Source organism: Clarias gariepinus, chromosome 18 (genome assembly GCF_024256425.1).
Source record: "Clarias gariepinus isolate MV-2021 ecotype Netherlands chromosome 18, CGAR_prim_01v2, whole genome shotgun sequence".
NCBI lineage: Eukaryota > Metazoa > Chordata > Actinopteri > Siluriformes > Clariidae > Clarias > Clarias gariepinus.
In genome coordinates, this window is record NC_071117.1 from 7050736 (window position 1) to 7194914 (window position 144179).

Here is a 144179-nt window from a genome sequence, read left to right on the forward strand (position 1 = left end):
CAAGCATGGGGAGAACATGCAAGCTCCATGCACACAGACTTAGACTCCGTCCACACGAAGCCGGTGCGTTCCCTATCCGATAATTTTTTTTCGTGAACACGGCGTCGTCTCAAGAAATATCTGCGTACACACGAAACCACTGAAAACGGTGTAGTATATATGCCAGACCAGTATGGGGCGCTGTAATTCTGCCATAGAGATACACTATACACGGAGAAGAAGACTTTGAGCATGCACATAACCTTCGCGCTGTATACGAACCAAGATGGTGTTGTCCATTATCGCTTGTTGCTCATAACAGTTGCATAGAAGCAATAGATTTTGCTGTAATAAAGCTAGTAGGCTTTGTAGCAACACGAACACAATCATGTAGTCCGCCATTATTGTTGTTGCTGTTACGTGTGACGCAGCAGACACGTGATGTGATGACATCATCGTTAACAAAATATACGGATTGGCCGTACACACTAAGACGCAAGGGTGTCGTTTTCAGATTTATCCACTTTGGGACCCGGTTTCAAAAAATAGCGGTTTCAGTCTCCTAAAACACCGGATCCGTGTGGCCGAAACGCCAATAAGATAAAAAATTATACGTATACAGCGAAACGCGTCTCCGTGTGGACAGGCCCTCAAGGTGGTAACTGAACCCTTGACCCTGGAGGTGTGAGGCCACATCATTAGCCACTGCATCACCATGTTGCCACGTGTTTAATTTTATTTCATCTTTTTTTTATTACCTCAATCAGTTAATTTCCTAACCATATAATCCAATGAGTGCATCAGTTTAGAAAATCTGCACAGTAAAGGTTAAAGGAGCCAAATTGTCAGTCAAGTAAAAGATTAATTACACTTAAATTAAAAAAAAAATGCAGCAAATCTTTTTTCATCTACACAGATATTTTGTTATTCAAGGTAAATCAAGGCCTTTTTTACCAAGGAAGAATCCAAGAAACATACAGAAATATTAACCAAGACTAAATAATATAGGCCATCACTTTCTAAATCTTTAAATAAAGAATTCTGTTACATTCTTCACGTCTGGACTAAGAACTAGGCTTTTGGTTTTTAAATTTATGTATTTATGTGCAATTTATTTAGTACCCAAGCACTATAGGATGCGAAGAACCCTCATGTTTTTCTAAGGCTTCTTTTTTCCACCTCTTTGGGGGTCTTAACATACTCAAAATACTGAAAATTCTGCCTTTAGGATGCCTGAGAGTCTTGTTGGCCCGGGGCCCTCTGGGGCCTCACACAAGATTTTGCTGCATAGCTCATCCACACATACACACCAATTACTGTACATTGATTGACACGTTCAGTGACATCACATTGAGTAACATCATACTCATCGTGGCATGCACACACACACTAACGCACTCATACATCACACACATCCTAAACACATACACATACATACACGCACGCACACACACACACACATGCGCAAACACACTCATACATCACACACATTTCAAATGTTAACACTCACACTCACACAGACGCACACACACGCACGCATGCACAAACACACTCATATATCACACACATCACAAATGTTAACACTCACGCAATCACATTTCTGTTCACACGAAACTCACAAACACACATATACACTACATCACACACATACACACACACACACACACTAAAAAATCAGATTTCTTACACACACATTACACACATACTGTGGCGTGGGCGGAGCGGCAGGTGACGACTATCATGCACTGCGGGGGGGTTTAATGTGTTCACCCTGTTGGGGAAGGGTGTTTGGGTTAGTGGCTTCGGCCAGGTTTGTGTGTTAGGGTGTATGTGACCTGTTGAATGTGCTCTGGTTCATGCTTAGGCTGAATTGACTGTAGGTTCTCGTGTGAATGTGCTGCTCATGCTATACAGTGCGGTGCAAAATAAAGTACTCCCAGCCATTGCATTGGGCAGCAAGTAAGCTCACTCGTCTCTCCAACGTCCTTTTAGGCAGTAAAACGCTACAATACTAACACACACATCACAAATTATAACACACAGATTCACACACAAACATGCACAAGCACATTTACTCGTCACACACATGTCTCAAACACAGACACACACACACACACACACACACCTCTCTCTCTCTCTCTCTCTCTCTCTTTCTCTCACACACACACACACTATAAAGTGTGTGTAACGTGTACAAGTTGTGCGTTGCACTTGGTCAGCGATGGCTTTTTGTACTGTTGGTCTTAACATGCTCAAATAACACGCAGATTGTTACTTACCACTCTCTTTCTTTTTTTGACTCACACACACAAATATAAAAAAAATACAGTCCTAGTGGGGACTTCCAAATGATCAAAGGTTAGATTTATACAAAAGGGCAGTTTAATCAGTGTAGGAAGATCCCCGAGGCCCAGGAACAGGTTGGTACATTCATCTCCAAAATATTTTGTAACAAGATTAATTATTCTGGCTATCTGACTGAGCGAAGACTGGAGGAGGTTTGGTTTGTGTTTTGGATTAGGAGGTCGGGGAGTCTGTATTGCAGTCTTATAAAACAGATCTCACTGTAAACAGGTAGGTTATTTTTCTTAGATTTTTTTATGATTAAATCACACATTTTTCACATTTAGCATTAACTTTTAAATTTTTTTAATGATAATATATATATATATATATATATATATATATATATATATATATATATATATATTTTTTTTTTTTTTATTATTATTATTATTATTATTTTTACACATTAATACATATTGGTCACATCATGTTATGTCCTTAGACTTGAACTCAGTCATAATCCCAGCTGTTTTATTATTATTATTATTATTATTGAAGTTGTTGTTTTTATTGTAACATGTTCAATAAATGATATTGGGGTTAAGTTTATACATGACCCCAATGACAAAATTGACTGTAACAACAGCAGTATTTTATTTTTTTTTAATGCTGAAATGCATCTTTTAAATTCTTATTCTATTCATGGCACACACACACACACACACACTGTAGCTTTTCTTTCAGTGTTGTTTTTCTTTGTTATTATTGTACGTTAATACTCAAGATGCACAAATTATGAAAGAGCATGCATGGAATTATATATTAAACAAAAAGTGTTATACAACCCAGAATAGGTTTTATACTTTAGATTGTCCAAAGTAGTTACATTTAGCTATAATGTCAGCTTGGCACATTAATGGCATTCTCTCATCAAGTTCATGGAATGGTTTTCGTTTCATGTCAGAGGTGTAGGAAAGGTGTAGGTCTCAGGAAAACCCTTGGCAAGACTTAATCTGTGACTTTTCTTGCCTTTTTAATGTGCTTTAGACAGCTGGGACATCAGTTGGGTTGCACAAAAGAGGGGTTGGTACAGAGTCAATAGTCATGTTAATGCTAATACAACTACTGAACAAATCTAGATTATGGTAAGAAACAGTAACTGTACATAAAAGAAAGTCAGTCCATCATAACTATAAGAAATAAAACTCAGTCATTTAAAAAAAAAAAAAGGGTAGTCATCAAAAGCATCAAGTGCTATTACAAACTAGATTTCATGAAGATCATTCCAGGAAATGAAGACCCAGAAACTGGTAGGTACATTTCTCCCCAAAATATTATAAAACAAGCAGTGGTGGGTAGAGTAGCCAAAAAATGTACTCAAGTAAAAGTAACTGTACTCTAAAATAATATTACTCAAGTATAAGTAAATTGTAATCATCCAAAATATTACTTAAGTAAGAGTATAAAATTATTCGATGAAAAGTACTGAGTAACTGTAACAGTATTTATTTTGTTTATTTATTATTATAAATATATAATAGTAATTATTCGATGAAAAGTACTGAGTAACTGTTTCAGGTGTAATGTCCGAAAAATAATAATAATAAAAATAAAAAAAAAATGCATGATTGGTAAAACAGCCATTTGGTAGATCCACCTGCTGCATGTGTAAAATAAATGGTTAGAAATGTATCAAATCGAGTATAGGTGCACTTTATGTTGTCTCTTCTGTATAAAAAATGTATACAGTTCCCAGCTAGCCAGCTAATTAGGTCTCTAAGTTAGCTAGTTAGTTTTTTGTTCATTTATGATGTTAATTTATGTTATCATGTTAATCTGTCTCACCTCAGCTAGCCAGCTCATTGGGCTTCTTAGTTAGCTAGTTAGCTTTCTGTAAATTGATGTTGTAAATTCATGTTGCATGTAGCACCTTGGTCCTGGAGGAACGTTGTTTGTTTCACTGTGTACTAACTGTATATGGTTGAAGTGACAATAAAGCCTACTTGACTTGACTTTACTTGTGTAGCCGAATGTAGCAGAGTAAGGGTAACGTTTCTTCTTTAAAAATCTTCTCAAGTAAAAGTTAAATGTATGTGCAGTAAACCTACTTGTAGTACTCATGTACTTTTTTTTTTAAGTTACTCAAGTAAATGTTACTTGTTACACAGAAAACGAGATTCATTATTTTGACTGAGTGAACACTGGATGAGGTTCTGGTAAATGTTTTCATTTAAATGGGTGGTGTACTGCAGTATTATGAGGCAGATCTCACAAGCGTCAATTAACACAGGTTTATGCGACATTTTCTTACACATACAGTATGGTGCATCCTAAAAACTTTTTCATTATTTAATTTACTATACTGTAGATTCATTACATGACATATAGAAAAAAGTTTTTCTTTGTTTAGTTTAAATTGTAATGAACACAGTTTACAGTTCACTAAAATAACAAAACACAAAATGTCTCGGGTAACAAGACGGAGACGAGATGCTGCATAAAAACGCTATGGGAACATCTTTTCGTGTTGCCAGTTGTGAAGCATGTGTGTATAAAACATGCCAAATTTTGGCTTATATAACCTCGGTCATCTGATTAAACGCACCTGCAGGTTATAAATAGGAGTAAACCGGGAACATTCCTCAGATTGATTTTGTCTGAAGGGACATCCAGTCACGCGGGCAGTGCGGCATTGGAGTGCAGCATCTCGTTCCCGCCTTTTCAGGGAACAGGGTTACAGCAAAGTAACCCGAGACGTTCTCTCGATGCTACACTCTGCGTGAAAACGCTGTGGGAGCGAGAATACCAACGCCTGCGCAATGCAAGTGTCTGGACCCCCGGGTTGTGTAGCGTGTGCACAAAAAGGCCGAGAAGGTCTTAGAACTATCTCTGGGAAGCTGACTCGAGGACCTGTGAGCCCGGAGTAGCAGGAACATCCAAGCTGTAAAATTTAACAAATGTGTGCGGAGAGGACCAACCTGCCACGTCACACACTTGCTGCAGGGGAACACCTCTCGCCAGAGCTATAGATGAGGCCATCCCGTTGGTTGCATGAGCCTTAATTCCTAGAGGCCAAGTGAGCCCATGTGCCTTATTGGAGAGGGCAATAGCATCTCTCAACCAGTGTGACAGAGTCTGTGTAGTGGCGGCACATAAAGAGCTGCTCTGACTCACACCAGTGGCCGGTGTGGTGGACGTAAATCTGAAGAGCACGTACTGGACACAGTAAGTGAAGTCTCTCCTGCTCCGGAGCTGTAAAAGGCAGAGGACAGATGGCTTCGAGAACAACAGGGTGCATGGTTAAGAATGAAACTTTCGGAAGATAGTTCTGGTGAGGATGCAGAATGGCCCTGACTAGCCCAGGGGCAAAGTCTAGGCAGGATGGGGAGACTGACAAGGCGTGCAGATCTCCAACCCTTTTCAGAGAGGTAACGGCCATCAGAAAAAACATCTTAAGGGTCAGAAACCTGACAGGCACTGACTCTAGTGGTTCGAAAGGGGTGTTTATTGGACCTTCGAGCACGATAGAAAAATCCCATGACAGGACAGTGGCTCTAGTGGGTGGCCTCAACCATTTAGCTTCACAAATGAAATGGGCAACTAAAGGGTGCTTTTACACTGTAACCCCATCAGTTGGAATGTGACAGGCTAAAATAGCGGCTATGTACGTCCTGAAAGTACTAGGGCACAAGCCAACTTTTCCTGCAGGAACTTCAGCACTGAAACAATTCGGCAGTGGACTGGGTCTACCTGCTTCGTCATACACCAACTTTGAAATACATTCCATTTGAGGTTGTAGGCTTTCCCAGCGGAGGGAGCCCTAGCATTTAAAATAGTGTCAATAACGTTGGCTGAAAGACCAGAGTTGGTCTTGTTCAGGGGCCCATTGTAAAGGTTCCAAAGCTCGGGTCGGGGATGAAATATTGTCCCCTGCGTCTGAGACTGAAGATCCCTCCTCACTGGAATCACACATGGTGAGCCGTTGAGGAGAGATATTAGGTCCGAGAACCATACTCTAGTCGGCTAACAGGGTGCTATCAATAAGAGGCGCAAATGCTGTTGACGACCCTCGCCAGGACTCGTGGGAGCAGAGCTATCAGAGGAAACGCATAAAGGCGAAATTTGGGCCACGTATGGGCCATGGCGTCCAGACCCAGGGGAGCTGGACGAGTCAGAGAGTAGTAAAGGGGACATTGTCCTGTCTCTTGAGGGGCAAAGACGTCCACCTCTGCTGTAAAAAAATTTTCCCAGATCTGACTGACTACTTCGGGATGGAGCCTCCATTCCCCGTGTGTCACTGGCTTGTCTGGACAATAAGTCTGCTCCCACATTTATGTGCCCTGGAACGTCAATTGCCCTGAGGAATAGGAACTTGTCCTGTGCCCAAAGCAGAACCTGGTGCGCTAGCTTGTTCAGGCGGCGCGAGCACAGTCCGCCCTGGCGATTTATGTAGGAGACTACCGATGTGTTGTCCACCCGCACTAGAACATGGTAGCCTCTCAACTGCTGGAGGAAATGCTGTAGGGCCAAGAATAGAGCCATCATTTCGAGGCAATTAATGTGCCATGCGAGAAGATAGCCTCTCCAGCTCCCTTGGGCTGGACGGCCATCCAAGACCGCACCCCAGCTGGTAAGGGAAGCGTCTGTCGTTAGCATCTTGCGACGACAAGACGGACCTAGAGTGGTACCCAAAGTCAGAAACCGGGGTCTGAACCACATAGAAAGGGTACGAAGCCATTTGCGCGTAACTCTTATTTGCCTTCGGGGATTGGCCCTTGCATGAAGTCCCCTAGCTCTTAGCCACAACTGAAAAGCTCTCATGTCAGAATCAGAATCAGAATCAGAAAGAGTTTTATTGCCAAGTACGCTTACACGTAAAAGGAATTTGTTTTAGTGACAGAGCTTCCAGAACAGAAAACAAATGACAAGACAAAAACAGCACGACAACAAAAAAAAAAAAAAAAAAAAAAAAACATTTGACATCAAATGGAGTAGGGTGTGAGATACTTTTTAAATAAGTTATATAAATATCTGAAATCTGTGGTATTATACAGTATATTGCACTATATTTATTGACAGTTGATGTTTAACTGTTCATGAGGGAGATTGCCTGGGGAAAAAAACTGTTTTTGTGCCTGACTGTCCTAGTGTTAGGTGCTCTATAGCGTCGACCCGACGGCAAAAGTTCAAATAAAATGTGGCCTGGATGTGAGGGGTCCAAAGTGATATTCCGAGCCCTTTTTCTCACTCTGGATGTGTACAGTTCTTGTGGCGTGGGCAGGGCAGTGCCGATAATTCTTTCAGCAGTCCGAACCGTCCTTTGTAGTCTTCTGATGTCTGTTTTCGTAGCTGAGCCAAACCAGACAGTTATTGAAGTGCACAGGACGGATTCAATGACGGCTGAGTAGAACTGTGTGAGCAGCTCCTGTGGCAGGTTGAATTTCTTTAGCTGGCGAAGGAAATACAACCTCTGGTGGGCCTTTTTAACAATAGAGTCAATGTGAATGTCCCACTTCAGGTCCTGAGAGATGGTCGTGCCCAGGAACCGGAATGACTCTACTGCTGTCACAGTGCTGTTCATGATGGTGAGTGGGGGAAGTGCAGGTGGGTTCCTCCTGAAGTCCACAATCATCTCCACTGTTTTGAGCGTGTTCAGCTCCAGGTTGTTGAGACTGCACCAGACAGCCAGCTGCTCAACCTCACTTCTGTAAGCAGACTCGTCACCGTCCTGAATGAGGCCGATGATTGTGGTGTCATCTGCAAATTTCAGGAGCTTGACAGTGGGGTCTGTAGAGGTGCAGTCATTGGTGTACAGGGAGAAAAGCAGTGGGGAGAGAACGCATCCCTGAGGGGCTCCAGTATTGGTGGTGTGGCTGTTGGACATGAATTCCCCCAGTCTCACTAGCTGCTGCCTGTCTGTCAGAAAGCTGGTGATCCAGTGACAGATAGAGCTAGGAACAGAGAGCTGGTTTAGTTTGGTCTGAAGCAGTGCTGGGATGATCGTATTAAAAGCTGATGAAAAGTCTATAAACAAGACCCTTACATAAGCCCCTGGTTTGTCCAGATGTTGGAGGATGAAGTGCAGTCCCATGTTGACTGCATCATCAACAGACCTGTTTGCTCTATAGGCAAACTGCAGGGGGTCCAGTAAGGGTCCTGTGATGTCCCTCAGATAGGCCAACACCAGTCTTTCAAATGACTTCATGACCACAGATGTTAGGGCGACTGGTCTGTAGTCATTAAGTCCTGTGATTTTAGGTTTTTTTGGAATGGGGATGATTGTGGAACGTTTAAAGCACAAAGGCACTTCACATTGTTCCAGTGATCTGTTGAAGATCTGTGTAAAGATGGGAGCCAGCTGGTCAGCACAGGATTTCAGACAGGCTGGTGTCACGCCGTCTGGGCCTGGAGCTTTCCTTCTCTTTTGTTTTAGAAAGATCTGGCGAACATCCTTTTCACAGACCTGGAGTGCAGGGGGGGAAGAGAGGATGGTTGCTAGAGGTGATAATGGTGGTGTAGAAAGAGGGTCAGGACAGGGGTGTGGTGTGAAACTGGGTGATAATGGTGGTGTAGAAAGAGGGTCAGGACAGGGGTGTGGTGTGAAACTGGGTGTTTCAAATCTACAATAGAACTCATTCAGGTCATCAACCAGTTGTTGATTCCCTACAGAGTTGGGGGTTGGCGTCTTGTAGTTAGTGATGGTTTTCAGGCCTTTCCACACAGAAGCAGGGTCGTTTACAGAAAACTGATTTTCTAGTTTTTCAGAGTAGCTTCTCTTAGCCGCTCTGATTGCCCTTGTTAGTGTGTTCCTGGCCTGTTTGTACAAGATCCTGTCCCCACTCCTGTAGGCATCCTCTTTAGCCTGACGAAGCTGTCTGAGTTTTGCTGTAAACCATGGTTTGTCATTGTTATATGTTAAAAAAGTCCTGGTAGGGATGCACATGTCCTCACAGAAACTGATGTAGGATGTTACAGAATCTGTGAGCTCGTCCAGATTGGTGGCAGCAGCTTCAAAAACACTCCAATCAGTGCAGTCAAAACAGGCCTGTAATTCCTGCTCTGCTTCACTGGTCCATCTCTTTACTGTCCTTACTACAGGCTTAGCAGTTTTAAGTTTTTGCCTATAGGTCGGGAGAAGATGAACCAGGCAGTGGTCAGAAAGTCCTAAAGCTGCTCTGGGGATAGAGCGATATGCATCCTTTATTGTGGTGTAGCAGTGATCCAAAGTATTTTTGTCTCTGGTGGGGCATGTAATGTGCTGTTTGTATTTAGGCAGTTCACGTTTAAGGTTTGCTTTGTTAAAATCCCCAAGTATAATTAAAACCGAGTCCGGGTGTTGTTGCTCCGTGTCTGTGATGTGAGCAGCCAGCTGTTGCAATGCTGCGTTCACACACGCTTGTGGAGGGATGTACACACTCACAAGAATAAACGAGGTAAACTCCCGCGGCGAATAGAAAGGCTTGCAGTTGATGAAATATGCCTCTAGATCAGGACAGCACATCTTCTTCAATGGTGTCACATTTGTACACCAACGTTCATTGATGTAAAAGCATGTCCCGCCGCCTCGCGATTTCCCCGTTGATTCCGTGTCGCGATCCGCTCTGAACAGCTGGAAGCCCGGCAGGTGTAGCGCGTTGTCCGGAATGGCTTCATTCAGCCAGGTTTCCGTGAAACACAGCGCAGCAGAGTTTGAAAAGTCCTTATTTTTCCTGGAGAGCAGGAAAAGTTCGTCCATTTTATTGGGTAAAGAGCGGAGATTCGCCAGATGTATACTCGGCAGCGCAGTTCTAGAGCCGCGCTGTCTGAGCTTGACGAGCGCGCCGGCTCTCTTCCCCCGCCTGCGCTTCTTAAAGCATTTCAACAGTGCCGCTGCTCCGCCGGTTACAATGTTCAGAAAAACATTTGAGAAGTCGAAAACTGGTTGGAAATTGTGTGATGTGTCCTGCTGAATGTTCAGCAGTTCATCTCTGGTATAAGTGATAACATTTGAAAAACAAAAAACAGGACAAACTAACAAAAACAGTAAGACAGATAGAGAGCTCCACACCGAGGCAGCCATCCGCGGCGCCATCACAACTTTCACAATGTGCAGAAAGCCCAAGGGTATCACCATGGATGCAGCTGCCATGAGGCCTAAACAATTTTGAAAGTGATGTACAGTCACTCTCTGGTCTAGCCTGATTTCCTTCAGGACATTGAAAATGGATTCGATACGAGCAGGAGACATCTGTGACCGCATAACAATCGAATCCCAAATGACACCCAGGTATGTTGTCCTCAGAGCCAGCAAGAGAATGCTTTTCGCAGCATTGAGTCTCAATCCTAATGAATGAAGATGAGCTAGGACAACATCCCGATGTCTAAGCGCTAGCTCCTGAGACTGGGCCAGGATATCCCAGTCGTCCATGTAATGTAAAATACGGATGCCCTGGAGTCGCAAGGGAGCCAGGACTGCATCCATGCACTTTTTGCACTGGGTGATAGAGCTACACCAAATAGAGAGACCCGATATTGGTAAGCTTTGCCCCCGAAAGCGAACCTCAGGAACTTCCTGTGTTGTGGCAAAATTTCTATGTGAAAATATGCATCCTTCAGATCTATTATCACAAACCAATCCATTTGTTGGATTTGTGAAACAATGATTTTGACAGTCAACATCTTGAATCTGTACTTTTTTAGATAGCGGTTCAGCCCGCGAAGATCTAGGATTGGACGCAGCCCCCCGTCTTTCTTGGGAATCAAGAAATAACGACTGTAGTAGCCTGACTTTATGTCTGGAGGGGGAACCTGTTCTATAGCCTCTTTTTTCAGCAATGCCTGCAGTTCGAGAGTCAACAGATGCACTTCGGCTACATGGGGGGGTGGGTGTTAGTGGTTCGGCATCCTGAATTACAGCAGGATAAGACCGAAGGACTAACATACTTTTGGAGGCCGGTGTTGTCCGAAACACCAAAAGCGGCGGAAACTGAGCATTGACACCTGCCAGGGAGGGCCCCTTCATATAGGGGGCCAGGGGTAGCTCAGTGGTTAAGGCATTGGACTACGGTTCGGACGATCCCAGGTTCAAACCCCACAACCACCAAGTTGCCACTGTTGGGCCCTTGAGCAAGGCCCTTAACCCTCAACTGCTCAGATGTGTAATAAGATAAAAATGTAAGTCGCTCTGGATAAGAGCGTCTGCCAAATGCCTAAATGTAAATATAGGAAAGAGTGTTACGCACCCCTCCCAGGGGGGTCTACCCCTTTCGGTCCTGGGCGCATAAGCTTCAGGACGACATCTTTGAAAAGAAGACGATCGAGTGCGGCGAGTGCGGCGATCTGACCTCTTTGAGGCGGCTTGTGAGGGGCGGCGAGCCATACCCCAGTCTTTACAAGGGGGTGCCCGGCTGCTGACGCTTTTTTTTCTGCGCCTCCCGTCTGGCGAGGATCAGATCTGATCGAGACTGAGTGGCCGACAGTCTCGACTCTTGAGCATGGCGTGGAAGAAATTTCCCAAAAGCCTGTTCATACAGCGTAGCCTCCTGAAACTTGGTGGCGGAGGAATTTACAGTGTCGCCAAACAGGCCGGGAGGTGAGACAGGGGCATCAAGGAGGAATGTTCGATCCTTATTCTTGATGCCTGTCAAATTTAACCACAGGTGCCTTTCTGCGGACACCAGGGAAGCCATGAAACGGCCGATAGCACGGCCAGCCTGCTTGGTCGCACGAAGAGACAAGTCAGTCGCCCGGCATAATTCTGTGAAAGCTAACTCATTCACAGTGCTGCTCGTCCTCAAATCTTTTAACAGGTCAGGCTGATACGCCTGCAAGAACGCCATGGTGTGCAAAAAAGTACCGGCTTGACCTGCTGCTTGAAACGCCTTCCCTACCAGCGTAGAAGAAGTTCTACATAGCTTGGAGGGAAGTGTTGGATTCTTTAGTGAGAATGATGTCCCAGTAGAGAGATAGCCCGCAAGTGTCTCTTCTATCTGGGGCATCACCATGTAACCACGTGCCTTTGCATCACCGATGTTTGCATAAAACAAAGTTGATGGTACAAAAATACGGGATGAATAAGGCTTGCTCCATGAACTAGTTAATTCATTGTGGAGGTCGTCAAAAACGGGGAGAGAGCAACGTTGTGGCTCCATCTCCTGGCCACCCGACAAAAATCTGTCATCTGATTTTAAGTGTTGGGGGAAAGCTTGCTCCTGTGGCCAATTAATGTGCAGCCGCTCGACTTCACGCGTTATGACTTCAAGCAGCTCCTTATACTTTCTATCTTCCTTAGAGGAGCGTTCTAAGGTAGCTACTTCTATTTCCACCAAAGCAGGAGAGTAAGCCTTTGCACTTGTGAAGTGGAAGGAGAGACTTCGCGATCGAAGAGAGGGTCCCACTTTCATGGGAGGAAGATCACAGTGTTCACAGCCTCCTTCAAGCCCTTGGAGAGCGTGACTTTCACCCAAACACTGGAAGCAAAAAGTGTATAGATCGCCCTCAGAGAGAAAATTCTTGCACGGAGGGACACATCTTGTTTTAAACTCCGCCATTATAACACTTTTCTTTGCTTTTTTATTTGCTTTTAATTTGTTTGTGACACACGCGCACAATGTGGTCATTAAGACAAAAGATCTGAGGAATGTTTCCGTTTTACTCCTATTTATAACCTGCAGGTGCGTCTCATCAGATGATGTCAGCTGACCGAGGTTATATAAGCCAAAAGTTGGCGTGTTTGATACACACATGCTTCACAACCGGCAACACGAAAAGATGTTCTCACAGCGTTTTCATGCAGCATCGAGTGTAGCCTTTAAAAGGGAACTGCAATATCTCAAATAACGTTTTAGGATTAATTAAGAAACAATTTACAATACAAAGTAGAGGTTTTCTATCAATGGTTTCTAGTGTGTGTGTGTGTGTGTGTGTGAGAGGTAGATGTCTAAATGTTAAGTTACTGCTCACTAACACATGATTCCTTAGGCTGAGCAGCAAGCAGGATGCATGTGGACCTGGCGTGGCTGACGGCTGCCCTTGTTTCTTTCCCCCTGCTCGCGCTATGTGACCCACTGTGAGTAGACACACACATTTTGATTTATTTAAATTAATCCACAACTCATTTACAATGTTTTAGGGAATACTTAAAGTCTCTTTTGATTAAATCGCACATTTTACACATTTTGCATGTGGTGGGATTATTATATAAAAGCCGGAACACATTTAGAGCTCATTCGGCTGAACAACTTGCACTGCATGTCATGTTATTTTGGGACCTTTGCAAAACGCACCCAATGGATTTTGATGTACTCTGCTAGGGAATTTATACAATCACCATCAAATTTGTCCGTATTAGCATATGTAATATAAAAGGCATTGACAATGCAAAATTCGAGAGGGATTTTTGATCTCAAACCAGTTAGCCGTGACAATGCCCTAAACTTGAGCTGAAAAGTGGTTAATAACATTCTGTGGAACATCATATTGAGTGGTATAACATTCAGTGAAATGTTCAGTGACATCACATTGAGTGATTTCATAGTGTGATGTTTTTTTTTTTTCTTTTTTCAACATTTGGAGCTTTTTGGAGATCTAAACATAAAATCCCCTTTTTCTAAAATTATGTCATAATGGAATTGGGATACATTCTTTAACACTGTAAAGCATTGTCTCAACGATGGTTGGATAACACTACCCATTCTCTAAGACGTGCCTGCAGAGTAGCTGAGAGAAAGTGGAAAAAGGACAAACTGAAAATTTCGTTTGAAATGTTGCAGGATGCGCTATGTAAATATCAGAGAGCTGTGAAATCTGCTAAAACATTTTTTTTCTAACATAGTAGCCTGTAATAGACAGCGGCCACAAGTTCTTTTTTATGTTTTTAATTCTCCTGTTAATCCACGTGAGTCAGATTGTATTTTTTTGTGGATAAGATGACACCTACGTCCTACAAATTGCCCCTGTGATAGTATTCCTGCAAGCTTACTTAAGGATGTTTTTGATACTGTTGGGCCAAGCGTTGTATCTTTGGTTAACACATCTCTCAGCTCAGGATGTGTACCAGCTGTTTTTAAGCATGCCACTGTGCAACCACTATTAAAAAAGAAAAAAATTAGATTTCTTAATTTTGTCTAATTTTAGACCTATATTTAAACTCCCCTTTTTATCGAAAATTTTGGAGAGAGTTGTTTTTAATCAACTTCAATCATTTTTAGATGTACATTGTATTTTTGAAGTATTTCAGTCTGATTTTAAGCCTCATAACATAGTACAGAAACTGCTCTTCTAATCTTCTTTTAGCTGTTGACTCTGGTAATTCTGCTGTTTTGGTCCTTTTGGATTTGACTGCGATCTTTGATACGGTCAGCCACTCGATTCTTTTATCTAGACTTGAACAATGTGTTGGTATTAAGGGCATAGCAGGCAGAAGTTTTTCTGTTCATTTACTTGAATTCTATTCATCTACTGCCCCTCTTTCTTGTGGTGTTCCCCAATGGTCTATTTTGGGCCCTATTTTGTTTTTTTTTTGGATATGCTCTCTTTGGGGGATATTTTTAAAAAGCACAACATCTCCTTTCACTTTTATGCGGATAATGTACAAATTTATTTGCCTGTCAAAACAAACGACAAAGCTTCATTTTTGTCACTACATAATTGCCTGAGAGATTTAAAAATATGGTTGGATCAGAACTTTCTTTGTCTTAACGAAAATAAGACTGAGATTGTTATGTTTGGTCGTGTTGGGTGCTTGTGTAGATGCACTTGATGATTTAGGAATGTATATTCGTCTATTTACCAGGAATCTCGGTGTGATTTTTGATGGTGCTTTAAAATTCGATAAACAAATTATTTCTGTTACAAAAGCCATTTTTTTTCAACTGAGACTGTTGGCGAAAGTTAAGGCCTACCTTCCATATAAGGAGTTTGTAAGTGTAATTCAAGCTTTTATAAAGTCAAGACTGGACTATTGTAACTCTTTACAGTATATGTTGGATTGGATTAGTCATCTCTTCAGCATCTCCAGTTGGTTCAGAATGCAGCAGCTCGGCTCTTAACTGGGACTAGAAAGCGTGAGCACAATACCCCGGTCTTAGCTTCACTACACTGGCCTTCTGTCCGTTTTAGGATTGAGTTTAAGATTTTATTGTTTGTTTTTAAGATTTTAAATGGGTTGGTGCCTGTATATTTATCAGAGCTTTTAAATATCCACAATCCGCACTGAGGTCGTCTAATCAGTTGCTCCTGGATGTTCCGAGAGCCAGATTAAAATATAAAGGTGAGAGAGCTTTTTCAGTGGTGGGACCGAAGTTGTGGAACGATTTACCTGCTCACATAAAGTCTGCTCAGAGTGTAGAAATTTTTAAGTCATTACTTAAGACGCACTTATATTATTTGGCTTTTTATTGAGTTGAATCTTTGAGACATTTTGACAACTTTTAATGTATTGATTGATTGTGTGTGGTTATGTTTTTTGGCATTGTGAAGCACTTTGGTCAACCATGGTTGTTCTTTAAATGTGCTATATAAATAAAATAAAATAAAATAAACTTTAAATGCATGTGCCCACTGTCTTTCTGGTGTGCCTGGGTGGCAATGGCGCAGGGTTAAGAAATAATTATAATAATAATAATAATAATAATAGTAATAATAATAATATTTATTATTATTATTATTATTATTATTATTATGGCAATGTTTGTTGGACAATATAACAGACATTAAAACACCTTTGCTGCTAAGTTGTTTTAAAAGTTAAAACTATTTTCTAAAGTAATAGTGGCTTATAATATCAGCCAGTATGAATAAAGTCTGGTACAATACTCATACACCTTGAAAGAATTATCAGTAAAATCGGCCATATATTTATCTGTTTCTGTGTGGGTTATGAACAATGTGGTTGTTTTTAATAACCATGTTATTTAAACTGTTCCATCCCAAAATAAAAGGCAAGTATAATTAAAATGCATGCATAAAGCAAGTACACTTAGTTATTATTTTCCTAAGTATAGTCAAAGTCATTGTTGCTGTCTATACCGCTTTATCCTATATACAGGGTCACAGGGGCATTGAGCCTATTGCAGGACACTTAGGGCACGAGGTGGGGTACACAGTTGATTCGGTGCCAGTCCATCATAATGCACATAGTCCAATGTATACTTATATTTTTGGTTCCGTATACTGGTCAGTTGAAGCCAAGTATACTTAAATATACTGTATTTTTGGTTAGTATATATCTGTTAGGTATACACCAAATGCATACTTTATTTTAAAGAAAAGTACAATTACACCCTTGAATAAAATTATTTTTGGTAAGGGCAGTTTAGTTAACTACTGTACATATTCTCACCCACTAGCTATGACAACTCTCTACCCCATTATCCAATTGCTGCCAAAGATAGTGGGTTTGAACTGCTGTTTGAACTGTTACATCACACACTTACAGGAAGGCACTGTTTGCTCTTTTTTTGTGTAAATAAACTCTTGAGCCAGTGTTGCTGTAATGGACAGTTCCTGTAATAGTGGGGTATTGGCTCCTATCATTTAGACACCATAGCCTGTTTTGTTTTTCTGACCTACTGTAGATAGCTGTATCATCAGCAGAATTTACGCTCACATTTATCTCCTAATGATAAGGTGAACATGTTTCTGTGGCACCAACTAAATGTCATATTTTGTACATTTTGATTTAAAAAAACATCAGACATGCTCATAGGGTGTTTTTTTTATGATTACTTTATATACATAATTGTTAAGGAGTATATATGGGACCAGAAAATGGAATTAAGAAAAATGACACCTTTAAATGTATATTTTACACTGCAGTTTAAAAAAATGCAGAAAAAAAAAAAAAGTTTTCTTAAAAAAAAAATAAATAAATAATATATATATATATATATATATATATATATATATATATATATATATATATATATATATATATATAATTTTTTTTTTTTTTTCTTAACAGAAATATCTTGGTGGCCCCAAACCTGCTGCGGGTGGGGACCCCTGAGAGAGTGTTTGTGGAGGCTCAGGATTATACTGGAAATGACTTTAATGTAAAAATAATTGTGAAGAACCACCCACAGAGAACTAAAGAACTGGCATCTGCATTCGCCATCCTCACTGCTGCTAACAACTACCAGGCTGTTGCAGAAATAAAGGTGGGTTCTCTGAGTATGGGTACATTATAAATCCATGAATATTGTATGTGTATACAGTGTATATATCTTTAAAAAGCACAAATATTAGGTCGAATTTGTTTAATTTATATCAGTGTGACTTTTGTGTGATTTTTTTAAAACACTATGACTCCTCAGTTCTGTCACAATTTAAAAATTAGCCAATTAGCCAATACAGTAAGTATGCAAATTAGTATACAAAAAATTCACTTGACTGAAATTTTATACAAATCTGGCAAACTTATGCTGTGCTTGTTATTTTTTGTTGTGATTCAGACAGCAAACAGTAAAAACCAAAAAAAAAGAGTTGATTTTTTATGCACACAAAAGCTTTTTAATGAAACTTATTGTTGAATATTATAAGAATTATTATAAATAATAATAATAAAACTTTAGCTTATAGTATCATTAGCCTCCTCTTGTACCAGTTTTGCTTAATGTTTGACTAATGGCACTTAGTAACCTAGGAACCCAGTGTATCTATTCAATGAGGGAAACTTCAAAGCATTTTTGTAAGTTACTCTGGATAAAAGCGTCTCAAAAATGGCTAAAAGTAAATTTAAATTTAGCATATAGTTAAAAATCTCAATAAATTAATTTCATTCAGGTCATTAGCTGACTTCATTCTATTGCCACCCCAGATCATAACACTGCCTCCAGAGGCTTCATGCACTTCCCTTCTTACCCTGACACGTCCACTGCTCTGGAATAGGCTTACTGTAATCAGAACTCTGTAATCAGATCACATGACCTTTCTCTTTCGTTCCAAAGTACAATATTTACATTCTTTAACAAACTGAAGCCTTTATTCTGATGAGTCTGACTAACAAGTGGTTTCCTTATGGACACACAGCTGTTTAGTCCCAGTCCTGTGAGTTTCCATCACTTGTGTGTGGAATGTTCTTACTTTCACTATTACAGTAAATATATCTCCAGAATTTACTCCTGATCTTTTTTTTAAACATGTACCTTCACCAAGTGTTTAAGTAATTAACATCCATAACTGTTATTTTCTCCAGACCATATTTCTATCACAAAGTTCACAGATTCAACACCTTCTAGATTCCTTTTAGATTTTGATAATGTTTTAAGAGGTTCTTAAACTAGTTCAAGTCATTTTAAATTTGCTCAGCAGTTTTCTTTCTTTGTTGCAGCTCTACTGTCTTTTTTTTTTCTTTTTTCTTTTTTTTTTTTTTGGCCAGGCAGTGAAAAAATTCAATAGAAAAAATTCAGAAATGACACCGGAAGCAAAACGAAAATTTCAGATTATGTGGAGTAGCCTATATTTGCCTATATATGGAATTGATTATACTGTATACCTATTGATGACATTAATTATACAATTTATTTAATTATTTTGTTGTGGTTCAGATTCCTGACAATAAGGACTTCTTTAGTGATGATCCTTTAGAGAAGCAGTATGTGTACCTGCAGGCTGAGTTTCCCTCTGCCCTGCTTGAGAAAGTGGCCCTGGTCTCCTTCCAGTCTGGCTACATATTTGTTCAGACAGACAAGAGCATCTACACACTTGGTACAACAGGTAAAGCAGTCTGGACTCACTCTTTAAAGTGATAAGATGCTTTGATGCAGAATGAAGTTTATGAGCATTTGAAATTGAAAGGCACTGATATTAAACACAATTCCCATGATAGCTATATACAGTAGATACGATCGGTAGATAGATAGATAGATAGATAGATAGATAGATAGATAGATAGATAGATAGATAGATAATATTTATTATTTAAAATACCTTCTTATATATTTATTTTAATAAAGAAACAGATTCATGTATTTAATCTTTCCTTAATTAATGCTATAGTGTATAATTAGCGTTTTTGCTTATAGCAAAAGTAATGTTTATTGTGGTTGCCCTAATTATATAAATCAATTAAAATGAAGTCAATTAAGCAAATTAATTGTCTTCATCCCAGTTCGTTACCGAATCTTCTCACTGACTCCTGACATGCAGCCTTTGGACCAAAGTGGAGGAATCTTTGTGGAAATCACAGTAAGTGATCGAACAACTCAGCTGTTATTTTTTAACCTCACAGTCTGTAACAGTTTCTATGATTTACTGCAGGTGTAAAATAATCTTCTCTTTTTTATAGCTAATTCTCTGGTAAACTTCAGATTTTTTCTTCCTCTTATCCCTACATTATGTATTTATTACAATTATTTTAGGAGGGTAAATAAAGGGTCATGGCGTGCACCAGTAATGGACCTGCACCTAAATCTTTTGTCTCACTACGGTCACTCTGTTGGCTCACTAGGTAGGCAGCCATCCCTTGTCCTGATATGCAAAGGGGTGGGTTGCAGAAAAGGGCACGGCTTTGATCATCGTGAATGATGATCATTAATGGATCTCAGATTTTTCCCAGTGCCATAAAAACAAGACAGGAAGTGTAGCTCATGGTTCAGAGGTTGTGTAAGGGACGCTAACCTGTAATGAAAGGCATGCAAGCGACATGATGTTATGCTCCCCAGGGAGAGCCGAAAAAAGACTGTCCAAGCCCCCGTGGCACTTTCACTCATACACTGAGACAGCCCTCGTGATCCTGCCACAGAAAGCAAAGGATCTGTCTTCATGCTAAGGCCCATTCCCAGCTAAACATTCTGCCCAGGCATCATGATAGACTCCTGTCTGTGGTTACGCCCAAAGAGAGCTGTAAGAGGCTGGTTGGCCAGTCAGTAAAAGAAGTCGTTCGCAGGAGCATTGTGGGAGCTGCTGGCCATGTGATGCTTTTTTGCCATTCCACCTGCTGCCATCACTTGCCAGGCTTGTGCCCAGCTGGGCACTGCATTCAGACTTGCATGTACACACCCTCACAATGTTTGCTTCCCTGTTTTCCATCCTACCTCTTTAAACCCTTTCCTTCGCACTTTGCCGAATAGAATTACAGTTTTACTGTAAGACCTCACCTTGTGTCCGTCTGTCTGTGGTGCCACCCAACTCATTACATAAAAATTAAGAAATTTGTGACTTCAACATTTAGTGTTCCTGAATCACAAATTATGTTTTATTTTCCCCAAGAATCCTCAAGGAATCACAATTAGCAGGGAAACAATCTTTCCTAAGCAGGGAATAATAAAAGGGTCATACAACATCCCTGAAATTGCCAAGTAAGTCCACTGCATTAATACTTCAGATATGAACTGTTGGGCACCAGTGCACTAACTTTATATTGTCATTTAACTGAAAATAATTTTATTTTTTAAAGGTCTGGAATATGGACTTTAGCAGCGCGATATAAAAACACCCCACAGAAGAACTTTACTGCTAAATTCGAAGTTAAAGAATATGGTAAAGTGTATAATTTTGCAGTAAATTAACAAACTAACTAACTACAGTAACTAACTAACTAAATAAATAAATAAATAAATAACTTAATAAATAAATAAATAACTGTTGCTTTTTTTTTTACTTGGCAGTGCTCCCAAGCTTTGAGGTTGCATTAAAACCATCCAAGTCTTTTTTCTATGTCGATGATCAGGAGCTTCAAGTGGACATTAGTGCTAAGTAAGTACATCATTTTAAAAGCAAAACATTATTTATTTAAATAAAAATCATTTTCCAAGGACAGTTATAGCAGTATACAAGTATAAGCAAGTAAACAATCCTGTTGTTTTTATAGCAACTCACTGAGAGTCAAAGTGGTGTAATGAAGCAGGGTTAATTTTAAGGATAACATGAGATGAATAATTCCCCATAACCAACAAACTTAACTAATTCAAACCCTTATGTGTATTGGAGAACCTTACCCCAGTTTGTTAAAAAAACAACAAACTGTTAAATGTTCAAATCATTGTTTGAAAAAAAAAATCCTGGGAATGTATTGTTTTAGCTGAGCCTGTCATGTGTATAACTCAACTTTTCTGAATTATATCAAGGTACCTGTTTGGAAAAAGTGTGGATGGTGTTGCATTTGTGGTGTTTGGCATTAAAAAAGATGACATTAAGACCAATCTGCCTGCCTCTTTAAAAAGAGAACAGGTAAGTTCCATAGATATTTGCTGTTTTACATTATAACATCAGTGGCGCAATAATCAACAATTTATTTACTTCTTTCTCTTTCATTAGATTAGTTGCTTTTGTTTAGATAGGAAAGGGGTCATGCTCTAAATCCGGGATTTTATTGATTTATATTTTGAATAGACTTTTGAAAGCTCTTTTTTATTAATTCAATGTGAAGCCAATGAATATGTTCTCCAAAAATACTGGATAAAAGTGCAGACAAAATATGCAACTTTTAGCACTTTAACCAGCCCTGTCTGTGCGATGAGGCCTAAATCCTGATTGATACATTTCCTGAACCTTATGCCTATACAAAGCGCCATCTAGTGGTGGCACCAGGTAAATCACTAAATAGGGTTTGAATGGGCGTGAATCTTGACATGACTTTCTGGCAGGAGAGGGAGGGGGGATGGGGTCAAATTTGAACAGGGGTCAAAGTTAAATTTAGGTACATATTCCATGATAAAAAAAAAGGACCAATGAAAATAAAGGTGAATTATTTCTGGTATTATCTGTTTGATCTGTTTAACATTCTAATTTCGAAACTATTTTGATACATCTACATTTATTATATACATTTTTAATTTAAGAGGATACGAGTTGATTTATAAGTAAAGTTTTCATGTTTAAAAAAATAAACAAATAAAAGACAATAGAACAGTGCAACAGTACAGTATTACTTATGTATACTCAATTATGTTGTATATAGATCCTAAATGGAGAAGGACATGCGAGGCTGACTAAACAGATGATCCAGCAATCCTTCTCCAATATTCTTGATCTGACTGGAAGCTCGTTGTACATTTCAGTCAATGTCTTAACTGAGACCAGTAAGTGTATGCGTGTGCATGTACTGTATGTGTGTATGTGTGTGTGGGTGGGTGTGTATGGTGGGGGTGCGGGTGACGGGTGGGGTATAGGGGGGTATTTTATCTACATTCTCACAAACTACTGTGTCATTTTCAGGTAGCGAAATGGTTGCAGCAGAGAAGGGGGCTATTCAAATTGTAAAATCACCCTACACCATTGAGTTCAAGAGAACGCCAAAATTCTTTCACCCTGGAATGTCTTTCGATGTCACGGTCTGATATATTTTCTTTTCCCAGAACATCTTATAACTATAATTCACAGCTATTTAACCATGCTGTGTTAAACATGCATATCTTATTTCACTGTTCATTCTTACAGATGAAAAATAATTATTAAAGTATTACTAATTAACCGGTGAATTAAACAATTGGTGTGAATCATTAGAATTGTTCCATGGCCCATAATACATGTGATAAAAAAAAATTCTGTGCTTTTGAGTATTATGCAAACAAGTTGTGTCTAAACTATCTTTGAAAAGGTTTATGTGACCAATCCGGACCAGTCGCCAGCTGAAAATGTGGATGTGGTGGTCACACCTGGTAATGTGAACAGTCGAACCAAGAGTAATGGCATGGCCAAGGTCATAGTGAACCCCCAGAGAGGAGCCAACACACTACAGATAACCGTATGTCATGTAAAAGAAGGTTAAACGTCAATCACACTGCATTATGAGGCTTACTTTCATGGTTTAGCACTGTGGCTTACACTTTTATGGTTGACGTTGTGATTCCCGCCTGGGGTCTATGTGCATGGAGCTTGCAGGCTTTCCTTGTGCTTGGTGGGATTTCTCCCGGGTACTCTGATTTCCAAATACATGCAGATTTAGCTAAATGGCATTCCTAAATTCTCCATAGTGTGTGAGTGAGTATGTGTGAGCTTGTGCCATGCAATGAATTGGCACCTGGTCCAGGGTATAACTCGCCTTATGCCTCTGCCTCAAGTTCACGAGATAGGCTCCAGGCTTCCTGTGGATAGGATAAGTTGTAGAGAGTGAGAGTATGTGAGCATGCAATGCAGGCTGTAGTCAAGCATCTAAAAATACAACACACACACACACACACACACACACACCAAATGATGAGGTATTTTTTAATAATTAATGGAATCAAAGCAACTTGGTCAGTGACATAAATGTATTAAAGTTTGATACCCAGCCCTAGGCACTATTGATATTTATTATATTGATAATTATTATAATTAGATTTTCTTTGAAAGAATAATGGCAGAACATCTGGGAGTCACAAATCATTTTACAGTAATAATTTGAAATTAAAATAAACAAAGAGATAAAACTACAAAACTCATGAAACATGAAGCATTTGTAGACTAGAGTTTATTAATTAAAATTAATGTAAACAAATGTAATAGAGTCATTCATCCAAACTTACTGAAACTTACTGTCAGAAACAAGATTGTCCTGATGTATTTTGGGTGGACAATGTTGCAACTATATGACAGCATCATCCAATCTTAAGTTTCCTGATGCATATTTGCGTTTTAACAGCTTTTATTATTTCATGATAGACCTGGTGTTAAATGCTACCTATACAATGCATACCAAGCATACCATACATATAATCTGTTTTAGGGCCTTAACATTGAAAAAAAAAACAAGGGAAATTGTTGAAATTACTATAAATTATTTCAAATTATTGTGGGACTTAGGTTAAGGACAGAAGAGCAATAGAAAAAGGCCATATGGCCTGATAAGGCCAGACCGAGCCTAGTCCAGAGCAATGGACATGCCGGGATAAGAAGGAAAGCACATGAAGCGATAAACCCATCATGCATGACACCCACTGTACAAGCCTCTGGGGGCAATGTTATGGTCTGGGAAGGGTTTGCTTTACACAGTGTCTTGTAAGGGAGCCCTATCCAAGTCATATGCACCAAGGTCAATAACAGGGTTACTGTGAAACATTTCTAATATTAGTCCTGTTTGCAGGTACTTACAGTTATCAGTGTTACAGTTATCTAAAATCACTGTTTACTTAAATAATAACTTTCATCCTTCCAAGTGGCTAGGAAGTCTTTTTTTTATTATTTTAATTTTTTTGTAAATTTTTTAAATAATTTGAGTGCAGCACGACCACACATGCTTGGTCACAGCATGAATATACCCAGAATTGTGTTTATTATTACAGTAAAAACAGATAAAAAGGAATAAAATAAGCAAATACATACACAACATCATACTATTTTGTCATGTCATAAACTTACAGACAAAAATTCTTCAGGGCTCCCCTGTAGGTCTCAATGAAACGTTGTCCTTTGCAGCCAAGTTGCCATTGGTTACCCTGTTAGTCAGACCATTGATTTTCAATTGCTCTGGTCTAGGCTCAGCAATGTTGTGTAGTTAAAAATAAAGTCCGCTGCCACCTGAATGTATTACAGCTATGGCATGTTTCTTCCCTGATTCCACGGCCATATTACAGGCTTAAGAGTAGTTCTGGGAATCATTTTCACACATGAACTGTCCAGGGTGTACCCCTAAGCCCCCTGGGATAGGCTCCAGGTCCCTGCGACCCTGAATACAGAAGGAAGTGGTATAGAAGATGAGTGTGTGAGCACATATCACAGCTTTAAAAATGTTGCAAACCTAGATGGTTGTGCTGGTAAACCTTTGTTAACAGTCGTTAAGGTATTTTCAATTTTTTTTTATTTTTATTTCTTGACTAGACTGATCAATATATTTTTACCTTAAAATAGTTTTATTTTGTCATTGTTTTAGAAGCTGGTAGCTGATCAAGATTTGTTGTTGTTGTTGTTGTTGTATTTATCCCACATTTTTTTTCTGTTTGCTTGTTTTTTGTGGCAAACAGGCAAAAACCAAGGTCACTGGTATATCAGATGAAAGACAAGCTGTAAACCATATGGCAGCCAAGGCTTACACCCCCAAAATAAACTCTACCAATTATTTACACATAAGTGTAGATGCTGCAGAACTGGCAATCGGTGATCAGATGAACATCAATGCGATCTTTAATAGTAGTGTCCAAGACCATGATTTATCCTATCTGGTTTGTATCTAGGTTTCCTTTAAATAACTTTTGAGGCAGTGCTGCTTGCTTCTGCATTTCAACATAATAATAATAATAATAATAATAATAATAATAATAATAATAATGATGATGATGATGACGATGACGATAATAATAATAATCATCATCATTATTATTATTATTAATAATAATAATAATAATAATAATAATAATAATAATAATTTTGTTATTATTATTATTATGATTAATAATAATAATAATAATAATAATAATAATAATTTACCTGATAATTATTATTGTTGTCATAAGATAAACTCTGGGATTCTCTTTGTATCAGATCCTTAGTAAAGGACAGATTGTGAAAGGAGGAAGGTTTAGGAGACAAGAGCAGCTGTTAGTGACCTTGTCTCTACCCGTCACCAAAGACCTGCTTCCCTCATTTCGAGTGGTGGCATTTTACCACACAGGATCCTCTGAGGTTGTGTCAGACTCCATCTGGGTTGATGTAAAAGATACATGCATGGGAACGGTAGGTAATTTATTTTATTTTATTTTATTTTATTTTTTTCATTAGATAAAATGGTTATGTTCTTGTAAATGTAGAAATACATCAATATTTTAGTCCATCTGCACACAGACACAAGGACACACTCATAAATAGTTCCCTTATTGGAACTAAGAGTTTCTGGACATTCAAAATGTTGGTCTGGATAGGACAGTGAGGATTCTATTTGCCTACTAACACATTTTGTTCACAGCAAATCTTTTGATTTTCGTTTACTTTTCACTTACTTTCTTATGTAATGTAGCTGAAACTGGATGTTAAGGAAAGTTTAGATGCCAAAAAGCTCTTTGAGCCTGGTGAGGAGTTTCATCTCATAGTTACTGGAGATCCAAAAGCCAAGGTTGGTCTGGTAGCTGTGGATAAAGGTGTTTTTGTCCTCAACAAGAACAGACTTACACAGACCAAGGTGAGTAACACCCAACAGGGTATTTAATCACTTACAGTAGCAATATAAATCTTGTTGCTTTATGTTTGGGATTTCCTCAGGAACAGGGACAAAATGTGAAAAACAATTTTTTCGTCCCCATCCCCATAATTATATTGACAGATCTGGGACATTATTGAGAAGCATGACACTGGCTGTACAGCTGGCAGTGGTAAAGACAGTATGGGAGTTTTCTATGATGCTGGACTACTGTTTCAGTCTGATAAAGCAGGAGGCACCACTGAAAGAACAGGTAAAGCTGATGTTTAAAGCAGTACATAAACCATGGTGTCTAAATAATCTACAGCAAGTGATATCATAAAACAGTTGATTGCAAAATCAATGGGAAGAAAACAGCAGACTGAGCCTTTAGTTATAAGCTCTTCTATTTTATTAATTCCCATTTTTTTTATAGCTCCTGAGTGTCCTTCTACCTCGAAGAGAAAACGAAGTGCTGAGACTCTACAGCTCACACAAAAGCTGTGTAAGAAGCCACACTTATCATAATCATTTAATAAAATATATTTATTAAGTTGGCTTGAGAAAGCCAACTTACTGATATCCGACTTAAACTTATTATTATTATTATTATTATTATTATTATTCCGAGACTAAATTTGTAAACTCTATCTCCTCCTAGAGCTTTAACTCCACTAACTCCAAACTCGGCCCAGACCTTCAGACTGATCTCACGGGGTGTGCTATATCTTTTCTAACTGATCGGACTTACTAATTGCCCCGCAGGGGCAATTAACCGGCCCAAAAATCCCATTGACTTAACATTGAGACGAATTTTGACGGTTTGTTGCGCAGAGAGGGAATTTTGTAGAAACGTTAAATTAACCCTATTTGAAGATGTTTGCAGCCTTTGTCAAAAGATACCATGCACAAGGATATAAGTTTTACCCCCGGGGCAAGAGAGGTCCCCAATTTGCCCCATTGACATATAATAGGGATTTTGGCGATGAACTACTCCCGCACCATTTATCGTAGACCCATGAGTGAGGTGTCAAAGCGTGCAGAATATTCGGGAAGAATTTTTATATGACTTTACTAAGGGGTGGGAGGTTAATTGCCCCCGCAGGGGGCAATTAACCGTCCCATTGACTTATAATGGGGATTTTAGCTAATTATAACTGGTCCCGCACCGTTCATCGTAAACCAACAAATGAGGTGTCAAACCGTGCGCCTTATTCGGGAATGGGGTGCCGTGACTCTTCTAAGGGGTGGGTGGTTAATTGCCCCCGCAGGGGGCAATTAACAACCCACAGACTTAACATTGAGACCAACATTGCCCGAGTCCCATGAGTGAGGTGTTAAACCGTGCGCCTTATTCGGGGATCGGGTGCTGTGACTCTTCTAAGGGGTGGGTGGTTAATTGCCCCCGCAGGGGGCAATTAACCACCCACAGACTTAACATTGAGACCAACATTGCCCGAGTCCCATGAGTGAGGTGTTAAATCGTGCGCCTTATTCGGGGATCGGATGCTGTGACTCTTCTAAGGGGTGGGTGGTTAATTGCCCCCGCAGGGGGCAATTAACCACCCACAGAATTAACATTAAAACCAACTTTGACCGAAACCCATGAGTGAGGTGTCAAACCATGCGCCTTATTCGGGAATGGGGTGCTGTGACTTTTCTAAGGGGTGGGTGATCAATTGCCCTCGCAGGGGGCAATTAACCCCCCACAGACTTAACATTGAGACTAACTTTGCCCGAGTCCCATGAGTGAGGTGTCAAACCGTGCGCCTTTTTCGGGAATGGTGTGCTATGACTTTTGGTAGGGATCCGTCGCACGGTTTTCCCGAAATTCCCAAATAACCACCCCATTTTTCCCCATTCATTTCAATGGGAAATGGCCCGAAAAAGGGTGAAAACATGGGTCACTTTGAAAGCTTACCGTTCGGCCATAATTTGTCGTAGAAACATCATTCAAAGTTTGAACGGGTCACAAGACTTTGGACTTTTACGGATTGGGTCCATGTTTTGATAACTTTCACGGTTGCTTCACGAGAGCAGTTTAAGTTTGATGAAAATTTTGATTTTTCACCACGCGTGCCACTGTCAACTGCCATATTCACAGAGTGTGAATCGGAGGGTGTCTTTACACTGTCACCACGTCAATATAATACACTCTACGGGCATGAGGATTCAATATGTCGTAGTCAGGAAGTTCCTGCCACTCACGGTGAAAGAATTTTTGCGATCGGACCTACGGTTCTCGGTTGGGAAGCGTTTGTTTGAGAGCTTAATTATTACAGTTTGCGGTTCTCTGTGTCTGTCACAGAAGAGTGTGCGTGCGCACGACCCATCCCCCACACCACCGACTTGCTAATGCCAATTAGACTCAATCAAACTTCTCTTCTATGTACTATTTCTAACCCATTCAAACTCATCTCTCTATCTATCTATCTGTCTATCTATCTATCTATCTATCTATCTATCTATCTATCTATCTGTAATCTGATTATTTCTATCTATCTATAGACTTCCCTTCTATGTACTATTTCTAACACATTTTAACTCATTCAAACTTATCTAACTTTTCTAATCTATCTATCATCTGACTATTTTAATTAATCTATCTATCTATCTATCTATCTATCTATCTATCTATCTATCTATCTATCATCTGACTATTTATAACTAATCTACCTATCTATCTATCTATCATCTGACTATTTATAACTAATCTATCTATCTATCTATCTATCTATCTATCTATCTGTAATCTGACTATTTCTATCTATCTATAGACTCAATTATAAATCTATCTATCAATCTATATATCTGTAACTGTCTATCTGTCTGACACTATCTATCTATCTATCTATCTATCTATCTATCTATCTATCTATCTATCATCTGACTATTTCTATCTATCTATCTATCTATCTATCTATTTATCTATCTATCTATCTATCTATCTGTAATCTGACTATTTTTTATCTATCTATAGACTCAATCATGAATCTATCTATCAATCTATATATCTGTAACTGTCTATCTGTCTGACACTATCTATCTCTCTATCTATCTGTCTTTTAAACCTTTTAAACTTAAACTGTTTTAACTTTTTTAACTTCTTAAACAATTTTAAACTTTTCACACTTTTAAACTTTTATCTCCGGCTTTCTCAAGCCAACTTAAAGTTTGTCTAAACAAACTTTTGTATCTAGTTATTCTTATTATTGATTGATTTTTTTTGTAAAAAAAAAAAAAAGTACTATGTGAAGTACCACATGAAGAGCGAGTGAGAGACAAAGAGAGAGAGAGAGATCAGGGATTCCTTCGAGGAATCTTTTTCACAAATCTGACTGTACTTTATCTTCAGTTATTACATTGTTTTTTAGTTGGTAAATATGCCGGTGAACAGAAGAAATGCTGTGCAGATGGACTGAGGCAGAACAGATTGGGCTACACATGTGAACAGAGAGCTTCATACATTTTGGATGGTGCAGAGTGTGTACAGGCCTTCCTGAACTGTTGTAAGGAGATCCAAAAACGCAAGCAGGAGGAGAAAGACTTGCTGCATCTGGCTCGCAGTAAGAGCATCTCACTACAGTACATATCATAGGGTTGTACTTGATTGTGTACGGTATTGTCCATTGTATGGAATTCTTTCAAGATGCATAACCAAAAATCCTTACAAATCATGTCTTTCTTTTCAATCTAGCTTTATTTTAAGTCAGTGCAGTGATAATAAACTAAATTAGCTTCACTGCTTAGGTAGCAAGGTAGCTTAGGTAGCAGATCTGTCAGCTTTTCACCCCACCCCACCCCCACCAACACACACAGTCCAAAGACATGCACTGTAAGCTGATTTACATTTCCAAATCGCCCATCATGTTTGATTAGGTTTCTGATTGTGTGTGCTCATACTCTGCAATGTGCTGACACGTTGATAAAATGAGTCTCCAGCCTTGTGCCCTGAGTGCCCTGGCATAGGGTCTGCCCAGTGCCCCCGCAATCCTACAAAAGATAGAAAATGGATGAATAAATATTTTTGAAATATACTGTATGTTAAAAATGTACCACGTGTCCAAGCCATGTTCACAATAATACATTCGCCCAGGTGATGAGAAAAATGATGACTACATAAGCTCTGATGAAATTGTCAGCCGGACAAAGTTTTCCGAAAGCTGGCTGTGGAATGATATAGACCTGCCACCCTGCCCAGGAAATAGTCCATGGTAAATGCAATAATCTGACATTTTTGTTAGTATGAAGTATACCATTCTAAAACTTATTTCAGCAGTGATCTAATCTGCTTTTTATTGTAGTGAAACAACAAGTCTCACCTTGGACACAAACTATCTGATAGACTCTATTACTACATGGCAGGTCCTAGCCATTAGTCTCTCTACAACTCATGGTCAGTGCCACATCCTCTTTATATATATAAAAAGTCTAAATGTAAACAGTAATTTTACACCTAAAATATACAACAGATATCTGCAAGGGCTGTAATATGAGATATCTTTTGAAAATTTAATTGATCTTTCCCTGTAGGCATCTGTGTATCTGATCCCTATGAAATAACAGTGGCAAAACTCTTCTTTGTGGATCTTAAGTTACCTTACTCGGCAGTCCGCAATGAACAACTAGAAATCAAAGCTATTCTGCATAACTTCTCCAACCTGAAACAGAGGGTATTATTTGGCTCCTATTTGCAATTCTACAAAGTGTATTATTTTAACAAAAATATGGGTCAATTCACCACAACATGGTGGTGCAATGCTGATGCCTGCTGATGGGTTCCAAGGTCTTTAGTTCAGTCCCGAGCTAAGACTAATGAACATATAATGTTTTTTTGCAAGTTTCTAATTTCCCATTCCTTTCCAGGTGCGTGTGGAATTCTTCGAGACAGAGCATGTTTGCAGTGCAGCCAGCAAAAAAAAGAAATACCATACTATAGTTAACATTGACCGCAAGTCCACCAGAGCCATCCCATATGTGATCATTCCCATGGAAATAGGGAACCGCCAGATAGAGGTGCAGGCTGCAAGTGCAACGGTTTATGATGGTGTAAGGAGAACCCTGAAGGTGGTGGTGAGTATCAGCAGATTATATATTAGTCAGCTTTCGAGACAGGATACAAAGGAGTGGGTTGCATTTGTCTGTACTGGTCAACTGATATAAAAAATATATATATATTATAAGAAGGTGAATAAAATGCATGCATCTTTCTTGTCTCAAGGGCCTTTTCTCTCTCATTATTATTATTATTATTATTATTATTATTATTATTATTAACATGTTCATCTTATTTACCCAGTCTGAAGGTGTGCTAACTGAACGCCAAGAACAAAATTTGGAGCTAAACCCGTCTCGAGAGCCTGGTGAGTTTTATCTATTAGATATCTAATTATTACTTTGTTTCTTGTGGTCCATATTTATTTGTCAGCATATTTGTCCACACACACCAGTATTTCAGTTCCATGTGATGTTTTCTTCTTTTGTTTTTATTTAAAGGTGGCATACAAGTCGTGCATTACAAAAGTGAAATACCAAATTGGCAGGTTCCAAACACTCCTGCACACACGTTCATCAGTGTGGCTGGTAAGAAGGAACTCAAACTCATCACTATAAGTCAATATGAAGCTTGATTAATTAGTCATCCCAGTCATGTACTCATACAGGGTACAGGGGTATTGATGCCTTATTTTGATTGCCAGTGGAAAACGTTCTTTACAAGCTTGGCAGTACATTACTTTTTGTTTTTGTTTTTCAGAAGTCAAAAAATTAAAGAATTAAAAACTTGTTACAAGGTTGCATGAGCTGTTTGTACTCAAATTTGGGTTGCATCCACGTAGGTGAAGTGACATATTTTAAAGCTTTTTTTGTTTGTTTGTTTGTTTCATTTTGATGATTACTGCCATGAAGTTAACAATTAAGACTAGACATTAGAACTATTTGTATTATTAAATGTAAAAAAAACAAAACAAAAAAAAAAAAACAGGTGGTCGCCCAGGACCACATTTGAGTCACTGGCTCATTAGATTTTTGTATAATTAATGCCCCCAAATTTGTTCATTTTATTGATTATATATGCCGGTGGTTTGTTCTGTCTGACTAAAGCTTTTACAATCAGAGATTATTTGGTGTTTTTTATGTTTATATGTTTTTTAAATAAGTAAGCATATCTGTCTCCCAGGAGATTGCAGACCACTTTATGATTCCAGCTGCTGACAAGCTTTATGGAGATGCCAATTTTCTTTTTCAGCAGAACCTAGCACCTGCCCACAGTGCCAAAAATAAATAAATAAATAAATAAATAAATAAACACCAACTTGTTCCATAACAATCTGTAATTGATAGGCCACCCAACTCACCTAACCTAAACTCCATAGAAAGTCTTGGGGTATTGTCAACAGAAAGTTGACTAAGACTTGGTCTTAATCTTAGCCTGGTCAATAGTGCCTGGGCAGTGCCACAGGCTGATCATATCCATGCCATGTCGCATTGATGCAGCACTATATGCATAGAGAAACAATTCCTTCCAAGTATTGAATGCATACTTTTTCGGAATTTATGTTTTGTAAATATATTTTTCTTTGATCTTAGATAGATATTCTGAAATACTGGATTTTCAAAAAAATCTCGTCAATTCAATTAAAAAAACTTTTAATATTTAACTTTATGCGTAATTATTCTAGAGTTTATCCTTGTTAATTAAGTTATACAAAAAGGAAAACTTTTCATGATATTCTAATTTATTGAGATGCACTGTATGTACTGTTTACACCATTCAGTCATAAACAATGAAGTGAATAACAGTGAGTATCTACTCAGCAGTGAGTATCTGAGCGACTATGACTCATATTAGTCTAATACAGTATTAAGTACTAATAATGAAGGAAATTCTATGGAATATTATAACATTTTAAAACACTGGAGCAATCAATGAAATTAGAAAACATAAAATATTTAGTTTTTTTTATTTACATGTAGTGAATCTAGAATATATGCAAGATTCACTTTTTGATTTAAATTGGCAAAATTACTCGTAGTCCACCGACCATAGTTATTTTGTAGTTGTATCCTTATGTATTTTTCTTTATTAAAATCATATACTAGATTGTGTTATACATAATAACTTTATTTACAAAAGAAAAAACCTTTTTAGTCATTTTAATTACCTTCTTACTGTTTATGTACCTGCAGGTCATGAGGTGGGTCAGACAATCGAGCAGGCCATCAGTGGAGACTTCATGGGGCGTCTGATTATACAGCCCACTGGCTGTGGAGAGCAGAACATGATCCGTATGACAATGCCACTTACTGCCACACGCTACTTAGATACCACCAAGCAGTGGGAAGTAGTTGGCTTGAGTCGACGTACTGAGGCTGTCCAACACATCCAGACAGGTGGGAAGACTTTTCCAAACTACTTTACAGAAAATTTATAAAATTCTGTAACCACACAACTGGGCCGGTTAAATGATATACAGCACAATAAAAAGCTATTATGCACATCCTGCTTCTCTTAACACCTCTCATATATTTATATATATATATAAATACCTGAGACCTGAGGTGATGTCCACTTAAATGCCTTTTGATCTCATACCTCAGTAAGAGAGCTTAGCAGTCAGTCCCCTGCCTCATTCACAAACTATAGAATCAGTGTGCCAATAAGATTAACTGACCCACAAAGTGACATGAAAAAAAGAAAAAACTACTGCAAACGAGTGATAGAAAACTGATTGCACAAATGTTGTCATCATTCTGATATTCTTTTTCTCCACTTACACATTGCCAATCCCTGCAAGATGCTGCCCTGGGGGGCTGCCCATGTTGCTTATATCTCAATCCACCTCTATAAAAAAATCTCTCCCTCTCTTAGGATATCAACGGGAACTTATGTACCGTAAAACCGATGGTTCTTATTTTGCATGGAAAAGTAGGCCAAGTACCACATGGTAAGAGTTTTGTGTAAATAAATATTATTTGATGAATAAATACATTTTTACCACAACATTAAATCCTAGATTAATGCTGGCTGCTTATATTTTGTGTTATAAAGGTTGACAGCTTATGTGGCCAAAGTCTTTGCATTGGCCAGTGACATTATAAATATAGAAGAAAATGTCCTCTGCAGCGCCCACAAGTGGTTGATCCTGAATGCACAGATGCCAGATGGCGCTTTTAAAGAAAATGCCCCAGTGTATCATGCAGATATGGTTGTAAGTTAAGCTTAGGTTTTGTTTTTAACTGAAATTATTGACATCTTGTAACGATCCAGGTCGCGCGAGGGGGCAGAGCCGCGCATAAACTGTTTAGAACGGGCAGACCTGCAGTCTACTACCAAACAGAGAGAGCCGTGGCCATTTATACACACGGTTGCCAGGCGATGCTACACACCTGGCGGCGTGTTTATATTAGGGTCCTGATACAGAACCTTGGCACTGTAAGTAGTGATCGCGAGATGAAGCGTCATAAAGCTCCGAAGCCTCCCAGCCAATTGGTTTACAAAAGGGTTAATTTCTTGAGGCTCCATTTGCACACAACCCCCTCACTGGTCAAATAATTTAGGACGAGCAGATGTGTTCTTCATTATTTTACTAGTACTGTATGTGATCCTCTCAAAGCTGTCTAGTCATACTGTAGGTTGGAAATGTGAATTGTACATGATTTTCATTAAACTATGCATCTTTCTATTGTGAGCAGAAGATAATAACCCATTTAAACCATCTTGTGTCCTCCTATTAACATGCTTATGTAAATAGTGTGTATAAGATTTCCTTGCCTGTTACATTTTGATCAATGTTCCATGGTAGTAGCCCACATACAAAAAAAAAAAAAAAAAAAAAAAAAAAATATATATATATATATATATATATATATATATATACAAAATTAATACAATAAAAATAAGACATTGTAGGTGCTTAGTGGATGTAAGTCTGGCAGAATGTGATTAACCCTTTTTAAACTGAGGCAGTGTTACTGAAAAGAGGAAAGAAGAGAAAGGCAGTGCATGTGCTTGTGCAACTGCTGTTTGTGGGGTGGAGGGGGGAACACTTTATTCATTTACAGTATATTTAAAAGCAATACTACCCACGAATTGTGTAGATTCCTTGTATATATATATAGTACTTTTAATCTTAATATATACAGTTTATTTTTTCAAAACTAAACAGGAAACACAAGAAACAACAAAGCAAAAGACCTATAACCTATAATACTACAAAAAAAAAAAAAAAAAAAAAAAACATAATTACAGGAATTTATACAGGAATAACATTTAGGTCTAAAAAACAGAGGTTGGGCTTTATATATTTCAATACAAGGCAGCAAGATTCAAACCACTTCTTGAATCGTCAATTTTCAGTGAGGCTTCAAACGTCATTCATGACGTCAGTCACCGTAAATAATACAAGCCTCGAAACGCACTTCACTAATAGTTCCTGGATTTCTCGACACACGCCTTGAAGCATCGGCACAGTATCAGTATCAGTGATAAGTATCAGTGCCAAAGACAAAGAAAGATAGATAGACAGACAGAGACAGAGGCAAAGACCCAGTCTCTGTCTTCCTAAAACGCCGGCGTGTGAGAGAGAGAAACGTAGAGCGACACGCAGCAGTCCAGAGGGCGCGCTTAGTTTAAGCTATTAGTGCCAAAGCACAAAAATAAACAGTCTCGCTCATAAATCCTCGGTAAAGGCAAATGCCCCAAGAGGAAATAAGTTTTTATTTTTACATCATCTTCAAAGGCCTATCATAAGCACTCTCACAAACTCCTGTTTCATTGACCCCCTCTAAATCAACTCTCATAAACATTAAAACATCTCGTGGTGCGGCTCTCCATAACGTGCCACATACTGTAACATATCTACCAAAATAAATAAATAAATAAAAATGTAACATTTGATATATATTTTCTGTGTGTTCCAGGGTGATGTTCAGGGACAGGATGGTAATGTATCTCTGACAGCATTTGTTCTGATTGCTTTGCAAGAAGGAAACCACCTCTGTGCCAAAGTAGTTGGGGTATGTTAATTGTTAAACTATATATGTGCATATGCAATAGGCCAAACTGAACAAACATGTATTAAAGTTTTGTCTTATTCTTATTTTTCTTGATCATTTAGAGTCTCCCAGAGGCTTCCAGGAAGGCCGTTGATTATTTAGAACATAAACTTCCCTCACTGACAAATCCCTATGCAGTTGCCATGTCTTCCTATGCATTGGCCAATGCTGGCAAATTTCACCGAGATCTCCTGATGCGGTCTTCAACTGATAGTCAGTGACTTTTCATTTTTATTAATTATTTATTAAAGGTGTGAATTTTACTCACACCTTTAGGACACACATTTAAAGTTTCTTTTTTGTTCTAAGATGGGTCTTACTGGAAAGCCACTGGAGGAAAACACTCCACTCTGGAAGCAACAGCATATGCCTTGCTGGCACTCATAAAATTCAAGGACATTGATGCAGCAAAAAGAGTTGTTCATTGGCTCAATAGACAGAGTAGACCATATGGTGGTTATGGCACTACCCAGGTAGGTTGATAAGTTTATGTTGTTTAATTCTTCCTTTTTTATTCAATGAGCATCCTGACTATCTGCATGGTATAATTAAATTTAAGCTACTTTAAACACAGTCTTCCGAATCTGTACAATTGCACTGGAGACAGTAAAGGTAACAATTTAATCCTCAAAATATTGTCAGGTGTACACATGTTTAAAACTAAATTCTATTTACCAACATCCCTTTGATTTCCATCTAGATCTAAATGCATTTGGTCTATTTCAATTAATTAAATTTATCTCAAGATTGTAGCATAATTTCATTTCTTGTTGCACATTAACTAGGCAACCATCATGGTGTTCCAAGCAGTGTCTGAGTACTATATTCAAGTAAGAGATCGTCAGAAATTTGACCTGGATGTGGAAGTGAGTGTGAGTGGACGGAGTGGCCGTATCGCATGGAAGTTCAACAAGAACAATGCATATCTTACACGCTCAGAAAAGGTGCTTTAGAGTAAAAGAATGTTAAAATCATTTTTTAATGAATATGATCTCACTAAACATGAACACCATACCGCCCGATCACAATACAGTTTAAAGCAGGTAACGCTGGGTTGTTCACCCTCTAAAGTTAGCTCTTGTTCAAAAGTTCAATTGATAAAGGTTTTGCTCACAAATACTCTGTGATTGAACTATGGTATTTAAGTTGAACAGATCAGTCATAAAACCCTTTCTTCAGTTATACCATGATACAAGGTATACATCTCTTTTAAATAAAAAAACAACTTAAACCACACGTTACTGTACATTATAGCTGTCACTCACAGTTGAATGACAGCTCTCTCACAGCTGTCCATGATGATTGATGATGTAGTAAATTGTGCAGCGTGACTTACGTTACAAACTCGTCTTCCACCTGTTGTTCACAGTGATCTTTTATTTATTTTTGAAAGATCATATATCCTGCAACTTTATGTACATTCTCTGGTTTTAATCATGTAAGGATAAAGATTAACTAGGATATTTTCGTGTCTGGACTTCCACAGGTTCAGCTCAAGCAAGAGTTTACTGTTACTGCTAAGGGATCTGGGGCTGGAGTTCTCAAAGTCAGTACTCATAGAAATAAAATATTTAGATTATAAATTTACAGTCCTTTGTTTTGTTTATGTATTTCTTTTATTAATTGCTTTTCATAGGTATATACACTTTTTTATGCAAGACCCAAGGAAATGGGGAATGAATGCAACCAGTATGATCTGTCTGTTGAAATGAGAAAGGAACGAGAGGGTAAGATTTTTTAATATTCTACACTTTTACCATTTGCAAAAACAATAAACTGGATACATACTTTTATAATTTTGAGGAATATAAAACAGCCCTGCTACAATGTATGTGTTGCTCATACTATATCTCTCTATATTATATAGGGCTGTGCAATTAATCGCAATCGCAAAAAATTTAATTTAATCGCAATTTAAGCACATGCAATTTCTAAACCGCATAAGGCTGCAATTTCATCTATTAATTTATTTAGATTTTTATTCAAAATACATTCTTGCGCGCATGATTTTAACGTGTTAACCAATCAGAGCTGACGCAGCGCACCGGGCAATTACAACTAAGCTGAGCGGAAGAAAAGTTGTTAACCAATCAGAGCTCACTCCGTGCACAACGAAGCTAAGCGGGAGAACCGAATAGGCGAGCGGGAGGAAAGAACATAAAATATGGATGCAGGTCAAAATAAAAATGATTTAGTGCCAAAGAGAAATTCAATGTCAGTCGTTTGGGAGTATTTTGGATTCAGGAGAGAGGATGTGTTACAGAGCAAGGTAATTTGCAAGACTTGTAAAATGATTATTCCAACACTAAAAACAGTGTCATAAAAAACTGCATGATCAATGCATGTCGACAAAGTCGATTGACAAAGAAAATAAAATAAAACAAACAAAAGCACACATCAAAGCCAGCCAGAACAGACTGAACAATTATCAATTGTTCAAGCATTTGCAAGCGCCGTGCCTTATGAAAAAGGATCAAAACAGCACAAAGAAATTACTGACGCAATCACCTACTGTATCATATATGCAAAGATATGATGCCTGCGCACATCGTCAGTAACGACGGCTTCCGAAGACTAATACAAACACTTGACAAAAGATACCAGCTGCCATCTCACACTCATTTCACACGATTTGCTATTCCCGAAATGTATGAGAAACGTAAGGCGGGCGTTGAACACAAGCTCAAGCAGGTGAAATACTTCACCACGACCACAGACATTGTGGTCCAGCAGAACGATGGAGCCGTACATGAGTTTAATGGTCCACTATATTAATGACAACTTTGAAATGAAAAGTCGATGTTTGCAAACAGCATTTTTCCCAGAAGATCCCACTGGAGAAAATATATCTGAAGGTTTAAAAGAAGCTTTAGCATCATGGGGACTTTGTGAGAAGCAACAAGTGTCTATCACCACAGACAATGGAACTTTTTTTTTTGTTTTTATTTATTGTTATAACTGAAATTGAGGTTAGTTAATCTTTATTTTTTTCATGTTGTCTGTTTTAAAGACAATTTATTACAGTTCTGTTTATCAAGGAGTTAGTACTACTGTGTACAGTATGTTATTAACTAGAGTTGAGGTTAGTTAATCTTAATTTATTTTACGTTTGTTTTAAAGACAATTGTACTACAGTTTTGTTTATTAAACTTAATACTATGTTATTTCATTGTGAAATGTTTTGTTATGCACTTCTTGTGCACTGAATACATTTAGAATGTGTGTATGTGGCTTGTTTGAAAAAGCAGAAACAGTTGCAAAAATCGCAAATAAAATCGCAATCGTAATATTTGTTTAAAAATCGCAATATGATTATTTTGTCCATATTGCACAGCTCTAATATCATATTTCCATCTCCCAGTATCATATCCTGATGCCGAAGAAAGTTATGAGGTCATTATAGACATTCTGTAAGTATATTGTAAAATAAAGTTTATATACAGTAAATCTACACATTCATTACAGTAGGTTATTTATAATTTTAATTTATAATTAACTAAAAACAGATTTCATTTTTTTTTTCTTTTAAATGATCAATCCAGGTTTAAGGATCCAAACAGAGATGCCACTATGACTATTTTGGATATCGGCTTACTGACAGGATTCGTAGTGGATAAAAATGACCTTACAGAGGTAAGCTAACATCTTGCAGATATTTCTGGCTTTGTGACAATAATGTCTCTTTAATTATTATTGCAATATTGACACAATGTTCTTTATACTTACAATTATAGTTAACCAGTGGGACGGACAAATACATACAGATGTTTGAGATGAATAAGGAGCTTTCAGAACAAGGCTCCCTCATTATTTATTTAGATAAGGTACAGTTAAAACATGTATCACATTTGAAGAATAAACAATGGTAAAAATCATTAAAACCGCCCTGTTGAACCTGGTTTGCTCTCTTGTCAGGTATCACACACTAGAGCAGACAGGATTGTATTCAGAGTGCACAAGATTACCAAAGTAGATTGGCTCCAACCTGCTGGTGTCACTGTGTATGAGTACTACTCCCCAGGTAAATGGTGCCCACACACACACACTCACAAATGGTTGTGGTTACTTACTGGGTGCACTGGTGAGAGTTCCAGTCAAACTCCCCATCTAGAAATGGACTTTGTAAGTGATTTGCATAAGTACGAGGAGCAGCAGCAGATCCGTTGCTCTGCATTTGACACTACAGTATGTTCCAACTTGTAAACTTCCCGGGTATAGGAACAGACAAGGGTTAAAGGATTCTATAGAGATTTAAGAAAAGGTGCCCCACCCCACATCTTTAGAGTCTTCTACTGACAAATATTCAGTTGCTGGCTAATAAAATGAACAAACATGCTATAATGCGCAAACAAAATTCAACATGGCATCAGGAACTGATGTGGCTTAGCATTTACTGAAACATGACTGGATGCTACACACACACACACACGCAGTGTGCGTATATTTTAGTTATATTTACTTTTAGGCACCTGTTTTAATACGGGTATCTTTGTTTTTGGTATATCTTTTTAATACTGAAGCAGTATAGTGCTGTATAAATTAATTTGAATTGAATGATAATAAAATTGTACTTTAATGCACAACAATCAGTAACACTTTGTACACATGAATCTTTTTTTATTCATTGTTTTTTTTTTTCTTTGTAGAAAAACGCTGTGTAAAGTTTTACCATCCTACAAAGAAAGATGGAACTGTGACTAGATTGTGCAATGTCCATGTGGGTCTGTGCCAGTGTTCTGAAGGTACACTCAATTACAGCTAAATAAAATACTCAGTGTAAACCACTGTTGAGTTCTTGGGTAAAACCCTTAAACCTACACCCCATACAACCCAGCCAGTGCCGGGTTCTAAAACCAATTAGAAAGTAAATGCATCTGGCATAAACAACCTGTGTCTTGTAGATCAAATGATCCAGGGTGGCGACCCCTAGGATAAAAGTGACAAAGTCCAAGGAAAAAAAAATGTGCTCAATGTAAACTAAATACAGTATGTCAACAAGAATACAACCGAAAATCTGTAGTATTTCTTTATTTATTATTTTTAAATGTATTTATTTTAAAATCAGATATGAAGAAAGTGATGTATTTCATTTCATACAATAAAGGACCTAAGACTAGTACAGTACAGAATAAAAGCTTAGCTACTGTATTTCTAAAATAAAAAGAACTATATTTAGTATATAAATATATATATAAATCATTTAAACAATTATATATATATATTTTATATATATATATATTTTTTTATATTCTGCATCATCTGATACAGAAAACTGCAGTATGCAGAGTAAAAATGGAGCTGTTGAGAAAGACCGGGAGAAAAGATCATGTGAAGCTGGCGTGGATTACGGTACATATTTTAACTATGCTAAATTCGCTATCTGCACACATGTCCAAATTAAAAACCAATTCTATGAGAAATTATATTTGTTATATATATTGTTCATAAATTTTTTTTTATTTTTATAAAACAACAATATTGTTTTACCACATTTATTTTGCAGTTTATAAGGTAAAAGTGCTGATGCTAGACCTGAGCCCGGACCTGAGCTCAGTCACAGATTTCTATAAAATGAAGATTGAAGAGGTCTTGAAAGAAGGTATGTCTTATTATTAGCATGTATCACAGTAGATCATAGATCTGGGCCCGGTTTCCTAATAACGCACACTCTAAGCGAGCTAAGAAGACTCTTAAGATATATCTTACGTAAAGTGATTACTTTTCTAAGTGTGTTTCTCGAACTGTCCCTTAGGAGTCTTCTTAAGTCGCTGCCTCTTACGTTCGACAGCGAGGCGCTGTCTACAGTAAAGGTCCTGAATTAGTTGACATCGACTGCTCAGGAAATGATTTTTCAATTCTTTTGCATGGCACCGTTAAGAAAGATCGCACTTTCTATGCAAATTAAACATCGCACAAAATTCTTCAAGTAACATTTATTTCGACATGGGTTAACTTTTCAATAGCATGCCATAATAGACAAATATATAAATTTAATCACCAAACTGTAGTCAATATTTTCATGTAACCTGTAGTGACAGTGAAACGAACCGAGTATACAATCAAAGGTGATTGACAAACAGCTGACAACACTCTTAGGTGGCTCACGGTGCCTAATATCCCTATCTCATTTCAGACAAAATATGAAAAGGGCTGAAGTTTTGCCTTAAGGAAAAATTTACATGAACCACACAGTTCTGCGGATGGCGCCGTCTTCGGTTTAGCACAACAACACGCTGTATCGCTGCCAAAATGTTTGCCACTCGTTTAATATTATAAGTGATTAAAAGCAATTTTAAGACATTAGTCACATTATGAAATAGGCTAATTAAAAGTCACTCTATTAGTTCTGATATCAAATAAAATAAAATTCTTAAACAGGCCTACAGTATATTCGATCAATAATACAACTTTGATAAGGTGCCATAATGCGCTTGCACACCGCTGATTTATAAAGACTGCTGCACAGTGGCGGCGACTAGCGCCTTGAGCTGAAACTGCGCTAAGAATGAGTTAAGGTTGGTCCAGACCAACCTTACGAACGTGTGACTTACCTAAGAGATACTTAGCGTACGAACGTTTCGGGAAATGCGCCATGAAGTTAAGAGAGAGGTTAAAGTACAACTTAAGAACTACTTAGCGATAAGAAGCTTTCGAAAAACTGGGCCCTGGTCATTAGTCAATAAATACATATTGAATCAAAGTCTCCCCAAAATTATGATTTTAAACACAGTGTCCAAACATAATGGCTCTATAAATAAAATAGAGCTCCAAAATGCCTGATTTACTTAGCTTCTGTTTTTTGAAAGGTATTTAAGAGCTATTGTAAACAACTGAAACAAATCCTGTTACTTTTCAATTCAATATTTATATAGCGCTTTTAACAATGGTCATTGTCTCAAACCAGCTTCACAAAATCTAAGGAAAATTTTGGAAATGTGTATGATGTGAAAAAATGTGTGGTAATCATAATAATCTGATTGTCCCTGTTGACCAAGTCGAGGGCGATGGCAATGGTCGCAAGGAAACACTCCTTAAGATGGCAATAGGAAGAAACCTTGAAAGGAATCAGACTCAACAGGGAACCCATCCTCATTTGGGTCATAACAGATAGTATAACAGAAGATGTAAAAGTTAACATGGAGTCCAGTTTGGCACCAGGATGGCATAAATCATAACCCCGTTTCCTAAAAAAGCGGGCACGAGATGCTGTGTGAAAGCGCTATGGGAAACGTTCCTCGTGACCGGTTGTAAAGGACGTGTGTGTCAAACACGCCAAAATTTTTGGCATATATAACCTCGGTCAGGTGACGTCACTCGATTAGGTGCACCTGGAGGTTATAAATAGGCATGAACCGGAAACATCCTGAGGTCAATTTCGTCTGAAGGATGTCCAGTCACGCATGCAGTGCGGCATTGGAGCGCAGCATCTTGTTCCCGCTTTTTCAGGGAACAAGGTTACAGCAAAGTAACCCGAGACGTTCCCTTTCAAAAGCTACACTCGATGCTTCGCGAAAGCGCTATGGGAACGAGAATACCCACTTCACCGCACTGCAAGTGTCTGGACCCCCAGGGTTGTGTAGTGTGCGCACAGTCCCCAAGGAGTCTTAGACACAATTCTGGGATGCTGACTCGAGGGCCCGCGAGCATGGCATCCAACTATATAGTCTAAAGATGTCCTGCGGAAAAGGCAGCCTGCCGCATGACATGCTGGGATTCCCCTCTTGCCAGAGCAATTGATGAGGGAAGCTTCCTGATTGAATGGGCCCTAGACACTATAGGTGAAGTGTGCCACGCGCCTAGTCCAGTGGCGGCTGCCCTTCGGCCGTGGCCCCCTGACATATGAAACTTGCTATGATTTAGCATAGTTAGCTGTGTAAGCCTAGTCTGCCCATGCGATATTTACAAGACTGCCGTATTCATCACCCTTCACCCCAGCCTGTGAGGGAAAATGTCAGTTGTTGGCAATCTGCGATGACAACATGGACCTAGAGTGGGACCCAGGGTCAAGGACGAGGGTCTGAACCACATAGAGAGGGTACAAAGCTCTCGGCGCGTAAACCTTATTGCCTCTGGGGACTGGCCCTTGAATGAAATTCCCCGGCACTTAGCCACCACTGAAAACTGTGAGAGTTACTTCCTGGCCTAGCTTGAACTCCTTAAGAGTGTTTAAAATGGATTCGATGCGCGCAGGAGACTGCTGTGCCCGCATTGCGGTCGGATCCCATATGACAGTCAATGTCATACTTTGTGTAGGAAGAGAATATTTTCTGTGCGTTGAGACTCCATCCTAAAGAAAACGAGGTGAGCTAGAAGGACATGTCGATGCCCGAGACGCTAGCTCAATAGAGAGGGTACGAAGCTCTCGGCGCGTAACCCTTATTGCCCCTCAGCTGCTGGAGCGAGTATTTCAGGGCCAGAAATAGAGTCATCGTTTCGAGGCAATTGATGTGCCACACGAGAAGATGACCTCTCCAGATCCCTTGAGCTGGGCGGCCATCTAAGGCTTCACCCCAGCCTGTGAGGGAAAACGTCTGTCGTTAGCAATCTGCGATGACAACACGGACCTAGAGTGGGACCCAGAGTCAAAGACTGGCGTCTGAACCACATAGAAAGTGTACGAAGCTTCCGGCGCGTAACCCTTATTGCCTTTGGGGATTGGCCCTTGTATGAAATCCCCCGGCACTTAGCCACCACTAAAACCACTCTAGGAGCAGTGAAGTTACCTCCTGACCTAGCTTGGACTCCTTTAGAGTGCTATAATGGATCCAGCGCGCACAGGAGACAGCTGTGCCCGGCTTGCGATCGGATTCCGCATGACACTCAACGTCATACCTCATGTAGAAGGGGGGATGCTTTCTGTGGCGTTAAGACTCCACCCTAAGAAAATAAGGTGAGCTAGGGCAACACGTTGACGCCGAATGGCTCTGTCTGGGAGGAGAACATGTGCTATGGCCCCTTTTACCAACAAGTCTGTGATTTTGAATTACTGTAACAGAGGTGCTCACTGTGGTTTCACGGAAGTGGAAAACCCATGCCGTTGAAACACAATAATTGAATCCTGTAGCTTGGCAGACACTTACAAGCTTCTCTGAAGGGGCGGTAGCTTTGTCGCTCAGCTAGGCGGAGGAGTGGTGGTGATGGTGGTGGCTTTTAGGTGTTCGGTGTCCTGAAACACGACAGGAGGGAACCGAGCACCTAACACTTTGTCGGAAACCGCTGTCTCCCGAAACACCAGTGGCGGCGAGAATTGAACACCGAGGGTCTCCTGAGGGTGCTGGTCTTCCACAGTGCTTCGTACTTAAAGAGACATACCTGGAAGTAGGTTCCCCGCTGACGGTCTCTCTAAAAAGGTGCACAAATTTTGACACTTTGGCTAGATGGGTGTGTTAACATTTCGCTGGAAACCGCTGCTCCCCGAAACACCAGTGGTGGCGGAGATTGAACCACAGCCTCCTGCCAGTGCTCAGCTCTCAGTAGGTCAGTCTGGTATGCCTGCAAAGCCATTGTGTGCAGGACAGAAAAATCTTCTCCTACCAATGAAGATATTAGTCTACACGCTTGGTGGGGAGTGGGGATTTTTCCCGGGAGGATGGGGTCCCAGGAGAGAGATAGCCTGCAAGTGTCTCTCTGATCTGGAACATCATCATAAAGGGCCGCGCTTCCATTAATGACATTGGAACAAATCAATGTTAATAGCACAAAACTACGGGATAAATATGGCTTATTTCATGAAAGAGTTAACTCATGGAGGTCGCCGAGAGGGGAGGGGCCATCATTGAGGCCCCTTCTCAGGCCACCTGACAGACCTGTCATCTAACTCTAAGCATTTGGGAGATTTATTTATTTTATTTTTTTATTTTTTTACGCGCATTACCACCTCTAACAACAACTAACACACTGGCTCATCACTAGAGGAGCACTCTGAGGTGATAGTTTCCATCTCCGTGGAAGTGAGAGAGAAAGTTCCTCCCCCACTTCACAAGAAGCGCCGAAGCGCACTTGAGAAGTGGAAAATAAAATGCTCATGGAAAAAAGGCGCAAGAGAGCAAGAGAAAGGAAGATTCTCACGCGCGAAATGCGCCATGATTCATGGTTACGCTTTAAGACGGCGAACCCGAGCACGAGGGACTTTAATAGGGAGAAATCGCAGTACTCACGTGCTCCCTAAAGCCCGACATAGCATGCTCTTCCCTCAAACACTATAAACAGAAAGCGTGGAGATCGCCCTCAGCGAGATATTCTTCTACACGGAGGGACAGACTCGTGTCTAACTCTGCCATCTTTCTAGTGAGTAATAAGACACTTCCTATTTTTGCTTTCTTTTTAAAAAAGTGCTTGCACACACCACAAGACGGATCCTGAAGAGAAAAAGGACATCTGAGGATGTTTCCGGTTCATGCCTATTTATAACCTCCAGGTGCACCTAATCAAGTGACGTCACATTTACATTACATTTACATTTAGGCATTTGGCAGACGCTCTTATCCAGAGCGACTTACAAAAAGTGCTTTAATGTTTACATAATTGGATACATACTTACACTGGGTTAACTAGGTTAATAACTAAGTGCCATTAGTCCAACACAACTAAGTGTTTTTTTTTTTTTTTTTTTTTTCGGGGGGTTGGTTAGTCCAAGTACTGGAGAAACAGATGAGTCTTGAGTCGTCGTTTAAAGATAGTCAAAGTCTCTGATGTACGGACATCTAGAGGAAGTTCATTCCACCACCTAGGTGCCAGAACAGAAAAGAGCCTGGATGAATGCCGCCCTCGATTCCTGAGAGATGGTGGGATGAGGCGAGCAGTGCTGGAGGATCGGAGGGAACGTGGTGCAGTGCGTGGTGTAATTAGCGCAGAGAGGTAAGTGGGTGCCGGGCCATTTTTAGCTTTGTAGGCAAGCATCAGTGTTTTGAATTTGATGCGGGCAGCTACAGGAAGCCAGTGCAGGGAGCGGAGGAGTGGGGTGGTGTGGGAGAATTTGGGGAGGTTAAAAACAAGACGTGCTGCTGCATTCTGGATCAGTTGCAGAGGACGAATCGTGGACAGAGGCAGGCCTGCCAGGAGTGAGTTGCAGTAGTCCAGTCTTGAAATAACAAGGGACTGAACAAGCACCTGAGTAGCCTGTGAAGAAAGAAATGGGCGAATTCTTCTGATATTGTAAAGAAGAAATCGACAAGAGCGAGTAAGGTTAGCGATGTGTGGGGAAAATGACAAATGATTGTCCACGGTTATCCCAAGATTGCGGGCGGTGGCTGAAGGAGTGATTTGGTTGTTGTCCATGGATATCACAAGGTCTTGACCTGGAGATGAGTCACAAGGGATAAACAACAGTTCTGTTTTACTGAGGTTGAGCTTCAGCTGATGAGCAGCCATCCAAAATGAGATGTCTGCCAGACATGCTGAGATCCGGGTGGAAACCTGAGTGTCAGAGGGAGGAAAGGAGAGAACAAGTTGGGTGTCGTCTGCATAACAGTGGTATGAGAATCCATGCGATGATATGACCTTACCAAGAGACCGGGTATAGAGGGAGAACAGAAGAGGACCCAGTACTGAGCCCTGCGGGACACCAGTAGAGAGTCTACGTGGGGCAGATGTAGATCCCCTCCATGTTACCTCATATGACCTATCTTTTAGGTAAGAAGCAAACCATTGCCACGCTGTTCCACAAATTCCAAGGCTTGTAAGAATAGATAATAGAATCTTGTGGTTCACCGTGTCAAATGCAGCTGACAGGTCCAGGAGGATGAGGACAGATGACAGTTTAGCAGATCTAGCAGCATGGAGCTTCTCAGTGACTGACAAAAGGGCAGTCTCTGTGGAATGTGCCACTTTAAATCCAGATTGGTTTGGGTCATTAAGGTTGTTCTGTGAGAGATAAAGAGACATTTGATTATAAATGGCTCTTTCAAGAATTTTGGAAATAAAAGAGAGCAGTGATACCGGGCGATAGTTGTTAACTTCTGATGGGTCCAGGCAGGGTTTCTTGAGGATGGGAATAACCCTCGCCTTCTTAAAAGCGGCAGGAACATGACCAGATGATATGGATTGGTTGATGATGGCTGTGGTGAAGGGAAGGAGGTCCCGTGAGATGGCCTGAAGCATTGTGGAAGGGATTGGGTCTAATGAACAGGTGGTGGGGTTAGATGACGAGATGATCTGTTGAATCTCATCAGATGACAGGTTGGAAAATTCTGCTAAAGGAGGGAAGGAAAGGTCCTGAGGTTCTGCCGTAGGAGCTTGGTTGAGAGCGAAGGACTGGCGGATTGCTGCAATCTTCCCATCGTAGAATGTGGCAAAATCGTCAGCAGTCAGAGAGGAAGGGGCAGGAGGAGTCGGTGGGTTGAGTAGTGAGGAGAAGATGTTGTGGAGACAGGTCAGACGTCACCTGACTGAGGTTATATATGCCAAAAATTTTGCCGTGTTTGACACACACGTGCTTCACAACTGGTCACGAGGAATGTTTCCCATAGCGCTTTCGCACAGCATCGTGTGTAGCTTTTGAAAGGGAACAGACAGGTGCAGAGGGCCAAGGGGAGTCTGGATCACTGGGAATTTAGGAGCAGCATGTGTAGCTCCAAACCATCATAAAGGATAAAGCATGGAGTTGGCACAATCTCCAGGAACCTGGGAATGGGTAGAAAAAGAAAGAACATGTGGAAAACAATTAGCATAGCTGCAGTTCATAATATTGGCAGCATTAGATGTTATGTACGAGGTTATGGGATGTAGTATGTGTATTCCAGGCTAAAGAGATGTGTCTTAATCTACTTTTAAACTTGAAAAGTGTGTCTGAACCTCGAACACTGTCAGAAAGGCTATTCCAAAGCTTAGGAGCTAAATACAAAAATGCTTTACCCTCTTTTGAGGACTTTGACATTCTGGAAACTACCAGAAATATGAAGTTTGTTATCTTAAGGAGCATGATTGATTGTAATGTGTCAGAAGACTGTCTAGATATGTGAAAGAAAAACCATTTAGACCCTTGTACGTAACTTGTACAAGAACTCTGGCGTCTGCATTTTGGATTAACTTTAGGTTATTTATTGAGCATGAAGGACAGTCATCTAGTAATGCATAGACAATAGTCAAAAATTATCGGTCACCCAATCTTTTATATCTGACACTCTCAGTTAATCTAGACAACTTGGATATTTTATCTTGTTTTGATGTGATATATAAATGGGTATTATCAACATAGCAAATAGAAACTAATCCAATGTTTTCCAATGATGTTACTCAAGGGAAGCATGTATATTGAGAACAGCAAAGGTCCTAAAACTGATCCTTGTGGGACCCCATATGTTACTATATATATTATACCAGACAGTCCTCCATTTAGATCTACAAAATGGTATCGATTGATTAGGTAGGATCTAAATGTCACTAACCTGCAGTGCTACCACCTGCTAATGGCTACCAATACACATTTTAAAATTTCCCGTTTTTTTGTGTCACCTAGTATGTATGTATATTGATTTTGATAGTTTGACTTGAATTGGTCAAAAAAGTGCAGGAAATTTGAAGAAAGACCTACACTAAGTATTTCACATCCAGTAAACCTTGAGAGATCCAGGCAGAATACAAATTTAAGGAAATGTATACATGCCACACAGGTTGGAGTATGTGACACTATTACAATATTAACATTTTGTGCTATGGAGATCTTTCAAAAAGTTACCAATTCCCACAATACAAATATAGACAGTGTTTTAAATCGCTTTCTATGCCAATTTTAATCCAAGCAAAGTTCCAGTCTATTTCTTAAGAACATGTGTTTCCATACAAATTAATGTGGGTTTCATTCCACAGGGTCTGACTCAGATGTACGTGAAAAAGTGAGGACCTTTATGGGCCAGGCTTACTGCAGAGAGTCTTTTGGATTCGAGCAAGGCAAGAGCTACCTCATTATGGGCCAAAGCATTGACCTACCAAGGAGTAATGGAACGTATGTTAACTTATCCGCTCATTATGATGAATGATGAATGTATGAAGCTTTGCATGTTGATGAAGTTATCTGTTTTACTGAGAGTCATTTGCATAATTTGCTTTTGTAAGGTTGCAATACATCTTGGGTGAGCATACATGGATTGAATACTGGCCAACAAAGGAGGAAGGTAAAACCTCTAAATATAAAGACAAATACGATGGAATCAATAAGCTGGCTGAAAACCTTAACATAAATGGATGCACTACATAAGCATGGATATATAAAATATAAATGTGATTGTGAATGTACTCATCACTGACTTTAGCAAAGATCCTAAAATGTGAAAGCTGATCTGAAATAAAATTATCAAATAAAAGGTCTTTCTATGATTCCATTATAAGTCTACTTACTCATTCATCACCAATATGACTTTATTCTGTATACAAGGTCGCAGTGGGCCTGGCTTTATTTAAGTCATAATAGAATATAACATTTACAGTGGATATAACATTTACACTGCCTGAACTCAAGCATCCAGCACATTATTAAAATCTGGAACGACAGTGGTGAGCATACCAACAGAGCACCAGTTACAGAAGAGAAAACACACACCAACACACCAATGACAGTGATTTAAAACTATGGTTAAATAAAACAAACATTACTGTAAATCAGTTGATTGCAGTCCTTTTTTTCTTTTCATGAATGCTAAAACCATTCAATTCAATACAATTCAATTTTATTTATATAGTGCTTTTAACAATGGTCATTGTCTCAAAGCAGCTTCACAAAAATGAAAGAATTTTTTAGAAAAGAAAATATTTGGAAGTATGTGTGAGAAAAATGTGTCTAGATAATAATGTGATGAATGAATGATGAATGAAATGTCTCTGATGAGCAAGCCAAGGGTGACGGTGACGGTGGCAAGGTAAAACTCCCTGAGATGGCAATAGGAAGAAACCTTGAGAGGAACCAGACTCAATCAGGGAACCCATCCTTATTTGGGTAAAAACAGATAGAAATAACATCATCTGTGTTGTGCAGGTGAAAGTTCAATATAACAGAAGTTATTGAAATTAACATGAAGTCCAGTTCAGCTTAAGGATGAGTCATTAGGTGCAGAGGGCAAATAGGGTCTGGATCACTGGGAGCTCAGGAGCAGGATGTGTAGCTCCAACCATCATAAAGCAGAATCCAGCTGGAGCTGGTCCTTCTCTGGATGCCTCAGAAACCTTTGCAGGGTTGGCCTTTGTCTACTGAAGCTGGCAAAATCTCCTGATGCCTCAGGATGGGTAGAAAAATACAGAACAGATGGAGAGAATTAGCGTAGCTGCTATTCAGGATAGATGTACTGGAGTATGAGGTTATGGGATGAGTTACATGTATGCCAGATTCAAGAGATGCGTCTTGAGTCTACTTTTGAATTGGGAAACCGTGTCTGCTCCCCGAACACTGTCTGGAAGGCTATTCCAAAGCTTTGGAGCTAAATATGAAAATGCCTTACTCCCTTTTGTAGATTTAAAAATTCTGGGAACTACCAGAAGCCCGGAGTTTTGTGATCTTAAGGAGCATGGTGGATTGTAGCGTTTCAGAAGACTGGTTAGGTATGTAGGAGCTAAACCATTTAAGGGCTTGTATGTAAGTAATACTATTTTGTAATTAATTCTAAACTGAACAGATTGCCAGTGCAGGGATGATAATATTGGGGTTCAATGATCATATTTTCTGGATCTCTGGATCTAGTGAGAACCCTGGCGGCTGCATTTTGGACTAACTGAAGCTTGTTTATTGAGGATGCAGGACAGCCACCTAGTAATGCATTACAATAGTCCAGTCTGGAGGTCATGAATGCATGAACTAGCTTTTCTGCATCAGATATGGATAGGATGCTCCTGAGTTTGGCGACATTTCTAAGATGGAAAAAGGCTGTTTTTGTGATATTGAAAATATGATTTTTAAAGTTACTGTCTAATATTACGCCCAGGTCTTTTACTGTTGAGCTAGTAGTAACAGTACATCTTTCTAAATGCAGGCTGAATTGTGAAAGCTGTTGTGTACTGGGTTTTGGCCAATAAGTAATATCTCCATCTTATCTGAATTTAGTAAAAGAAAGTTATTGGTCATCCAATATTTTATGTCCTGGACACACTCAGTTATTCTAGACAACTTGCGTATTTCGTCTGGTTTAGTTGATATATATATATATATATATATATATATATATATATATATATATATATATATACAGAGGTATGAAAAACTATTTGCCCCCTTCCTGATTTCTTATTCTTTTGCATGTTTGTCACACTTAAATGTTTCTGCTCATCAAAAACCGTTAACTATTAGTCAAAGATAACATAATTGAACACAAAATGCAGTTTTTAAATGAAGGTTTACGTTATTAAGGGAGAAAAAAAAACTCCAAATCTACATGGCCCTGTGTGAAAAAGTGATTGCCCCCCTTGTTAAAAAATAACGTAACTGTGGTTTATCACACCTGAGTTCAATTTCTGTAGTCACCCCCAGGCCTGATTACTGCCACACCTGTATCACTTAAATTGTGTCAGGAGCTACCTGACACAGAGAAGTAGACCAAAAGCACCTCAAAAGCTAGACATCATGCCAAGATCCAAAGAAATTCAGGAACAAATAAGAACAAAAGTAATTGAGATCTATTAGTCTGGTTAAGGTTATAAAGCAATTTCTAAAGCTTTGGGACTCCAGCGAACCACAGTGAGAGCCATTATCCACAAATGGCAAAAACATAGAACAGTGGTGAACCTTCCCAGGAGTGGCCGGCCGACCAAAATTACCCCAAGAGCACAGAGACAACTCCTCCGAGAGGCCACAATAGACCCCAGGACAACATCTAAAGAACTGCAGGCCTCACTTGCCTCAATTAAGGTCAGTGTTCACGACTCCACCATAAGAAAGAGACTGGGCAAAAACGGCCTGCATGGCAGATTTCCAAGGCGCAAACTACTTTAAAGCAAAAAGAACATTAAGGCTCGTCTCAATTTTGCTAAAAAACATCTCAATGATTGACTTTTGGGAAAATACCTTGTGGACCGACGAGACAAAAGTTGAACTTTTTGGAAGGTGCGTGTCCCGTTACATCTGGCGTAAAAAAGTAACACAGCATTTCAGAAAAAGGAACATCATACCAACAGTAAAATATGGTGGTGGTGGTGTGATGGTCTGGGGTTGTTTTGCTGCTTCAGGACCTGGAAGGCTTGCTGTGATAGATGGAACCATGAATTCTACTGTCTACCAAAAAATCCTGAAGGAGAATGTCCGGCCATCTGTTTGTCAACTTAAGCTAAAGCGATCTTGGGTGCTGCAGCAGGACAATGACAAACAAAATAAAAACATAAAGAAGAAAAACAAAATAAAGACTTTGGAGTGGCCTAGTCAAAGTCCTGACCTGAATCCTATTGAGATGTTGTGGCATGACCTTAAAAAGGCGGTTCATGCTAGAAAACCCTCAAATAAAGCTGAATTACAACAATTCTGCAAAGAGGAGTGGGCCAAAATTCCTCCAGAGCGCTGTAAAAGACTCGTTGCAAGTTATCGCAAACGCTTGATTGCAGTTATTGCTGCTAAGGGTGGCCCAACCAGTTATTAGGTTCGGGGGCAATTACTTTTTCACACAGGGCCATGTAGGTTTGGATTTTTTTTCTCCCTAAATAATAAAAACCATCATTTAAAAACTGCATTTTGTGTTTACTTGTGTTATCTTTGACTAATAGTTAAATGTGTTTGATGATCAGAAACATTTTGTGTGACAAACATGCAAAAGAATAAGAAATCAGGAAGGGGCAAATAGTTTTTCACACCACTATATATATATATATATATATATATATATATATATATATATATATATATATATAATATTTAACTTTATTCCCACACAAAAGTCCATAAAACTCTATATCTCTATATTGTACAGCTGTTTCTTATTTTTCTATATTTTTCATATATTTTCTTATATTGTATATTTTGTACTGTACAGATATTTTATTTTTACTTTTACTTATTTTTACTCACTCAACGTCACAAAAACAATGGAGATGATAGTGGACTATAGGGGGAATAGGGTTGGACCCTCACTATCTGCATCGATGGTGCAGAGGTTAAAAGAGTAAACAACTTCTAATTCCTTGGCGTCAATTTCACAAATGACTTTTTCTGACAATACACACTGACACAGTGGTTAAGAAACCTCCCCAGTGTCTCTATTTCCTGAGGAGGCTGAGGAAGTTCGGCATGAAGACAGGCACCCTTATAATCTTCTACAGGTGCACCATCGAGAGACTGCTGATGGGACGTATCACAGTATGGGAACTGTTCCAGCCAAAGCCAGAAAGCACTGCAAAAGTGGTGGAAACGGCACAGAGCATCACTGGCAGCACGCTCCCATCCGTCCAAGATATATATCACAAATGATGCCTGCAGAAAGCATGTAGCATCATCCAGGATCACAACCACCCAGACTTTTCTCTTTGTTGCCACCTGAATGGATAGCCCAGCAATGTATTAATTACATAACACATAACGTTTTCAACTAACAACGCATTTATTTATGCTACCTTCTAATTCATAATAGTTAGATAGTATGTTTCTTTTAGTTATATTAACATTTTATTAAGGTCAGTTTTTATCCTATGTTAATCTATATTCTTAATTCTGATATAAATATTGTTTTATGCTTTCTGTTTTATTGTCAATCCATATATATTTATTAATACGCTTAATTTCTTAAATTTATACTCACTTATTATCTATACCGTTTAATCCTGCATTCAGGATCACAGGGAGCCTGGAGCCTATCATCTTCATACATACATTTCCTCATATACGGCGTTCTGCTGTCAGTCACTTGACATGTACAGTAACACGGAGGCAGACCCAAACAGACTAGTCAGTTTACTTGGTGCAGTTGGAGCGGTATGCGTAAAACTCTGTTTTGCTGCAGATTTTATTTTTGTTGAGTAACTCACATTCATGCATGATCCAACTGTATTCCCCACAACACCCCTCCTGCTTGTACATTTAATACCAGCCAAACATAGGCTAGATGAGGGATAACACCAGCCAATCAGATGTTGCAGGGGGAGGGGTACAGTACATTCTGATGCCCTGTTTTTAATTGTTTTATTTTGATGGTCTCAGTTACTTTTGTTGTTGCATTTATAAGCGAGTATTTAAAGGTTTATTTCATTATTTTTTATCACCATATGGTAATTGTTTCACTCACACACAAACGCACAAACACAAAAATAAATTCAGCTGTCTGAAGATAGATACAGTGCCATGAGAAAGTATTTGCCCCTTCCTATTTCTTTTATGTTTGTCAACCTTAAATGATTGTAATCATTAAACAAATTTAAATATCACATGAGTAAATATAAAATGCAGTTGTGCCCCTTGCTAAATTTTAAAATGAGTTAAATTTCACTTGCCACACTCAGGGTTGATTACTCCCATACGTGTTGAATGGAAAAAAAAATCATCTTAAATAAAACCTGCTTGATGAAGTGAAGCATGCTAAAAGATAAAAAAGCAATAGGATCTATTTTTTTAAATGATGATTTCAGTATTAAGCAACAAATATGTTAAAACCTGGCCCTATGTAAAAAAGTGAATGCTCCCTAAACATAAGAACTGTTTTTCACAGAATAATTTGCCTCTCTAATTGAACTCCACACTGCTATTTTTTTTAAACAGACTAATATTTGTTTTTCTTCACTTACATTAAACTAATAATACATTTAGCACATTTTTCTTCATGTTGTGATTCAGAATAGAATGTGCAGGGTGTCCAATGCATTTAAGTGATTTAATTTAAAAGTTATTATATGGATATGGAGTTTTACTCACTTATTTTGAACACCACTGTTACTGTCATAACTTAGACTATGCTCAGGTGAACAAAAGTGTTGGCTGTAGGCTCACCATCACAGCAACCCCAGTTTCAAGCTCATGTGGGGCAAAATGGCATGTGACTCCTGAAGTGGCCATCTACATTACCATGTTGTGCTCCGGCCCTGTGCAAAATTGTGAATGTGTGAACCTTCAGTGAGAGGAACCAGCAGGTGATGCACGGGTTGGTGTCATTAGCCCCTGCCATCCACTGTAGATGGGGTAGGATTGGTCAGCAGAATAAAGTGTACTTTAGCTCCTTTACAGCCCATTTAATGGCAAGACCCTCTCGCTCGATGCCTATTTTTGTTCCATTGGCATGACTTTCCTGCTCACAAGATTGGATGTTCTTCACCTGCTGCTGTCATGTTTCCACAATATTTTCATGAGCTGCTGCCATGCCTTTTCCCATGCTGTCAAGTTTTTTTTTTTGCACATGGTCATGTTTTGCATGGCTGTCAATGTTTTTTTTTCCATGCTCCTGGACTGCCCCTCCCACATACCAGTCTGTCATTCACAGCTGATTTCTCATGACATTTAGGAAAGCACAGCATGCTCTCTTGTACAATTCTCTTGCATTGTTAACAGATTTTCATGTTTTTAGGTTTGCTTCAGTCCTTCATTTTCCCCTTTTGTCTTATGATTTAGATTTGTTATGCTACAGGATTTCACAGATTTGATCAAAACTTTCACAATCTCACGTGCAGCTTTTTCTAACAATGTGGTTCTGTAACAGTGTGGACTGGTTTCAAGATTCAAGAATTTTGTCACACACATGGTTGTACAAGTACAACAGTGATGAAATGCAATTGTATCAATCTCCAGACTGTGCAGATTATTTAAAAATAGAAAATAAAAACAAAAAAAAGAATAAAAAGAAAAATATTATATAAAAGTTATACAAATTTTTGCGATTGTGATAAGATGACTTTAATGCTAAATTTATTAGTTGTTGATGAGGTTGTGTGATTAATGCCCTTATAGCCTGATGGAAAAAAACTGCCATTTAGTTTTTCAGTATGCGCCTTGAGTGACCGGAGTCTCTTGCCAGATGGCAGCCACTAAAAGAGATTGTGATTAGGGTGGTGAATATTACTAATAATGCGCTGTCCCCTTGTCCTGCACCGCCTGATGGAAATGTCCTGTACTTTAAATCAGAAAAATTCAGTGCTGAACTAATGATGGCACTGATCTAATGCTCTTGCTCTCTCATCCATGGATCTGTCACATGTTTTGGCATTGTTATTGGATAGAGGAGACATTAGGCCCAAATCTGTAGTAATAACTTGCTACCCCCAAGAAAGTATGTATCTGTTTTTTTTTTTTTGTCTTTGACTGTGAATAGGTGCAAATCTCCTTGATGTTTTCCCATGTTCCCTTGTGCTTCGGCCAGCTGCAGGTGGCACTTTTTTTTTTAGGTATGCCATCATGCTTGCTTTATGGACCTCTTGAACAGTGTTGGGGCCCAATGCAGGCCAAAGGAGAGCACTCAATACTGCCATGGCTGCACACTTTGCTGAAGGTTGTTCCCTTTCAAAGGCTACACTCGATGCTGCGTAAAATGCTATGGGAAATATCTTTTCATGTTGCCGGTTGTAAACCATGTGTGTACCAAACACGCCAAATTTTGGCTTAAATAACCTCGGTCAGATGACATCATCTGATAAGACGCACCTGCAGGTTATAAATAGGAGTAAGCCGGCAACATTCCTCAGATCTTTTTCTTCACCACATTGTGCGCGTGTGTGTCAGCAAAAGCATACTAAAATATAAACAAGCAGAATTAAACTCATTAAACTCACCAGATAATATGTTTAGAGTTTAGAGTTAGATGTCCTCCTTCTTGCGAAAATTTCCTTTCGGAGGGCGATATGCATACGTTCTGCTTCGAATGTTTGGGTGAGAAGCACGCTCTTGAAGGGCTTAATGGAGATTGTGAGCACTGTGATCTTCTCCCCATGAAGCTGCTTCGCCCGCATTTTTTAGGGAACCACGAGCCGCGCTGCACTCATGGGGATCACAAGCAGATCTGGCCGAGGCACGAGAGAAGGAGTCTCTCCTTTCTCTCGCCCTCTCCCCCAATCCCGAAGTCTCTTCTTCCACTTCACGAGCGCACTCCGGTGCTTCTCGCGGGTGTGTTGAAGAGACTCATTCTCCTGCTTCTGTGGAAATGGAAGTAGCTTCCTCAGAACGATCGTCTAAAGATGATAGGGAATACGAGGAACTGCTCGAAGTCATAACCCACGCAGGCGAACGACTGCATATTGACTGGCCACAGGAGTAGGCTCACCCAAAACAATCTAAATTAGATGACAGATTTCTGTCGGGTGGCCAGGAGATGGAGCCACAACTCCGCTCTCTCCCATTTTTTGATGACCTCCATAACGAGTTATCTCATTCTTGGAGGAATCCTTTTCCTTGCCGTATTTTTGTACCATCGACTCTCGAACATCGTTTTATTCAAATATCGTTGATTCAAAAACACGAGGTCATGTGGTGATGCCCCAGATAGAAGAGACGCTTGCGGGCTATCTCTCTCCTGAAACATCATCCTCATTAAGGATACCAACACTTTCCTCCAAGCCATGTAGAACTTCTTCTACACTGGTAGGGAAAGCGTTCCAAGCAGCAGGTCAGGCCGCCGCTTCCTTGCACACCATGGCGGTTTTGCAGGCGTATCAGGCTGATCTGCTGAAAGATTTGAGCACGAGCGGCACACTGAATTATGAAGCATTCAATGAATTACGACGGGCTACTGATTTATTCCTGCGTGCGACTAAACAGACAGCCCGTGCAATCGGCCATTCTATGGCCTCCTTGGTGACCGCAGAAAGACATGTGGAAATCATCAAGGAAATCAAGGAAAAGGATCGAACATTCCTCCTTGATGCCCCTGTCTCACCTTCCGGCCTATTTGGCGACGCTATGAATTCCGTCGCCACTAGGTTCCGAGAAGCTAAGCTGTATGAACAGGCTTTTGGGAAATTTCTCCCACACCGTGCTCAAGAGTTGAGGCCGTCGGCCACCCAGCCGTCGGCCACTCAGCTTCGACCAGATCTGATTCTCACCAGACGAAAGGCACAGAAGGAGAGCGTCAGCAGCCAGGCACCCCCCAGGTAGCGCTCCGACATCGCGATGTCGTCCTAGTTTATCTCCATTTGCTGGGTTTAAAACTCAATTCTACCAAAAGCGTTCTCGTTCCGGCTCAGAGGACAACATACTTGGGTGTCAAATGGGATTCGAACACTATGCGGGCACAATTGTCTCCCGCTCGTGTCGAATCCATCCTCAGCACCCTCAAGGGAATTAGACTAGAAGTGACTGTATATCACTTTCAAAAATGTTTAGGCCTCATGGCAGCTGCATCCACAGTGATACCTTTGGGCCTTCTGCACATGAGAGCTTTTCAGTTGTGGCTAAGAGCCAGGGGATTTCATACAAGGGCCAATCCCCGAAGGCAAATAAGGGTTACGCGCGAAGGACGTCGTACTCATTCTATGTGGTTCAGACCCCGGTTTCTCACCTTGAATCCCACTCTAGGTCTGTCTTGTTGTCGCGAAATGCTAACGACAGACGCTTTACTTACTGGCTGGGGTGCAGTCTTGGATGGCCGTCCAGCCCAAGGGCGCTGGAGAGGTCATCTTCCCGCATAGCACATCAATTGCTTTAAAATTATGACTCCCTACTGGCCCTATTGGCCCTACAGCACTTCCTCCAGCAGCTGAGAGGCTACCATGTTCTAGTGCGGTAGTCTCCTATATAAATCGCGGACTGCACTCGTGCCGCTTAAATGAGCTAGCGCATCAGGTTCTGCTCTGGGCACAGGACAAGTTCCTGTTCCTCAGGGCGATTAACATTCCAGGGCACATGAATGTGGGAGCAGATTTACTGTCCAAACAAGCTGTGACACACGGGGAATGGAAACTCCACCCCGACGTAGTCAGCAAAATCTGGGAAAGATTCTTTACAGCAGAAGTGTAAGACTTCTTTGCCTCCCAAGAGACAGCACAATGTTCCCTCTACTACTCTCTGACTCATCCAGCTCCCCTAGGTCTGGACGCGTTGGCCCATACGTGGCCCTTATGGCCTTACGCCTTTATGCGTTTTCTCCAATACCTCTGCTCCCGGGAGTCCTGGCGAGGGTCCGTCAACTGATAGTGCGCCTCTTGGATCTAATATCTCTTCTCGATGGCTTACCTTGAATGATTTCAGTGAGGGAGGATCTTCTGTCTCAGGCGCAGGAGACAATATTTCATCCCCGACCCAAGCTTTGGAACCTTCACGTTTGGCCCCTGAACGAGACCAACTAAGTTAAGCTGGTCTCCCAGCCAGCGTAATTCACACTATTCTAGTTGCTAGAACTCCCTCCACTAGGAAAGCTTATGCCAAATAAGCAAATGGAATGTTTTCGAAAGTTGGTGCATGACGAAGCAGGTAGACCCAGTCCACTGCCGAACTGTTTCAGTGCAGCAAGAGTTCCTGCAAGATAAGTTGTCCTCGGACTTGTGCCCTAGTACCCTCAGGACGTACGTGGCCGCTATTTCAGCCTGCCACTTTCCAATCGAGGGGGTTACTGTGGGAAAACACCCTTTAGTTGCCCGTTTTATTCGTGGAGCTAAACGGTTGAGGCCACCCACTAGAGCCACGACCACTTAATGGGATTTATCTATCGTGCTCAAAGGTCTAATTAACACTCCTTTCGAACCACTAGAGTCAGCGCCTGACAGACTTCTGACTCTTTGGATGCTTTTTCTTATGGCCATTACCTCTCTCAAGAGGATTAGAGATCTGCGCGCCTTGTCAGTCTTCCCATCCTGCCTGGACTTTGCCCCTGGGCTAGTCAAGAAAAGGCCTGAAAAGGCGGAACGAGATGCTGCGTCCCAATGCCGCACTGCCCACGTGACCGGACGTCTGTTCAGACAAATCAATCTGAGGAATGTTGCCGGCTCACTCCTATTTATAACCTGCAGGTGCGTCTTATCAGATGACGTCACCTGACCGAGGTTATATAAGCCAAAATTTGGCATGTTTGGTACACACATGCTTCACAACCGGCAACATGAAAAGACATTCCCCATAGCGTTTTTATGCAGCATGTCGTTCCCGCCTTTTTAGGGAACAGGGTTACAGCAAAGTACCCCGAGACGTTATGAAGGATCTTGTTGATCTAAGGCAGGAACATGAAAAGGAGTTGAACAGAAGATGTAAGAAATTTTGGCTGATTATACAAAGAACATTAGGAGGAAATTAACAGATTACCCAGAGCAGATTTTTCTCCTAATTATATGTCCACAAATACTTTGACAACATACACTTATCAACTTATCAACATACACTTATCAACAATTATCAAGAATTGCATTTCATATGAATGTCACATGTGAGACGCACACACAGACACACACTTATATAATATATTCACATACAAACACCTAAACACATACAAACATAATATATTCAGTAAATTTGTGAATTACACTCAAAGTAATTATGAAGTCTGATTTAATTGGTACCAATAAACAATTTTTTTTTATTTATCCTATGTTTTTCTGGCAAAATACATTTTAGGCATTTTATCAAACCGGTTTGATAACTTCACACCTACATCAAAGGTGAGAAGAGGGGTTACAATAACTGGGCGCGCTGTCACGTGTATATACTGTACAACATGTGTTTATCAGCCTTTGATCAAAACACTGCCTTTTGTAAAGTGAAAGCACGAGCAGTGGGTTTCCGCACGGGCGACGAACAGCTTTATTTCCGTCATAAATTCACAATGACATTCCAGCTATTATTTCCAACCGTGGTCAAATAATGGATGAAGTAATTATTCAATGCTTTACACAAACTTAATTTGATAAAATTATATATATTGTTCAGTCATGTCTTCTGATAATGTCGACACATTTTTACGTTTTAAATAAGATATGTTGGCATATTCACGAATCAGGACATTTGCATAGTAAACACTACTACTAATAAACAGCCTACTATCAGGAAATTAAATTAATTTCAAGACCATTTAAACCGAGGCATTTCATGTCTTTCATGTCTTTCATGTCTTGTCCCTGTTGAGACATTACAAAAACTATATAAGAAACTTTTAAAGCACGAATTTGGGCATCTCATTTCATCATTATGAAAACAATATGAAGCACATATACACTCATTCATCATACAAGATTTGTTGTAAAACAAAATAAAATTCATGTTTGCTTCAGCATTAAAAACAAAATAGTTTTAGGCTAACTAATTATACACAATTCTTTGTTGTACTTGGTCTGGCTTTTAGATAAAGTCCTTCCATGCACCATCTGGCGGATATTCAGTTAAGCGCAACACATTTATTTAAATTCGCTAATGTTGCTTGCAGCAAGTCGTGGCACGCCGCGTGCAAAATTGCGGCATTCTTAATGGCCACATTTGTACATGCCTATGTAGTGCATCCAAATTTGGTAAGCATTTGAGCCAATGAGTTGATCCCAATGTAGGTGTCTTTGTATTCTGGGGTTTGTCCTTCCTGCTTTGTTGGCCAGTATTCAATCCACGTCTGCTCACCCAAGATGTACTGAAACCTGACAAATTGAAAATTATACAAATGAGGGTCTAATCAAGCATGATTAAAAATTACAGAAACTCATGTTTGCCCTCTTTTACTACACCAATTGTATCCCATGATGCCCTTGGTGATTAGTTGATGGGTTAACATACTTTCCGTTTATCCTTGGTAGGTCAATGCTCCGGCCCATGATAAGGTAACTCTTGCCTCGTTCGAATCCAAAAGACTCCCTGCAGTTAGCATGACGCATGAAGCTCCTCACTTTGTCATGTACATCTTTTTCAGAACCTGTTGAATAAACCCAAACACATGAATTTGAGGGAAAGGCCTGATCTTAAGAGATATCCTGGAATTTTCCTTCTCTCGATCTTTCGTAAAATAATGCTGAAGGCGTCCAAAATATGCAATAATGTCCTTTGAACTGTTGATATTGAGATCTGTTTATCCTCTGTAAAGCATTGAACTTGATGGGTTTAGCAAATTCACTGATCTTCCTGTTTTAAAATAGCAATGGATTGTTAGTACTTAATTACCTAATTTCATATTTGTTATTTTTACTTTTTAAATTTCCAGTATTGTTTTAGAATGTAGAACATAAATCACTAAACGAAAAACATTGAATGCCTGATCTTAAGAGTGATTTTGAAACTTCTCTTGTCTCTTTTTGAGTGTTACCAGATACTACATAATATTTAAAAAGTCAGAGTGCCATGTACTCCAGCTACTATGGCATGTGTCTGTATTTTGCAGCCATAGCCTACTAGTCTACTGGCCTCCAAATTGCCCATACTTAATTTTCTGTAAGCAGAGTGTGTTTTTTTCAAGTTAACTCACTTAAAAGTTTGTACAAGCCCACACGTTTACATGTCAAAAGTCAATTAATATTTGGACAGTTGGACAATTTATTTGGACATTTGGACAATTTAATTTCTGTCATTTGTCTCTGCACATCACTAAAATTAATTTGCAATAAAGCAGTCAAGATTTGATTGATGTGCAGTCTCATATTTAATTCAAAAGGTTTAAAACTATTGCATTTAGGAATTATGTCTTTGTTTTCACAGGCTCAAATATAATTGGACAAATTATAATGAATTTAAATATACTACTTGGTCAAAAAATAACTTTTTGGTTCAAATAAGCAACGATTTAAGAGCCTGTATTGTGATCCTTGCTGCATTGAGTAATATGTTTTACCTGCAATGTTTATTTATTTATTTATTTATGTATTTATTTTAAACCTACCTGGAAGGGAAAAATAAATAAAGAAAGAAAAAAAAATGTTTCCCGAAGATTTAAATTATTGTCCTGAATCAAATGAAGAAAACAGCTTATGCGATTGCTGAAAAAATCTAGCACCATGGCAATTTGCCAATGATTAAACATTAAATAATGAAACAATACAAGGCTTTACAATTATTCATTTATAATTGATGAATATGTTTAATGGGCTAAATTTATCAACATATCAGTATATGTATGATTAAATCATTAGTATAAATATTTGTACAAATTAAATAAAATTACAGACATTTGTGTAAATTTAGAAAAAAAGAACCCTTTGTATCCTACCCAGCCTACTTAGAATCTAACTATAAATTTACTCATAAAAAGATTAACTGATTTCATATTAGACTTCAGATCATATAATGCACATAGAATAATAATACACTGGATAACATATAGTTATAATAGAGTTATAATTTCTTATTTTTATCTTTGCAATATTTAGCAAACACACTTATCCAGAGCACTGTATAAAGTTGCTTTAGAAACTTTTTTTCATATCGATTTTTTTTTTATTGAGAAAATCTGATGCAGGTTTGTGGGTGTTAATACATGCAGATGAGCTGGGGCCAGGGGTAGCTCAGTGGTTAAGGCATTGGAGTACGGTTCGGAAGATCCCAGGTTCAAACCCCACAATCACCAAGTTGCCACTGTTGGGCCCTTGAGCAAGGCCCTTAACCCTCAACTGCTCAGATGTGTAATGAGATAAAAATGTAAGTCGCTCTGGATAAGAGCGTCTGCCAAATGCCTAAATGTAAATGTAAATGAGCTGTGCCAAGCCTCATCATTTATGAGTACACGAAGTTGTAACGGTTAACCCCTAGAGGGCGCCAAGGCGCCTGGGTTTGTTTTGTTTTATGTTAAAGTTAGTGTTTTAGTTGGACTGCATGTCCCAGACTGCACCTCGGTCAGGTGACGTGGGAATTCACCTGAACCGAGGTGAGATAATTAAGTTGATTATAAAGAGCCTGACTGGAGCACAGTCAGGCGTCTAGCTTTTGTTGTCCTTATAGTTATTTTCCTTTGAGTTAACTTATGCCTGTGTTTATTTTATGTGCTTAAATAAAAGCCGTATCCTAAACCGCCAGCTCGCCTCCTGCACATTATGCCACGCACACACAGACAACAGAGGAAGGTTCGTGACAGAAAGCTAGACCGTCGTAGTGGCATAGCGGAGGTCGCTCCCCCAGACGTTTTTTGGGGGGGGGCGCTATCACCATCTCGCCCGAGCTGGCGGAATGGCTGGAGGACAGCGAGGAGCAAGGGGAGAGAGAGCTCTTGCAGAGCTGGGAAGGCTGCAAGCTGAGCGAACCAGCGGACTGGCTGGAAAACAGCGAAGAGCAGCGAGAGAGAAGAGCGCGGCAGAGCTGGGAAGGCTGCAGACTCGCCATTCGGCGGACGCCGTTCAAGGGTGAGGCAGCGGGGAGATACACGGTCCCAACCACCATCCAAGAGGCACGGGCCGAGGAGGCCTGGCAGGACGGTGACGTGGACTTAACGGAGGAGGACTACACGTTGTTGGCACAGCTAAACCGAGAGCGCATTTCCGACCTGCGGGAGCAGGTGGCGCTACTCCAAAGGCTGCTCGTCCAGGTTCGAGAGAACTGCGCTGTAGCTCCGGACACTCTCCCTCTCTCTAATCTGGACGACGCGCTTCTCCTCCCGCTCCCGGCTGTAGTCAACACGGAGGTCGACGAGCCGCCGTCTCTGCCAGACGTGGGAAACGTCGCTCCCGCTCCACAGCCGCCAAGCGTCGTGTGCGGCACTGCCGATCTGCCGCCTCCAGCGCTTCAGCCGGGCTGCGAGGACGGCCTGCTGCTTCCTCCGCCTCCCGGCTTTGAGGACATCGCGCCAGCTCAGCAGCCGCCGATGGAGACAGCGAACGACGCTCCGGCTCCTCAGCCAGACTTCCAGGCCGGCCTGCTGCTTCCTCCGCCACCTGGCTTTGAGGACGTCGCTCCAGCTCCGCCGCCGCCCAGCATAGCGAGCGTCGCTCCAGCTCCGCCGCCGTCGCCGCCCAGCACAGCGAGCGTCGCTCCAGCTCCGCCGCCGTCGCCGCCCAGCACAGCGAGCGTCGCTCCAGCTCCGCCGCCGCCCAGCACAGCGAGCGTCGCTCCAGCTTTACGGTTAACCCCTAGAGGGCGCCAAGGCGCCTGGGTTTGTTTTGTTTTATGTTAAAGTTAGTGTTTTAGTTGGACTGCATGTCCCAGACTGCACCTTGGTCAGGTGACGTGGGAATTCACCTGAACCGAGGTGAGATAATTAAGTTGATTATAAAGAGCCTGACTGGAGCACAGTCAGGCGTCTAGCTTTTGTTGTCCTTATAGTTATTTTACTTTGAGTTAACTTATGCCTGTGTTTATTTTATGTGCTTAAATAAAAGCCGTATCCTAAACCGCCAGCTCGCCTCCTGCACATTATGCCACGCACACACAGACAACAGAGGAAGGTTCATGACAGAAGTATGTAAAACAAAAAAAACATGCATTGTGGAAATTCAAATTATGAAAAAAAAAATTCTATGGACCATGCATGAAATGCAAAAGATAAAGGTAAATTAAAGAAAATGAGGCAGAAAAAAAATCTATCTTATCTATCTTATTATTCTGAGTATTTATCTGGCCAAAGCAATTTTTGGTTACTTCATGTAGACAAATGTGCATTTATTAAATTTAAATCATTAAACAGGTATTGTAAATCAAACCCAACCATGGCTGGAGTTTATTCTTATGACTTGTACATCCATCTGCAACTATGAATTTTATTCAGCATTTCCAAAACTTGTAAAAACCTGGGCAGAATTTTTGTTTTGTTTTTGGTTTGTTTGGTCTGATGTATGCAAACACTTACACACATAGCTTCAGTAAAAAAAATATATATAAACCGAGTGCAAAAGATGTAGAATATCTGATAAACAAGCTAGTTTTGGTTACCTTTTACTTTATACCAGCTGTTACCAGCCTTTCTTTGTGATGTCACATTGCATAATGAATTGTAAACCTCATGGTTATACATAATCCTGGCACTGGTTTATTGTAGATCTTTTGGTGTGAGTAAAGCACTGTTAAAGATATAGTACTGTAATCTACTGTCATACACCCAAATAACACATACCGTTTTTAAGGACCTCTTCAATCTTCATTTCATAGAAATCTGTGTTTGGGCTCAGATCCAGACTCAGAACCTTTACTTTGTAAACTACAAAATTCATGCAGTAAAACATTATTATAATATTATAATATATAAATTTTTTTATTGTTTTTCATATTCACTATTGTTTTCGTGTGTGTGAAGTGCAATAGTGAAGTGTTTACTGTAATCCATGCCGACATCACAAGCTTTCCTATCACGCTCATTCTCATCAATTTTCTCTTTCTTCTGGATACTGCAGTTTTCTGTTATAGGGAGTACAGACCATTTTTTAAAATTCATTTTCACAAATATGAACCCCCTCACCTCCATAGCTTAATTATTTAAATTTAACCACTTAATGGTTAAGAGAGATAACCCCCTTGGAGTCTGTACCCATGAACTACTTTGTGTTCTGTGTGTTTTGGGGACTTATTTTATAGCTGCTCATTGTTCCTAGTTTCACAGTCCAATCTTGTATCATTCATGTTTTTAACTGTTGATCATATCAGGCTCCACACCCTTAATTGATGCAGTATGTGTGGTCTTCATAGGCTTGTGACTTTGTGACTGCATAGACCATGAAGACTGGAATAAAATGACATGGTCTGGTCTACAGAGGAATTCATACTTAAGTAACCAGCTGTTTATGCCCTTACCATCACAAGAATGTAATAGGAAGCATTACTTATCAATAAATTTAAAACAAAATTTTAAAATGTATATATATATATATATATATATATATATATATATATATATATATATATATATATATTTTGGGAGGCTACGATGAAGCTGATTACCCAAGAGGACCATGCATAATCAAGAAATACAGAGAACCCTGTGAGACTCTTTGACAGAGGTCTGGCATAAGCAAACACACAAGGCAACTAAACTTTGCAGGCAGCCACCTTGTGTTGTGGCGGCAAGCCAGAAATGGTATGGAGCACATGGGAGAGAAAGATACAAGATCTTACAATACTCTCTGGAAGGACAGTGTTGCTGCAGAGTGAGCAATGCAGCAGAGCAGGGCAGGTTCCCAGCTGGTCACAAGGCATGCTTTCTTTAAAACACTGCACAGACGAATCCAAAGGCAGTTGGTCAGGAGCAATAGTGGCAGCTACACGCTATTCAGTAGCATGCAAGTGAGATCATTATATAGATATATGGACACATGTTGCACTGCACTACCAGCTTTGCATGAAGTAGAATGGATGCAGGATCCCCTAAATGAAAGAGTTGTACTTATCACCCTGCTATCCTGGCTTGCCCTGTCCCAAGCCCCATTCTATTCCCCTTGCACTAGTTTAGCTTAGTTTCTGTTTTAAGCCCCATTTCCACCTGCTTACCAAGACCCAACTTCATCCTTACAATAAATTCCTGCTCCATCGCAAGCCCCATGCTTGGACTGACAAGAATCCCCTTTCCTAATCCCTAACCATCCCTAAAGGCCTGCACCACAGGCTCTCTGCTGGAAAATGAGAAGATGCCCCACCAGAAAGAAATGTCCTGAGCCACCTGTGTCTCTCTGAAGTATTGCCTTTTTTGGACAGATGGGTTCTGTCAGGGAATAACACCCATTAACTACGTTGTATTCTCTGTAGTTTTGGGACTCTTGCTTTGAAGCTGCTCATTGTTACTAATTTCATAGTCACATATCACAAATGTCTTTAGTCGTGATTAAAAATATTATTTAAGCACTAATCTCATTTAGTGTTCTTGTCTTACATTTGTTAAAATATAAACTGTTGCTAAATAGGTAGATTCCTTTTCATTATTATTATTATTTTTTTGGTTCTCCAAAAAAATGTCTGACCATCTCCAGTCCGTGCAAACCCAAATATCCCATTGGTGATTTTTTTTCTTTAGATAATAAGTAAAATTAGCTGTTGGAATCAGATTTTATGAGACATTTTCTTGATATCTTTCCCTTATACTGATTTATCGGCTGTGAATGTGTTTACCTTCAGCACACTGACACAGACCCTCCTGGTCACTGCACAATCTGTTTAGGGCTCCATCTTTCTTTCCAGGATGGTAGAACTTCACACAGTGTTCCCCTATAAAAAATGCAAACATTTAACTTAAATGTCGGTGTGGACTTGGTTGGATCTGTATGTGCGTACGTGTGTATGTGTGTATGCACACCAGTTACCTGGAGAATAATACTCATACACGGTGACACCAGCAGGTTGGAGCAAAGCTACATTGGTTATCTTGTGCACTCTAAAAACAACCCGGTCTGCTCTAGTGTGTGATACCTGACAGGAGAGAAAATTAGCTTCAACATAACACTTTTAATGATACTTTTATAATGCAAATGTAAAAAAATAGTTAAGGTACCTTATCTATATAAATGATGAGGGAGCCTCGTTCTGAAAGCTGCTTATCCATCTCAAACTTCTGAATGTATTTATCTCTTCCACTGGTTAGCTGAGATAAGAATATATAGGTCTCAGACATGTTCCCTATTTCAAAGTGTTTATATGCTTATTGTACAGGAATTACTGTCACAAGGGTAAAACTATCTGAAAGCATCTGCCAGATTTCTGCTTACTTCTGTAAGGTCATTTTCATCCACTACAAATCCTGTCAGTAAGCCAATATCCAAAACAGTCATGGTGGCATCTCTGTTTTCATCCTTAAACCTGGATTGATGGATTTAAATATGGGGAAAAAAGTTAATTCATTATTTAGAACACCTGTATACATATTTATTTATACAATTAAAATCATCATGTGGCAACAGAGCAGTGCATAAAATTATGCAGAGACAGTCCAGCATAGACACACTTATTGTGCAGACAGAAATGCCTTGATGAGTGAGGCCCCTGAAAAGTGCCAACTGCAGGATTGTATGATACAATCATGTCAACATGGACCAGACACCTTGCCTTGTGGAACTGGTGAAGTTTGGAAAGCAAATGGAGGCCTAACCTAAAATAACTACGGAGGTCTTAATAAAGTATAAAGTCATCTTGCATGGCAGTTATTTTTCCATATACTTACAGAAGGTCAATAATAACCTGGTAACTTTCTTCAGCATCTGAGTTTGATACTGAGGAATGAAAAAATGGTACACTTTTGACACCACAAATAAATATATAATTGCTGCATAAAATTGAATGCATGGATTAAAAAAAAAAATCTAACTAAAACTTACCATCTTGTTCCCTTTTCATTTGAACAGATAGATCATACTTTGTGCAGTCACTCTTCTTTTCTATGGGTCTTGCATAGTAAAGTGTATACACCTATAAGGGAAAAAATAATTACTGATTAAATAAACTGCAAATAAAAAACAAATGACTTCTAGCATCTATGAATACTCACTTTGAGAACTCCAGCACCAGATCCTTTAGCAGTAACATTAAACTCTTGCTTGAGCTGAACCTGTAAACAGCGAGACACAGAAATCTGGTATTTAGTCTTCAAAATTGTGGTCAGAACTTTTAACACTGCACAACATAGAACTTGTTTAATTCTGGTAAAAAAAAATATATATATTCTATGTATTTCTGAATTTTTTTTTTTCTTTAACCAGGAAAAATATATTGTGTGTGGGCTATATTGTGCTTTTTGGTGTAATGACAGCGTGGAGCTTGGGGCATGGCCTATGAATGATTTACTGTTACAGTATTGTCTGGCTGAATCAAGGCAGTTTAGCTTATTGTGTTTTCATACATATGCAACGTATGATCTCTAGCTTGTAATGTATGTTTTTTTATAAAGCTGCTTAAAAAAGCAAAAGTATAATAAAATGCATGTTTATTTTTTTGTCTGTTAATAACCTTGTCTGTGCGTGTTAGATGTGCATTGCTCTTGCTGAACTTCCATGCGATGGGGCGACTTCGTCCACTCACACTCAGTTCCACATCCAAGTCAACATTCTGACGATCTCTTACTTGCTTATAGTACTCAGCCACTGCTTGGAACACCATAATGGTTGACTAGTTGACATGTAAAAGGCAGAAGGAATTAAGTACAAACTCAGACTGAGATATCATCCTCTCAACTCTTCATAAATTCAAACAACTTAACTTTTAATCATAAAAGACTAAAGGATGTTGGTAAAATACACTGAACTCTGTTAGCAGCAGATTATTTATGTGTTTTAAGAGGGAGCTTCAATAGATCAGACTTGTTTGTCAGCATATTACATTTATGTAAAAGCTAAATATGGCAGCTAGGGCCCATATTTTCTGAATGTCTCAGAATCATTCCAAGCACTTGAGCATTAAAAGTTCATTTAAGACAAGTACTGTAATACTCCTAACTCTGAGTAGGACATAAGGGTTATTTATGAAGCTTCCTACAGTAGTCTTACTTTCAGTGAGGAAAGTAGGTAACATCACTATTGAGGACACTAAGAGTCACCAATCCTAGCCTGTTAGGACACCACTGGACCTCTCCTACATTTTGGTGGAGATAGAAGTGATTTCCTATTTTATGAAAGTTGATAAATTGCTCTTATTTCTACACCTAAAAGTAGGACCAAAATTGCATCACTCTTAGGAATGAGTTCCTGAATATGGGCCTAGATCAACAACCTTAAACTCTTGCTCCTCCTAAACCCAATACACAGCAAACTGTGGTGCATTCTGTGAGATTGGGCCAGACAGGCTGCTCTTTAGTTTTCACACACATAGAGACTTGGGTGTTCAGGTGACACCCTTTACTGGTGTATATTTGATATTCAATGTTTTTCAGTTCACCTGTTGGTGGTGCTAATACCATGGCCGATCAGTGTAAACCTTTCATAATAGTAAATTATAGAAGGTAATACTTAACAGAATTTTTAAGATTAAATCTTTATCTTTTTCTTTGATCCACATCAGAACTGATTTTCATGATCCACCATGAAGAAAAAAAAAATTATATACAGTGGAACCTCGGATTACGAGTAACAGTTTACGAGTGTTCCGCAAGACCAGCAAAGATTTTTAATAAATTGTGACTTAGACGAGCATTGTCTTGGTTTACAGAGTATCATGTACTGTATCACGCATGCGCTTCTTGCTTTGACGCCGAGTGTCACGTGATAACAACTGAGCCAATAGTTTTTCTCTCTCTTGTGCTGCAGAATTGTGGGTAATCGTCTCCCTTGCTGGGTCTTAGTGCTCGTCTCTTAGTGGTATAATCAACATCCGTGCACGCGTGTACTGTTTACTATAACACTTTGACCATGTGTGTGTGTGAAACATATTTTATTTTGCGTTTGTAAGTGCGTGTTTACAGTGCGCATGTACTGTTACTTATAACACACATGTGTGCGCACGTGTAAATCAAAAGAAAGTCTCATTAGAGGTTAAAAATCAATTTTTTCTCTCCCTTTCTGTATCAGCCTGTCGTGTTTCATTTTATGTGTGTGGGAAGCCAAGAGGAGGAGGAGGTGGGAGGGGGTCTGTAAAGGCGAGTGTGTGTGTGTGTATATATATATATATATATATATATATATATATATATGTGTGTGTGTGTGTGCATGCGCGTAATTTGACACTGTGCTCCTTCACTCACACCAACACACACACAAACACACATTCTCGTCTTTACAGCCCCCCTCCCACCTCCTTCTCCTCTTGGCTTACCACACACAAACAGACGCACACACTCTGCTCCTCACAGAAACTCTGCTCTGTCGCAATTCTTTTTAAAAGTAAAGTGCAGGTTTATTTGTTTTTTTTTTACTTTACAGCAGTGATTCCGTTAGTATGCGCTCACACGAGTGTGACTAGCGATGTTCCTTGTTAATTTTTCAGATAAAACAGCCGTTAATGTGTTTGTGTGTGTGTGCACACAAATTACATACACACACACAGCGCCTGCACGCATAAACGGAAACACTTATCTGTCTGCATTTATTTTTACTTTTTTTAAAAATTAAAGTGCAGGTAAATTTGTTTTATTTTTACTTTATATTTTGTATAAATTTTTTTTATGTATTTATTTTTTGTGCTGTAAAACGAATAATTTGAGCTTCCATTATTTCTTATGGGAAAATTATATTTGGTTTACGAGTGTTTTGGAATACGAGCCCACTTCCGGAACGGATTATGCTTGTAATCCGAGGTTCCACTATATATATATATAAAGAAAGAAAAAATAACCTTTGTAAACCAACCTGGGTAGTGCCACTACCTCCATATGGACTACTCTGCCTATTAAGCCAGTGAACTGCTTTTCCTGCCGCATCAAAATCCTTTACTCTTACCAGAGCCAGTAAGGCATACGCTGTTGCCTCCAGAGTGAAGTGAAGCTCTTCAGCAACTTGCCAATAAGCTCCATCTGGGCAGAAAATTCAGAATTAAATTGTTGATCATTTATGCATACATCATAATTTATTGATACTGTTTTTTTTTTAAATATATACATTCAGAATATAGGTTTCTGACCACCAGAGGAAGCTTTCAGGAGACAGGCTTTGTCCAATTTGCCAGCATTGGCCAAGGCATAGGAAGTCATAGCTATCGCATATGGATTTGTCAGTGAGGGGAGTTTTCGCTCCAAATATTCAGTGGCCTTTCTGGAAGCTTCCGGAAGACTCTAAATGCAGACAGCAAAACAAAAATGCAGAATTAGACAAAAGCTGTTTTGTAGAATTAGATAAAAGCTTTTTTTTTGTGAGACATACTCTGACTAATTTGGCACATATGTGGTTTCCTTCTTGCAGGGCAATCAGGACAAATGCTGTCAGAGATGCCTTAGAATCCTTGCCTCGTACATCACCCTGGAAATGCACAGAATAGTCTTTACACCAGATATTACAGAAACGTTTTATTTTGGGATTTTTTTTTTGGTAGGTATCAATAATTTTCAGGTAAAAAAAGAAAAATTATAATTTCAACTTACGACCATCTCTGCATGAATCACTGGAGCATTTTCTTTAAATGTGCCATCAGGCATCTGTGCATTCAGAATCAGCCACTTCAGGGCACTGCAGAGAACATTTTCGTCTACACTAATGATGTCACTGGCCAGAGCAAAGACTTTGGCAACGTAAGCTGTCAACCTTTAGGTAAAGATTAAGAAAGCGAGCAGTCAAAACATGTGACCTACTGTAGCAGTGAATGTTATGTAAAAATTAACAAATTGCTCAAAATGTATTTTGTCTGTTTTACCAGGTGCTGCTGGGTCTGTCTACCCATGCAGCATAGGAACCATCATCTTTACGGTACGTAAGCTCTCGTGCGTATCCTAAAGGAGAAAAAGTCTTACAATTACTAAAAGTTAAATCTTTCATATTTTGTCAGTATAAAACATAAATTTTCTGTAGAGTGTGTGGAAAGAATCTTTTCACCTGTTTGAATGTGTTGGACAGCTTCGCTACGTCGTTGCAGGCCAACTGCTTCCCACTGCTTGGTGGGATCTAAGTAGCGTGTGGCAGTCAAGGGCAGCGTCATATAGATCATGTTATCCTCTCCAGAGCCAGTGGGCTGTACGATCAGTCGACCCATGAAATCTCCACTGATGGCCTGCTCAATTGTCTGACTCACCTCTTGACCTGAAGTTTAATGAATGAAGAGAAAGCTGGTTGTTAATGTGAAAAAGAGATTAATCTCTGTTGGGGATAAATACAGAGATTGGGTGTGTGTAAAAAAAAGTATGTGAAACTCTTGGAATTTTATGGTTTTCTGCATTCATTTGTTATAAAATGTTATCTGGGTCTGTATTTACTAAGCGTCTCAGAGTAGAAAATTGCTCCTAAGTGGCCAAAAATTCTCAGAATGATGCTGGTTGAACTGGTTAGGAGCAGCGAAGAAATGATGTTCAGGCAGAGACACATGCGGATTTATCATGTGCGGTATATAATTGGTCCAATAATGAATATGTAGTATCCTGTCTCCGCAGGATAATCCATCCCACCTCACAGGTGTGCCACATCAAGATGCTGATCTGACATCATGAGTAGTGCACAGGTGTACCTTATACTGCCCACAATAAGTCAGATCAGTATCTTGATGTGGCACACTTGTGAGGTGGGATGGATTATCTCAGCAAAGCAGAAGTGCTCACTATCACACATTTAGACTGATTTGTGAACAATGTTTGAGAGAAATGGTAATTATGTGTATCTAGAATGAATTTTAGATCTTTAAGTCCATCTCATGAAAAATCGGAGCAGAAACAAAGGTGTTGCGTTTATATTTTTGTTGAGTGTATATATATATATATATATATATACAGTGGTGTGAAAAACTATTTGCCCCCTTCCTGATTTCTTATTCTTTTGCATGTTTCTCACACTTAAATGTTTCTGCTCATCAAAAACCGTTAACTATTAGTCAAAGATAACATAATTGAACACAAAATGCAGTTTTTAAATAAAGGTTTACGTTATTAAGGGAGAAAAAAAACTCCAAATCTACATGGCCCTGTGTGAAAAAGTGATTGCCCCCCTTGTTAAAAAATAACTTAACTGTGGTTTATCACACCTGAGTTCAATTTCTGTAGTCACCCCCTGGCCTGATTACTGCCACACCTGTTTCAATCAAGAAATCACTTAAATAGGAGCTACCTGACACAGACAAGTAGACCAAAAGCACCTCAAAAGCTAGACATCATGCCAAGATCCAAAGAAATTCAGGAACAAAGATACAAAAGTAATTGAGATCTATCAGTCTGGTAAAGGTTATAAAGCCATTTCTAAAGCTTTGGGACTCCAGCGAACCACAGTGAGAGCCATTATCCACAAATGGCAAAAACATGGAACAGTGGTGAACCTTCCCAGGAGTGGCCGGCCGACCAAAATTACCCCAAGAGCGCAGAGACAACTCATCCAAGAAGCCACAAAAGACCCCAGGACAACATCTAAAGAACTGCAGGCCTCACTTGTCTCAATTAAGGTCAGTGTTCACGACTCCACCATAAGAAAGAGACTGGACAAAAACAGCCTGCATGGCAGATTTCCAAGGCGCAAACTACTTTAAAGCAAAAAGAACATTAAGGCTCGTCTCAATTTTGCTAAAAAACATCTCAATGATTGCCAAGACTTTTGGGAAAATACCTTGTGGACCGACGAGACAAAAGTTAAACTTTTTGGAAGGTGCGTGTCCCGTTACATCTGGCATAAAAGTAACACAGCCTTTAGAAAAAGAACATCATACCAACAATAAAATATGGGGGTGGTAGTGTGATGGTCTGGGGTTGTTTTGCTGCTTCAGGACCTGGAAGGCTTGCTGTGATAGATGGAACCATGAATTCTACTCTGTACCAAAAAATCCTGAAGGAGAATGTCCGGCCATCTGTTCGTCAACTCAAGCTGAAGCGATCTTGGGTGCTGCAGAAGGACAATGACCCAAAACACACCAGCAAATCCACCTCTGAATGGCTGAAGAAAAACAAAATGAAGACTTTGGAGTGGCCTAGTCAAAGTCCTGACCTGAATCCTATTAAGATGTTGTGGCATGACCTTAAAAAGGCGGTTCATGCTAGAAAACCCTCAAATAAAGCTGAATTACAACAATTCTGCAAAGATGAGGGGGCCAAAATTCCTCCAGAGTGCTGTAAAAGACTCGTTGCAAGTTATTGCAAATGCTTGATTGCAGTTATTGCTGCTAAGGGTGGCCCAACCAGTTATTAGGTTCAGGGGGCAATTACTTTTTCACACAGGGCCATGTAGGTTTGGATTTTTTTTCTTCCTAAATGATAAAAACCATAATTTAAAAACTGCATTTTGTGTTTACTTGTGTTATCTTTGACTAATAGTTAAATGTGTTTGATGATCAGAAACATTTTGTGTGACAAACATGCAAAAGAATAAGAAATCAGGAAGGGGGCAAATAGTTTTTCACACCACTGTATATATATATATACTACCTTTCAAAAGTTTGGGGTCACTTGCAAATTTCTTTGTCTTTGCCGCAGACGAGATGTTAATTTAGAATTATCAGCCTAAAAAATGACCAATTAACAGCACCTCAGGTTAGAGGCGTTATGAAGTCTTTACAGAGCATAAGTAGCAGACACATCTCAATATCAACTGTTCAAAGGAGATTAATGCATTTTTTTGGATGCCTTCATCATTCCTTTACAATGTAGAAAGAAATAAAAATCAGGAACGATCATGGAGTTAGAAAGTGACCCCAAACTTTTGAATGGTAGTGTATATATACCCAATATATACTGTTGTTTATCCCTTGTGACTCATCTCCAGGTCAAGACCTTGTGATATCCATGGACAACAACCAAATCACTCCCTCAACCACCGCCCGCAATCTTGGGGTAACCGTGGACAATCATCTGTCATTTTCCCCACACATCGCTAACCTTACTCGCTCTTGTCGATTTCTTCTTTACAATATCAGAAGAATTCGCCCATTTCTTTCTTCACAGGCTACTCAGGTGCTTGTTCAGTCCCTTGTTATTTCAAGACTGGACTACTGCAACTCACTCCTGGCAGGCCTGCCTCTGTCCACGATTCGTCCTCTGCAACTGATCCAGAATGCAGCAGCACGACTCGTTTTTAACCTTCCCAAGTTCTCCCACACCACCCCACTCCTCTGCTCCCTGCACTGGCTTCCTGTAGCTGCCCGCATCAAATTCAAAACACTGATGCTTGCCTACAAAGCCAAAAATGGCCCAGCACCCACTTACCTCTCTGCGCTAATTACACCACGCACTGCACCACGTTGCCTCCGATCCTCCAGCACTGCTCGCCTCATCCCACCATCTCTCAGGGATCGAGGGCGGCATTCATCCAGGCTCTTTTCTGTTCTGGCACCTAGATGGTGGAATGAACTTCCTCTAGATGTCCGTACATCAGAGACTTTGACTATCTTTAAACGACGACTCAAGACGCATCTGTTTCTCCAGTACTTGGACTAACCCCCCTCCCCCCGAAAAAAAAAAAAAAAAACTCAGTTGTGTTGGACTAATGGTACTTAGTTATTAACCTAGTTAACCCAGTGTAAGTATGTATCCAATGTTGTAAACATTAAAGCACTTTTTGTAAGTCGCTCTGGATAAGAGCGTCTGCCAAATGCCTAAATGTAAATGTAAATGTAAATTTTACTTATTCATTTTACTCACTTACTCATTTTCTATACCGCTTTTTCCTGTATTTAGGGTTGCGGGGACCTGGAGCCTATCCCAGGAGGCTTAGGGCACAAGGCAGGGTACACCCTAGACAGGGTGCCAATATATCACAGGGCAATCACACATACACTCACACACTCATTCACACACCATGGGCAATTTGGGAATGCCAATTAGCCTTATCTACATGTCTTTAGACTGTGGGAGGAAACCGGAGCACTCTGAGGAACATGCAAACTCCATGCACGCAGAGACGGGAATCGAGCCTGGCCGGGAATCAAACTCGGACCCTGGAGGTGCAAGGTGACAGTGCTAACCACTACACCACCGTGCCACCTATTATCCATTTTATATACTTTATATTAAATTATTTTCATCTAAACAACTGTTGTTGTTGTTGTTTTTTTGATTCTCTGTTATAAGCAGCAATTCATTACTTCATTAACACGACATGTTCCCATGTTTTACACTTCTCTGGGGTATGTGCGGCAAACTGACAGGTGGCATTAATGTTTTTTTTTTTTAATTAGCTCTGTTCACTTTTTATCTTTTTAGAGGTAAAAATGGGGCAAAATTTTCCTTTAATTATTTCTTTTCATTTTACTACCTCCTCTGCAAGCAGGACTTTCTTTTCTAAGTCATTTTGATCAGATTATGACAGTCCTACACAGCTCTATTATACAGTAGGGGCTTTAAACAGCTCGGATTAGTGGTCTAATTAGGTTAATGCCATGCAGCAGAGTCACGCATCTATTAGTTTTATCTGTATGCATAAAGCTTTCACACAACTCGCACTAAGTTCATCATTTCACTTCTCTGCTATTTAAAACTCATAAAGTTGTCATAAACAGTTATGTCACAAAATTTATTTTGCGCAGTGCTACTCATCACTGAAAGTAAGAATAGAAGAAGCTTTTATGTCGTTCTCTGAGCTAGGAATGTTCTCAGTCCTAAATTAACTTTGAGAGCAATTCCAAGGAGTGATTTAGAGACACTTAGTTAATATGTACCCTGGTAACTTACAAATAAAACAGAATTCAGACAATTACAGTACTACAAGTTTTTCCACCTACTCCATTTTTTTAATTCTACATGGCAATTAAATAAGTATTACTAGATACCAATTTATTTTATATACATTTATTTTATCTTTTCTTATCTGAGGGTGACAAAAGGACTGTGACTGATTTGCAGCTACAAGGTCTCATACAAAGAAATCTGTGATACACTGTCTGTACTGACACTTTTCTATTTGAACCAGAATGAACTTTTTAAGTAACTGTGCTATAATACTTTTTCTGTGGAATTTGACCAGATTTTTAGACCAGAACACACACACACACTCCAACACCACAATTCTGAAAACTGACTGGTGACTTCAGGTCAAATATATTCCACCTCCTGATAAGTATCATTGTGCAAGATCAATTGACCAGAATAGTTTTTTTTTTTTGTTTTTTGAGAATGGCTGTAGGGATTCTCTATTTTCATTATGTAAATTTTTAACGCTCTTGACAAATTTGTAGTTTTATTTGTTTACTTATTTATTTTACACAATAAATCAATAAGAATGTGATTTTTTTCTCTTCTTAAAAACTACTGTGAATAATAATAATAATAATAATAATAATAATAATAATAATAATAATTCGGACAATCTGAAATACTATCTGAAAGTTGTGAAATTCCTGGGATAAATGATACTGCAGAATCTAAACAGTTACTGACAAGCTCAGGAACAAATTTGTTTACTGCTTTTCACTGATAAAAATATTCCACTTTATAACAGCATTTATCCAACTTCTTAACATTCATCCCACTTTATAAGAGCATTTGTGATTGGGATGATAATCACAAAAGCACTTTGCATCACATAATCTGTATTGGTTTAAGTTATGTTTCTTCATTTTTTTTTCCTTACCAGACACAGTGATGTATGTGCTTGCAGGACTGTTTGGAACCTGCCCATTTGGTATATCACTCTTTAAATGTAGAACTTGAACGCCACCTTTCAACAGAAACAGAAACTTATTAAGACACCTCAAAATGGAACCATGTGCAGGGGTAATAAAAAGAGAAGAAATAAAATGTTTTCTGTTAATTAGGCATAGAACACTTTAAATCTCACCAGGTGAGCGAGATGGATTTAGTTCCAGATTGTGTTCTGGGAGTTCAGTTAGTACACCTTCAGACTGAGTGAACAAAAAAGGAAACGTTTCGCCTTACATTGATGCACATTCATTTTTCAGCTTGCTTTTTATTAAAGGTTTTTGCTAATCCTATCTGGAAATCTGACTGATCTACAGTATAATCTGCTGATACTCACCACCACCTTCAGGGTTCTCCTCACTCCATCATGAAATGTTGCACTCGCAGCCTGCACCTCTATCTGATGGTTCCCTATTTCCATGGGAATAATAACATATGGGATGGCTCTGGTGGACTTGGCATCAATATTAACTATGGTACGGTATTTCTTCTTTTTGCTGGCTGCACTGCAAACATGCTCTGTCTCAAAGAATTCCACATGCACCTGATGGGCACAGGAAGTCAGACAGATGCCTTCAGTGCCAAAAAAGTAGGAATTCTGTTAACTTGTTAGAAAGCAAGTTTAGTGTGAGATATACAGTGGACTAAGTGGCTGAACTAATTTAATTCATACAGCTTCTGCAACCATTTTATCGTTTAATGTCAATCCATCATAGTAGATTATGGACATACCCATGCACACTTGGGGAAAATTTATTATATCTAGTCAACTGACTTGGCATGTGGGTAACCAGTGAGTCTGCACGAACTTAAATTGGATAATAAGCACAAAACTCCAAACAGACAATAACTCTAGCTCGGAATTTAATTTCAAACCTCAGAGCTCTCAGTAAACAAAAAAACTACATGCTGCATGAGTCTGCTCTAATAATCTAACCCATATTTTTGTAATATGGATATTCCTTCAGGCTTCCTGAAGGACTTCTTTGGCTCTCATTATTAGCAAGTTTTTAGGTCTCATTTTGAGTCTGGTCCCTGGACTTGACCAGTTTCAGAGGACTGTTTTTTCCTTTGCTTTGGCCATACACAGTGACCTATATATCATTTGATAATTGATGATCAGGTCGATGGTTACTATACTGCTGATGCTGAATGCTGAGTGGTGGGAACAAACAAGGATGACTGTGAGGTTGCTGCCGAGATTGTTACATAAACAACCAATTTTTGCAACAATTGTATGTTAAGGCACTTTGCAGCCCGTCACAGTAAAAAAAAATCCCATTAACTTTTTCATGATATTTTAATTCTTTAAGATGCAGTACATATATATATATATATATATATATATATATATATATATATATATATATATATATATGAAGATAAAACAAATAATAATAATAATAAATAAATAATAATAATAATAATAATAATAATAATAATAATAATAATAATAGGTACCCTCTGTTTCCTATTGAAGAAGTTATGCAGAATAGCTTTGATTTCTAGTTGTTCATTGCGTACTGCTGAGTAAGGTAACTTAAGATCCACAAAGAAGTCTTTTGCCACTGTTATTTCATAGGGATCAGATACACAGATGCCTACAGGGAAGGATACATGTCTTAATATTTGCCTTTATGTTCCTCTGTGTACAATTTTTAGACATCATTCATGTTAACATCAGTAGATATTACATTTTAGGTGGTTAAAAAAGAATGACACTGACCATGGGTCTTGGATAGACTGATGGCTAGGATCTGCCAGGTAGTAATCGAGTCTTTCAGATATGTTTTGTTCAAGGTGAGGCTTGTTGATTTACTGCAACAAAAGACAAGGTATAAAGAAATAATAAATTAATTAATAAAAAAATATATAATATTATATATATATGTGTATATATATTAAGAAGTTAAAGTTTATCGCATTTACCATGGTAGGTTTCCTTCACAGGCTGGCAGGTTTATGTCATCCCACAACCAGCTTTCAGGGAACTGTGTCCGGGTGTCAATTTTATTATAGCTTATATAGTCATCATCATCATCATCATCATCACCTGCACAAAAGTACATTTGTAAATCATGCACTGGATAAGTGACAGTGACATTCACTTATTAAAAACTAAAGTATTTAATCTTAACCAAAGATGCACTTACTGCGAGCCAGATGCAATTCTTTTTGCTTGTCCTTTCGTTTTTGGCTCTCATTACAACAGTCCAGGAAGGCCTTGACACAGTCTTCACCATCCAAAATATATGAGGCTCTCCGTTCACATGTGTAGCCCAATCTGTTCTGTTTCAGTCCATCCGCACAGCATTGCTTCTGTTCACCAGAATATTTACCAACTATAGAAAAAATTTTGAAATAACGATCAGCAAAGTGTCCCATTATTGAACAATAATTTTTTAAACATTTACATTTTTAAATAATATTTTCTTACACAGCTTTTCCGTGATCTGGACGAGAGTCTCAGCTCTTCGTTTTCGCTTCGGTGGAGCAGGACACTCAGGAGCTATTAAAAATGGGAAATCCTAAAACTAATCCAGTAGATTTTTTTTCTTTCTAATTATGCAAGTAAATGCTTTATCACATTACTGACTACTGATTATTTACTTGTTACACCACTGCAAAGTGTTTGATTCTCTTGCTAAAAAACACACAAGTTTTACCTGTTCTTTCAGTGGTGCCTCCTGCTTTATCAGACTGAAACAGTAGACCTGCATCATAAAAAACACCCATGCCATCTTTACCACTGCCAGCTGTACAGCCAGTGTCATGCTTCTCAATAACATCCCAGATCTATTGGTGGGGAAAAAAAAGGATTTTAGTGTAAATATATAGTCTATTTTATTTTGCATAATTAGAATCAGGAGACATTGTTTTGTACATCGTTGTGCCTTTACCCATATTCTTAGAAAACCAAACATAAAATAAAAAATAAAAAACTCACCTTGGTCTGTGTAAGTCTGTTCTTGTTGAGGACAAAGACAGCCTTATCCACTGCTACCAGACCAACCTTGGCTTTTGGATCTCCAGTAACTATGAGATGAAACTCATCACCAGGCGCAAATATTTTTTTCCATTTTAAAGATTCCTTTACTTCCAATTTTAGCTACAATATATATGATGATAAGGGGGAAAAAGGAGACAAACATTATATCAGCAGTGGACATAAACGTGTTAGCTGGGCAATGTTAAAGTTTCAGCATGTTTTTTGGTGCAATGTTTCAATTGTCCGAAAACTGACAAGAGTAGAATGTGATGGCCAGCAATACAATGCAATGGCTGGCAAAAATTGTGGAATCACCACACAAACGAATTACATACAAATTCTGTGTATTTTATTTGGTGTTGTTTAATAGCTGAACATTAAGCTTTCTGATGAACCATTGATTGATTGATTAATTAATTTTTACCATATGTAAATTTCTACTTTAAACAAATTGCATGTACAGGTATACTACGGTACTTGGATATCAAGACCTTACTTGTTTAAAAAGTTTACATTCATGTAAAACTTTTGCTCGTCTTGCAAAACGCTTGCAGTTACTGTCAATCCAAGGTTCTACTGTATGTGTATTTAGTGATACATTTTGGGGATTCCAAATGGGAGCAGCCAAAAGAAACAGAACAGACTTTTGCCATTATTTTTTTGTTCTAAACACTAAATTTTTTTTGTCAAAAACCTATATAAAAAAATAAATCCATACATTTTCCACAACACTAAGAGATTTTGTTTACATCTACAGTATTGAATTTGATGTATGTTTCATAAGAAAGGAATGTTCAGCTATTAAACAAAATTTGTTGTGTCATGCAATTTTTCTAGATTCTGCCTAATACAAAACATTGTTGATGTAGTAATTATATAATTCATTTATTTTTTTATTTATTTTGCCTACCGTTCCCATGCATGTGTCCTTCACGTCAACCCAGACTGAGTCTGACACAACCTCTGAGGATCCTACATGGTAATACGCCACCACTCGAAATGAGGGAACCAGTTCCTTGGTGACGGGCAGAGACAGGCTCACCAGAGACTGCCCTTGTCTTTTAAACCTCTGTCCTTTCACAATCTGTCCTTTACTAAGGATCTGATATAAAGAGAAGCCCTGAGCTTTATTAATAAATTCCCAAATAATTTCTTTAATTACTAAAGTTCAAAGTAAGGCTATTTAGGGTTATGTACAATATATGCTTAGAATTATTATTGTTAATGTAATACACAAACCAGTAGGACTACCTCAAAATATCACCACAATATTTAAACCAATGTGTATCTAAGATACCCACCAGATAAGTGAAATCTTGATTTTGGGCACTACTTTTGAAGTTTAGATTGATGTTCATCAGATCACCGATTGCCAGTTCTGCAGCATATACACTTATATGTAAGTAATTGGTGGAGCCTCCTTTGGTGGTGTAAGCCTGGGCTGTCATCTGGTTCACAGCTTGTCTTTCAGGTAAAATGCCTGGAGCTGTGGTTTTTGCCTGTTTACATAACAACCATTTTAAATTTGTTTAAAATTTCTGGGGTCATTCAATGCTTTTAAAAAATCAATTCAACCCGCAGAAAGAAAAACAAAAGATAAATAGCACTATGGTAAGGTAAACATGTACAGTATTAATCAGTTTTTTCAGGGTACAGTCTAAGGAAACTGTAAATAATTTAGCTACTGAAAAAGATGGTTTACCAGCACAACCAGGATGAGCTTTAGCATTGTATTAATAGAATTTAATTTAAGTTAATAACAATTATGAAAAAGGTCCTTAAACCTTCTTTTCTTATATGACTTACAGTGATTTGTAGTGATTTGACTCCTGCCTGAGTGTTCACTATGACCTTGACCATGCCGTTGCTCTTGGTTCGACCCTTCACATCACCAGGTGTGACCACCACGTCCACATTTTCAGCAGGAGACTGGTCCGGATTGGTTACATAAACCTTTACAAATCCAGATCACGCATACAGGGTATAATGAAATTGTTCTTGATGAGACATAAAATAACAATATAAATATTTTAATCTGCATATCAAGCAAAAGTATAGCATTTTTGATCATGCATATTTAACAAATTTAATATGAGCAGCACACCAGTAGTATTATTTTTTTAATGGTTTTCATTTATTTCGGCAACTTATTATGGTTTTATTTTATTTTATTTTTCAGATTGAAATTGGATGACATGATAAAGACATACATTTCTAACAGAACATGGTGAAATTGCTTTGGATAAAAGTTATACCTTCCCTTGCCAAGAATAAAGTTGCACTCTAAAATTTCGTTTGATCTTTTTTAGCTTTTGTTAATTTATATTTGATAATGACATCACTTTATGCAACATCATATTTTCATCCAGTGTTTCCACAGTTTTTTAACCAGATATTGAAATGATGACAGGAGAGTTAAACAACTCTGTAAAGTCTTCTACAGCACACGCAAAAGACTTTTAATGGTGGCCACTTTAAATAAGAATAAACTAATGTATCATGCTCATAGAACCACTATTTCACAATTTCATTTCATTTCCACACAAATTTGCTGAGCCTAGAACCAGCAACTGAAGAAACCCCACATCATAACACTGCCTCCAGAGGATTGTGCAGTGGCCAACAGGCATGATGAGACCTTCACTTTATGCACTTATCTTCTGACCCAGACTCACCCGCTATTATACATGGAGTGTATTATACATGTTGTGTGAAAAGACAATAAACCATACCATGACATCAAAAGACATTCCAGGGTGGAAGAATTTTGGGGTCCTCTTGAAGTCAATGGTGTAGGGTGATTTCACAATTTGAATGCCCCCCTTCTCTGCTTTAACCATTTCACTACCTGAAACAGTGTTAATAATACATGGCAGCTTGAGGTAGTGTAGATTTAAACATACCCCCTACATGCACGGACCCACATGTTACCTGTTTCAGTTAAAACGCTGACAGAAATGTACAAAGAGCTTCCGATCAGATCCTGAATATTAGGGAAAGTGTGTTGGATCATCTGTCTAGTCAGAGTCGCACTCCCTTCTCCATTTGTGATCTATATGGAACATAAATTACTACACATGAGCAGAAGTACTAGTTATTTACAATTGGTGTTGAAATGTTGAAATCTTGAATTTGCAAACATGTTTATCAAAAATAAAATCCTGTGAAGGTTTACTAGCAGGATTTAATTTATTTTGTTTGTGTGTGTCATATATAACACTTACAGGAGAAAAGCAGTGTGTGTGTCACAGGTCTACTTTATGCATTCATTTTGTTTAAAATAGAACCAAGTAAACTCAACATCATTTTTTATGGGCAAAATAAAAAACAAATCTGAAAATGCAAAATACTAATTCTGGCTAACTGGGATAAAACATAAGCCTATTGATATCTCAGGGAAAGCTTAATTGGGAACTACAATGATGTAGCTGTTGCAGAGAAACCATAAGTAAACCCTGTTGACATGTTTTTTTTCTCTATGATTCTGTGTTTATAGACCAATCTTGACCATTTATTTACTTATTAATTCATAATCTGAGATTTTTGGATGTACTTCTTTCCTTTTCCACATACCATACCATCAAGGTTAATTTGCTGTCTTGTGTCCCTGATTTGATTTAGGTGTGTTTTGGTTATTTTTAAATACACAAATGTTATTTGTGAAGATGCAAAGTAAATTAGTCGAAAGTCTTTTTAAAATATGTCAATTCAGCAATATAATTTTCCTTTTTTTTTGCTACAGCTAAATCACGTGAGGGAACGTCTGCCTAAAGCCTTAACAGCACAAACCTTATTCAGCACTTTAAAACAACAAACTGTGAATAATTAGAGTATTATCCACCTAGTGGGCAACGGCAGGTGGCAAGCATCAAAAAGCTTAAGTCCTACGCTGCAGAGAGTAAAATAGTTAAGAAGATTACCACCAAAATAATAATGCAAAGAGAAATAAAGAGCCGTTCCCAGCACTAGCCCAGGCAGCCCAGCCTACCGCTCCATGCAGACTGCCTCTTAAAAATGCAGACATTTTGAGAATGATAAAGAAATGCCTACCCTTGCTGCTTACTAATAAGTAGCTATGATTGTCTCACCAAATACACACTCACATTCTGCACATTATAATGAGTGAGTAGGGCAGGAAATGTACATTTTTCATAAGCATTTTGCAGTGTGTGAGATCCCCTTGATTCTACTTAAGATAAGAAAGTTTTTGCTTTTTAGTTGAGCATAGGCTATTCAGTTTCTTATCTACTTGAAATAATAAATGAATGCAACATGTTGCATATTTTGCCTTACAATAAATGAAGGTTTTAAATTTATAATACTTTCTCAGATCATAATTGTATTTGTTCACTGATACTGTTTTTAGAATATTTAAATAAACAAACTAACTAATAAATAAATGAATAAATAAATAAATAAATAGAACATATTAAATGACAGATCCTAATAACCCACACTTACAGTAGCATCGATGAAGACTAATTCTGATTTCTGTGATCAGGGATCAGTGATCGGCCACAAAGACCCTGATTAGAGCATCCTTAATACTAAAGAAAGATCTGCATATGAATCATGTCTTGCATCAATACATGACAAAAAAACGTGTTGGTGGAGTTGACATTTAATTAAAAAATGTTTTAATACTTGGTTGGATTTAAAATATAAATAAAAAAATTATTAATAAATAAACACATAAGCAAATAAATAAATAAATCCAAATTTTGTCCATGTGAATGATAGTATTTAAATAATACACATAAATAAATGAAATTACTGTTATTTCCTTACTGATATTCTAATGTGAATCATCGAAAGTCAGAAAAACTTACTGGTTCTCTTTTCAAAGAGGCGGGGAGAGTGGTCTTACTGTCGTCCTTCTTCTTAATGCCAAAAACCACAAACGCAACACCATCCAATTTTTTTCCGAACAGGTATCTTCATATAATTAAAAATGTAAGATCATGAGACACAGTTAAAAATGTATGTACTGTATATAAACAAATAGCATTATTACTTATTCTTAATAAACTGTATAAATTTTTTTCTTAATGAACACATCAGGGAAATGTATGCCACACTGCTGCTGAATCCATTTAATTGATGGATTAATTGATTGATTACTTAATTGACAAAAGCAAAAGCATGATTAAAAGAAGTGTATTTATTTTCTATGAGAGCAGGGCTTGTCTGAATACCTTGTCAATTCTTTAGTAATAGCTTATACCTATGGACTTAGACAGGGGATGCTTCAAGTGTTAATATAGAAATGTTAATTTTGAATGAACAGAAGAAAGCTTCCAATATAAGTCTTTAGGACAAACTAGTTTTTTTTTGTTGTGATAGCTTTTCTCACTCACACAATCTCTCTGGGTGTTATTATAACATTAACAGGATTGTTTATTTCGTTTATTTCGTATTTATATGGGGGGTAGGGTATTTCCATATTTAGCTCCAAAGCTTTAGAAAAGCCTTCCAGACAGTGTTCGGGGCTCAGACAACGTTTCCCAGTTTAAAAGCAGACTCAAGGCACGTCTTTTTAATCTGGCATACTCGTAACTCATCCCATAACCTCATTCTCCAGTATATCTATCCTAAATGGCAACTATGCTAATTCTTTCTACTGTATCTGTTCTTTATCTTTCTACCCATCCCGAGGCATCTGAAGATACCCTGCAAGGTTTCTGAGGCATCCAGAGAAGTACCAGCTCCAGTGATCCAGACCCCATCTGCCCTCTGCACCTACTGACTCATCCCTATGCTGAACTGGACTTCATGTTAATTTAAATAACTTCTGTTATATTGAACTTTCAGCTGCATAATACACATGATGTTATATAATTTCTATCTGTTATCACCCAAATGAGGATGGGTACCGTGATTGAGTCTGGTTCCTCTCAAGGTTTCTTCCTATTCCCATCTTAGGGAGTTTTTCCTTGCCACTGTCGCCGTCACCCTTGGCTTGCTCATTGAAGACATTTCATTTATTCATTTATTTATTTCATTATTATCTAGACACATTTTTCTCACACATACACACTTCCAAAACATTTTATTTGAATTGAATATGAAATGTTCTCACTACAACTGGATTTGCTAAATTATTTTTATTGCTAGTAATTTATTTCCCTTGACATATTCTGCTTACTTGGCAGTTATTTCCACTTGAAGGTCCTGATCATCCACAAAGAAGAATGATTTGGATGGTTTTAATGTTACCTCAAAGCTTGGGAGTACTGTCAAGTAAACAAACAAACAAACAAACAAACAAACAAAATAATAAATTAATAAATAAATAAAATAAATTATATAACAAACATGTAGAAGTAACAAATATAGTATATTACTGTATAGTCTAATTCTAAACTGTACCATATTCTTTAACTTCAAATTCAGCAGTGAAATTCTTCTGTGGGGTGTTTTTATACTGCGTTGCTACAGACCATATTCCAGGTCTGGAGAGAGAGAGAGAGAAAGAAAGAGATTTTAATTTCAGTTAGTAGTCTGTCCAAGTATTAACATATGCATTTAGTGCACGGATAGGCCTGTCTGTAATTATATTTTACTGACACTTCATATTGGAAGTATTAATGCAGTGAACTCACTTGGCAATTTCAGGGATGCTGTATAATGCTGTTATGGTTCCTTGCTTAGGGAATAGTGTTTCCCTGCTAATTGTGATTCCTTGAGGATTCTTGAAAGCAAAAAAGGTCACAGAGCTTCAAAAGTAACATTGACTTTCTTCATCTTTTTTATATTTCTCAGTAAATAGATAATGTATGGATAGGTTGACCAGATACAGGAATTTAACTCATGAATAAATCACAGAAACAGTCACAAACTGTCCAATGTAAGAAATCCTAGCTGAGTTGTTTAAGTTACTTACTATGATTTCCACATAGATTCCACTGCTTTGTTCAACAGGCTCCAGATCAGGAGTCAGTGAGAAAATTCTGTAACGAACTACGACAGAAATTATTAATTTGCTTTATGTATGCATTAAATTAATTAATATTAAATAGACCAACCACACTGAACATCATTCCTGAATATATCAGTCCAGACTGCTTTACCTGTTGTACCAGGTGTGTAGATGCTCTTGTCTGTCTGAACAAATATGTAGCCAGACTGGAAGAAGACCAGGGTCACTTTCTCAAGCAGGGCAGAGGGAAACTGAGCCTGCAGGTACACATACTGCTTCTCTAAAGGATCATCACTAAAGAAGTCCTTATTGTCAGGAATCTGAACCACAACAAAACAAAGGCAGTTTAATAGAAATATGACTTACAAAAAATAAATAATAATAATAATAAGAATAGATATATATTGTAAACTACTCCACACAATGTGTAATTTAAATTTCAGTAATTATTGTTAAACTGAAGCATAGCTTAAGATTTGTTTATTTATTTATTTAACAGTGATTAAATTCACAAATACTATCAAAGTATGAATATAATTTGCCAAGAACCCACTTTTATGTCTGCCACAGCCTGATAGTTGTTATCAGCAGTGAGGACCACAGACACAGAGGCCAGTTCTATATTTTTATGTGGATGGTTCTTCACACTGATCTTGACATTGAGGTTACTTCCAGTATAATCCTGAGCCTCCACAAACACTTTCTCATTGGTCCCAATACGCAGCAGGTTTGGGGCCACCAAGACATTCCTGGTAAAACAAAATGAAGAATTGAATTAAATGTATCATTGGGGTTATTTCATAATTGGGTCCTACAGAAACTCCCTAACGAATGTGCACGCAAAGTAACTGTAAAATATATATATATTTTTTTGTTTGTCATTAAGTCATGTAAAACCTCCATGATCTGACTCCTGATTGTTGCACTAAATAACACTACATCCTTTCTACAGGAGTTTGTGAGTTTATTACAATGATGACACAGTCATCTGAGACAGAACACCAAAACTGATGTGGGAGGAGCCTAATATTTTATAATGTATAATCTTTTGCCTGGTCATCACAGCAACACAAGTTTAGTGCTTTCTCCAAGTGTGTGACGGAGCCGTAGAATTTCACCCCTTCCCATTCTGTAGCTGTTGTATTAAAGGGGTGGAGAGTTATGATAACTGGTGGGTGGGAATTAACAGAGAATTATACTGGGAAGATTTTCTGTAGTTGCACCAGTTACTCCACATAAATGTAGGCCTGGTATATATATATTCATTATTTTTTGTTGCTTGTCATTGTTTAGGTGTTGCTTTTTTTTTTTTTTACCAGCAGGCGCTTTGTTATATATCTGCTGGTAATTATTATTATTATTATTATTATGATTATTATTATGATTATTATTATTAATAATATTATTATTGTTATTATTATTATTATTATTAATATCATTATTATTATTATTATTATTATTATTAATAATAATAATAATAATAATAATAATAATAATAATATATGGTAACTATTATTAATAATTATATTAATAATTATAATGTAATAACAATATACTTCTTAATAGTTTAATTTAAACATAGTTACTGTAAAAAAACATTTCTATATTTTGCAAATATTTTAATAAAAAAAAAATCACTTTATTTTTAAATCTGTATTATTATATTTTTGTCAACAAAAAAGAACAACATTTGTATGTTAAGAGGCCTGTTCATATAGTGTTTAATGAATTTGTTGAAGTGTTTGTTAATTTCTAGCTAAGGCGTGATTAAAACATGATAACAACAGTGCAGCGTGTGTGTGTGTGTGTGTGTGTGTGTGTGTACTCACAGTGGGTCACACAAGGTGATCAGGGGAAAAGAGAGAAGCGCAGCTGTCAGCCACACCACGTCCACATACATCCTGCCTGCTGATCCTGGCTCAGTCTGAGGAAGTGTGTGTTAACAAGCAGTATTTCAGTTTTTATATACTTCAGCCTCATGCACACCCCTCTAGAGAGACCAACTAAAGAAAGCCTCTTCAACTCCTCCTACTCAGGCAAAGCGAGGGTTTGTGTTTTAATTAGTTCTCTAAACTGTTTGTAAATGTAGCATTTTCTTTCAATTTAATCTTTTCTGTTTATATTTTAATAACATTACATATTACAGATTATACTTTATTTGCTTTTAGTTTTAATTGTCCCATATTGTGCTTTCCTTACATATATGTCATTTAAATAATAATAAAATAATACATAAATTTTCATACATATATTTCTATATAGTTCCCAAATCAGACATTTTTTTTTAAGTTTTTTTTTTTTTTTATGAGCACACTCCTTGAGTAAACAATCATTAAAATAAAATTTTCTTCATTCAGTCCCTTCAAAATAATTATTTATTTATTTATTTTTCTTTACAATAACATTAGAATAAAAATTATTGATAGGAATTGCAGCTTCGTTTCTTATTGTTTAGCTGATCAAAACCTACAGTCTATGCCCAAACATGTACGTCTCATTTGTTAATATTTTAGAGATGAATGTACCAACCTATTCCAGGATTTTCCTGCCCCGAAGCATGTGAAGGGTTAATCAAGCAAAAGTTACCGTAAATCAGCTGGATTGCAGGCATCTTGTTGTGTCAATTGAACCTTTGATCACTTTGAACTCCCCACTTTGACTCTGGTATTGATTGAATGGGGTTCAGCTCTTTATACATGTTAATATCTATTAAAATTAAAATCTAACTGCTGAATACATTCCTCCGTCCACAAATGCCGTCATTTATTCTGTAACCGCCAAACTCCAGACTCGACACCTTTCTCCTGATCTCCACTGATTTCAACCACACATCGCTGACCAAGACTATTTCCACTTTCATTCAATATGTGGATTGCCACACTAGGGGGATAGGACACTAGACCTGCTGTATGCTAATATTAAAGGTGCTTACAAATAATTTGGCATGTATAACTTGTCAACCAATGAGGTGCACCTGGAGGTTATAAATAGGCATGAACCGGAAACACCCTCAGATAATTTTTACTTCAGGATCCATGTTGTGTGTTTGCGTGTGTGCAAGCATTTTTTAACAGAAAGCGAAAATAGAAAGTGTCGTACTACTCACCAGAAAGATGGCAGAGCTAGACACGAGTCCGTCCCTCTGTGTAGAAGAATATCTCGCTGAGGGCGATCTTCGCGTTTTCTGTTTGAGTGTTTGGGGGAGGAGCACGCTATCTCGGGCTTCAGGGAGCAGGTAAGTATTGCGATTTTCTTCCTCTTAAAGTCCCGCGCGCTCGGGTTCGCCGTCTTAAAGTGAAAAAGCGACCCACAGCGCATTTCTGGCGTGCAATCTGGCGGAGGCGCACAAGACAGTATTTTCCTTTTCTCTCGCTCTCTCGCCGGATCATGAGTCTTTTACCTTCCACTTTTCCAGTGCGCTTTGGCGCTTCTTGTGAAGGGGGGAAAGAACTTTCTCTCTCGCTTCCGTGGAGATGGAAACTATCACTCCAGAGCGCTCCTCGAGTGATGAGCCGGTGTGTTAGTTGGTGTTAGAGGTGGTAACGCGCGGTCCAACGCGTACACCTCGATTCGCGGTAAAAATAAATAAATTAAATAAATCCCCCAAACGCTCAAGGTCAGCCGACAGGTGCCTGTCGGGTGGCCGGAGGAGGAGAGGCCTCAATGATGGCCCCTCCCCTCCTGGCGACCTCCATGAGTTAACTCTTTCATGGAATAAGCCGTATTTATCCTGTGTTTTTGTGCTATTGACATTTGATTTGTTCCAATGTCATAGATGAAAGCGCGGTCCTTTTGATGATGTCCCAGATCAGAGAGACGTTCATGGGCTATCTCTCTTCTGGAAGCTCATCCTCTTGGGAAAAATCCACACTCCCCACCAAGCATGTAGACTAACATCTTCGTTGGTGGGAGAAGATTTTTCAGGCAGCGGGTCAGCCTGGTGCAGCCCTGCACACAATGGCTTTGCAGGCATACCAGACTGACCTACTGAGAGCTGCACCTTTTAGAGAGGCCGGCAGCAGGGAACCTACTGCCAGCTATGTCTCTTTAGGTACGAAGCAATGAAGAGGACCAGCATCCTTAGGAGGCCGTGGTTTAATCACCGCCACCACTGGTGTTTCGGAGAGCAGCAGTCTCCAGTGAATCATTAGGTGTTTGGTCCCTTCCTTTTATGTTCAGGATGCCGAACACCTAACACACCCATCTAGCCAAGGTGTTAAAGTTTGTGCACCTTTAGAGACACAGGCAGTGGGAAACCTACTGCCAGCTATGTCTCCTTAAGCACGAAGCACTGTGGAAAACCAGTATCCTTAGGACAAAGTGTTAGGTGCTCGGGTTCCTCCTGCCGTGTTTCAGGACACCGAACACCTAACAGCCACCACCATCACCACCCCTCCGTCGGCGTCAATATGTCGCCCTAGCTCACCTCACTTCTTAGGGTGGAGCCCTAACGCCATAAAGCATTCTTCTTCCCACACAAGGTATGAGGTTGAGTGTAATGTGGAATCCGAGCGCAATGCGGGCACAGCTGTCTCCTGCGCGTGCCGAATTTATTATACTATAGCATACTCTAAAGAAGTATAAGCTAGGCGAGGTGGTAATGTCACCGCTCCCAGAGTGGTTTCAGTGGTGGCTAAGTGCCTGGGGATTTCATCCAAGGGCCAATCCCCAGAGGTAATAAGGGTTACGCGCCGGGAGCTTCGTACCCTTTTTATGTGGTTCAGACCCTCGTCCTTGACCCTGGGTCCCACTCTAGGTCCGTCCTGTCGTCGCAAGTTGTTACCGGCAGACGTTTTTCCCTTAGGTGCCGGAGTGCAGCCTTAGATGGCCGCCCAGCCCAAGGGATCTGGAGAGGTCATCTGCTCCTGCGGCAAATCAATTGTCCCGAAACGATGACTCTATTTCTGGCCTTGAAATACTACCTCCAGCAGTCAGGAGGTTAACATGTCCTAGCGTGAAAAACTACACTAGGACATGGCGAAACATGCAGACCCAGTCCACTGCTGAAACACTTCAGTGCTGGAGCTTCTGCAAAAAAGTTGACCTCAGGCTTTTGCCCTAGTACACTCAGAACATACATAGCCGCTCCTCGCCTACGTCCTGACTGATAAGGCTGGTGGAAAGCACCCCTTAGTTGCAGGCTTATTCACGGGCCTCATCAGCCTTTCTATTGTGCTTAGGCTTTGCCATTGGCTAGCTAGAGCTATTCTGCATCCTCACCCAACTATCTTCCGCAATTGTCTTCGAAGCTTCTGTTCTTCGCCGTTACAGCTACGGGGCAGTAAGACTTCATTAACTGTGTCTAGTTCATGCTCCTTAGGATTTACAGTACACCACCGCACTAGCCAGTGGCGTAAATCAGAGCAGATTTCATATGTCTTGGGGCCGCAGCTGAAGGGCAGCCGCAATTAGACAAGTCGGGTTAGAGATGCTAGTGCCTTAGCCTAGGAGGACAGCAGTAATTCTGTCCCTCGGGATCTTTTGCATTTCAGCCTAACTATCTTCCACAGTCGAAGCCTTCTGTCCTCCGCCGTTAGCTCCGGAGCAGTAAAGACTTCATTCGCTGTGTCCAGCTCATGCTCTTCAATTTACAGCCCACCTCTGCATTAAGCCAGGGCTGTAAATTAGAGCAGGGTTTCATACGTCTTGGGGCCGCGGCCGAAGGGCAGCCGCCATTAGATGAGTTGGGTTGGAGATGCTAGTGCTCTAGTCTATGAGGCGCGTGGCATACTTCGCCTCTAGTAATTAGGGCCGTTCGACCAGGAAGCTTGCCTCATCTATTGCTCCGGCAAGAGGGGCTTCCAAACATGGCATGCGGCAGGCTGCCTTTCCGCAAGACATTGGGGGTCTAGGACTCCTTGGGGGTACTGTGCGCACACGACACAACCCTGGGGGTCCAGACACTTGCAGTGCGGCGAAGTATTCTCATTCCCATAGCGCTTTCGTGCAGCATCGAGTGTAGCTTTTTAAAGGGAACATTTCGGGTTACTTTGCTGTAACCCTGTTCCCTGAAAAAGTGGGAACGAGATGCTGCGCTCCAATGCCGCACTGCATGAGTGACTGGACATCCTTCAGATAAAATTGACCTGAGGGTGTTTCCAGTTCATGCCTATTTATAACCTCCAAGCGCACCTCATCGGTTGATGTCACCTGCCTGAGGTTATACATACAAAATATTTGGCATGTTTGACACACACGTGCTTCACAATCGGTCACGAGGAATCGTTTCCCATAGCACTTTTGCGCAGCATCTCGTTCCCGCTTTTTCAGGGAACTGGGTTACAGCAAAGTAACCCGAGACGTTCTTAGTGCACCACATGGAGAGGACATTGATGGAATGACGGACTGCATCAAGGAGTATATTAACTTCTGTGTTGACACCTGTGTATGGATGAAAAAATATTCGCTGTTTCCTCAACAACAAACCCTGGGTCACCAAGGACATTAAAGCGTGTTTAAATGTAAAAAAAAAAAAAAATTTTTAAGTGCTTTCAGGTCTGGTGATAAGGAAGCAGCAAAAAAAGCTCAAAGAATGCTAACTGGTAATATCAAAGAGGGGAATGAGTCATACAGAAGAAAACTGGAACAAAGGGTTAAACAGAACAACACGAGAAAGGTGTGGAGAGGCATGAAGAGCATCACTGGCTATAAGACAAGCGGCCAGGCCATTGAGGGAAACGTGGAACGTGCAAACAACCTCAACACTTTCTTTAAAAGATTTGATGTCCCTATGTCTCACATTTTTCCCGGCTTCAGCCTCAATCCACACTTTCCTGCTCCCATGTCTTCCCTACACAGAAAACAGTCACTACTCCTGCACTCTTAGCAATCAATATCTAAGTGGATCAAGGAAAACATGGCCTGAGTAAGCTCAGCCCTACAAAAGCTGTAGGTCCGGATAGGATCAATCCTACTGTACTGAAATCTTGTGATCCCCAACTCTGTAGTGTCCTCTAGTACCTCTTTAGCCTTGAGTCTGAAGCAATTTTCCTCTGGGATTGATAAAGTTCTTTGAATCTTAAATAAAACTGATTTAATTCTAATAAATTACAAGATCACTAACATGCTGTTACCCGCAGTTAATTATTAATGATGTTAGCTGTTTGTACTTTATTTTTGTAATTGTGTGTGTGTGTGTGTCGGCATGGATGTATACGTATGCTGAACTGCTCACATAAAAATTCATGCTCTTATCTACTTCAAATAGAGAAAATTCCAACTGATAAACAAAGTTCTATTTTCATAGTTTCTTGATAGTGGGGCATGGTTCCTGTCCTTTGCATGCAGATATGAGAGTTGAGTTAACTCATTTGCAAGTTATCTAAAACAAACAAACAAACAAAAATATTGGGTTATCTTTAGTTCACACCTATGTATTGTCACTAAACATAAATTGACATAAGTGGAAAGTTGGGACTGACATCCATTCAGGTTTGACATTATGTTGTGTCTAAATACATTCTTCATAGTTTGATTTACTGTTCATGTTCAATCTCCCACTGCATTTACTGTCAGGCTAAAATATCATGATCTGCTCATAAAACACACAAATGAATAAGAGATCAGATGAGTACCATTAAGATATAAATACAAGCTTTTAGGATGAGATACATTTTGTAGTATACATTCAGTATACATTTTGAAAGTCCAAAACAGCATTATTACCACCTGCAAGCTTTTATAGATATTTGCAAGTGCAAGATCATTTGATTTTCAACCCTGACACATCCAATCATTAAACAGATGTTTAAAAGCAGTCACCAAAATATTACCAGCACTTTATGTCAGCGCTAATGACAACCCACGCTGATGTCATCAGAGCTCTGTGCGAGATTGCTTTAAACCTTTTGAAAGGGAATATCCCTGTGTCCAAACATCAGTATAAGAAACTCTAGCGACAGAAGAAACACATTAGACTGATCGCGGACAAGAAGACCCCCGTATCCAAGAAAAGAAAAAAAAAAAACAGGCAGTTTTCTTCTACCATTACTCAGCACGGCTCTACCGTTCGTAGCGCAGCTGATCGGCGGTGCCATTTCTAAATAAATGAAGAATGACCTCGCAGAAAATGTTTCTCATCTCCCCTGAACAACTAAACCATCTAAACGAGAAGGTTAAGCACGGCAAAGATATCAGAGAAAGAGCCGAAAATGAGCTGGATGAGAATGAGAAGATGAGAGAGATACTGGATCAGAAAGGGATATCGCCCGACGAAAAAATAAAAAAGTACAACGTTCTACTGCAAAGATACCTTATTCTTCAGAAACAGAAGCAAGGCGAGACTCGAGAGATCGCCCTTACTTTACCAAAAAAAGCCGAAAGCCTTGTCGAGGCTCAGAAAGAAAAAAAAGACGTTATTTTAAAAGACTTTATCGAATGCATTAACCCCCGTTTCAAAAGGAATGCCACTTATATTTAACATAAGATATCAGAGGCCTCGGGACCGGGGGAGTGGAACGAAAATGGGGAGTTTATTTTTAAGAAGCGTGTGATTAACAGTTCCCACATAGTCGATCTGATGAAACATTTAACAAGCACCCGCAAGATGTCTCTTAACAGGCGCCCCGCGGGCTGGAACGCTTTTGTACAGACACTCTCAAGCCGGAATATCCCATTATCGACCATCCCCAACAGCAACGCGCGGCGGGACATTGAATCGTTTAAAGACGGTGGCGCTGACGTCTCGACGGGTAAAAGTTACGACACTGATACCACAGCCTCTCCGCCGCATGCCGAGACACCCCCTCTATCAGTATTTGAAAAAAAGAAAAAGAAGAGGAAGATGATGCGACTCGCAAATATTTCACCTCGATGGGTTAATTTCTCATAAAATGAATGAATAAACAACAATGTTTCTGTCCGTTTAAAGTAAAATCTTTATTGATTCAAATATAAGGTATCAGGTCTTTTTTCACTCTTTCGAATATATATCAAGGTAAATAAAGAATAATAGTGGTAAAATAAAAAAGGGGTATCACACTCTTTTGACCATATATCAAGGTTTATGAAAAAAATAAATAAAAAAAACACATACACAGAGAAGAATCGTAATACAAGTTACATATTATGACACTCAAACATCTTCAGAGAGCAGCCAGTGTGATTAAATAGACCCGCTCGACGACTCCTTATACAGCTCTGATATCTGTTCATAAACTCAGACACCATCCTGTCATTTTTTATTACATCATCTCTGTAAAACGATAGCACGTCCTCGTACGCCACTCTGTACTCACTGTGCCCTATAACACAGATAATACACGCAATGTTCACCGCAGACAGCCGACACGGGGCTCTGCAATTGTCTGTTATGGTAAAAAATGTTTTTCACTCCTCTCTGATTTTTCAAAAAATCCAGGATTGTTTTTGGATAATACATAAAGTCAGGGGGGAAACCAAAAAAGTCAAAAAAGCTCGCTTACCTGTCGGCGTCCAGAGAGAGAGCGATCCAATGTTCTCCGGGCATGTGTCAAGGGTGCGTGTTAACTATGAGATAGGCCGGTCGAAGAAAGCTTTTTGATAGCATAGGTAGCTCATCAGAGGCATAAACGCCGCTGAACGAATCTCCCAGTAGATGACGAAGAAGATTTTCCAGTTGATGATTGTTCATTTTTTCCCCTCCTTCGGCGGAATTTATTTAGTAATAGTCGAGTAGGATGTTTCTTTTAGAGTTTATTTCATGAATCAAATTGTAACAGGCGTACACTAACAGCGTAGTTGTGTGAGAAAGTGGGGTGCGAAAACGTAATTCAAGCCTTAAAGAACCACTGGATACGGGAGAAACAGCCTCTGTGTCTTCGGAGGGGCTAAGATTAAAAACAAATAAAGCGTATCCCTTGTGGAAATCCTGTCTGTCGATGGCGAGTGGTAGATCTTTCAGATGTCTCCCTGTAGCTGTAAATATGTTGTAAAACTCTCTGACGGCTAAGCCGCTGTTGAATTGAGGTTGAAACGCTTTGGCGGGGATCTGTCTACCGTCTTGACACAGCGCCAGTCATTCAACGTCGTTGTGTATGAAGTTAAACGGTGAAAGGTCACATTTACCTGTGAACGCTTCGTGATTCACCATAGCCAGTACCACGTATTTGGAGGTAGCCACCAGAACCAGATTCTCGTGATTACACACGCGCAAATTTTTCAGGATAGAGTAGGTCTTCACGTTTATACGCGAAATAGGATACAAGGCATTGCCTCGTGCCAAGGCTGAAGGAATCTCCCTAGATTCCTGACTGAATCGAGCCCTCTGAACCAGGCCTTGATTGGGGCCGTTTACCACCACCACTGAATCCATGGCTCCCGCTGTGTCTTTGTAAAACAGACCTGCGCTGAATTGACTTTTCAGAGTATCCTTTGAATAATTCAGCAAGGTCTCTATCATAGCCCTGTAAGGGTGCGTTGCGCTGGCTTGAAAAATTAATCGATCGCCCAATGTATGATGAGGCTTAGCAACCTTGAAACCCTTTTTTACCAAAGGTATTATAAAACGAAACAGTCTCGGAAAAACCGACCCGACTCCTCGTCCGTACATGACCGGGGCGCCGTTAAAGCCCGGTAATCCGCCCACTTGGTTCTCGTAATAAGTTACAAAACGCCTGGGGTCCGCTCTGTAAGTTAACAAGGCCATAATGACGTTTTAACAGGTCTGAAATCGAGCGTGAGTAGCGTCTTACCGTAGGTGAAGACTACCTGTTTATTCTGATCATATTTAATCTCCACGTGTATGTTTTCAATATGATTCTTAGCCACGGGTATGTAATGGAGGGTGCCGTATGAGCGAGTGATAACATCTCCATATTTCCCCTCTATTTTAACCGCGCGTAGCAGAGGCGCGTATGCGTCACCTACGATCTGCGGAGTGATGACTTAAAAAAAAGAGTATCCTTTATTTTGTTTAAACTCATTTTATTTTTATATATAAAATGTTATACATGAAGAAAAAAGAAACAACCACGTTTGATTACTTTTAAAGCTTTCATAAGGAATACATTGGCATTTCTTTACAAAACATCATTTTTTTTTAACATCATACAAGAAAAAATCAATCAGAATAGTAATATTAGCTGTGTTTGATTACTTTCAAAACTTGCGTAAGGATTACATTACCATTTCTATACAATACAACATCATGAATTTTCCTAATGTCGTTAACTACTTCTACAGAATGATTGTTTTTTATAAAAATAACCATAATATCAACAAACAAAAGTGGACAACGTAAAGTGTAAACATATGATGCATGCCCATTTCTTTTTCACTTAAAACATCAATAATCTTACAAAAGGTAATGACTGAGGAATTCACATTCAGCTGTAATATTGCCTGCACAAGCTCGGCCCAGTTTGCAGAACCGGTTACAGATTTAATAATACACAGAATCTCTTCAAATCTCTTTACATCGTCAGGTACACACATGAAATTCGATTTAAACTTCAAAGCGTCGTCGACTCTGTTTTCGATTACTTTAATTACCAGTCTCTGCATCTCGCTGCTCACCAGATACTCGTGCGCATACGAGCTCAATTTTTGCAGGCAGTTACCCATCTTCTTCAGACCTCGTTCCCATACCAAAGTTCACAACTTTTTCCAAGCTTCGGTTCTTTGGCGTAGTATCGTCCTATCCGGTTAAGTCTTTCAGTATATGTATAAGCGTCTCTTCGATGCCCTTGGTAGTTCTCAGCTCATGCAGATAGGCAGGGGTAGCTCAGTGGTTAGGGCATTGGACTACGGTTCGGAAGATCCCAGGTTCAAACCCCACAACCACCAAGTTGCCACTGTTGGGCCCTTGAGCAAGGCCCTTAACCCTTAACTGCTCAGATGTGTAATGAGATTAAAAAAAAAAAAAAAATGTAAGTCGCTCTGGATAAGAGCGTCTGCCAAATGCCTAAATGTAAATGTAAATGTCTCGGACACCCCGCGCAGTTTAACCTCGTCCGCTGGTGACAGACTGTTCGCTTCCAGAAAGCGCAGAATGGACGGAATAAAATGATCAGTCCATAGTCTCTTCTGCACTTCTTCAAAGTTATCGTGGACAAAGTCATCCGTAAAACCCCACAGACACTCGTTGTGTTTCTGACTAGGATGGTCTACGATACAACCGTAGCAGGTTTCTTCTCGGTAGCGATACACGACTATAGACAACAGCCTTGTCACCACAGTTTTTATCGCATCCAGATGAAAACGAGAAAGCCATCCGTCTGTCTCATCACCATCATGACGCAGCGTAACCGTCGCGCACTCGCAGCCCTCCTAGTCGCACTGCTGACTTTCAGACATTGTTGAAGACACCGAAGTTTGTGCTGAGTCGCTCGCCAAGACACTGCTGACATAAATTCAGAAAACGTGACGGATGGAACGATGCTGCGAACTAGAGGGATTTAAACTAGCCGCCTGAAGAAAAGGCAGAGCTAGAAGAGAGCGCGCCTCGTCACGAGCCGAGCCCTCCAATCACGACTCTTGTGGAAAAGTCCTGTAATTCGCTCCCCGAAAACTTCGTGCATTCTGATCCAGGCGTCGATCGGGACGTTCAGAGTCGGGTAAAAAACACCACACTCTGTGTTGAAACACTCCACGGTCACCGATCCCTCTGGCTCGTTCCCGCTGGTCAAGCCCCAGCTGACACGGTAAAACCATTTAGCCGTAGCTGCTTCTTTTGTCTCCCATATTATTCTCATCAGTCTTTTCTTCGATTTACTTTGCAGCACAGTCTTTGTTGTTGTTTCATCGACACGAGTTTCTTCTTCTTCTTCAATTTCGTGCCAGAGATTTAAGTTCTCACTCTCACTCGCTGGTAAGGCTCCTTTAACCTTCTTCTTTTCTTTAAGTAACTTGAAAATCATCAAGCTTAACACACCCCAGTTGCTTAAGGTGATCGTTATTTTTTCAACACACGTGTTAAATTTTTTACCATTCTCCAGTTTGTAGAAAAACATCCCCCTATCTAAGTATTTAAACACAAATTCCCACTTGCACCCGTGATCCAGACGCATCTCTTCCCGAAGCGATTCACGCGGTGGTCGCTGAGTTCGACGCAAATACATAACACGTTTCTTCGGAGCTCTAGTCAAAGACGACTCATACACAGCCGTCAAAGGCAGCTCCGAAATTATACCCTCATAAACATTCATTTTCACTGATAATATTAATAATAATAATAAAACAAAACACAAAACACCTACGATTAACTTCTTGCATCAACATAAAAAATAGAACGATGTCTAATGCATAAGCAGTCATAAAAAGTCATAAAACATCCTAAGGGTCATCCAAAGGTCAACTAAAAGGTAGAAAGTGTAGAAAGTAGAATATGAAGAATGTAGAAAGATCAGAGCAAAGACTAGTGAACAAAAAATGTCAGAACTGCCATGTGATAGAATAACACCAGATCACCCACCGTTCACTAATGTAGGGGTAGACTATTTTGGACCCTTCGAGGTCAAATAAGGTAGAAGTAATGTTAAAAGATATGGTGTCTTGTTTACTTGTCTGACAACAAGAGCCGTGCACGTTGAAGTTGTCATTAGAGAAAGTTTACAGTCAGAAAGATCTTAAGGTCCGTACTAAAAGAACAAACACTGAACGTGTGAGGTGGAAGCAATAATGAACGACCATCCCCTTACCACTGCTACAAATGACCCCACAGACCTGGAGCCCCTGACACCTAACCACCTGCTGCTGATGAAAAAACAGCCAAAAAAGAGGACATTTACGCACGTCGCAAGTGGAAGCAAATTCAATACCTTGCTGACTTATTCTGGAAGCGATGGATGTGTGAATACTTGCCCTTGCTTCAGGAGCGCCAAAAATGGTCTCAAATGAGAAAAAACCTCTCGATTGGAGACGTAGTTTTAATAATTGATGAGTCTTCTCCAAGAAATTCATGGGTCGTCGGATGGATCACAAAAGTATTACCTGATAAAAAAAGGACTTGTGAGACGTGTGCTGGTCAAAACTAAAACCAGTACACTGAAAAGACCCATTGATAAGCTGTGCCTCATACTGTATGTGAAATGGACTGTTAATTACCTTATAAAGTAGTTCTGTTCCTTTCATTTGGTACGCAACAATATGAATAGTCTCCCTGCCTGTCAGTTAGGGGCTGGAAATGTAAGGGCCATATTTCATTCTTGTGATTTGTTGTTGTGTTTATTTCATTTCAATTTATTAATTAAGCATTATACATTAAGTCCATTGAGTTTGATAATTGTTTAGTTGTTGTTAAGACATGGAAGGATACAGAAAGGTGTGGAGCACACAAGCTTTTGACCGTGATACTGTAAGCTAAAAGATATAGTAAAATAAGTTGTTATAACTGTAATCTACTGAAGCCATAGAACACAGCAAACGACTTGTTGTGACTACAGTGGATTTATGCAAGAAACCGTTGTACTTTGATGTTGAATATAAAACAAGAGAAAGAAATCAACGGACGTCTGGAGTCGTGAGTAACACTGTGAACACTTGTGAATAACATGCACGTACAGTAAGATATAATCATTCCATTCATTATTATTTAATAATTGTCAAATTGCTGCAGTATGTGGCATGTGCTCCTATGAAAAATATAATAACATTGGATGGAAACTCCACTTTATTTTAGGTAATGTATTGGGACAAGGTAAAACATTATAATATGCTGTAAATAGTAGAATAAAATACAATAACAAAATACAAAATAATTTTTATTTTATTACTAAATAATATTTTTTATAATTAATTAAAATTATTAGAAGACTTTTAAACTCAATGATGGTTCCTGATTTTTTTTTTTTTCTACATTTTAAAGGAATGCTGAAGGCGTCCAAAAAAATGCATTAATCTCCTTTGAACAGTTAATGGTGAGATGTTTCTGCTACTTCTGCTCTGTAACGCCTCTAATCTGAGGTGCTGTTAATTGGTCATTTTTCAGGCTGATAACTCTAAATGAACTTCTCGTCTGAGGCAGAGGTAGGTTTTGGTCTCGTTCTCCTGGGACGGCCTTCATGAGAGCCAGTTTCATTATGGTGCTTGACGGATTTTGCAAATGCACTTGACAATACTGTTCTTGCAAGAATTATTACAGAAAGGCTGACATCTGTGTCCTAAAATAACAACTAACTGTTGTTTTTGTTGTTTTACATAATTACCTAATTCCATATGTGTTATTTTATAGTTTTGAAATCCCCAGTATTGTTGTAGAATGTAGAAAATAAATCACTAAACAAAAACAAAGAAATTTTCAAGTGACCCCAAACTTTTGAACAGTAGTGAACATCAAAGGTGAGAAGAGGGATTACAGTAACTGAGCGCATTGTATATACTGTAACTGAAAACTTCCTTTTGTAAAGTAAAAGTACAAGCTGCGGGTTTCCGCACGGCAACAAACAGCTTTATTTCAGTCATAAATTCACAATGACATTCCAGCTATTATTTCTTCCATCCATGATAAAATAATGGATGAAATAATGATTCAATGCTTTACACACACACACACACACACACACACACACACACATATATATATATATATATATATATATATATATATATATATATATATATTTATATTGTTCAGTCATGTCTGTCATGTCTGTTGGCATATTCACGAATCAGGACATTTGCATAGTTAGCACTATCAGATAGCTAACTATCAGGAAATTAATTTTAAGAATATTTAAACTGAGGCATTGCCATGTCTTTTATTGTTTTGTCCCTGTTAAGACATAAATTATAAGAAACTTACTATGAATTTCAAAGCACAAATTTGTGCATCTCATATCATCATTATGAAAATAATATGAAGCACATATACACACATTCATTATAAGAGATCTGTTGTAAAACAAAATAAAATTCATGTTTGCTTCAGCATTAAAAAAAACAAAATTGTTTTAGGCTAACTAATTATACATTATATCGTTGTACTTTAAGATAAAGTCCTTCCATGCGCCATCTGGTGGATATTCAGTGAAGCACAACACATTTATTTAAATTCCCGAAGTTGCTTGCGGCAATCGGCAGCATGCCACGCGCCAAATTGCGTCATCTTGCGGAAAAAAAGGTGCATTCCTAATGGCCACATCTGTACATGCCTATGTAGTGCATCTAAATTCGGTAAGCATTTGAGCCAATGAGTTGATGCCAATGTAGGTGTCTTTGTATTTTTGGGTTTGTCCTTCCTGCTCTGTTGGCCAGTATTCAATCCATGTCTGCTCACCCAAGATGTACTGCAACCTGACAAATTGAAAATTATACAAATGAGGGTCCAATCAAGCAGGATTCAAAATTACAGAAACTCATGTTTGACCTCTTTCACTACACTAATTTTATCCCATGATGCCCTTGGTGATTAGTTGATGAGTTAACATACTTTCCGTCTATCCTTGGTAGGTCAATGCTTCGGCCCATGATGAGGTAACTCTTGCCTTGTTCAAATCCAAAAAAATCCCTGCAGTTAGCATGACCCATGAAGCTCCTCACTTTGTCATGTACATCTTGTTCAGAACCTGTTGAATAAAACCCAAACACATGAATTTTGATGGAAATGCCTTATCTTAAGAGATAACCTGGAAATTTCCTTGTCTCTATCTTTTGTAAAATAATTCTGAAGGTGTCCAAAATATTCAATAATGTCCTTTAAACTGTTGATATTGAGATCTGTCTATACAGTACTTGTGCTCTGTAAAGCATTGAGCTTGATGGGTTTTGCAAATTCGCTGACCTTCCTGTTTTAAAATAACAATTGGTTATTAGTACAGTGGAACCTCGGATTACAAGTAACGCGGTTTATGAGTGTTCCAAAAAGGAGCAAGGATTTTTAATAAATTTTGACTTAAAAACGAGCATTGTTTTGGTTTACGAGGACCGAGTATCATGTATCACGCATGCGCTACTTGTTTTGACACCAAGCCTTGCGTCATCACAACTAAGCCAACGGTTTTTCTCTCTCTTGCGGTGCAGAATTGTAAGTATTCGTCTCCCCTGCACGGTGAATACACACACGCGCGTTGTGTGTGTGTGTAATGTGCGCGCACACACACACACACACACACACATTAACGGAGAGACCGTTTTTAAAACCCGTAAAAAATTAGCAAGGAACATCGGTAGTCACACTTGTGTGAGCGCATACTAACGGAATAATAATAAAATAAAAAAATTAAATTAAATTAAAATTTAAATAAAATTAGCTAGGGGTTTGTTCTTTGTACGTCGCTTGACACATCCGAGATGATCTGACACATCCAAGATGAGATCATCGTGCTAATTACGATCCGGCTAAGTTGGTTCTTCGAGCTCACATGTTGTTATGATTAGTATAGCTGGATTGAGTTGTCTAGGATTATTGCGCGTTCGTGCGTTGGTTTAAAAGGCGATATGCATCGACAATAGAAACACTGATCACAAGCCCTTTGATTGGTTGACGAAATGACCAGAGAGCTGTTAAATTTTTTTTGTAACACGTGTTATGCGCTGAAATGCTCCCCTGCCATGGATATATATATATATATATATATATATATATATATATATATATATATATATATATATATATATACACTCAGCAAAAAAGAAACTTATAGAAACTTATTATAAAATAAATGTATAGGTTTATTATTAAATATTATTTTATTATTATGATAAACCCTAGGCACGAGACAGTCATCAACACCATTAATACAAATTCTTGTATAATGTTTATTTTGTGACACATTTATTTTTCAGGGGTTTGTCATGAATATGCAAATAAATAATTATATATAATAAAAATAAATATTTTTTAAATTATAACTTATATAAACTAAACAAATTTTATTATAACAAACAATATAAAAGTATACATGTATTTAAAAAAATATTAATATTTTTTCATATACAACATATTTATTTTCATATTGCTTATTTTATTTTATTGTCTTATGTAATTTGTAAACCATAAACCTATAAATTTATGTTCTAATATAATAATTAATAGCAATTATGTGTGTGTGTGGGGGTCCATGGCAGGGGGGCATTTCAGCGCATAACACGTGTTACAAAAAAAAAATTGAGCCGCTCTTTTTCCATTTCGTCAACCAATCGCAGGGCTTGTGATCAGTGTTTCTACTGTCGATGCATATCGCCTTTTAAACCAACGCACGAACGCGCAATAATCCTAGACAACTCAATCCAGCTATACTAATCATCAACAACAGGTAAGCTCGAAGAACCAATTTAGCCGGATTATAATTAGCACGATGATCTCATCTTAGATGTGTCAGTTCATCTCGAATGTGTCAAGCAACGTACGAAGAACGGACCCCTGATTAATTTTGTTAAATTAATAATAATAAATAAATTTTCCCTCTGCATTTCCTGCCTGTGCAGTTACTCGTGCCCAGTCAAAGAAATTTGGGGAGGTAGTGGATCTTTCAAACTCCTTTCTAATTAATGAACCTGACCCTGTAGAGTGTGTTTTGTCCATAGCTCCAGACCCTGACGCTGTAGACTCTGAAGGATTAACTTCTGAAGCTCCTCATAAGGCAGGTAGGGAGCACTTATCTGCTGCACAAAAAGCAGACCCTTCCCTAGCAAAGTGCATATTGGCTGCAAACAGCACTTCTAAAGTGCCTAATACAGGGGTGGTTTACTTCTGGGAACATGGGTTGTTAATGCGTAGATGGAAGCCCCAGCAAGAGGATTTAGGTTGGCAGGAAGTGCGGCAGATTGTCTTACCTGCTAGTTATCGACAGCAAGTCTTGAAACTCGCCCATGAAAATGTCTTGTCTGGTCATGTAGGGATAACAAAAACCTACCAACGCATTACAAGGTACTTTTTCTGGCCTGGTATTAAGTCAGCCGTGGCCAAGTTCTGTAAATCCTGTCACATATGTCAAATAGCAGGTCAACCCAATCAGAAAATTCCACCTGCACCTCTATGCCCTATCCCAGCTGTGGGTGAGCCGTTTGAACGCTTAATTGTTGACTGTGTTGGACCATTGCCCAAAGCTAAATCAGGTCACCAATATATTTTGACTATCATGTGTGCTGCAACTCGCTTCCCTGAGGCTATTCCCATACGCACTCTGAAATCTAAGGTTGTTGTGAAGGAGTTGCTTAGATTTTGTACAACTTTTGGATTGCCAAAAGTAATTCAGAGTGATCAAGGGACAAACTTCACTTCTAAGGTTTTTAAACAATCTCTTGAAACACTTGGCATAAATCACCAAATGTCAACTGCGTACCACCCTGAGAGTAAAGGGGCACTCGAAAGGTTTCATCAAACCTTGAAAAATCTGCTGCATCGATATTGTATAGAGACTGGGAAAGACTGGGTGGAGGGTCTTCCTTTCCTGATGTGTGCAATAAGAGAGTTGGTGCAAGAATCCCTTGGCTTCAGCCCCTCTGAACTTGTTTTTGGCCACACAGTTCGTGGCCCTTTAAAGTTGCTAAGTGAACAGTTGCTGAATCAAAGTTCTAAACCCATTCCTGTCGATGACTGTCACTTCTATCCGTGAGAGGCTGCACAAAGCACAAAATCTTGCCAAACTTCATCTTTCCACTGCTCAAACTAAGATGAAGGCTCATTTTGACAAGAAGTCGGTAAAAAGAGACTTTCAGCCGGGCAATCCTGTGCTGGTTTTACTTCCATCCCCTGGTACTATGTCGCATGCAAGGTTCTCCGGGCCATATCTGGTCGAAAAGAAGTTGAATGAGACAAACTTTCTTGTTGCCACTCCTGACAGAAAGTGTAAAAGCCGTGTCTGTCATGTAAACAGACTGAAGTCCTATGTGGATAGGGCTTCCTCTGAAATGTCTGGGGGTCAGGCTAAGAATTCTCAATTGCCTGCCTCTATTGCCACTGTGGGTGTAGTGGCAAACTACTCTTTAGAAGAGGATGGTTTGATGAACAGTGACGTTCCCCTTTCCTCTACTCATTTAAAGAACTCGGTCATCCTGAAGGAACTGCCACAGTTTCTCTCTCATTTGGATGAGAAACAGTTTAAGAATTTAACCAAGTTGTTGAATGCCTTTCCTACCTTATTTAGTGATGTTCCAGGTAGAACCACAGTGTGTGTTCATGACATTGATGTTGGGGATGCTACCCCTATTAAGCAGCATCCTTACAGGGTAAATCCACAGAAACGAATGATCATGCAGACGGAGGTTGAATATATGCTGCATCATGACATTGCTGTGCACAGCCAAAGTCCATGGAGCTCTCCTTGCTTGCTTGTCCCAAAGCCTGATAATACTTTTCGGTTTTGCACTGATTATCGAAAGGTCAACAATGTAAAGAAACCTGACTCATTCCCCCTTCCTAGAATGGAAGATTGTGTAGACCGAGTAGGGGTAGCGAAATATGTCACCAAACTGGATTTGCTAAAAGGCTATTGGCAAGTGCCTCTTACAGCACGTGCCTCCGAAGTTTCTGCATTTGTCACCCCTGATAGTTTCTTACAGTACAAAGTACTAGCATTTGGGATGCGAAATGCACCTGCTACATTTCAACGCATGATGCATCAGATACTATCAGATGTGCCAAATAGTGAAGTGTACTGTATCTGGATGATATTGTAGTGCATTCAGATAACTGGACAGACCACCTAAGGACCATTGAAAAGGTTTTCAAGCGCCTGGCTGCAGCTTCATTAACCCTGAACCTTGCCAAATGTGAATTTGCAAAAGGAGTCGTCACCTACTTGGGTAAACAGGTAGGCCATGGAATGGTTAAACCTGTTGAGGCAAAGATTTCAGCCATCCTTGAATTCCCTGTGCCTTGCAACAAACGTGAACTGAGACGTTTCCTAGGTATGACAGGATACTACCGAAGTTTTTGTCCCAATTTCTCTACCCTTGACTCACAGATCTCCTCAGTATCAATCGAAAGTTCTTATGGAACAAGGATTGTCAGCTGGCATTTGAAGCTGCCAAAGATCTGCTTTGTCATGCACCTGTCCTATCTGCTCCAAACTTCAAAGTACCCTTTAGGCTGCAAGTAGATGCAAGCGCTGTAGGAGCGGGAGCAGTCCTGCTACAGGAAGATAAATACCATATTGAACATCCTGTGTCCTATTTCTCTAAAAAGTTCTCAAAAACACAACGAAACTATAGTGTAATTGAAAAGGAGGCATTAGCATTGTTGTTTGCTTTACAGCATTTTGATGTGTATTTGGGAAGTAATTCCAATCCAATCATTGTGTACACTGACCATAACCCTCTAGTGTTTCTTTCTCGAATGTCAGGTTCCAACCAAAGATTGCTGCGATGGTCTCTTGCTGTCCAAGGATACAATCTGGACATTCGTCACAAGAAAGGTTCTGAAAATGTTATGGCCGATGCTCTTTCGAGAGTATGAGATTGTTTCTTGTTGACCCTTTCACAGCTGCGCTGAGTAGTGGATGTGTGTGTATGTGTGGGGGGGTGTTAACTACAAACTTTTGGTTTGTGTTCTTGGTGGTGGGGGTGTTGCATCCCTAGGAATGTATGCATATTAATATTCATTTGGGGTGTTGTTTTTTCCCGCCCTTTGGGTGTGGCTGTCTGGTTCCTGTGCTGTGCTCTCTCACTCTCTGCTTGCTTGGCAGTTAAATGCTCCCAGGTGATGCCAATCAGAGGGTGGCTACAGACGGTGCTACAAAAGATCAGTGCACGCATTCCCGAGGAGAAGCTCACTTCTCCCCTGCTCCAGAATTGTGTTAGGGGGCCTGCTATCAATATAATTGTTGTTGTGGTGCAAGTATCAATGACTATAGATAATGGATCACTGAGTAGGTTGTGTGTTTATTTTCTATAGTTGGTGCAACCTACTTTAATATATATTTTCTCTTTGTTAAAGGTACTAAGAGGTATTGTAACTTTGTTTCTTTTTATTATAGTTAAATGGGAAGCATAGGGAGAGGGTGCCCTTTTATTTTCCTTACACCATGTTTATCCCTGTTTTTCAGCTAGTAAGGGAGTGGAGGAAAGCCTTTGTTGATTATTTCTTTTATTTTACTCTGTTAGGTTATTTAGTACTCCCTCAAACAGCAATAAGTGTGTTTTGTTTATGTTGGCCTTGACCCTCTCCTGAAATCATTTATTTCTCCCATCTTTTTAGTAAATAAACCCTTGCTTAATTATTAAAAGTGTTGTTGCATTTCTGGGGCAGTGGACTGAAGTGATCCTTCCACATTTTTGTTAATTTCTTCCTTATAAGTTTTATTTCTTTTGTTACCCTCACTCCCACCCCTGGACGTAAGGGAGAGGGATGTAACAAAGTATACATGTATTTAAAAAAATATTAATATTTTTTCATATACAACATATTTATTTTCATATTGCTTATTTTATTTTATTGTCTTATGTAATTTGTAAACCATAAACCTATAAATTTATGTTCTTATATAATAATTAATAGCAATTATGTGTGTGTGTGGGGGTCCATGGCAGGGGGGCATTTCAGCGCATAACACGTGTTACAAAAAAAAAAATTGAGCCGCTCTTTTTCCATTTCGTCAACCAATCGCAGGACTTGTGATCAGTGTTTCTACTGTCGATGCATATCGCCTTTTAAAACAACGCACGAACGCGCAATAATCCTATACAACTCAATCCAGCTATACTAATCATCAACAACAGGTGAGCTCGAAGAACCAATTTAGCCGGATTATAATTAGCACGATGATCTCATCTTAGATGTGTCAGTTCATCTCGAATGTGTCAAGCAACGTACGAAGAACGGACCCCTGATTAATTTTGTTTTTTGTTGTTGTTGTTTTACTTTACAGCAGCGATTTTGTTGGTATGCGCTCACGTGAGTGTGATTAGCGATGTTCCTTGCTAATTTTTAAACAGTTTTAAGAACGGACTCTCCGTTAATGTGTGTGTGTTTACATGCACATTACACACACACACACACACACACACACACACAGTGCCTGCATGCACAAACGGAAACACTTGTGTCTGAATTTGTTTTTACGTTTTTTTTTTTAAGGGTAAAATGCAGGTTAATTTGTTTTATTTTTACTTTATATTTTGTGTTAATTATTTTTATGTAGGTATTTTTTTGGGCTGTAGAATGAATAATTTGAGTTTCCATTATTTCCTATGGGGAAATTTAATTTGGTTTACGAGTGTTTTGGAATACGAGCCCACTTCCGGAACGAATTATGCTCGTAATCTGAGGTTCCATTATACTTGATTACTTAATTCCATATTTGTTATTTATTAATTTTAAAATCTCTAGTATTTAAAAGTGATTATGAAATTTTCTTTGTCTCTTTTTGAGTGTTACCACATACTACATAATATTTAAAAAGTCAGAGTGCCATGTACTATAGCTTCTATGGCATGTGTCTGTATTTTGCAGCCATAGCCTACTAGTCTACTGGCCTCCAAATCTTAATTCTGTAAGCAGTGTGCGTGTTATTCAAGTTAACTCAGCCCACACGTTTACATGTCAAAAGTCACTAAGTATTTGGACAGGATATAATTTCTGTCATTTGTCTCTGCACATCACTAAAATGAATTGCAACTAAGCAGTCAAGATTTAATTGATGTGCAGTCTTATATTTAATTCAAAAGGTTTAAAACTATTCCATTTAGGCATTATGTCTTTGTTTTCACAGGCTCAAATATAATTGGACAAATTATAATTAATTTAAATATACTACTTGGTCAAAAAATAACTGGTTGGTTTAAATAAGCAAAGATTTAAGAACTTGTATTGTGATCCTTGCTGCATTGGGTAATATGCTCTACCTGCAACATTTATTTATTTATTTATTTATTTATTTCATTATTTTAACCCTAACTTTGGCAGGTAGGTTCTTAAACAGCAATGCCTGAAGACATTGTGATTGTGAAAGGGAAAAATAAAGAAAGATAAAAAATGTTTCCCGAAGATTTGAATTATTGTCCTGAATCAAATGAAGAAAACAGCTTATGCGATTGCTGAGAAAATCTAGCACCACAGCAATTTGCCAATGATTAAACAATAATTAATAAAACAATACAAGGCTTTCTATTATTCATTCATAATTGATGAACATGTTTAATAGTCTTAATTCATCAACATATCAATATATGCATGATTAAATCATTAGTATAAATACTTGTACAAATAAAAAGTCCATAAGTTTGTGTAAATTCAGGAAAAAATAAACTCTTCGTATCCTACCCAGCCTACTTAGAAACTAACTATACATTTACTCATATAAAGATTAACTAATTTAATATTAGACTTCAGATCATATAATGCACATAGATTAATAATACACTGAAAAACATATGAGTTATAACGTCGTATTTTTATGTTTGCAATATTTAACAGATACACTTATCCAGAGCACGGTATAAAGTTGCTTTAGAAACTTTTTTTTTTATGTAAAAAAATGTTTTATTGAAAAAATCTAATGCAGGTTTGTGGATGTTAATCCATGCAGATGAGCTGTGCCAAGCCTTATCATTTCAAGATTCAAGATTTAAATAACTTCATTAATCCCAGAGGGAAATTGATTAAATTGCCTTTATGAGTATGTACACAAAGATGGGGAAAAAAAAACATGCATTATGTAAATTCAAATCATGAAAATACAAATTCCATGGACCATGCATGAAATGTAAATTATAAAAAATGAGTCAGAGAAAAATCAGTATTTTTCTGGCCAAAGCAATTTGTGGTAATTTCATGTAGACAATTGTGCATTTATTAAATTTAAATCATGAAACCAGTATTGTAAATCAAACCCAACCAAGGCTGGCGTGTATTGTTATGACTTGTACATCCATCTGCAACGATGAATTTTATTCGGCATTTCCTAAACTTGTGAAAACCTGGCAGAATTTTTGTTCGTTTGTTTGGTCTGATGTATGCAAACACATACACATAGCTTCTGTAAGAAAAACATAAACCGAGTGCAAAAGATGTGGAATATCTGATAAACAAGCCGGTTTGGGTTATCTTTTACTTTATAGCAGCTGTTACCAGCCTTTCTTTGTGATGTCACATTGCATAATGAATTGAAAACCTTATGGTTATACATAATCCTGGCATTGGTTTAATGCATACCTTTTGGTGTGAGTAAAGCACTGTTAGAGATATAGTACTGTAATCTACAGTCATACACTCAAATAACACATACCTTTTTTAAGGACCTTTTCAATCTTCATTTCATAGAAATCTGTGTTTGGGCTCAGATCCAGATTCAGAACTTTGACTTTGTAAACTACAAAATACATGCAGTAAAACAATATTATAATATATATATATATATATATATATATATATATATATATATATATACATACATACAGTACATACTCAGCAAAAAAAAAAACTTCCTCGGACTTTCAACTGTTTTTACTTTCAGTAAACTTAATGTGTAAATATTTGTATGAACACTAAAAGAGTCAACACCATAAGACATAAACTAAAAATGTTTCCCAATGTGTCCCTAAATGAAGGGAGGCTCAAAATCAAAAGTACCAGTCAGTATCTGGTGTGGCCACCAGCTGCTTGAAGTACTGCAGTGCATCTCCTCCTCATGGACTGCCTATTGTGGACAGTCTGAGCACTGATGGAGGGATTGTGTGTTCCTGGTGTGACTCGGGCAGTTGTTGTGGCCATCCTGTACCTGTCACGCAGGTGTGATATTCGGATGTACCGATCCTGTGCAGGCGTTGTTACACGTGGTCTTTCACTGCGAGGATGATCAGCTGTCCTTCCTGTCTCCCTGTAGTGCCGTCTTAGGTGTCTCACAGTGCGGACATGGCGATTTATCACCCTAGCCACATCAGTAGTCCTCATGCCTCCCTGCAGCATGCCTAATGCACGTTCACGCAGATGAGCAGGGACCCTGGGCATCTTTCTTTGGGTGTTTTTCACAGTCGGTAGACAAATCTCTTTAGTGTCCTGCGTTTTTAGAACTGTGACCTTAAATGCCTACTTTCTGTAAGCTGTTAAGGTCTTAACGACCATTCCACAGGTGCATGTTAATTAATTGATTATGGTTAATTGAACATGCATGGAAAACATTGTTTAAACCCTTTACAATGAAGATTTGTAAAGTTATTTGGATTTTTACAACATTATTGTTGAAATACACAGTCCTGAAAAAGGGACGTTTCTTTTTTTGCTGAGTATATATGTTTTTCATATTCACTATTGTTTTCATGTGTGTGATGTGCAATAGTGAAGTGTTTACCATAATCCATGCCGACATCACAAGCTTTCTTCTCACGCTCTTTCTCATCAATTTTCTCTTTCTTCTGGATACTGCAGTTTTCTGTTATAGGGAGACCATTTTTTTTAATTCATTTTCACAAATATGAACCCCCTCACCTCCATAGCTTAATTATTTAAATTTAACCACATAGTGGTTGTCAGAGATAACCCCCTTGGAGGGCGCTCTGTACCCACGGACTACTTTCTGATTTATTTTATAGTTGCTTATTGTTCCTAGTTTCACAGTCCAATCTTGTATCATTCATATCCTTAACTGTGTATCATATCAGGCTCCACACCCTTAATTGATGCAATATCTGTGGTCTTCATAGGCTTGTGACTTTGTGACTGCATAGACCATGAAGACTGGAGTGAAATGACATTGTCTTCTTTACAGATGAATTAATTACCTAAGTCCACAGCTGTTTATGACCTTAACATCACATGAATGTAATAGGAAGCATTACTTATCTATAAAATCAAAACGAAATGTTAAAATGTATATATATATATATATATATATATATATATATATATATATATATATATATATATATATATATATTTTATATATATTTGGGGGGGGGGCTATGATGGATCTGACTACCAAAGAGGAGCATGCATGATCAAGAAATGACAGAGAACTCTGTGAGACTCTTTGACGGAGGTCAAACAGCAACAGCAAACACACAAGGCAACTAAACTTTGCAGGCAGCCACCTTGTGTTGTGGCGGCAAGCCAGAAATGGTATGGAGCACATGGGAGAGAAAGATACAAGATCCCACAATACTCTCTGGAAGGACAGTGCAGAGTGAGCAATGCAGCAGAGCAGGGCAGGTTCCCAGCTGGTCACAAGGCATGCTCCCTTTAAAACACTGCAAAGATGAATCCAAAGGCAGTTGGTTAGGAGCAATAGTGGCAGCTACACGCTATTTAGTAGCATGCAAGTGAGATCATTATATAAATATATGGACACATGTTGCACTGCACTACCAGCTTTGCATGAAGTAGAATGGATGCAGGATCTCCTGAATTAAGGAATTGCACTTACTGTATCCCCCTGCTATTCTGGCTTGCCTTGTCCCAAGCCCCATTCCATTCCCCATGAACTAGTTTAGCTTAGTTTCTGTTCCAAGCCCCACTTTTACCTGCTTACCAAGACCCAATTACATCCTTACAATAAATTCCTGCTCCATCGCAAGCCCCATGCTTGGACTGACAAGAATTCCCTGACAAGAATTGCTTGGACTGACAAGAAATAGAACTAGAAATAAAAATAGAAATATGATGTACAAAATAGAAATATACTGTGCAAATTGAAATATACTGTACGGTGTGTGCAAATATGCATAGAGCAAAGTGTCTTAGTGCAGAGGTTATTAAAGTGTCTTTGTGCACTGGTCCAGGATGTAAACGTAAAACTGTAAAATGTAGTGTAGTTGTGAAGGTAGGTGTGCAAGGTTACTAAAGTGTCTTTGTGCAATGGTCCAGGATGTAACGTATGACATGTAGTGTATATATGAAGGAAGGTGAGCGTGTAATTGTCCATAGTGTTCATGGATGTAAGAAGATTGATAGATTTGACCAATTATGAAAATATTGTGTAGTTCTGCATAGTGGTGTGGTTGTGGTTGAGAGACCTTATCGCCTGCGGGAAGAAGCTCCTCCTCAGTCTCTCTGTGTTGGCCTTCAAGGAGCGGAATCGCTTTCCAGACCGCAACAGAGTAAACAGTCCGTTATTGGGGTGGCTGAGGTCCTTTACGATCTTCCTGGCCTTGGTCAAGCACCGCTTGCTGTAAATCGATTGCAGGTCAGGGAGCTCGATGCGGATAATGCGCTCAGCTGATCGCACCACCCTCTGTAGAGCTCGTCTGTCCTGCATGGTGCTGTTCCCGAACCAGGCCGTGATATTTCCCGTCAGGATGCTCTCGATGGTGCAGGAGTAGAAGTTCCTGAGCACCTTGGAGGGCAGTCTAAAGTCTCTCAAGCGTCTGAGGTGGTAGAGACGCTGTCGGGCCTTTTTTACCACGGTGTTGATGTGACAGGACCATGCCAGGTCCTGCGTGATGTGAACACCGAGGTATCTGAAGCTGTCCACTCTCTCCACTGGGCTCCTGTTGATGACGGGGGTCTGGTAGTTCCTCACCTGCTTTGTACTAAAGTCCACTATCAGCTCCTTTGTCTTACTGACGTTCAGGAGGAGATTGTTTCTCTGGCACCAGTTCTCCAGATTTCCAACCTCCTCCAGGTAGGCCGTCTCATCGTTGTTCGTGATCAGGCCCACCACAACAGTGTCGTCAGCAAACTTGATGATGGTGGTGGAGCTGGTAGTGGCCACGCAGTCGTGGGTGTACAGAGAGTACAGCAGGGGGCTCAGAACACAACCCTGGGGGGCTCCAGTGCTGAGAGTGAGGGAGGCTGAGACATGTCCGCCCATCCTTACTGCCTGTGCTCTGCCAGTTAGGAAGTTGGAGATCCACTGACATATAGATGAGCTGAGTCCCAGGTGCTCCAGCTTGGTGGTAAGTGTGGAGGGAATTATGGTATTAAATGCAGAACTGTAGTCGATGAAGAGCATTTTCACATAATTCCCCCTCCGAGTGTCCAGGTGAGTGAGAGATGTATGGAGGAGATGAGAGATTGCATCGTCCGTGGAACGGTTTGGACGATAAGCAAACTGTAGTGGGTCGAGTGTGTCTGGTAGTGAAGAGATGGTGAAGTCTCTGACCAGGCGTTCAAAGCACTTCATCACTACTGAAGTGAGGGCTACAGGGCGATAATCATTGAGGGTAGCAGGATGAGGTTTCTTTGGGACAGGAACAATAATGGACTCTTTGAAGCATGTGGGGATCACCGACTGAGATAAAGAGATGTTAAATATCTCAGTGAACACAGGTGCTAGCTGGTCTGCGCAGGCTTTGAGAATACGGCCTGAGATGCCGTCTGGTCCTGCTGCTTTCCTGGTGTTCACTCTCTTGAAGGCTCTCCTCACGTCATGCTCGGTGATGATGAACGCGCTTCCGGTGCTGGCAGTGACTTCCTGTCTGCAGCCGTTAGCGCCGCTAGCATTAGCATCGCTAGCGTCCTTAGCTGCAGCCTCGAAGCGAGCATAGAAAGTGTTCAGCTCGTCTGCCAGAGACACGTCTGCGTTTATCATACCGGATGTTGGTGCTTTATAATCCGTTATTGTCCTTAGTCCCTGCCACAGGCTCCTAGAGTCACTCTGTTGGAGCTGTGACTCTAGTTTCCTCCCGTAGCGCTGCTTCGCCTCTTTCACCGCCTTCCGGACGCTGTATGACGCAGCCTTGTACGGTTCCATGTCCCCCGACGCGAGTCCCGTGTTGTAGGCAGCGGTGCGAGATCTCAGAGCGTCGCGGATGGTTTTATCCACCCACGGCTTCTGGTTGGGAAACGTTTTAATAGTCTTTTTTTCTACGGTATCGTCCGCTAATTTCCCGATGAATCCCACAACCGCTTCCGTAAACACGCTGACGTCACCATCGGAGCTGTTTCTGAACATGTCCCAGTCTGCGTCATCGAGTGCGTCCTGTAACGCGGCCACCGATTGGTCCGTCCAGCGCGCGACCTCCCTCTGAACCGGAACTTCCTGTTTCAGCCTTTGTTTGTATTTTGGCATGAGGAAGATGGCGGCATGGTCGGATTTACCAAACGGTGGACAAGATTGTGCCTTGTAACCGTCCTTGACTGTGGTGTAGCAATGATCCAGTGTCCTTTCGCCCCTGGTGGGGCAGGTGATGTGCTGATAAAAGTTTGGCGCTGCACGTTTGAGGTTGGCACTATTAAAGTCCCCCGCCACAATAAGCGCAGCGTCCCGGTGTTGTGTTTGTTGTTGTGTGAGTGCCTCATGCAGCTCGCATAAGGCAGTGTCCGTGTCCGCTTGTGGTGGAATATAAACGGCGCTGATTATGACCGATGTAAACTCCCGAGGAAGGTAAAAAGGACGACACAGGATGGACAGTAGTTCCAGGTTTGGTGTGCAGGAGCGTGTGAGAGGAACAACGCTCGCGCTGTTGCACCAGCTGCTGTTCACCATTAAACACACGCCGCCTCCCCTTGACTTCCCCGAGTCCCGCGTCCTGTCCATGCGGTGAACCGAGAAGAACTCGGCCGGCTGGATGGCGTGGTCCGGCACCGCTGGGTTCAGCCATGTCTCGGTGAAGCAGAGGAGATTGCAGTCCCGAATGTCTCTCTGGAACTTTACCCTGGCCCTGAGGTCATCGAGCTTGTTTTCCAGTGACTGGACGTTGGCGAGCAGGATGCTAGGCAGAGGTGTGCGGTGTGCACATGCTCTCAGCCTGTTCCTGACGCCGGCTCGTTTCCCTCGGGGCCGCCGCTTCGCGTCGCGTCCTTTGTTGTCCCTCAGGATCTCACTCGGCCAGCTCGGATCCGGAGTTAAAAACGTCGAATTGTGAGTACATTGTATACCAATAGAAACAAGAGTGTCTCTATCATAACTAATGTACCCCATGGTGGTAATTTTGCCGGTTTTAAAACGCTGTAAACTAACTTAAAGAACAAAAACAAAGAAAAGGTGGTCGGAGCAGTCGTGACGGCAGCCGACCTCACCGGCGCCATCTTGAATCAAGAACCACAGGCCACAGGCCACAGGCTCTCTGCTGGAAAATGAGAAGATGCCCCACCAGAAAGAAATGTCCTGAGCCACCTGTGGCTCTCTGAAGTAGTGCCTTTTTTGGAGGGAGGGGTTCTGTCAGGGAGTAGCACCCATTGATTATGTTGTATTCTCTGTGGTTTTGGGACTCTTGCTTTGAAGCTGCTCATTGTTACTAATTTCACACTGATGTATCACAAATATCTTTAGTCGTAATTAGAAATATTATTTAAGCACTAATCTCATTTAGTGTCCTTGTCATACATTTGTTAAAATATAAACTGTTGCTAAATAGGTGGATTCTTTTTTATTATTGTAAAAAAAAAATGTCTGACCATCTGCAGTCCCTACAAACCCAAATATCCCATTGGTGATTTTTTTTTCTTTAGATAAAAAGTGAGATTAGCTGTTGGAATCAGAATTTATGAGATGTTTTCCTTATACCTTTCTCTTATACTGATTGTATTTATCAGCTGTGAATGTGTGTACCTTCAGCACACTGACACAGACCCTCCCGGTCACTGCACAATCTGTTTAGGGCTCCATCTTTCTTTACAGGATGGTAGAACTTCACACAGCGTTCCCCTATGAAAAATGCAAACATTAACCTAAGTGACGGTGTGGACTTGGTTGGATCTGTATTTGTGTACGTGTGTATGAGTGTATGCACACCAGTTACCTGGAGAATAATACTCATACACGGTGACACCAGCAGGTTGGAGCAAAGCTACGTTGATTATCTTGTGCACTCTAAAAACAACCCGGTCTGGTCTAGTGTGCGATACCTGACAGGAGAGCAAATCAGCTTCACCACAACACTTTTAATGACACTTTTATAATGCAAATGTAAAAAAATAGTTAAGATACCTTATCTAAATAAATGATGAGGGAGCCTCGTTCTGAAAGCTGCGTATCCATCTCAAACTTCTGAATGTATTTATCTCTTCCACTGGTTAGCTGAGATGAGAATATATAGGTCTCAGACATGTTCCCCATTTCAAAGTGTTTATATGCTTATTGTCCCGGTATTACTGTCACAAGGGCAGAACTATCTGTAACATCTGCCAGATTTCTGCTTACTTCTGTAAGGTCATTTTCATCCACTACAAATCCTGTCAGTAAGCCAATATCCAAAACAGTCATGGTGGCATATCTGTTTGCATCCCTAAACCTGGATTGATAGATTAAAACATGGGGAAAAAGTTAATTCATTATTTAGAACACCTGCATACATATTTATTTATACAACTAAAATCATCATGTGGCAACAGAGCAAGATACTAAATATAAAAAATATGCAGATACAGTCCAGCATAAACACACTTATTCTGCAGACAGAAATGCCTTGATGAGTGAGGCCCCTGAAAAGTGCCAACTGCAGGATTGTATGATACAATTACGTCAACATGGACCAGACACCTTGCCTTGTGGAACTGGTGAACCTAAAATAACTACAGAGGTCTTAATAAAGTATAAAGTCATCTTGCATGGCAGTTATTTTTCCATATACTTACAGAAGGTCAATTATAACCTCATAACTTTCTTCAGCATCTGAGTTTGATACTGAGAAATAAAAAATGGTACAATTTTGACACTACAAATAAATATATAATTGCTGCATAAAATTGAATGCATGAATTAAAAAAAAAATCTAACTAAAACTTACCATCTTGTTCCCTTTTCATTTGAACAGATAGATCATACTTTGTGCAGTCACTCTTCGTTTCTATGGGTCTTGCATAGTAAAGTGTATACACCTATAAGGGAAAAAATAATTACTGATTAAATAAACTGCAAATAAAAAACAAATGACTTTCTAGCATCTATAAAAACTCACTTTGAGAACTCCAGCACCAGATCCTTTAGCAGTAACATTAAACTCTTGCTTGAGCTGAACCTGTAAACAGCGAGACACAGAAATCTGGTATTTAGTCTTCAAAAATGGGGTCAGAACTTTTAACACTGCACAACATAGAACTTGTTTAATTCTGGTAAAAAAAAAATATATATATTGTGTGTGGGCTATATTGTGCTTTTTGGTGTAATGACAGCGTGGAGCTTGGGGCATGGCCTGTGAATGATTTACTGTTACAGTATTGTCTAGCTAAATCAAGGCAGTTCAGCTTATTATGTTTTTAAACATATGCAACCTATGATCTCTAGCTTCTTATGTATGATTTTCTGTATAGCTGCTTAAAAAAGCAAAAGTATAATAAAATGCATGTTTATTTTTTTGTCTGTTAATAACCTTGTCTGTGCGTGTTAGATGTGCATTGCTCTTGCTGAACTTCCATGCGATGGGGCGAGTTCGTCCACTCACACTCAGTTCCACATCCAAGTCAACATTCTGACGATCTCTTACTTGCTTATAGTACTCAGCCACTGCTTGGAACACCATAATGGTTGACTAGTTGACATGTAAAAGGCAGAAGGAATTAAGTACAAACTCAGACTGAGATATCATCCTCTCAACTCTTCATAAATTTAAACAACTTAACTTTTAATCATGAAAGACTAAAGGATGTTGGTAAAATACACTGAACTCTGTTAGCAGCAGATTATTTATGTGTTTTAAGAGGGAGCTTCAATAGATCAGACTTGTTTGTCAGCATATTACATTTATGCTCAATAAGATCTGAAAGCTAAATATGGCAGCTAGGGTCCATATATACTGAATGTCCCAGAATCAATCAAGCGTTAATAGTTAATTTAAGACAAATACTGTAATACTCCTAACTCTAAGTAGGACATAAAGGTCATTTATGAAGCTTCCTACTCATACCTTCAGTGAGGAAAGTAGGTAACATCACTATTGAGGACACTAAGAGTCACCAATCCTAGCCTGTTAGGACACCACTGGACCTCTCCTATATTTTGGTTAAGATAGAAGTGATGTCCTATTTTATAAAAGTTGATAAATTGCTCTTATTTCTACACCTAAAAGTAGGACCAAAATTGCATCACTCTTAGGAATGAGTTCCTGAATATGGGCCTAGATCAACAACCTTAAACTCTTGCTCCTCCTAAACCCAATACACAGCAAACTGTGGTGCATTCTGTAAGATTGGACCAGACAGGCTGCTCTTTAGTTTTCACACACATAGAGCCTTGGGTGTTCAGGTGACACCCTTTACTGGTGTATATTTGATATTCAATGTTTTTCAGTTCACCTGTTGGTGGTGCTAATACCATGGCCGATCAGTGTAAACCTTTCATAACAGTAAATTATAGAAGGTAATACTTAACAGAATTTTTAAGATTAAATCTTTATCTTTTTCTTTGATCCACATCAAAACTGATTTTCATGATCCACCATGAAAAAAAAAAAATGTATACAGTGGAACCTCGGATTACGAGTAACACAGTTTGCGAGTGTTCCGCGAAACCAGCAAAGATTTTTAATAAATTGTGACCTAGACGAGCATTGTCTTGGTTTACAGAGTATCGTGTACTGTATCACGCATGCGCTTCTTGCTTTGATGCCGAGTGTCACATGATCACAACTGAGCCAATGGTTTTTCTCTCTCTTGTGCTGCAGAATTGTGGGTAATCGTCTCCCTTGCTGGGTCTTAGTGCTCGTCTCTTAGTGTTATAATCAACATCCGTGCACACGTGTACTGTTGACCATGTGTGTGTGTGAAACATATTTTATTTTGGGTTTGTAAGCGCGTGTTTACAGTGCGCATGTACTGTTACTTATAACACACATGTTTGCGCACATGTAAATCAGAAGGAAGTCTCATTAGAGGTTAAAAATCCCTTTTTTCTCTCCCTCTCTGTATCAGCCTGTCGTGTTTCATTTTATGTGTGTGGGAAGCCAAGAGGAGGAGGAGGTGGGAGGGGGGCTGTAAAGGCGAGTGTGTGTGTGTGTATATATATATATATATATATATATATATATATATATGTATAAATATATATATATATATATATATATATATATATATATATTTATATATATATATGTGTGTGCACGTGCGTAATTTGACACTGTGCTCCTTCACTCACACCAACACACACACAAACTCTCGTCTTCACAGCCCCCCTCCCACCTCCTTCTCCCCTCGGCTTCCCACACACATACAGACGCACACACTCTGCTCCTCACAGAAACTCTGCTCTGTCGCAATTCTTTTTAAAAGTAAAGTGCAGGTTTATTTATTTATTTTTTTTACTTTACAGCAGTGATTCTGTTAGTATGCGCTCACACGAGTGTGACCAGCAATGTTCCTTGTTAATTTTTCCTATAAAACAGCCGGTCTGTTAATGTGTTTGTGTGTGTGTACATACAAATTACATACACACACACAGCGCCTGCACGCATAAACGGAAACACTTATCTGTTTTAAAAGTTAAAGTGCAGGTGAATTTGTTTTATTTTTACTTTATATTTTGTAAAAATTACTTTTATGTATTAATTTTTTTGTGCTGTGAAACGAATAATTTGAGCTTCCATTATTTCTTATGGGAAAATTATATTTGGTTTACGAGTGTTTTGGAATACGAGCCCACTTCCGGAACGGATTATGCTTGTAATCCGAGGTTCCACTATATATATATATATAAAGAAAGAAAAAATAACCTTTGTAAACCAACCTGGGTAGTGCCACTACCTCCATATGGACTACTCTGCCTATTAAGCCAGTGAACTGCTTTTCCTGCCGCATCAAAATCCTTTACTTTTACCAGAGCCAGTAAGGCATACGCTGTTGCCTCCAGAGTGAAGTGAAGCTCTTCAGCAACTTGCCAATAAGCTCCATCTGGGCAGAAAATTCAGAATTAAATTGTTGATCATTTATACATACATCATAATTTATTGATACTGTTTTTTTTTTAATATATACATTCAGAATATTGGTTCCTGACCACCAGAAGAAGCTTTCAGGAGACGGGCTTTGTCCAATTTGCCAGCATTGGCCAAGGCATAGGAAGTCATAGCTATCGCATATGGATTTGTCAGTGAGGGGAGTTTTCGCTCCAAATATTCAGTGGCCTTTCTGGAAGCTTCCGGAAGACTCTAAATGCAGACAGCAAAACAAAAATGCAGAATTAGACAAAAGCTGTTTTGTAGAATTAGATAAAAGCTTTTTTTTTTTGTGAGACATACACTGACTAATTTGGCACAGAGGTGGTTTCCTTCTTGCAGGGCAATCAGGACAAATGCTGTCAGAGATGCATCAGAATCTTTGCCTCGTACATCACCCTGGAAATGCACAGAATAGTCTTTACACCAGATATTACAGAAACGTTTTATTTTGGGATTTTTTTTTTTTTTGGAGGTATCAATAATTTTCAGGTAAAAAAAGAAAAATTATAATTTTAACTTACGACCATCTCTGCATGAATCACTGGAGCATTTTCTTTAAATGTGCCATCAGGCATCTGTGCATTCAGAATCAGCCACTTCAGGGCACTGCAGAGAACATTTTCGTCTACGCTAATGATGTCACTGGCCAGAGCAAAGACTTTGGCAACGTAAGCTGTCAACCTTTAGGTAAAGATTAAGAAAGCAAACAGTCAAAAGATGTGACCTACTGTAGCAGTGAATGTTGCGTAAGAACTTATAAATTGCTCAAAATGTATTTTGTCTGTTTTACCAGGTGCTTCCAGGTCTGTGTACCCATGCAGCATAGGAACCATCATCTTTACGGTACGTAAGCTCTCGTGCGTATCCTAAAGGAGAAAGAGTCTTACAATTACGAAAAGTTAAATCTTCCACATTTTGTTAGTATAAAACATAAATTTTCTGTATAGTGTGTGGAAAGAATCTTTTCACCTGTTTGAATGTGTTGGACAGCTTCGCTACGTCGGTGCCGGCCAACTGCTTCCCACTGCTTGGTGGTATCTAAGTAGCGTGTGGCAGTCAAGGGCAGCGTCATATAGATCATGTTCTGCTCTCCACAGCCAGTGGGCTGTACGATCAGTCGACCCATGAAGTCTCCACTGATGGCCTGCTCGATTGTCTGACTCACCTCTTGACCTGAAGTTTAATGAATGAAGAGAAAGCTGGTTGTTAATGTGAAAAAGAGATTAATCTCTGTTGGGGATAAATACAGAGATTGGGTGTGTGTAAAAAAAAAGTATGTGAAACTCTTGGAATTTTATGGTTTTCTGCATTAATTTGTTATAAAATGTTATCTGGGTTTGTATTTACTAAGCGTCTCAGAGTAGAAAATTGCTCCTAAGTGACCAAAAAGTCTCAGAATGATGCTGGTTGAACTGGTTAGGAGCAGCGAAGAAATGATGTTCAGGCAGAGACACATGCGGATTTATCATGTGCGGTATGTAATTGGTCCAATAATGAATATGTAGTATCCTGTCTCCGCAGGATAATCCATCCCACCTCACAGGTGTGCCACATCAAGATGCTGATCTGACATAATGAGTAGTGCACAGGTGTACCTTAGACTGCCCACAATAAGTCAGATCCTATGGAGTTAATTATGTGCCAAAATTTAACAAACAAACACAATCTGCTTTGCAAAGAAAAAAACGACTTTCTCACAAATGCAGCGTTTTGCAAACAAACACAATCCGATTTGCAAAGAAAAAAATTCAACTTTCTCACAAATGCCCCCTTCATATTTTCTCACAAATGCATCCATCCGTATTTTCTCACACGCGCCCAACCTATTTTCTCACAAATGCAATGAGAGCCCTGTAGGGGAATAATACAGTTATATCAAACCACAGTTGCATTTTAATTAACTATTGAATTATTAACTATAATTAGTGATCATATCTACATTTAAATAATCTGTGTCTGTGGTACAATCATACATTGTAGACAGCTGTTGCAGCGCGAGGTGTAGATACAGTAAGATGCAAGAATCATTGTATTAGACTGCATGAAATTTATGAAACTTTTTACAATCTGGTTTGTAATAGAATTCTGTCTGTAATTCAGTATGTTTACTGTTCATTTATAGCTTTTTCCCCCCTTATAACTTTGTTAAAGATTATTTAAATGTAGATATGATCACTAATTATAAAAGATTTTGATGCATCATGTCGCATACGTCTGGTATGGAAATAAAAAGCCAAACATGATGTCAGTTCTTTCAGCCTTCAATAGTTAATTAAAATGCAGCTGTGGTTTGATATAACTGTATTCCCCTACAGGGCTCTATCCTAAAGATAGTGGAGTGTTAATATGTCTGGCTGTCTGGATATATAATGGACACCTGAAACTGTTCCCCACTCAAATTCCTCTGGGACATAAGGGTAAACCATATAAACACGTTGTTTGAGGTCTCGGGAGAAAAGAGTAAATTGACCGATAGCGCCATCTGCTGTTTTGGAAGAGGAAGTTGCTCCATTGCATTTGTGAGAAAATAGGTTGGGCGCGTGTGAGAAAATACGGATGGATGCATTTGTGAGAAAATACGGAGGGTGCATTTGTGAGAAAATACGGATGGATGCATTTGTGAGAAAATACGGATGGATGCATTTGTGAGAAAATACGGAGGGTGCATTTGTAAGAAAATATGGAGGGTGCATTTGTGAGAAAGTTGAATTTTTTTTCTTTGCAAATCGGATTGTGTTTGTTTGCAAAACGCTGCATTCGTGAGAAAGTCGTTTTTTTCTTTGCAAAGCAGATTGTGTTTGTTTGTTAAATTTTGGCACATAATTAACTCCATACCGATCAGCATCTTGATGTGGCACACTTGTGAGGTGGGATGGATTATCTCAGCAAAGCAGAAGTGCTCACTATCACACATTTAGACTGATTTGTGAACAATGTTTGAGAGAAATGGTAATATTGTGTATCTGGAATGAATTTTAGATCTTTAAGTCCATCTCATGAAAAATCGGAGCAGAAACAAAGGTGTTGCGTTTATATTTTTGTTGAGTGTGTATATATATATATATATATATATATATATATATATATATATATATATACATATATACTACCGTTCAAAAGTTTGGGGTCACTTGCAAATTTCTTTGTTTTTGTTTAGTGATTTATTTTCTACATTCTACAACAATACTTGGGATTTCAAAACTATAAAATAACACATATGGAATTAGGTAATTATGTAACAACAACAAAAACAACAGTTAGTTGTTATTTTAAGACACAGAGGTCAGCCTTTCTGTAATAGTTCTTGCAAGAACAGTATTGTCAAGTGCATTTGCAAAATCCGTCAAGCACCATAATGAAACTGGCTCTCATGAAGGCCATCCCGGGAGGGAGAGACCAAAACCTACCTCTGCCGCAGACGAGAAGTTCATTTAGAGTTATCAGCCTGAAAAATGACCAATTAACAACCAGCACCTCAGATTAGAGGCGTTATGAAGTCTTTACAGAGGATAAGTAGCAGACACATCTCAATATCAACTGTTCAAAGGAGATTAATGCATTTTTTGGATGCCTTCAGCATTCCTTTACAATGTAGAAAGAAATAAAAATCAGAAACGATCATGGAGTTAGAAAGTGACCCCAAACTTTTGAATGGTAGTGTATATATACCCATTTTACTTATTCATTTTACTCACTTACTCATTTTCTATACCGCTTTTTCCTGTATTTAGGGTTGCGGGGACCTGGAGCCTATCCCAGGAGGCTTAGGGCACAAGGCAGAGTACACCCTAGACAGGGTGCCAATATATCACAGGGCAATCACACATACACTCACACACTCATTCACACACCATGGGTAATTTGGGAATGCCAATTAGCCTTATCTACATGTCTTTAGACTGTGGGAGGAAACCGGAGCACTCTGAGGAAACCCACCAAGCACGGGGAGAACATGCAAACTCCATGCACGCAGAGACGGGAATCAAGCCTGGCCGGGAATCAAACTCGGACCCTGGAGGTGCAAGGTGACAGTGCTAACCACTACACCACCGTGCCACCTATTATTTTTTTTAATTCTCTGTTATAAGCAGCAATTCATTACTTCATTAACACGACATGTTTCCATGTTTTACACTTCTCAGGGGTATGTGCGGCAAACTGACAGGATGCATTAATGTTTTTACAAATTAGCTCTGTTCACTTTTTATCTTTTTAGAAGTAAAAATAGGGCAGAATTTTCCTTTAATTATTTCTTTCCGTTTTACTACCTCCTCTGCAATCAGGACTTTCTTTTCTAAGTCATTTTGATCAGATTATGACAGTCCTACACAGCTCTATTATAGGGGCTTTAAACAGCTCTGATTGGTGGTCTAATTAGGTTAATGCCATGCAGCAGAGTCCCACATCTATTAGTTTTATCTGTATGCATAAAGCTTTCACACAACTCGCACTGAGTTCATCATTTCACTTCTCTGCCATTTAAAACTTATAAAGTTGTCATAAACAGTTATGTCACAAAATGTATTTTACGCAGTGCTACTCATTACTGAAAGTAAGAATAGAAGAAGCTTTTATGTCGTTCTCTGAGCTAGGAATATTCTCAGTCCTAAATTAACTTTGAGAGCAATTCCAAGGAGTGATTTAGAGACACTTAGTTAATATGTACCCTGGTAACTTACAAATAAAACAGAATTCAGACAATTACAGTAGAATGATACAATGTGGACTACAAGTTTTTCCACCTACTCCAATTTTTAAAAAAAAAGGGGCAGTTAAATAAGTATTTATTTTATATACATTTATTTCATCTTTTCTTATCTGAGGGTGACAAAAGGACTGTGACTTATTTGCAGCTACAAGGTCTCATACAAAGAAATCTGTGATACACTGTCTGTACTGACACTTTTCTATTTGAACCAAAATGAACTTTTTAAGTAACTGTGCTATAATACTTTTTCTGTGGAATTTGACCAGATTTTTAGACCAGAATTGGCCTTTGCGTCCCACACACACACACACTCTGCATCCAACACCACAATTCTGAGAACTGACTAGTGACTTTAGGTTAAATATATTCCACCTCCTGATAAGTATCGTTGTGCAAGATTTTTTATTTGCTTACTTATTTATTTTACACAATAAATCAATAACAATGTGATTCTTTTTCTCTTCTTAAAAACTACTGTGAATAATAAATAATAATAATAATAATAATAATAATAATTCAGACAATCTGAAATACTATCCGGAAGTTTTGAAATTCCTGGGATAAATGATACTGCAAAATCTAACCAATTACTGACAAGCTCAGAAACAAATTTGTTCCCTGCTTTTCACAAAAAAAAAAAAAAAAATTATTCCACTTTATAACAGCATTCAGCCAACTTAATAACATTCATCTCACTTTATAAGAGCATTTGTGATTGGGATGATAATCACAAAAGCACTTTGCATCACATAATCTGTATTGCTTTAAGTTATGTTTCTTCATTTTTTTTTCCTTACCAGACACAGTGATGTATGTGCTTGCAGGACTGTTTGGAACCTGCCCATTTGGTATATCACTCTTTAAATGTAGAACTTGAACGCCACCTTTCGACAGAAACAGAAACTTATTAAGACACCTCAAAATGGAACCATGTGCAGGGGTAATAAAAAGAGAAGAAATAAAATGTTTTCTGTTAATTAGGCATCGAACATTTTAAATCTCACCAGGTGAGCGAGATGGATTTAGTTCCAGATTTTGTTCTGGGAGTTCAGTTAGCACACCTTCAGACTGAGTGGACAAAAAAGAAAATGTTTCGCCTTACATTGATGCACATTGATTTATTACTTAGAATTAATCTTTAAAAATGCAGCTTGCTTTTTATTAAAGGTTTTTGCTAATCCTATCTGGAAATCTGACTGATCTACAGTATAATCTGCTGATACTCACCACCACCTTCAGGGTTCTCCTCACTCCATCATGAAATGTTGCACTCGCAGCCTGCACCTCTATCCGATGGTTCCCTATTTCCATGGGAATAATAACATATGGAATGGCTCTGGTGGACATGGCATCAATGGTAACTATGGTACGGTATTTCTTCTTTTTGCTGGCTGCACTGCAAACATGCTCTGTCTCAAAGAATTCCACACGCACCTGATGGGCACAGGAAGTCAGACAGATGCCTTCAGTGCCAAAAAAGTAGGGATTCTGTTAACTTGTTAGAAAGCAAGTTTAGTGTAAGTTATACAGTGGACTACGTGGCTAAACTAATTCAATTCATACAGCTTCTGCAACCATTTTATTCTGTTCAGTGTGGGGCAGAAATAGACTCAGGGTTAAGTGTTCATCCATCATAGTAGATTATGGACATAGCCATGCACACTTGGGGAAAATTTATTAAATCTAGTCAACTGACTTGGCATGTGGGTAACCAGTGAGTCTGCACGAACCCAAATTGGATAATAAGCACAAAACTCCGAACAGTCAATAACTCTGGCTCGGAATTTAATTTCAAACCTCAAAGCTCTCAGTAAACAAAAAAACTACATGCTGCATGAGTCTGCTTTAATAATCTAACCCATATTTTTGTAATATGGATATTTTTCTCATTTTGAGTCTGGTTCGTGGACTTGACTAGTTTCAGAGGACTGTTTTTTCCTTTGCTTTGGTCACACACAGTGACCTATGGATCATTCAATAATTGATGATCAGGTCAGTGGTTACTATACTGCTGATGCTGAAAGCTGAGTGGTGGGAACAAACAAGGAGGACTGTGAGGTTGCTGCTGAGATTGTTGCATTAACATTCAATTTTTGTAAAAATTGTATGTTAAGGCACTTTGCAGCCTGTCACAGTAAAAAAAAAAAAACAATAATGTTTTCATATATATATATATATATATATATATATATATATATATATATATATATATATATATATATATACTGTATATATATATACAGATAGAACTACTACTACTACTACTACTAATAATAATAATATTAATAATAATAGGTACCCTCTGTTTCCTATCGGAGAAGTTATGCAGAATAGCTTTGATTTCTAGTTGTTCATTGCGTACTGCTGAGTAAGGTAACTTGAGATCCACAAAGAAGTCTTTTGCCACTGTTATTTCATAGGGATCAGATACACAGATGCCTACAGGGAAGGATACATGTCTTAATATTTGCCTTTATGTTCCTCTGTGTAAAAGTTTTAGACATCATTCATGTTAACATCAGTAGATATTACATTTTAGGTGGATAAAAAAGAATGACACTGACCATGGGTCTTGGATAGACTGATGGCTAGGATCTGCCAGTTAGTAATCGAGTCTTTCAGATATGTTTCGTCCAAGGTGAGGCTTGTTGATTCACTACAACAAAAGGCAAGATGTAGATCTGATCAGTACTAACACTTACCTCCATAATGTCATACTGATGGTATTAAAATAAACTAGAGGCCGAAAATTTCTGAAGAAATTTTAAGTGCGCCTATGCTACTGCAGTCAGTTTTCAGAAGACTTCATGAACTCTGGGTTGGAGCAAAGAACTGCTGAGTTTTAAACTCTGAGTGAGAAAGAGAGAGACTGTGTATCAATAAACAGCTGTAAAAGCCTTGTTACTATAGTAACTCCTGTCAGTGGCGGAGGGAAAGTGGGGGGCATGCACGCACACTCCTCCGTGTCAGACACAGAGAAAGGCAAACAGTAATTAAGCTTTCAAACAAATGCTTCCCAACGGAATACTGTAGGTCCAATCGCAACAATTCATTTACCGTGAGTGGTAGGAACCGTGATCTATAAATTATACATGAAGGGCAAAAGGTTTGGGCAGCAAAGAAGGAGAATTTTTTAAATTATTCTCCACATTCTACGGTTTTATGGCAGTGGACAGTGGCACGAACATTCAGCAAAAAATCTAAATTTTTTATAAAACTTAAACTGCTCTTGTGAAACAACCATAAAAGATAACAAACATTGATTTGGTCAATAAAAGTCCAAAGTCTTGTGACCCGTATAAAGTTTAAATGATGTTTGAAGGATACAGTATGGCCGAGCGGTAGGCCTTTAAAGTGGCCTGGGTTGGCACCTTTTTTGGGCCCTTTTCCATTGAAATGAATAGGGTAAAAATTGGGTCCTTACCAAAGGATGATTCATTATCTATATTCATAGGACAAAAATAATCGGTCCAAAGTTTTTTGTCAAAGAATAATAAGTATGCAGGCACACTTAATAAAATTAAATAAATATATATATATATGTTAATTAATTAATTAATATTATATATATATATATATATATATATATATATATATATATATATATATATATATATATATATATATATATATATATATAAACTAGATATTTGGTAAAGAAGTTGAAGTTTATTGCATTTACCATGGTAGGTTTCCTCGGCAGGCTGGCAGGTTTATGTCCTCCCACAGCCAGCTTTCAGGGAACTGTGTCCGGGTGTCAATTTTATTATGGCTTATATAGTCATCATCATCATCATCATCACCTGCACAAAAGTACATTTGTAAATCATGCTCTGGATAAGTGACAGTGACATTCACTTATTTAAAAACTAAAGTATATCATCTTAACCAAAGATGCACTTAGTGTGAGCCAGTTCCAATTCTTTCTGCTTGTCCTTTCGTTTTTGGATCTCATTACAACAGTCCAGGAAGGCCTTGACACACTCTTCACCTTCCAAAATATATGAGGCTCTCCGTTCACATGTGTAGCCCAATCTGTTCTGTTTCAGTCCATCCGCACAGCATTGCTTCTGTTCACCGGAATATTTACCAACTATAGAAAAAATTTGAAATAACGATCAGCAAAGTGTAACATTATTGAACACTAATTTTTTAAACATTTACATTTTTAAATACTATTTTCTTACACAGCTTTTCCGTGATCTGGGTTAGAGTCTCAGCTCTTCGTTTTCGCTTCGGTGGAGCAGGACACTCAGGAGCTATTAAAAATAGAAAATCCTAAAACTAATCCAGTAGATTTTTTTTCTTTCTAATTATGCAAGTAAATGCTTTATCACATCACTGACTACTGATTATTTACTTGTTACACCACTGCGAAGTGTTTGATTCTCTTGCTAAAAAAAAAAACGAGCTTTACCTGTTCTTTCAGTGGTGCCTCCTGCTTTATCAGACTGAAACAGTAGACCTGCATCATAGAAAACACCCATACTGTCTTTACCACTGCCAGCTGTACAGCCAGTGTCATGCTTTTCAATAATGTCCCAGACCTGTAAATATAAATACAATATGTACAGTATATTTTCTCTTGCTTGTCTTGTATATTTTATGCTTTCAGTTCCAATCTGTGGACACAGTTTTGCACATTTTGTCCCTAATTTCTGAGTAAATCAAACATAAAATCACAAGATAAATATTGCAGTAATTAAAAACTGCCAGATGTTACTTACCTTGGTCTGTGTAAGTCTGTTCTTATTGAGAACGAAGACAGCCTTATCCACAGCTACCAGACCAACCTTGGCTTTTGGATCTCCAGTAACTATGAGATGAAACCCATCACCAGGCTCAAATATTTTTTTCACATTTAAACTTTCCTCTACATCCAGTTTTAGCTACATTAAATATGATGATAAAGGGGGAAAAAAGAGACAAACATTATATCAGGAGTGGACAGAAATGTGTTAACTGGGCAATGTTAAAGTTCCAGCATGCTTTTTGGTCCAATGTGTTAATTGTCTGGAAACTGACTAGACTAGAATGTGATGGCTATACAATATAACAATATAATGCAATGCCTGGCAAAAATTGTGGAATTACCACACAAACGAATTTTATACAATTTCTGTGTATTTTATTTAGTGTTGTTTAATAGGTGAACATGAAGCTTTCTTATAAACCATTGATTGATTGATTGATTGATTAATTAATTTTCACAATATGTAAATTTCTAAACAAATCGCATGTATACAACAGTACTTTGATATCAAGACCTTACTTTGCTCGTCTTGCAAAACGCTCGCAGTTACTGACAATCCACTGTATACACAAAAAGATTCCACTGTATGTGTATTTAGTTATACATTTTGGGGATTCCAAATTGCTTCCAAAAGAAAAACAATGACAGACTTTTGCCATTATTTTTTTTTTTTGTTTTAAACACCAAAAAGTTTTATTGAAAAAATTATATAAAAAATAAGCCAATACATTTCCCACAACACTAAGAGATTTTGTTAAGCAGTTACATCTATTGAGTTTGATGTATGTTTCATAAGGACAGAATGTTCAGCTATTAAACAAAATGTGTTGTGTGTCATGCAATTTGTGTAGATTCCGCCTAATACAAAACTTTTGAAGTTGAAGTCCTTCAAGTTTAGTTATTTTATTATACTTTTTTTAATTTTATTTATTTTGCCTACCGTTCCCATGCATGTGTCCTTCACGTCAACCCAGACTGAGTCTGACACAACCTCAGAGGATCCTATATGGTAATACGCCACCACTCGAAATGAGGGAACCAGTTCCTTGGTGACGGGCAGAGACAGGGTCACCAGAGACTGCCCTTGTCTTTTAAACCTCTGTCCTTTCACAATCTGTCCTTTACTAAGGATCTGATATAAAGAGAAGCCCAGAGCTTTATTAATAATTTCCCAATTAATTTCTTTAATTACTAAAGTTCAAAGTAAGGCTATTTAGGGTTATGTACAGTATATGCTTAGCATTATTATTGTTAATGTAATACACAAGCCAGTAGGACTACCTCAAGATATCACCACAATATTTAAATCAATGTGCATGTAAGATACCCACCAGATAAGTAAAATCTTGATTTTGCGCATTACTTTTGAAGTTTAGATTGATGTTCATCTGATCACCGATTGCCAGTTCTGCAGCATCTACACTTATATGTAAGTAATTGGTGGAACCTCCTTTGGTGGTGTAAGCCTGGGCTGTCATCTGGTTCACAGCTTGTCTCTCAGGTAATATGCCTGGAGCTGTGGTTTTTGCCTGTTAACATAACAACCATTTTAATTTTGTTTAAAATTTCTGGTATCATTCAATGCTTTTGAAAAATCAATTCAACCCGCAAAAAGAAAAACAAAAGATAAATAGCACTATGGTAAGGTAAACATGTACAGTAGTAATCAGTTTTTCCAAGGTACAGTATAAGGAAACTGTAAATAATTTAGCTACTGAAAAAGATGGTTTACCAGCACAACCAGGATGAGCTTTAGCATTGTATTCATAGAATTTAATTTAAGTTAATAACAATTATGAAAAAGGTCCTTAAACCTTCTTTTTTTATATAACTTACAGTGATTTGTAGTGATTTGACTCCTGCCTGAGTGTTCACTATGACCTTGGCCATGCCGTTGCTCTTGGTTCGACCCTTCACATCACCAGGTGTGACCACCACATCCACATTTTCAGCAGGAGACTGGTCCGGATTGGTTACATAAACCTTTACAAATCCAGATCACGCATATAGGGTATAATGAAATTGTTCTTGATGAAATTATAATATAAATATTTTAATCTGCATATCAAGCAAAAGTATAGCATTTTTGATCATGGATATTTAACAAATTTAATATGAGCAGCACACCAATAGTATAAAATTTTAATGGTTTTCATTTATTTCGGCAAATTATTATGGTTTTATTTTATTTTATTCTTCAGATTGAAATTGGATGACATGATAAAAACATACATTTCTAACAGAACATGGTGAAATAGCTTTGGATAAAAGTTATACCTTCCCTTGCCAAGAATAAAGTTGCACTCTAAAATTTAGTTTGATCTTTTTTAGCTTTTGTTAATTTATATTTGATAATGACATCACTTTATGCAACATCATATTTCCATCCAGTGTTTTCACAGTTTTTGAACCAGATATTGAAATGATGACAGGAGAGTTAAACAACTCTGTAAAGTCTTCTACAGCACATGCAAAAGACTTTTAATGATGGCCACTTTAAATAAGAATGAACTAATGTATCATGCTCATAGAACCACTATTTTACAAATTTAATTTCATTGCCACACAAATTTGCTAAGCCTAGAACCAGCAACTGAAGAAACCCCACATCATAACACTGCCTCCAGAGGATTGTGCATTGGCCACTATGCATGATGAGTCCTTCACTTTATGCACTTAAAGACTCTTGACCCAGACTCACCCGCTATTATACATGGAGTGTATTATACATGTTGTGTGAAAAGACAATATACCATACCGTGACATCAAAAGACATTCCAGGGTGGAAGAATTTTGGGGTTCTCTTGAAGTCAATGGTGTAGGGTGATTTCACAATTTGAATGGCCCCCTTCTCTGCTTTAACCATTTCACTACCTGAAACAGTGTTAATAATACATGACAGCTTGAGGGAATGTAGATTAAAACATACCCCCTACATGCACGGACCCACATGTTACCTGTTTCAGTTAAAACGCTGACAGAAATGTACAAAGAACTTCCGATCAGATCCTGAATATTAGGGAAAGTGTGTTGGATCATCTGTCTAGTCAGCCTCGCACTCCCTTCTCCATTTGTGATCTATATGCAACATAAATTACTACACATGAGCAGAAGTACTTTTACAATACTTGTACAATTTACAATTGTTGTTGACATTTTGTCAAATTAATCTTAAATTTGCAAACATGTTCATCAAAAATAAAATCCTGTGAAGTTTTACTAGCAGGATTTAATTTATTTTGTTTGTGTGTGTCATATATAACACTTACAGGAGAAAAGTGTATCAGAGGTCTAATTTATGCATTCATTTTGTTTGAAATAGAACCAAGTAATCTCAACATCATTTTTTATGGGCAAAATAAAAAAAACAAAATCTGAAAATGCAAAATACTAATTCTGGCTAACTGGGATAAAACATAAGCCTATTGATATCTCAGGTAAAGTCTAATTGTGAACTACAATGATGTAGCTGTTGCAGAGAAAACATAAGTAAACCCCGTTGACATTACAGTACTTTTTTCTATGATTCTGTGTTTATAGACCAATCTTGACCATTTATTTACTTATCAATTTATATTCTGAGATTTTTGGATGCACTTCTTTCCTTTTCCACATACCATATCATCAAGGTTAATTTGCTTTCTTATGTCCCTGATTTGATTTAGGTGTGTTTTGGTTATTTTCAAATACACAAATGTTATTTATGAAGATGCAAAGTAAATTAGTCGAAAGCCAAAGATGCAAAGTAAATTAGTCAAAAGTCTTTTTAAAATATGTCAATTCAGCAATATAATTTTCCTTTTTTTTGCTACAGCTAAATCACGTGAGGGAACGTCTGCCAAAAGCCTTAACAGCACAAACCTTATTCACCACTTTAGAACAACAAACTGTGAATAACTTGAGTATTATCCACCTAGTGGGCAACAACAGGTGGCAAAAATCAAAAAGCTCAAGTCCTACGCTTCAGAGAGTAAAATGGTTAAGAAGATTACCACCAAAATAATAATGCAAAGAGAAATAAAGAGCCGTTCCCAGCACTAGCCCAGGCAGCCCAGCCTACCGCTCCATGCAGACTGCCTCTTAAAAATGCAGAAATTTTGAGAATGATAAAGAAATGCCTACCCTTGCTGCTAACTAATAAGTAGCTATGATTGTCTCACCAAATACACACTCACATTCTGCACATTATAATGAGTGAGTAGGGCAGGAAATGTACATTTTTTATAAGTATTTTGCAGTGTGTGAGATCCCCTTGACGCTACTTAAGATAAGAAAGTTTTTATTGAGCATAGGCTTTTCAGTTTCTTATCTACTTGAAATAATAAAAGAATGCAACATGTTGCATATTTTGCCTTACAATAAATAAAGGTTTTAAATTTATAATACTTTCTCAGATCATAATTGTATTTGTTCACTGATACTGTTTTGAGAATATTTAAATAAACAAACTAACTAATAAATAAATGAATAAATAAATAAATAAATAGAACATATTAAATGACAGATCCTAATAACCCACACTTACAGTAGCATCGATGCAGACTAATTCTGATTTCTGTGATCAGGGATCAGTGATCGGCCACAAAGACCCTGATGAGCATCCTTAATACTAAAGAAAGATCTGCATATGAATCATGTCTTGCATCAATACATGACAAAAAAAAACATGTTGGTGGAGTTGACATTTAATTAAAAAATGTTTTAATACTAATACTCATTTAAAATATAAATAAAAAATAATTAATAAATAAAAAAATAAGCAAATAAATAAATAAATCTGAATTTTGGCCATGTGAATGATAGTATTTAAATAATACACATAAATAAATGAAATTGATATTCTGATATTCTAATGTGAATCATCGAAAGTCAGAAAAAACTTACTGGTTCTCTTTTCAAAGAGGCGGGGAGAGTGGTCTTACTGTCGTCCTTCTTAATGGCAAAAACCACAAACGCAACACCATCCAATTTTTTTCCGAACAGGTATCTTCATATAATTAAAAAATGCAAGCACATGAGACACAGTTAAAAATGTATGTACTGTATATAAACAAATAGCATTATTATTTATTCTTAATAAACTGTATACATTTTTTTCTTAATGAACACATCAGGGAAATGTATGCCACACTGCTGTTGAATCAAATTAATTGATCGATTAATTGATTGATTACTTAATTGACAAAAGCAAAAGCATGATTAAAAAAAGTGTATTTATTTTCTATGAGAGCAGGGCTTGTCTGAATACCTTGTCAATTCTTTAGTAATAGCTTATACTTATGGACTTAGACAGGGGATGCTTCAAGTGTTAATATAGAAATGTTAATTTTGAATTAACAGAAGAAAGCTTCCAATATAAGTCTTTAGGACAAATTAGTTTTTTGTTGTGATAACTTCACACAATCTCTCTGGGTGTTATTATAACATTAACAGGATTTTTATTTAGTTTATTTCGTATTTATATATGGGGGTGTGGTATTTTCATATTTAGCTCCAAAGCTTTAGAAAAGCCTTCCAGACAGTGTTCGGGGCTCAGACAACATTTCCCAGTTTAGAAGTAGACTCAAGGCGCGTCTTTTTAATCTGGCATACTCGTAACTCATCCCATAAACTCATTCTCCTGTATATCTATCCTAAATGGCAACTACGCTAATTCTTTCTATCTGTTCTTTATCTTTCTACCCATCCCAAGGCATCTGAAGATTATGCCAGCTTCAGTAGACAAAGGCCAACCCTGCAAGGTTTCTGAGGCATCCAGAGAAGGACCAGCTCCAGAGGGATTCTGCTTTATGATGGTTGGAGCTACACATGCTGCTCCTGTGCTCCCAGTGATCCAGACCCCATCTGCCCTCTGCACCTACTGACTCATCCCTATGCTGAACTGGACTTCATGTTAATTTAAAGAACTTCTGTTATATTGAACTTTCACCTGCATAAGACACATGATGTTATATCATCTCTATCTGTTATCACCCAGATGAGGATGGGTTCCCTGTTGAGTCTGGTTCCTCTCAAGGTTTCTTCCTCTTCCCATCTCAGGGAGTTTTTCCTTGCCACTGTCGCCGTCACCCTTGGCTTGCTCATCAGAGACATTTCATTCATTCATTTATTTATTTCATTATTATCTAGACACATTTTTCTCACACATACACACTTCCAAAACATTTTATTTGAATTGAATATGAAATGTTCTCACTACAACTGGATTTGCTAAATTATTTTTATTGCTAGTAATTTATTTCCCTTGACATATTCTGCTTACTTGGCAGTTATTTCCACTTGAAGGTCCTGATCATCCACAAAGAAGAATGATTTGGATGGTTTTAATGTTACCTCAAAGCTTGGGAGTACTGTCAAGTAAACAAACAAACAAACAAACAAACAAACAAAATAATAAATTAATAAATAAATAAAATAAATTATATAACAAACATGTAGAAGTAACAAATATAGTATATTACTGTATAGTCTAATTCTAAACTGTACCATATTCTTTAACTTCAAATTCAGCAGTGAAATTCTTCTGTGGGGTGTTTTTATACCGCATTGCTACAGACCATATTCCAGGTCTGGAGAGAGAGAGAGAGAAAGAAAGAGATTTTAATTTCAGTTAGTAGTCTGTCCAAGTATTAACATATGCATTTAGTGCACGGATAGGCCTGTATGTAATTATATTTTACTAACACTTCATATTGGAAGTATTCATGCAGTGAACTCACTTGGCAACTTCAGGGATGCTGTATGATGCTGTTATGGTTCCTTGCTTAGGGAAGATTGTTTCCCTGCTAATTGTGATTCCTTGAGGGTTCTTGGAGGCAAAAAAGGTCACAGAGCTTCAAAAGTAACATTGACTTTCTTCATCTTTTTTATATTTCTCAGTAAATAGATAATGTATGGATAGGTTGACCAGATACAGGAATTTAACTCATGAATAAATCACAGAAACAGTCACAAACTGTCCAATGTAAGAAATCCTAGCTGAGTTGTTTAAGTTACTTACTATGATTTCCACATAGATTCCACTGCTTTGTTCAACAGGCTCCAGATCAGGAGTCAGTGAGAAAATTCTGTACTGAACTAGGACAGAAATTATTAGTTTAAATTAATTAATATTAAATAGACCAACCACACTGAAGATTATTTCTGAATATATCAGTCCAGACTGCTTTACCTTTTGTACCAGGTGTGTAGATGCTCTTGTCTGTCTGAACAAATATGTAGCCAGACTGGAAGGAGACCAGGGCCACTTTCTCAAGCAGGGCAGAGGGAAACTGAGCCTGCAGGTACACATACTGCTTCTCTAAAGGATCATCACTAAAGAAGTCCTTATTGTCAGGAATCTGAACCACAACAAAACAAAGGAAGTTTAATAAAAATATTACTTAAAAAATACATAATAATAATAATAATAATAATAATAATAATAATAATAATAAGAATAGCTTTATATTGTAAACTACTCCACACAATGTGTAATTTAAATTTCAGTAATTATTGTTAAACTGAAGCATAGCTTAAGATTTATTTATTATTTATTTAACAGTAATTAAATTCACAAATACTATCAAAGTATGAATATAATTTGCCAAGAACCCACTTTTATGCCTGCCACAGCCTGATAGTTGTTAGCAGCAGTGAGGACCACAGACACAGAGGTCAGTTCTGTAGTTTTATGTGGATGGTTCTTCACACTGATCTTGACATTAAGGTTACTTCCAGTATAATCCTGAGCCTCCACAAACACTTTCTCATTGGTCCCAATACGCAGCAGGTTTGGGGCCACCAAGACATTCCTGGTAAAACAAAATGAAGAATTGAATTAAATGCACCATTGGGGTTATTTCATAATTGTGTCCTACAGAAACTCCCTAACAAATGTGCATGCAAAGTAACTGTAAAATATTTTGTATTTTTTGTTTGTCATTAAGTCATGTAAAACCTCCTCCATATGACTCCTGGTTGTTGCACTAAATAACACTACATCCTTTCTACAGGAGTTTGTGAGTTTATTACAATGATGACACAGCCATCTGAGACAGAACACCAAAACTGGAGTGGGAGGAGCCTAATCTTTTATAATGTATAATCTTTTGCCTGCTCATCACAGCAACACAAGCTCCCCTTCCCATTCTGTAGCTGTTGGGGTGGAGAGTTATGATAACTGGTGGGTGGGAATTAACAGAGAATTATACTGGGGAGATTTTCTGTAGTTGCACCAGTTACTCCACATAAATGTAGGCCTGGTATATATATATTCATTATTTTTTGTTGTTTATCATTGTTTAGGTGTTGCTTTTTTTGTTTTTTTTTTTACCAGCAGGTGCTTTGATATATAGCTGCTGGTAATAATAATAATAATAATAATAATAATAATATATAATAACTATTATTAATAATTATATTAATAATTATAATGTAATAACAATATACTTCTTAATAGTTTAATTTAAACATAGTTACTGTAAAAAAAAAATCTATATTTTGCAAATATTTTAATTAAACAAAATCACTTTATTTTCAAATCTGTATTATTATATTTTTGTCAACAAAAAAGAACAACATTTGTATGTTAAGAGGCCTGTTCATATAGTGTTTTTTTTATGAATTTGTTGAAGTGTTAATTTCTAGCTAAGGCGTGATTAAAACATGATAACAACAGTGCAGCGTGTGTGTGTGTGTGTGTGGTGTGTGTACTCACAGTGGGTCACACAAGGTGATCAGGGGAAAAGAGAGAAGCGCAGCTGTCAGCCACACCACGTCCACATACATCCTGCCTGCTGATCCTGGCTCAGTCTGAGAAAGTGTGTTAACAAGCAGTATTTCAGTTTTTATATACTTCAGCCTCATGCACACCCCTCTAGAGAGACCAACTACAGAACGCCTCTTCAACTCCTCCTACTTAGGCAAAGCGGGGGTTTGTGTTTTAATTAGTTCTCTAAACTGTTTGTTAATGTAGCATTTTCGTTTAATTTACTCTTTTCTGTTTATATTTTAATGACATTACATATTACAAATTATACTTTATTTG

General features: G+C 38.7%; 3 protein-coding genes across 3 annotated transcripts in view; 1 reads left to right on the forward strand and 2 right to left on the reverse strand.

Annotated features, from left to right (window-relative positions):
- Positions 1-2493: 2493 nt before the first annotated feature.
- On the forward strand, positions 2494-50869 carry LOC128506540 (complement C3-like). Its single transcript, XM_053477035.1, has 42 exons — positions 2494-2553; positions 13225-13312; positions 17207-17402; positions 18792-18960; positions 19355-19431; positions 20455-20543; positions 20642-20724; positions 20853-20940; positions 21312-21414; positions 22145-22265; positions 22402-22517; positions 22784-22930; positions 25128-25325; positions 25645-25836; positions 26117-26278; positions 26420-26549; positions 26712-26780; positions 29650-29841; positions 30372-30489; positions 30580-30671; positions 30809-30948; positions 31142-31348; positions 31575-31638; positions 31772-31858; positions 33464-33667; positions 34146-34221; positions 34326-34485; positions 36197-36292; positions 36394-36544; positions 36641-36804; positions 37117-37275; positions 37818-37877; positions 37968-38058; positions 39693-39741; positions 39874-39964; positions 40066-40155; positions 40247-40352; positions 40978-41073; positions 41600-41680; positions 41835-41930; positions 50138-50273; positions 50384-50869. Exons 2-42 carry the CDS (start codon positions 13242-13244, stop codon positions 50523-50525), a joined length of 4959 nt encoding a protein of 1652 aa, XP_053333010.1. The 5' UTR covers positions 2494-2553; positions 13225-13241; the 3' UTR covers positions 50526-50869.
- An 11721-nt stretch (positions 50870-62590) lies between these two features.
- On the reverse strand, positions 62591-92006 carry LOC128506545 (complement C3-like). Its single transcript, XM_053477041.1, has 41 exons — positions 91919-92006; positions 90643-90838; positions 90241-90409; positions 90054-90130; positions 89773-89861; positions 89540-89622; positions 89316-89403; positions 88000-88105; positions 86102-86222; positions 85903-86018; positions 84977-85123; positions 84472-84669; positions 84081-84272; positions 83129-83290; positions 82848-82977; positions 82619-82690; positions 82335-82523; positions 82111-82234; positions 81908-81999; positions 81643-81782; positions 80519-80725; positions 80321-80384; positions 80114-80200; positions 74456-74659; positions 74277-74352; positions 74008-74167; positions 73790-73885; positions 73551-73701; positions 73280-73443; positions 70950-71108; positions 70492-70551; positions 70322-70412; positions 70168-70216; positions 69716-69806; positions 69502-69591; positions 69314-69419; positions 69123-69218; positions 67341-67421; positions 67141-67224; positions 62892-63027; positions 62591-62755 (listed from the first exon to the last, which is right to left on the reverse strand). The coding sequence occupies exons 1-41, from the start codon at positions 91987-91989 to the stop codon at positions 62614-62616; spliced, it is 4956 nt and encodes a 1651-aa protein (XP_053333016.1). The 5' UTR covers positions 91990-92006; the 3' UTR covers positions 62591-62613.
- A 14086-nt stretch (positions 92007-106092) lies between these two features.
- Positions 106093-144179, reverse strand: part of LOC128506542 (complement C3-like) — a 39347-nt gene continuing 1260 nt past the window's right edge. The window contains exons 2-42 of the mRNA XM_053477038.1: positions 143850-143944; positions 142749-142944; positions 142323-142491; positions 142152-142228; positions 141871-141959; positions 141638-141720; positions 141414-141501; positions 140036-140138; positions 138109-138229; positions 137910-138025; positions 136988-137134; positions 136483-136680; positions 136092-136283; positions 135126-135287; positions 134816-134945; positions 134586-134657; positions 134288-134491; positions 134081-134201; positions 132963-133054; positions 132698-132837; positions 131626-131832; positions 131403-131466; positions 131196-131282; positions 126660-126863; positions 126481-126556; positions 126212-126371; positions 125991-126086; positions 125750-125900; positions 125480-125643; positions 123132-123290; positions 122721-122780; positions 122550-122640; positions 122398-122446; positions 121964-122054; positions 121751-121840; positions 121563-121668; positions 121373-121468; positions 116234-116314; positions 115172-115255; positions 106435-106570; positions 106093-106298 (exon numbers count right to left, since the gene is read on the reverse strand). Of these exons, the coding sequence (XP_053333013.1) occupies positions 106157-106298; positions 106435-106570; positions 115172-115255; positions 116234-116314; positions 121373-121468; positions 121563-121668; positions 121751-121840; positions 121964-122054; positions 122398-122446; positions 122550-122640; positions 122721-122780; positions 123132-123290; positions 125480-125643; positions 125750-125900; positions 125991-126086; positions 126212-126371; positions 126481-126556; positions 126660-126863; positions 131196-131282; positions 131403-131466; positions 131626-131832; positions 132698-132837; positions 132963-133054; positions 134081-134201; positions 134288-134491; positions 134586-134657; positions 134816-134945; positions 135126-135287; positions 136092-136283; positions 136483-136680; positions 136988-137134; positions 137910-138025; positions 138109-138229; positions 140036-140138; positions 141414-141501; positions 141638-141720; positions 141871-141959; positions 142152-142228; positions 142323-142491; positions 142749-142944; positions 143850-143920 (4965 nt within the window). The 5' untranslated portion in view covers positions 143921-143944 and the 3' untranslated portion in view covers positions 106093-106156. The remainder of the gene's footprint in view (positions 106299-106434; positions 106571-115171; positions 115256-116233; positions 116315-121372; positions 121469-121562; positions 121669-121750; positions 121841-121963; positions 122055-122397; positions 122447-122549; positions 122641-122720; positions 122781-123131; positions 123291-125479; positions 125644-125749; positions 125901-125990; positions 126087-126211; positions 126372-126480; positions 126557-126659; positions 126864-131195; positions 131283-131402; positions 131467-131625; positions 131833-132697; positions 132838-132962; positions 133055-134080; positions 134202-134287; positions 134492-134585; positions 134658-134815; positions 134946-135125; positions 135288-136091; positions 136284-136482; positions 136681-136987; positions 137135-137909; positions 138026-138108; positions 138230-140035; positions 140139-141413; positions 141502-141637; positions 141721-141870; positions 141960-142151; positions 142229-142322; positions 142492-142748; positions 142945-143849; positions 143945-144179) is intronic.

Coding starts and splice junctions, on each gene's coding strand:
- LOC128506545 (XM_053477041.1), bottom strand. CDS start 91,989: ATGTATGTGGACGTGGTGTGGCTGACAGCTGCGCTTCTCTCTTTTCCC. Junction 90,410..90,642: donor AGGCTGTGGCAGACATAAAA/GTGGGTTCTTGG, acceptor GTTGTGGTTCAG/ATTCCTGACAATAAGGACTT. Junction 62,756..62,891: donor CTACCAAGGATAAACGGAAA/GTATGTTAACCC, acceptor TCAATTTGTCAG/GTTTCAGTACATCTTGGGTG.
- LOC128506540 (XM_053477035.1), top strand. CDS start 13,242: ATGCATGTGGACCTGGCGTGGCTGACGGCTGCCCTTGTTTCTTTCCCC. Junction 33,668..34,145: donor TGTCCAACACATCCAGACAG/GTGGGAAGACTT, acceptor TCCCTCTCTTAG/GATATCAACGGGAACTTATG. Junction 34,222..34,325: donor AGTAGGCCAAGTACCACATG/GTAAGAGTTTTG, acceptor TGTGTTATAAAG/GTTGACAGCTTATGTGGCCA.